Source organism: Lepisosteus oculatus, chromosome 29 (genome assembly GCF_040954835.1).
Source record: "Lepisosteus oculatus isolate fLepOcu1 chromosome 29, fLepOcu1.hap2, whole genome shotgun sequence".
NCBI classification, from domain to species: Eukaryota; Metazoa; Chordata; class Actinopteri; order Semionotiformes; family Lepisosteidae; genus Lepisosteus; species Lepisosteus oculatus.
Window position 1 is genome coordinate 7,193,734 of NC_090724.1, and position 103,065 is coordinate 7,296,798.

At 46.7% G+C, this 103,065-nt stretch overlaps 4 protein-coding genes across 11 annotated transcripts; 3 read left to right on the top strand and 1 right to left on the bottom strand.

Annotated features, from left to right (window-relative positions):
• Positions 1–397: 397 nt before the first annotated feature.
• On the top strand, positions 398–6,143 carry ndufa13 (NADH:ubiquinone oxidoreductase subunit A13). Its single transcript, XM_006639860.3, has 5 exons — positions 398–539; positions 1,533–1,611; positions 3,561–3,632; positions 4,785–4,854; positions 5,883–6,143. The coding sequence occupies exons 1-5, from the start codon at positions 446–448 to the stop codon at positions 6,000–6,002; spliced, it is 435 nt and encodes a 144-aa protein (XP_006639923.1). The 5' UTR covers positions 398–445; the 3' UTR covers positions 6,003–6,143.
• A 2,430-nt stretch (positions 6,144–8,573) lies between these two features.
• On the top strand, positions 8,574–47,056 carry yjefn3 (YjeF N-terminal domain containing 3). 2 transcript variants are annotated; one of them, XM_069185910.1, is made up of 6 exons: positions 8,574–8,790; positions 35,267–35,375; positions 40,159–40,269; positions 44,282–44,395; positions 44,584–44,734; positions 45,358–47,056. In XM_069185910.1, the coding sequence occupies exons 1-6, from the start codon at positions 8,732–8,734 to the stop codon at positions 45,552–45,554; spliced, it is 741 nt and encodes a 246-aa protein (XP_069042011.1). In that variant the 5' UTR covers positions 8,574–8,731; the 3' UTR covers positions 45,555–47,056. The 2 variants fall into 2 exon arrangements, with proteins under 2 accessions (XP_069042011.1, XP_069042012.1); XM_069185911.1 differs by lacking the exon at positions 8,574–8,790 and adding an exon at positions 31,383–31,480.
• LOC102684231 (Rieske domain-containing protein) lies at positions 27,446–81,226 on the bottom strand. 6 transcript variants are annotated; one of them, XR_011183978.1, is made up of 5 exons: positions 80,596–81,226; positions 78,478–78,593; positions 76,602–76,770; positions 42,496–48,476; positions 39,675–40,421 (listed from the first exon to the last, which is right to left on the bottom strand). XR_011183978.1 is itself a non-coding variant. In XM_069185915.1 (3 exons), the coding sequence occupies exons 1-3, from the start codon at positions 80,783–80,785 to the stop codon at positions 76,672–76,674; spliced, it is 405 nt and encodes a 134-aa protein (XP_069042016.1). In that variant the 5' UTR covers positions 80,786–81,226; the 3' UTR covers positions 74,672–76,671. The 6 variants fall into 6 exon arrangements, 1 of the variants encoding a protein (XP_069042016.1); XR_011183981.1 differs by lacking the exons at positions 39,675–40,421; positions 42,496–48,476 and adding an exon at positions 27,446–28,072; XR_011183977.1 differs by having other exon boundaries at positions 39,675–48,476.
• On the top strand, positions 48,459–69,801 carry cilp2 (cartilage intermediate layer protein 2). Of its 2 annotated transcripts, XM_069185908.1 has the most exons (10): positions 48,459–48,909; positions 56,701–56,784; positions 59,057–59,326; positions 60,752–60,934; positions 62,464–62,622; positions 63,309–63,623; positions 64,588–64,696; positions 65,187–65,344; positions 66,812–69,246; positions 69,589–69,801. In XM_069185908.1, the coding sequence occupies exons 1-9, from the start codon at positions 48,846–48,848 to the stop codon at positions 69,238–69,240; spliced, it is 3,771 nt and encodes a 1,256-aa protein (XP_069042009.1). In that variant the 5' UTR covers positions 48,459–48,845; the 3' UTR covers positions 69,241–69,246; positions 69,589–69,801. The 2 variants fall into 2 exon arrangements, with proteins under 2 accessions (XP_069042009.1, XP_069042010.1); XM_069185909.1 differs by lacking the exons at positions 48,459–48,909; positions 56,701–56,784 and having other exon boundaries at positions 59,237–59,326; positions 60,595–60,934.
• Positions 81,227–103,065: the final 21,839 nt, after the last annotated feature.

Sequence of the window (103,065 nt, forward strand, 5' to 3'; positions counted from 1 at the left end):
TAACTCAAAACAGGCACTGAGGTGCCAAGCCATGCAGAGCTTTATAGATGAACATCAGGATTTCAAAATTGACAAAACCGTAGAGGAACCAGTGCAAGGACTCCAGTATAGGAGTAAACGGTTATCGGTTAGAGTTATCATATCGCATATCTTTAGGGGACGATGGCATTTACATCTTGATTTTGGACTCCCGTTGATCTTCTGGGGTAGGGAAAACTATTGCGTGTAATAAGGAGAATTCAAAGTAGTCCTTCCAATTTCCATACGCACTGCTGCGTTCCCACTAAGTCAGTGGTAGTTTATACTCCACCTGCAGTACTCTGCCAAATCCAGCATGGCGGAAGCGTGCTGTCGGAACGGAGGACGTGAAGACGTCATCAAGAAGCGTGGCCAGCGTGTCAACGTCACAGTTCTGCGCGGTTTGCAGCTGCGGTGAGGAACCGAAATGGCGACGTCCAAGGTGAAGCAGGACATGCCTCCTCCGGGGGGCTACGGTTCCTTTGACTACAAGAGGAATCTCCCGAAGAGAGGGCTTTCCGGTCAGTACTGATGCCGCTCAATCGATGAGGGTAAAAAGCGCGGAGGCTTGTGTTTCCCCTCTTTAACCTGGAGGTCTGTTTGGACGGCAGACGTAGTCCTGGGCTCCGCTTGTCTTTTCGATAGTTTTGACACCTCTGTCTGAGCTCAGAATTTATAGAAAAATGTAATGTTGTAATTGTAAAAACAAAACAAACACTTCCACGTCTATTAAAGCCATAAATGTATCCTGTTTTCTAAGATGTATTGGACTCATTTCCTTTGTCTTTGATGTAGTGTTTACATGCAGACATAGGTCTCATAAACGTTCATTTTTAATCTACACAGATCTTAATATAAAACGGTTTTTGCATCGCTATATATGTAATGGAAACGATCAATTCTTACTTAGGACAGTTTGCATGCTCCGGTTTTGTAGTATAGGTGTATCCGTTGTAGCTTACCTGTGAGTAAGGTAATGACATTCACCAGGGAGGAATGAATGAGTTCTGAAAACTCGCTTTTCGTTTTCCTGTTTTTTATTTCTCCTTCGAGAAAGTTTGGTTTATTTTTATTTAGGTTTCTATTAAATAACACCACCGTCCAGAAGCGTGAGAATTTCAGGTGGAACACGTCAGTGATGCACAAAAAGCTTACGTGTTCAGTCACATCTCACCCTAAAACTCTGGTTACAGTAATTACAGTCCTTACTTTCTATATTGGCCCAGTTGGGTTGTTTGATTTGCACGCAGTTAAAGTCGTAACACAATGTATAATACATTTCACAGACAGTCAACCCTTTTAACAACTAAGAAAATAAAAATAAACATCCTGGAATGAAGTTAATCATCTGGTTTTTGCACCAGGTGCTCTTTTGGATTGGCTATTGCAGTTTCTCCTCTTCTCCCTGCCCCTGGGGTGGACTGATGCCGTCCCCCTTGTTCCCCGAGCTTGAGGAGTAGTTGCTCTCTGACAGTGGAGTTGTCCGTTGATCTTTTCTTTATTGTCACTTTCAGGGTATAGCATGTTTGGTATTGGTATCGGGGCCCTGCTTTTCGGTTACTGGCGACTCTTCAAGTGGAACAGGGAGAGACGGTAAGCTGGCCTTTCTGGTTCAGACTGTCTTTCAGAGAATTGCTTTTCAGGAGATTATATTTATTCTAAATTAAAAAAAAAACAGTTTTTCCCATATTGTTTGTTGGTTTTCCCCAAAGAAAAGTTTCCTCTGTGTTTATTACGTATATGTCATGAAAGAATTGTACTGTACAAAAACAACGTTCTGGACTACGTTCAGAGCAATCATTCTATCAATATGCGCTTTGTAAATAAAACATTTCAATCTGTTCCTTTTAGACTCTATTTCCTATTTTACCCTAAGAGACAAGGAAACCATCTAGAGCAGAGGTTCCCAACCTATTACAGCACGCGGCCCACATGACTGACCATAAAAACTGGTCCCATACAGAGACCAGGCCGTCCTCACCGTTTTGAAACGGGCTCGCTCTGTACCTCAGCAGTAGCCTCATCGACACCGGTGATCAGAGAAAATACGTGCATACGAGCTACAAGCATGGCTTTACAAAGACCGATTACTGATTACAGAAGGAGTCCAGTCAGCACCTCACAAAAAGTAAATAAAATAAATAAAAATAAAAATAAAACAAATATTGTAAAAACTAAGGCACCAGTACAGCTCTTTTCTTTATTATGATATCTCACACGCTTAACGCTAGCCTTGTCCAAAACAAAACTGAACGGGCGGGATCAAACGAGCTGAAAGTGTTTCCAGAAGTGTGGGGCAGCCTTCTGTGCCCATGACCTTATGAAGACGCTGAGAAGCAAAAATCTGCACGGTAACTATCAGAACAATTCTTAAACAGAAGTAGATGTTAACTCCCCCTCCACTGGACGCGTGAATGCACAGTGACTCAATAGCAGCGGCTTGTCTCAGTTCCCAGGCACGGAAAGCCCAGAGCCAGGTACTCACTGCTATGTTTTCTCTTCTTTAGTTTGGGTTTGGATTTTGGGTTATCGGTATGAGACACTGAAGCAGTTTCTGTGCTTGTAGATGGGCCTTCCTCTGTGTCTCATAAGAGAACCAAACACAAGCCATTTCTCCATGATATGAAGGGTGATTAGGCAGTTAATACTACATTCTGCATTAGCTTTCTCGTCATGTCACATCTAATAATAATAATTAATAATAATAATTGCTCACACTTCTATAGCGCTTTTCTGGACACTCCACTCAAAGCGCTTTACAGGTAATGGGGACTCATTACCTGTAAAGCTGTCATGCAGCATGCTAAGCCATAATATCTATACATTATTTATATTGTTATTTATATTATATATATATAATGTTATATATTTATGATTCTTTCACAATTACAACAATCATTTGACAGCCCCTCTCCAGTACTGCCCACTGGCCCACAGGTTGAAAACCGCTGGTCTAGAGTAGTTTATTGCCATATGTACTTGTACATTAGAATGTTTAATTTCACTGATCTCTTGGGACATACACAGTGCGGCACATTGTAGAGATCAGGAACAATAAATCTGTTGTGGCAAAATGAAATCTCTGAATATTGTCCCGTGTGGATACAGTTTTTCAACTAATTTCTAGTTGTATTTGCTTAAACCTTCCCATTAGCAATGGTGTGTCATGGAGATGTGCCCGCCCTCAGAGAGAGCTGCTTCAGTGGCCGCACGAAACTGAGAACACGAATGCCCATCGGCATTGTGCCAGTATAATTTGCCCGGGAAGGGTGCCCTGTCCTGCCCCATGGGGGGGGGGGGGGGGTTGTCATTTACTGGAGGCCCTGAGAGGCTGATGGGAAAGGAAGTCTGTCCTTGGGGTTGGCAAGTCTTGGGGATCCATGACTATTTGAGATTGTTTTTTTTTAGAGGCTCAGGTTTGTTAATGTGTCCGTGTGAAAGACACGCCCGTGTGAAAAGGTCTCGATAAAAAGAGAAAAAAGTCTCCCCAGAGTGCGGAGTCGAGGCCGCGCGTCATGATGGGTGGTGTTTGCGTCTTCCAGGCGGCTGCTGATCGAGGAGCTGGAGGCTCGGATCGCGCTGCTGCCTCTGCTGCAGGCCGAGCACGACCGCAGGTGAGGGCGCCAGCCGGGGTTCGCCGCACAGGGGAAGAGGCGCTGGTTCTGGCGTTCCGCCTGTCGGGGGGGAAAGTGGAAACTTGCAACGTGGGCTCAAGAGTGTGTAGTGTTCCCCTCCTATCAAAAAGCACGCAGGGCTCCAGTGGGTGAGATGAGACGAGGTGGCACAGGGCGGCTGGGGAGAGTCTTGCAGGCGGAGGGGTTTGCAGAGGAAAAAAGGGAGGAGACTCTTCGGGGAAATATGTTTCTGTCATCGGATTTTGAAATGTCCCCCAACCCAAAAAGTTTGAACGATGAGCAGTCAGAACCACTGATATAAGCTCTTGCAAATTTATTAGATTCAGTAATCACTTTTGATCCAAGCAGCCAAAAGTCTCCTAGAAAAAAGTTGGAAATTGGAGCCAATTATCACTCGTCCTAAAGCCGCCTTGGGCCCCAAAATTCTTCACTTGGAGTGAAATGTCTGTAAGTAGTGTGGGAATGCTAATCCGTAAATATGATTCTAGAGAACAGAACAGCAGCAACAGAAGCACTTGGTGTGATTTGACTTGACCGCTTTCTCTTTTGATCTTTAACAGATGTGATGGCTGTCCTTAGTATTTCCACTGGGGATGGGGGAAAATTGTGGCAAATTCCTCTGAGATAAGAGTCCTTGCTTTGGCTGTCTGGGATACGTAGAACAAATAAATACAGCAATTGTGTGACTTGTGGTCTTGGGATTGTCTCGTATCGACTGCTTAAATAATCTAAATCTTTTTCAATCGGGAGTTTGAGGGGATACTCGATCAAAGTGTATAAAAGGTTAGCAGATGGGGTCAGCCCAGGGTTCTGCTTAAGAAAGCAGCAAAATAAAGACATGGGCTTTCAAATGGAGAGGGAATGCAAAGGGAATTCATTTAGGGTGGAAAATAGGAAACACGTCTGTACACAAAGGGTTGTAGGTGTCTGCATCTGCTTCCCAGCCAAATGACAGGGGCTCCAACTTGAGGCTTCTGAGAAAATAGCTAAAGGGGATTTGACATTAAAAAGCCAAGAAGAGCCTGATTCTTTTTGCTGATTGTGCGGTTTCCCCCTTTAAGACAAGCCTGTTTATCTGGTAGCCGTCTCGACTGTTTTGCTGACTGCCTGCCCCCCTGTTCTGTGTTCCAGGACGTTGCGGATGCTGCGAGAAAATCTGGAGGAGGAAGCCAAAGTCATGAAGGACGTTCCCAACTGGAAGGTAAAAATCAAGGGTCCCCCTGCCCCTGGCTCAGTGGCTACAGGGTGATGCTCAGTTTGAGCACGAAGCACGTTGTCCCTTGCTACACTTGCACGTTCTAAACATTTCTTAAATTACTCCTGCAATGTCAGCCTGACTTGCTGCCAAATGCCTTGAAAACCATCCTTTCCTGGGGACTTACAGAATCCACCTGCCAGTTTCTGTCAGATAACTCAGCTGTGCGGCAGGCTGGAGGAAGGTGCCTGGTGTCAGGGTTCATTAGACACAGGATGTGCTGATCGTGGGGGATCAGCGGTGTGCTCTGTCCAAATGTGGAACTCAAATGAGTGCTGTGGGGGCTGGAAGTTCATCACCAGCGAAGGTCATTTATGAATAGTTATTGGGAAAGGCTGTCAGGTGATGAGCAGAGGTCTGGGGATGGAGGATCACATTTTTGTGTGTATGCAGAACAAGGATCTAGTGCCATTTTTGGAAAACATGGACTTCAGAAAGTATTTTCTCCATATAAGCTCCCAAGTAATTTGCTGAATATTTTTGCTTTTAAATTCTCACTTATAGCGTCCTTCCCAAAATTGTTTTTTGCTGGGCTTTCAGCTTCAGACATTTAGTGTCTCAGAATACGAGCATCAAAATGTTAGCCATTGGGTCGGTTTCTCTGAGTGTCATACGGTTATGTAACCTGTGTTTGCTCTAAGTGAGCAAAAAAAAAAAAGTCTGGTTTGCTCTCATAAAAAGGCTTTTGTACTTATTTCTCTGCATAAAGCTATTACTGTCACTTTCTGTAGTTCAGAGGTTTAAAGAAATTGTGGTCATGACAGTATAAACTCAGGATGTTTGCAGAAACAGATTTGATGTATAAAATCATGAAATCTCAGAAGACCTTGGCTTTGTGTGAACAGATCGTAGTTATATTAGGATATATTTATCCTTTTTTCTTAGCAGCTGTTTGCTGCCCAGCCAGCACAGTACTGGCCCTTGTGCTTGTGCTTTCACAGTGATGGTTGGCTCACTGTATCGTACTTTTTCAGGTAGGAGAGAATGTGTTCCACACAGACCGCTGGGTCACCCCCATCACAGAGGAACTTTACAACCTCCGGCCACAGGAGGAGCTGTTGCACAAGAAGTTTGGTTTCCAGTGGTACGTGTAGGTCTGTCCCCCCTCCGAGGTCGTCTCCGTCGCTGCTCCTGGCCCTGCTGTAGTGGAGGACCCTGGGATTGCAGTCGCCCCGCTGTCAACGCGTCTTGTAAATGTTTAATATTAAAATACCTTTTCTCTGCTTCCAAAAAAATCTTCACTTGGGTGTCTCCTTCTTCACAGTGTGCAACTCACTAATGCCTGTCGGGACGTGGTATTTTGGACACCACCTGCACTACGTTCCAATGCGTGCGTGTTGGGTAGATTATATATAGCCCAAAACATACCAGAGCCTGAATTCAAAGGTGTGACCTGTGCAGTTTGGTGAGGTGTGTTTCCTTGTGCTGTGTGATCGCATTTCCGTGACAGGTTTTGTTCAGGAGCGACTTGGTGGGTTTGTGCTTGCTGGAGGGCGGGTTGGCTTCATTGCTACATTTAGCATCTGAAGATCAAAGAACACACTTAAGGCTTTCTCCTGTCACAAGCGATCGCTTCCTGAGCAGTGTTGCAAGTTAGCCTTGGAGAATCTAATCAGGGCCTTTGGTCTTGGAGAGAACCGACATGGTGATGATCTGTGTAATTTTCCTTTCCCATCCGGTTACACGGGCTGCAGCGAGCTGCTGTGCACTTGATTCTTCCTGATGTTTGTGTGCGTTGAACTGTAATTATTGCTGTCGGAGCAGAGTTGCTTAGGGCTATTTGTACTTGTAGCCGTCAAATGAATGTCTAACACTGTAAATGCGAATGCAGTAGAGTACATGAGGACAGAGTTCTTCAAAGGAATTCCATGGGGGAGGGCAATAGCAAAACATTTGCCTGTCTATAGAGATCAGTCACAAGCATATTAAAAAGGTCAGGAGAGAATAAAAAAATCTAGTTTTCTTTGGGCTGTGGTTCCCCCTTGTTAACACCTGAGGGCAGTACAGAACAGCCTCAGATTAGCTGCAGTGTGTTGTTTTGTGCATTGCTTTGGGACATTTGCTTTGCTGGCGGGTAAAACACACAACACAACACACAATACATATTACGCAACGCGAAGCCGTTAACAAATGAGTTAGGTTTTTGAAACAAAGAAGCAGTTTGTGGTCTAGTGCCATGCATTCCCTTAAAGGAGGTCTTGCAGTCTTCTTTGCTGGACAGTTGCTAGTGAGATTAGATGGGGGGTTGAATCTGATGTCATCTGTCTCAGTTTAAAATGATAAATTATCATTTAAATAAACAAGTGAATATAAACCTATGCTCAGCTACCCACACTGTCTCATATACAGTATTAGTGGGACAGACTGTATTGTTTTGAACTTCCCCCCCGCCTCTTAAAGTACCAGATACATTCTCCCTGCTCTATTTGATTCAGCAGCTGTGCCTTTACAAGCTGCTGTCAGATATACGTGGACTATTCAGTAGTTCCAGGAGCAGCCTGTAATCATGTCTGGCACAGGGTTCTCATGTAATAAGGGGACAAGTAAGGACACTGACATGCCTGCCAGTCATCTTCCTTGCCATTGCACCTGAGACTGTTTCCGACAGTACAGTGCAGGCTCTTCCTCACAGAACAGCAGCACCATCACTAGTAACACAACGACTGAGACGATCTGGCTGACAGGACTTGCAGAGCCTGTGACTGCTTCCATTATTTGTCAAACTCCAGAACGCTATGCATGTTTGCAAGAGACGGCCATCTGCCTCTCGCAAGCAGAGCACAGCTGTGTGAACGTGGCAGCGGGTTTTATTTTCGTGCTCAAACACTGAGAAGTGGTGTTGGGGTGCCTTCTGAAGATTGGGGGCGGGAGGAACACCAAGTGCTTAAGCCAAGCTCTTGCCCTTGTGACTCGAGGAACTGGACATCCAGAAAGTGGCCAGTGTGGCCGACTTCTTCTGTAATCGCCTCCTTTCTAACGAGCCGGCAGATTCTGTATCAGGCTTGCAGGCACTGGGGTTGTGCTACGATTACAGCCCATAAACCTGTGTCTCTCAAGCCCTCCCCTGAGCCAGGAGAAAGGGAAAGCAGACAAGAGCTGACTGACCTTTGTGTTCAGAAATGTGGCTCCTTTCACAAATCAAGAAAGGAAAGGATTCTCTCTGCCAGAGTCCTCTTGTTCTCCCCCCTCTGTTTCCAAGCTGCGTGGCCCTTTGCTTGTTAACAATGGCCGACAGCTCCCTACTGTTCAGATGCTAGAGATCCTGAATTTCTTCCAAGTGTACAGATTTAATTTCTTAAGCCCTAGGACATTTCTCGACCCTGTTCTCCCTCTGTGCATGCCTTGTTATTTACATTGGTTTCTAAAGCTGTCATTTTTTCCCCTTTTGGCACTGTCATTTTAATTAACCCTTCAGCTAAAATTGTCAAGCCCTGGGCCTAGCTGTGACTGACATTTCAATGAGTTTAACCCCCACACCCACCCCTCCTCTCCCCCTTTTCCAATGTGTCGGCTCCATCCAGCTCCACTCTTCTGCTCCTGTGTGCTACAGGTTGATAGAGCTGCTCTCACGCAGCTCAGCCAATCGGCTTGCTTCCCCTGGGTCTCCCTGCCTCTTAATTGGCTGTCGTTGTGAGCCACCGCTGCTGATATAAACAGAGAGAGCTACTTTTATCAGAGAGGGAGAGAGGGGAAAACAGATTCACACACGGCCAGGCTTTGGCTGGGAGTGGGAGTGGAAGACTGAGAGGGAGCAGGCTTGGAGAAACCAGCTCAGACTCGGCGCTCGTTTGCTGCTGTCTGTCTCTCCATCGCGGACCACGCAATGAACCACAGCTCTATGGAACCAGAACCGGAACCCATTGAGCCTCTCCGGTACCTGAGGTAAGACAGCATGGAATGAACCTGGGGTGGGTTAGGACTGAGTTGGGGGGGAAGGGGAGCTGTATTTCCCGTGTCTTTATGTGAAGAAGAGAAAATTGCATCTAAGCATAATTCCTAGTTTTGCAGGAGAGCTGTAATGGATAAGCATATTATACCTTATGACTTGTTCACTTGTTAAATGAGAACAGCCTGTCTCTTAACTCACACTGGCATATCTGGGCCGTGGATCTGCAGTGTCTTTGATTCCTACAGCATTCAAGCGGAGATTAATCTTTTATTGGGATCAGTCTACATCTCTTGACGTCAGTTCTGTTTTTTTGGGAGGAAATGTCCATCTGAATGAGAATTTGTCTTGTTTTAAGAATGCCTGCTCAGTTACTTGACTTACCTCTTTCACTCCCCATGATACGCTTTGCCATTGGTACTGAAGTGACCGAAAGTGAGGTCTTTCTGGTAGTTGGGGATTTGTCAGGGGCGCAGGAGGTTACCCGCTGTAACTGTCCATCACAGCCCCTGTTTCATGTGTACCACTGACGTCCTATAGAACATGTAATGATACAGCACAGGTTCTGACACAAACCTCCTAAGTGACATTAAAGACGAAGGCAGTGAGCTGGAAGTGTCCCATTAGCCACTGAACCTAGCAGTCTGCTTAGTGCAAAAGGTTTTTTGTTGTTGTTGTAGGACATGGATCTGAGTGTGCCGAAAGAGTCCGAATGCACAGAATGACCAAAACGTTCACTGAAAATGGTTTCCGTTATCTGGGCAATTGTAATTGTGCTGGGCTTCTCGAAAATGGTCTGTACTCCCTCCTGTTGTCCCTCAATTTAAACTCTGCGTCCCCCCGTTGTTGATATTGAGGGCTGTCCTCCTTCTTGTCAAGTAACTCCTAGCGACTTCATTTTTGTGACCTCCCAGTGTCAGCATTCGAGGAAGCGGCCCTGGGATCTCCTTTAGTGTTGCTCAGGCTTCTTGGGATCGGGCGTCCTGGGACATCCTGTGTGTCCTTTATGAGGATCCTTCTGCTGGAATAGTCAGTGTGCACCGCGGTCCCCAGTCTCATGGACGCAACTCCAGGATCTAGTTCCTTTCCTGTCAAAACAAGCCTGTTTTACACGGATGGAGGAAAATAAAAAGGCATGAATGATGCCGAGTTGGGGGGCTCAGATGTAGAGCCTTGACACACTCCCGCTGGCGTTGTAACAGTACGCCATCAGAGGCCAGGAAGACAAGTTACAGTGTTCAGTGAGGTTGGGAGGTGCAGCGATTTTCTGTGCGCCTGTTCAGGAAACGTGCTGCTTGTTATAGGCGATGCTGCTGGGTTTCTCTGCTAGTTGGCAGCCGAGTTGTGTTCTGCAGCCTGGCTTTCCCTTGAATCCTCATTAATTTCTAATCACATGATCGGCTCCAGCCCGGAGCTCTGATCGGCAGTAGAATCCGCAAACCCCAGACTGCAGCCCCGTGACCTCGTGTTTCTGACAGCTCTTGTGGAATCTTTGATCTTTCCCGTTTTTTTTTCACCTTTCAGAATCTGTGATCCACCACCCCCCGCCCACCTTCCCAAATTTAAATTGCCGCATTAAACAGCGTCTCGGTTTGGCACGGTGGTATGGCAGCTAGTCTTGGATCTTTGGCCCTGGGTTCGAATCCAGCCTGGGGCACCTTCCATGGGCACCACATGGGCGCCCTTGGTCGTGTGCCCTGCGATGGACTGGCACCCCGTTCTGTTGCCCAGTGTTTCTGGACTGGGCTCTAGCTTGCTCCTGCCCTGACTAGGAACAAATCAGTCAAATTAAAAAAATTGGCTAAAACAGTCCAAACTAGGCATTCAAAACAGAGCCTGACATAGATGTCACCCTAGTCATAGGAAGTCTCCCTCTCCCAGTGCTGAAAATTAAAATAGCGGAAAATGACAAAATAAAGACTGATGGGCCTGATGACGGATTGGTGGACAGACACACTGTCTCGCTCTTGAAGGGTTCTGTCGCCAGCTTTGCATCTTTTAAGCACCTATCTTCGTTTTTAACATTTGGGTTAAGCGACTCCTGAACTTAATCTGCAGCCGGACGAGCCTGGAGGACCTGGGCTGTCAGTGTTGTAACCCCTCTGGAGGTGCTAAGTGGGCATGTCATTGAGACCGCTGACTGCTTCCTGGCAGTTTGTAAGAATTGCTTTCAGATTATTTATCGCCGAGGAACATCACGCGATTCCAGGCTCGTTTATGTTGCTGAAATTAAAGTTTCTAGCGTACTGCCTGCAGTGTCTTGTGGATCTGCTCACGTGAAAGGATGCTTTATCGGCAAACGCTCTCGCACATCGGCGAGGAGATAGAGACACGGTTGTGATAGCAGGAGTGCCTTGCAGGCTTTTTCACAGCAATGATTTAGTTCCTTATGTCAGTGCTGAAGATGTGTGCTTCCTTTGTTCTGGTGGTGTTCCTTCTGTGCTTTGAAGGCTGTGAGATCATGCTTCGACAGTCTCTGACAGAGCTTTGAGAGCTCTGTGCTTCCTCACGGTGATGTGGGGACACAGTGTGTTCTGCATGCAATTGCACAAACCTAGATTTTTGGAGCAACAGGAGGGGTGTACCTTAGTGTAGCATTCGCAGAAGCCTAATGATTCTTTCTGGGAATGGAATGAAAGGACAGGACACAAAGGAACGACCCGAGGAACACAGAGGGACAACTCATGCCTTCAAAAACACTGTTTCTCTTTATCTGCCCTCCTGTCTAGCTGCACAATGGAGTTCCTCCATTTGCCTGGGTGTTGACGGAGATGTGTATGTTGTTGCAGCGGTTGGTTTAGCTTCGCTTGCAGCTTTCTGGCTCAGAAAGGCTTCCGTTTTTCCGTTCTCTCTGCTCTGGGTTTATTTATAGGCACCATGACCAGTTTCAAATTCAATAACCGTGGCAAAGAAGAAGATGGTGTGTTATCTCGCAGTGCAGTTGCTGTAATGGCCTGAGCCATTAAAGGCACATTAGACTTGAAAGCTCTAGGTTTACAGAATTTGTCCTGCAATTCCTTATAGTCGGCAGGGAGGCAGCCGTGGCGAAATTAATGGAAGAAATACAAAAGGATGCATGTTTTGATTTTTATCCCTGGTTTTAAAGGATGCACACTTTCATATTCGTGCATGCAGATGGCCGAAGCGTGCTGATTAAATTCAAAATCTGCAAACTGTTTATGTTGGATAACCTTGATCTGGACGGTATTATTGGTAGCCTACGCTCAAGTTATAAGCCCACATGTATATAACATGGTTATCAGTTATTTCAGAGGAGCAGATGGTGTTTACATTCTATAGCAGCCTGCACATGAAACTAGAAGATGTTATCAGACACTTGGGCAGAACTGGTAACCAAGGCATCATATCCTTCAATAACTGTCAGACCTGCATTCTGGGAAGCACATTCTGCTATACTGGTATTTACTGTCAAAATTGATGGTTTTTAGGATCATGTGGTGTGTGTGATCATGTAAATAAATATTTCAACTCTAAGGCGAGTGTGAGCTAATTAGCGCAGGCTGCAGACGAGCACTGCTTGTGTGGGGGGAGGTCAGCTGGTTACTGCAGGAGGCTCGAGAATTATGAGTTTGAGTCCAGTGCTGCAAACCTTCTGCTTCGCAAGCGGACTTGACTTTAGCTTAAGAGTGTGCGCAGGCCGGCCCCGTGCTGTAAAGAGCGCGCTGTCTGGTGTGCGATCGGCTGTCAGTTGAAATGAAGCGCTTGCGTTTTCGGAAACAAATTGAAGCAGATTCCCCTGCCTCTTCATGCTCTGCACTAATAATGCTCCCAGCTTGTAACAATGTTTCTAACAGGTCTCCAGGTTAATTAGAATTAATTATCTGTGCCTCTTTGTGCACAGTAGGGAATACACAGCTCAGGAGGTGTGTCCTCAGTTTTCCTTAGGGACAGTACCCTCTGTCTTTCAGCCAGGCAGAAAATGTAGGACACACTCCTGCTTTCCTTCTTCCTTACTGCTGGGCTGTTTTGCCTCTTTTTTATTTCTTCTCAAAGGAAATGGGATTGAAATTGGCCATCTTCAGTTTTCTGCCCACCATTCGAAACCGTTCGTCTTCTGCCTTCCCCCCCACCCCCGGCTGCAGAAAATAAAGTGGAAATATTTCCACTCCATCTCCAGAACAAGAGGAAAAAGACATGTTGCTAAGAATCCTTCACACGCTGCTTTTGACATCAAAATGTTCCCCACCTGGGCAGCCTGTGCAGTGTTGCCAGCACAGAAGTAATCTGCTAAGGGGTTATTGCTGGGGATGAGATTTCAAAAATGTCTCCTATGTAACATGATTAGTACTCCAGGAAGACCAAAATGATTGACCACAGGAATGTAGATAAGACTCTGCATTACAGCCCCAGATTTGAATATTTTTTAATATAAACTGTAGGTACCTTTATGTTAACTGAACATCAGGTACTTGATTACATTCTTGTTAAATTACATAGAAACCCAAACTATTAAATATGGTGCATCAAAAGAAACCTCTTGTAAGTGTAAGAAATTCACAAAGCTATGATCATGAAAATGGTTATCCTTTTTCTGTAGAAGGCGCTCAGATTTTATTGAACAGACATGACATTTGTAAATTCATTATGCTGGTTAACATTTGTCATCCACTGGGGGGGTCTGCTGTGAAAGTCACAGGCTAATAGCATGTGTGGCCACTGCTGGAAGCCATGCAAGCTGTGTCTGTGAGATGCATGCTTCACATCAGGTTGCAATTGCAGTGTTCTCTTGCAGAGCCCAGACAAGCATGTGGCTGTTCGCTGGTCTCGGACCCCTCGGTTCCACACATCATCCCAGCTCATCCCACACATGCTCAGTGTTGATGATGTTGTGAGTAGGGCATGTCATGCTCGTGAGCCAGGAGACCAGCCATTCAAAAGGAAGCCTGAGAACGTGCTGTCCTGCTGGAATGTCTGGAGGAGCATGCAGAGGAGGGGGCAGGAAGTGAGGTCCCAGGACTTGATCAATGTAGCGCCAGGCAATCAGGCTGCCATCAATCTCTGCAAGAGGAATAGAAAATAGACACTCCTGCCAAGCCTACGCTCGGAGCTGCCCATCAACTGGTCTGTTGTGCACAACAATTACTGTATTGCTGTGCTTGTCTGTCTGCACTCGCTGTCGTGCGGCAGGGTCTTGATTGGGGTGCTGCTCCATAACAAGAGCTATGCGCTGTCAGTGTTTTTCTCTTATGACCTTCACTAGGTTTGACATGCAGCAGATTTGTCTCAGCACCTGTGCCCTCTCACTAATGAGGCCGGCCAGCATCAGTGCTAAGCAAGCATATTGCTGTCAGTCATGAATGATCAACTAATCTCAAAACAACCACACAAACATTTAATCAATATCCAAAATCGACAGGCTTTGCTTTCCTGAGATCATATAAGCAAACAGTGGCACGATGCTTTTGGTGCCCAATATGTTTTCCCTGTCCTTCTTCATCATTATAGTTCGAGAGCCTGCAGCTCGGAGGAATAGATCACATTTCTCCGCAATGCCAGTCTAGTCTCTATTGCTGGTCCGTGTGGGTGGTAGTTTTGTGCTTCAGCTTTCAGAAAGTGCTCTTGCTCCTTGTGAGGTTTATTAAGTTGTAATTAACGACAGTAGAAGTGGTGGGCGGGTGTGTCTCACCTAAAAAAAGCCCCTTGCACTCTAATATCTTGACGATCTGCAAGTTGTTTCTCATGCACTCAGCATGAAATATACATTTTAAGACTGTCTTCAAAGGCACTGTGGCGTAAGGAATTCAGGGACTGCTGTTTCGTGTGGGACGCCTTCAGAAGGACACAGACCCTGCCCTCGATCACTGCGAAAACCTGACAGACCCCCCCCATACACACACACACACCTGTCATCTCACAGGATGCTGCAGGGCCTTCCTTCCTCACCTGTCAGTCTGCATTGACAGCTGAGCTATTTTCTTCCCCTTCGTTTCCGGTATGGAGTTGCGTTTGACACCAAGACGAAGGGAAGCTATGAGGATCCGATACCAAGTCAGCGTGTCGTGCTGCTGGAGCTGAAACACGGCCTTTCTTCTGGAGCCTTTCTCTCGTGTCCTTGAAAGGTCTCGCTGCTCTGTGTCCTGAGATAGTCCTGCCTTTCTTCTTCCTCCGGGGTTATGGGCTTTTACAGACAGGGGAAAGCTTTTTTCTTCCAAAGATGATGTTTCACCGGGGCCTCCACTTAAAAAGCAGTCAGAAAACTGGGGGGAAATAAAGAAACGGTGCTGCGCTGACAGAGATTGAATTGCGCACACCTGAGCCATTCCCAGCCTCTCGCCCGGCGATGCCCATAGTGAAATCAGAAGGGCTCGTCTTGACCTGCTCAAAACCAGCTGGTGGCAAATCTCGTTTCCACCAGAACTAAACATGATGCACTTTTTTTTTAATCAGGGTTGGATGATCTCTGATTTCTGCAGGCACTTGTTTACCCAAAGAGTTGTGGGGGTGTGGAACCAGCTGCCCAGCCATGATGTTGAAGCCAGTAGCCTGGGTTCTGTCAAGAAATGGCTGGATAAGGTTTTCACATCAATTAGCTACCAAGTAGGGTACTTGGAACTAATTGGGACCTCCTCTCATTTATAAACATTCCCAAGTGTCTTTAGACTTTGGCCAGATAATGAACTGCAGGATATGCTGATGGCAACTGTGTTAAAGTTGTAGTCTTCAGCAGGTCTGACTTGCCCGTGGTGTGGGCTAGCTCAAGTCCACATGAGCATCTTCCTGTGATAAATCTTCTGAAGCTGATGCACCAGATGTTACACTTGTTGGCTTAAAAACAGTGACCAATGAAACACCTTCAAGCCTGGTTAGAAATGTTGTTAATTCAATAAGCAGACTGCCTCTGTAACTAAGGACTTGACTGGAACAAAAACCGGGAGACGCTGGATAGTCCAGGAATTAAGTTTGAGATCCCTGGTTTAGGGCGAAGCTGTTAAATGTTTCCACTTTTTCTTTCCTTGAGATCTCTCCTTGAGAAGTCTTATCTGGTGCTTGGCTAGCCTAATAAAGGGAAATCCTGCACAACGAGTGCACCTAGCATTGTCTCTGCCTCCGGCTGCTTCACTTGATTACTGTCAGTGTCTTCCAGCTAATCCCTCTGCATGTCAGCCAGCTTACATTTCTTGTGTGGTCCTGTAAATGTTTTGCCATTGTGTTAGAGAAACCAGGGAGAGAAAGGTGGAGGGGGGAGAGGGGTCTGTGCTCGTTAGTGCTGGGCTGCAGCCCTAACGAAGCTGGAGCAGCCTGCCTGCACTCTGGAAACCGTACAGAGCTGTCCCCTCCTCAGCTGGGGCGACGGTCAATCTGTCTTTCAGTGGGGTTTTTTTAAATTCCCGTTTCAAAGGCCGGAAATTATCCTTAGCTGATATCAACAGGGTTTGATTGCATTTAGGGTTTCCATTTTCGCTGACACCCTCTCCCTCCCCTCGTACACACCCAGCTCCAAAGCTCGGGATCATTCCTCTCTCTTAAAATCTGCTTCTTGCGCTTTTTACGAAGTTACTAGATCGCTCCTTTCTCCCCGCAGATCACAACGGCAGACAGTGCTGTCTTTCAGTTAGCTGTGTGGTTTTTATGACCTCTCGCCCTTGCTTGCTTTCTCCTTTTCTGTCTTTGTTGTGCTTCCTTGCTGTGGCAACTGGGAATGCTGAGAAATGACGCTGGAAAGTGAAGGTTGCGCGGTGTGCGAGGTATGTTTGTGCTTCAGCAACCCATGGTATGCCCAGCTGGTCGGATTCCACACAGATAACTTGTCTAGGGCAGGGGAGTCAAAAGACTCCTACAGGGCCTGGCGTCGTCTGGATTGTGGGCCAACCTGAGTAGTTAGTTAAACAATTAACCTAATTTTTTTCTTTAATTAGAGAAATTATTTTACAGTGGGTTCCTAAAAACGTGCAGTGACCAATGAAACACCTTCAAGCCTGTTTAGAAATGCTAACAGTCATGCTGTAAATTAAATTTGATTTTCTCTGTAATGAAGAGCTTGACTGGAACAGAAACTAGGAGTAGAGATTTTTCCAGGAATTACGTTTGAGGTCCCTGGTTTGAATCTGCAGAAGCCCCTGTACAGGGGTGTGTGTTGTAATCCCACAACACTTGTCACCAGCAGGCCGCCAATAGGCTGTGAAGTCTGTTCCATCATGGGTATGGTTTAATGGGAACTGTGTGCTTTGGTTGAGTTCACTGTGTGGCGCAAATAGGTTGGATCTAAGGGAGGTGAGCACAGCTCCACTCCACGTTTTAGGTATTAAAAGCAAACCTACTGTACATTTCCAGGCAACGATTACTAAGTGAATGCAAAAAGTCGGCCGCGTCAGCTCCACTGGACGTAGTGCCGGCTTCCGCCGCCCAGCGGTCTGGTCCTCCCGCGCCGTCCCGTCTCCATAGCAACTCGGAGTCCGGCAGGCCGGAACCAAACCGTCTCGGAGAAAAGGCCACGTTACCCTGGGAGCTGTGGGTTAGCCGTTTCCGCCTCGTAATCCCAACACGGAGTCCTTTTTCCTGGCACTCTGAATAGATGTTGTTTTTTTTTTAAAGTGGAAACAAAGAACTATGATCCCCAGAAAAGAGGTTTAGCAACCCCGCAGTTTTTGACAGCCAAGGGCTTGCGGGTTTTATGTTGTTAATAGAATTGTTAACCACTGAGTAAAACAGATGATTTATTTTTTTTCCCCCAATTGCATTTAATTTAGCCCTTGTGACTTCTGTTGGAAGGAAATTCCAAAGCCCTGCGCGGGCTCCCTGTTCCCAGAACCGTTTCCCCGCGGCGGGGTTTATTTTCTGGGGAATGTTCTCGCTGAGAGCGCGGAGTGGAGAAATAGGACACAAACAAGATTAGGGGCTTGAGGAGGAGGGAGCTGTGCTCCGGTGACAGCCGCAGAAAAGAGCCAGACTGGATCAGAGCCGTGCCAGGCAGCCTGGCCTCCCGACAAGAGGCACACATCTCTGGCTGAGAGGGGCTGTGTGTGTGGAAGTTACAGAAAACTCCAACATAAAGGCAGCTGCAGCACAGAAGCATTGAACCTGATGCCTGGACACAGTGCTAATTACACTTCCCCTTCCCTATTTTTGAATCTTTGTCGTCTTTCTGCCTTGTGCCCCGAAATAATTAGCTTCTGCTTATTATCCCAAAAGTAAAAGCTTTCCTTGTTACAAAAAAAAGAGGTGTGAACAGATGGGTAGGAGAAGCCTTTCTGCACATCAACACCATTTTGACACCCTCGGTCCCCCCCCCCCCCCTTAAAATGAAAGAAAAAAGTGTCTCCATCGCTTGCCGGCGATTTGCGTGCGATGTCGAGCCGCGTCGCTATGGCAACCACCGCTCGGCAGCCTCTTCTGGAAGAGATGGGATAGGTGAGTGTGTCTGCGGTGAAGCGTGGGCATCGGAGGGACCCAGTATCCGAGGGTCCGCAGCTGGGCAGCCAGCTCTTCTCTGCCACCGGGACCGATCTCATGAACAGGCAGGAGTCTTCACTCCTGGGCTGGTCCTTTCCCTCGCTGCACCGAGACCTAAACAGAGCAGCGTGAGGCTTGATGGGCTTGTCCTGGAGATGGTAGTTCCCCGTTTTGTTTAGGTCAGTAACGGCCAGCTTCTTTGCCGTACTCTGTATGGAATGCACTGTCTGTAAACATACTGTTTTGGTTATGCAATGCTGAAGGTACTTCACCTGTGAAGGGTTTGACTCAAGCCTGTGACTCAGAACCTGCTAAAATAGGAAGGCTCTTCAGAGGCCTGCATCTTTTCAAACATCTGTTGCATTGGATTGTTTCTGGCGTGAGATACTCCAAAGTTATTTGGAAGAAGCTTGCACTCTTTTAAAAAGTGCCTGCATAAGTAGCTGTGACCCACGAATCTACAGTCACAGGCTCAAAGGTCCATGCTTCAGGGGTATATATATATCCCTGAGGTATAGTTCTGTGGTGTGCATCCTCCCCGGCATTTCTGGCACCCTGGCCGGTTGAATCCTGAGAGCAGGTGGTACTACTTTACACAAAGGGTGGTGGGAGTGTGGAACAAGCTGCCCAGCCGTGTTCCCATTGGAGGAGACTGCATGCATTGCCTGGTTTGTCAACACCTGGTTAATGCGCTACATTGAGGCTGCTGGGGGGGGGGTCCCCTGGAGACAGAGAGCAGGCGCCCCCCCCATCCCCCCCCCCCCCCCCAACGTGGCAGAAAGGTGGGGGTAGGCCCAGAAAGCTGCCTTTGACATTAATCGCTCATTAATCCCGGCAGCGCGCTGACATTAGCAGTCAGAACCCCCCTGCTGCTCCTCACCTGAGAGTCCCCAGTCATGTAGCAGCGCGCGCAGCTCCCCTGGTCCAGACACAGTCGATACAGGACCTCCGGCCTCGCCAGCCCCGCTCTGCTCCTCTCTTTTGTCTCCTCCTCTTTCAGATGAATTATTAATTGCGGGCTTTCAACCCAGAGCTCCCGAAAAAGAATATAAGAAAGGTTACTAACGAGAGGAGGCCGTTTCGTTCCTCTTGTCGATTTGGTAGTTAGAGGCTAATTGATCTGATGACCTCAACTGAAGGAAGCCGCGTATCGGCTTCAAACACATGGCCGGGCAGTTTGTTCCATGCTCCCACCCCCTTTTGTGTAAAGAAGCGCTGATCTCAGGTTTAAATGCACTTCCACGAATGCATTTTCCTTGCTCTTCTTTCCCCTGGTTCAGTGTTTTTATCTTTCTAGCCGTTCTCGAATGCTGAGCATCTTGGATACCCCTGCACAGTTGATTCGTTACTGCTTGTACAGCTGCCGATGTCTGAGCTTTGCCCCGTTGAGCTGAACTGTGCGGTAAAAACAGACAAAAACATTTTTTCCTTTATGCGCCCTAATTGAATTCGCCCTTCCATGACTTTTCCTCGGGCTAGAGATAAAAAAAAGCCAGTGCTGGGAAAGGAAACGAAGACGAGAAAAACGCAGGCAGCGAAATAAACAGCTCTTACAGTCCTGTGCTCAGCCCCTTTTGTGCAAAACCTTAATTTCATTTGCCGCCGTACCCTTGCAAAACGCGCTCCCTGTGGGAGCAGGCCCCTTCAGCGCTACAGAAAGGGTCTTTGTGTTCCCTGGCCTGCTTGCTCGTGGGATGGGCTTGTTGTCCTAGGCTGACACAAGTGAGCTAGTGGCCCAGGATACACACAGACCCAGCAGGGAGCTCTTTAATCCTGACGCCGGACCCCAGCCCTCCCTCTCTGCTGGAGGAGGCCTGCCAGACGGGCAGGAAAATGCCCCGTGTTCCTCCTTCACCTGGCTGCTGGGCAGGCACATTGACGTAGGTAGCAGCTTGTGGCCAGGCCTCACGTGTGTGAGATCAGGTCCCTTGTCCCCACCCCCTCAAACTGTCTGCACAGCCATTCCTCAGATGTTTAGACTCGCTGGGACACCATGCTTCCAGACCCAGAGAGCTCCAGCTCCAGTCCTGGAGGGGCAGTGTGTGCACGTTTCCCAGATCTCTTCACAGCAGCAGCTCTGGAAGAGACAGGAGAAGCTGATCAGCTGGTCTGGTGAAGCCAATAACGAGCTGACTGAGCTCGGTAAGAGCTGAGCTGGAATGGAAAGGAAAACCAGACCAGTAAAACCAAACCAGTTAAACCTCCCTGGGAGGCCAGTCTCTGTGTGTCCCACGATTGCTGTGGCTGCTGGGTTAAATCTCTGGTCGGACTTGGCACGTTGCACGTGGGGAAACAAAAGTCCGTCCAGCAGATTTCTTCTGATTCTGCACAAGGCAAGGGGGCAGGTCTTTACACAAAGGGTTGTGGTAGTCTGTAACAAATTACCCGGCCTTAGCTGCTGAAGCTCATGCATTGACTTTCTTTGAGAAATGGCTGAATCTACTGCATGGATCAATTAAGTACTAACTAGCAAACGGGCTAGATGGGTCGAATTGGCCTCCTCTTGTAACCTGTCTGATGTTCTTAAACTGTGGTCCAGGGTCTGAACGTCCACCACCTGATGGGGGGGAGGGGTGACAGCCCAGCTGCATCTACTGTTTCATGAGCCAGTCCAGCTTCTGCAGTGATTTGTGATTTTATTAATGACTTCATATTCATGGGAAAGCCATGATCCCGAACTCCTCACCTGGCTTAATAACTTTGACCCGCCCGGAAGAAGGCTTAGGCTCCTTTGGATATATATTTTTTTTAATCTGAAAGATGGGCGTGTTTCACGGTCCTGCCTGTAGGAAGAGTAATCAATTTTCTGGCAGCCTGGCTGGGGTGTGCATCCTTGCCAGGTTCCTCAGTCTCTCTCCGGGTCTGGCAGTGTCTCTGATGAGGCCCCCTGGGAGGTGGTGGCCGCCCCAAACCCACCAGCCTGCCCAGCTATCTCCTTTGATGAGGTGGCACAGAGGAGTGAGTCATCACATTTCCCATCACACCCCCCCCCCCACCATCTCTCCCCTGAATGCTGGAATTCTCCAACCTGGGAAACTTCAAGCCCACGCTACAACCCACTGCCGTCCAGGGGCTGTCTGGATCAGTAATCTCCACACGGAGCAGAAGGTAAATTAGCATAAGAGTAAGGACTGGAGGAGTAGAATCGATTGTCTCCCGTGCGCAGGTGAAGGACAGATGTGCTGTTGCAGCAGTTCGTCTATGGAGTAGACGGAGACCGTGCCAGTGATCCCTGCATCGCTGGCTATGGGAAACACTCTTCTTATTTTATAGCGTGACTCTCCCTCTCCCCCTCCGTAGGGCCGGAGTTTGGTGTCTGTAGGCCCCCGGGCACGTCCACTCCGAAAAGAGGGGTCAACGCCAATTGAATGACGTCGATTGACAAGATGCACTTTAAACTATTCTCATGCTAAACCGGTTGATTGCTGGGGCGAGTCGAGAGACCATCACTTCCACACTTCTCGTTTCTAGAACAGCCACTCGAGAGCGTGTGATTGTTGATTTGTAGCCGATCAGAAGCGTGTTGTTTCAGCTCGTTTCTCGTTAGTCACTAGTGTTTCCCTCCTTTGTAGGCCCTAACAATTGCGCAGGCCCTAGACACTGTGCCTACAGGGCCGTATAGGGAAATCCAGTCCTGCCCCTGTGTCTCTCTATCCCTCCACGCTGTGTCTGAGGGAACACAGCAGCTCCTGGCTAGTATGAATTCCAGCAACCTCCCCTCCCTCACCTGCTCGCCCCCTGCCAGCAGCTGCCCGGTGGTGGGCAGGGTGCCAGGGCAGCATGCAGACCCAGGGGTGCCCACTCCTGCCCCCCCCCCCCTCCCCCCAGGCAGCCATCATTAATTATAGAGAGGGCAGCTGGCATCAGTGGCAGAGCGCTGTTCCCCTGGGGCTGCGTATTCATGCAATTAGGAATAGGGGGGGGACTTATTTTTTCCCTTTTTTCCCCACCCACTGTACTATCGGGGGGGACTTATTTTTTTCCTTTTTTCCCCACCCACTGTACTATCGAGTCTCTTGGCACCCCTCACCGTTGAGAGGGGGCAGTTCGGACCAGCCAGCCTCTATTGGTAGTTAGCAGCGATTTGACACCAGGATATCTGGATACCTGTTTTCTGGAAAAAAAGCCAGCCAGGGCTTCAACAACATGGGTTACCGGGTAGCTTGTTTCATGCTCCCACCACCCTTTGGGCAAAGAAGTGTAAAAGGCACTTCCACATAGACTCATAGCCCGCGCAAGGCCTCTGGACAAGTACAGTTAAATAAAAAAAAAGTCCCGTCTTGTGAATCAGCATAAAGTTAACCTGCTTTCTGAAACAAATTTTATCTTTAATTCCGGCTCAGTGGTGCTCAGCAGCAGCCTTCTCCCTGTCCTTGAGGATGTAAAGGTCTCTCAGCAGGACAGGATGAGAGAGCAAATTAAACATATCTAAAAAGATCATCTATGGTCTAGAGCTCACATCCCTTGCAGTTTGTTTCATGAGCTTGTCAGCAGCTCCCAGCCGGCAGCCCCACTGGAGCCCAGCAGGTGTGAGCCTGGCCAGTACCTGGATGGGAGACTCCTGGGAAAGCTGAGGTTGCTGCTGGAAGAGGTGTTAGTGGGACCAGTAGAGGGCGCTCACCCTGCCACCCTGCAGTCTGTGTGGGTCCCAATGCCCCAGTATAGTGATGGGGACACTGTACTTTAAAAAAGGCACCATCCTTCAGATGAGACATATAACCAAGGTACTGATTCTCTGTGGTCATTAGAAATCCTAGGGAATTTCTTGAGAAGAGTAGGGGTGTTACCCCGGTGTCCTGGCCAGATTTCCCCCTGGTCTTTACCAGTCATGGCCTCCTGATAATCCCTGTCTCTGAACTGGCTTCATCACTCTGCTCTCCTCCCCACTGAGAGCTGGTGTGTGGGGAGCGGACTGGCGCATCATCCAGGTGGGACTGCACACTGGGGGTGCTGGAGGGGATCCCCATGACCTGTAAAGCGCTTTGAGTGGAGGGTCCAGAAAAGTGCTATAGAAGTGTAAGGATTAGTAGTAGGATACAGGGCCTGGCCTGTAACTGGCGACTGTGAGCCCCCTCTAACTCCCCCTCCTCATCCTCCCACTCTCCCAGTTCCTCTCAGGCTCCCAGCAGGCTGGAGGCCAGAGCAGATCCAGCTGGCTGAGCCAAGACGCTGATGCAATCTCTGCACGATTATTTAAAACTGCAAGTTCAATTTTAAAATTGGCTCCCCCGCCCCCCCGCCCCCCCGCCTGCCTTTCTGTCTCTCTGTCTCCTTCTCACTCCCACAATCCCTGGGAATAGAAACCCAGAGGGAATTTAGAGAATCCCTCTCGACACGTTTCAGACACGTGTGTGTTAGTGGAGTAATGGCCCCCCTCTTGGAACGTCCAGGTCACTCACGGACACACTCAGCCTCTGAGAACATTAGAAAGTCCACCATCAAGAGGAAGGCCATTTGGCTCATTGTTAATTAGCAGTGATTTGATCCGTAGATCTCATCCAGCTGGGTCTTGAAAGAAACCAGGGTATCAGCTTCAACCCCATGGCTGACTAGCTTGATCCACCCTCCCACAACTCTTTGTGTAAAGAAGTGCCTCCTGTCCTTGGCCTCTGGGTCGTGTCTTGTTGTTCACTGGACGAATCCGCTGGGCCCACTTCGTCAGTAGCGTTGAGGATTTTGAATACTTGTATCAGGTCCCCTCGGTGTCTTCTGAAGACAGCGGGACAGCGAAGGAGGGCCGGTTCTGTACTCTCGGTGTGCGCGGTGCTTTAGCACCAAGTCTGACCGCCTTTTTATTTAACTCGGTCATCTGTGCTACCGGCCGAGTTTGAAGAGACTTACGCCGCAAGACTGGAGCAGCCTGAGAGCAGGACGGATTTGAAGATTTTGTCATTTTAATATATCAGCAAACATTAAGATAAAAATAGTAATTTTAATATAACTAGGCACATTCTTATTTTTTTTGCTCACTCATAGTTACGAATGGAGAGCAGTGTGACTGGGAGAAGGAGGAGCGATTACTCCTATTTCCTCTGGTGCAAAGCCATATTCAAGGAGCCCTCCCCCTCCCCCTGTGTGCTGTTTGTGTTGGCATGGTTACGGGCACCTGCTGTTCCATCCTTGTTCTTAACTAATACAATATTTTTTTCTCCCTCTCTTCTTCTTAAAGAGACAGGCAGGCAGCTGCCTCGGGGTTCCTCCTGAGTGTCTGTGTGCTTTCCACTCTAGTAGGTGACTATAAACCTAGCCAGGTAGGTGCTCTGTGTCACAGTGAAGATCAGCTCAGATGAGCTGTCATCAGACCAGTGAGATTTCACAGCACGCTTGACACAAAGAAGGGGGATTCTTGTCTGTCTTTTTTAGTTTAAACAATTAAATGCAGACCTCATACACATACATTACACATTACCTACCGATCAAGCACAAGGAGCACAATAAAGTAGATCAAAATTAATTGTAATAAGCTGAGAAATATAAACATCGACTGCTCAAGTATTGCGTGGCTGGGCAAGGGAGAGGTAAATATGAGGTTGAAACAATTTCTTAATTAATGACAATAGGTAATTAAAAGATGTATAATGAAATAAAGTAAGGCATCAACTCAACCTTATTGGAGCTAGAGAATGAAGGAGCTCCACATCTCCTTAAATTCACATTCTGGAGTGCCTTTGTTGATTTTCCCAGTATCGAGATGTCTGAAAGTAATGAGGACCATTGAGAAGGGATATTTTGTTTTTGTCCTCCCAGTTAACCAGAATCGACTTTTTCACAAATCCTAATGATTATTCAGATCTTTCTGGGGGGTGGGGGCTGGGTTTGGGGGGGATTGGCAGTCCTTCTGGTGGCGTAAGCACTGAATATCCTTAGGAGGCAGGTGGCACAGCGATTTGCAATTCCAAACTGGCGTTTTCGAGATAGCCATTCCACACACAAGCAGCAGCAGCTGTGGAAGCATCTATCTGGACTGGATATGTCCTGGGTTAATTTGTCAGAGGCTAATAATCCTTACGCTGTCTCCCACAGCCCTGGCGCAGAGTCGTGCAGGAAGGTTTCAGTCAAGGCAGCCCTCTCATGGTGGTGACAACAGGGCGCTGTGTGTGCCAGCTGTACTGGGCGGTGTGCCCAAAGGATGATGCCCACTGTGGTCTTGCCATCATCATCATGCGATCTTGCCAGACGCTTGCTGCCTTGATGGTCAGACAGTTCACAGTGGATTAGAGTACAGGCCTGGCTGGACACTCAGTTATGTTCAGCAGAGTAAAATCATGTAAGGTAGATATTTTCTGTCTTTGCTTCATGTTATTTTTGAAGTTCTTGTCAAATTTACTCAATAAACAAAATCAATTTGATGGTGCTGTGACACAACAGGTTTCAGCACGCAGTTTGTAATGCTAGCACCGTGCCTTAGAATTAAGTCAGTTTTGCGATGAAACTAAAGCTGAGCAGTTTCATTGTAAAAAAAAAAAAGAGCCTTTGAATTCTGTTCACTGCAGGACTGTCGAGGTCTGTGCAACTGAAATCCTTAAGCAGGGCAGCTCTTTAATAAAGTGCAGGTACTATACATGAGCTTATTTAGGTTGAATAATTTGTAAATAAAACTACCATGGAAATAAACAGATGGTAGACTGAGGGCTGGAACGCTGTTTGGATAGGACTCAGGACAACACTGCAGAACTAAACAGACACACTCACACACAGACCACACACACACAGATACACATAGACACAAGCATCCAGAAGTGCTCTTTGTTAAGAACTGAATTGCCTTTATTGAATCTTGAGACCAGGGCTGTGGGAGACAGCACAAAGTTCTTAATCCCAGACAAATCCATACGATCTCACGTCTGACCTTTGGAAAACAGTTTCTGCTCTCGTTTGGGTTCCGAATGGCTTTCTGGTTGCCAAACAAAACTGGACTTTTTTTTTTGCATCCCGAGCAACGTGCACAGAACCCATTGTTGTGATGTGTGAAATATCAGGAGGAGCAGGGCGAACAGGGCTGATTCCAGTTAAGGGTCAGGCTCAGGTAAAAAGACATTCAGCTCCAGTGGGTTTAAAACTGAGAAATTATTTTGACACTTTGTCAAACACTTTGGTGTTATTGCTAGGTCCAAAGGTACCAACAGCAGATTGATAGCTTCGGGGAGATGTATGTTTACATCTAACGCTCGCTGCAGAATCAGAATCCTGTCTGTGGGTTACACCTTTACAAAGATAATGCGGCTTGCCCTGCTTCGTTTTCATGCAACTGAGAACAGGCTTTTTCCTCCGCTCCCCAGCAGTGCATGCTCCTTTCTGCAGCCTCTCCGTTGCTGCTGTCCCAGCCTGGACTGCACTGCGGCTCGTTGGTCAGAGAGCAGCCTGTCCTCATCCAACAGGCATCGAACCCGAAACCTTTAGTGCTCCAACAGCAATACAGAAACCACGGCCTTCTGAGGCTCCGCCCAGGCCACTTGTTGCCTTGGAAACCACGGCCTTCTGAGGCTCCGCCCTGGACACTTGTTGCCTTGGAAACCACGGCCTTCTGAGGCTCCGCCCTTCACACTTGTTGCCTTAGAAACCACGGCCTTCTAAGGCTCCGCCCTGGACACTTGTTGCCTTGGAAACCACGGCCTTCTGAGGCTCCGCCCTTCACACTTCCTCCCTCTGCCACAAGTGCGTCTACCCCTGTACTACATATATTCCTCCTCCTGATAAAATACTTTATTTCACCAGATCTATTCTTTGCTTTGCTTAGCATCCACCTTCTGGTTTGCAGTTCCTGTCTCATGCACTCTGGAGTAATTTCTCAGCATGTCAGCGTGTAAAACTCCAACATGCTTCACCATCTGGCCCCACTCTGCAGGGAGCGCTCTGTGAGTTTGCACAGAAGGGGGCATTTTATTTATTCATGGCGGGCTCCCGCTGGATAGACTCTCAACTCGAGCACTGTCTTTGAGACTAAGAAACGGTTAACCGGCCAAGCGATTCTGGAAGGTGCATTCCGTGCTCTCTCACTCTCGCCGTATTGGAGCTGAATGAGAATTCATTAGATAACACCAGACAGCTCTTCCTCATTTCCCTAATGCAGCATATGGCAAAGAAAAAAAGATACGCTACCCTGATACACGAGAGGTCAAGGTTCAAGAGGCGCTTGGCCAAACAAGCTTGATGCAGCTGCATTTTTAATGATGCCTTCATTTTTTACTGTGACTTGCTTTTGACAGTTTTTAAAATGGCTCATTGGGAATGCTGAGGGCACACAGGCAAGACTGTATTTAATGAGCATTGGAAGGCTAGCAAAGTCATAGCACTGTCAAAGTTTGTGTCAAACTGTGCTTCAGATTAGGTTTGTTCTTTTATAAAGTTGTATACATGCATGTGGGCTGGAATTATGACATTTACTTTTGATTTGCTGCTGTGTCCATGTTAAGATAAGATTACCTTATTAACCATATACAATTTCTTGCTGACACGAGACACACGCACACAGACGGGGAGAGAAAAGCTTGGGGTCAGAGCGCAGGGTCATTCATTTATACGGCGCCCCTGGAGCAGCTGGGGTTAAGGGCCTTGCTCAGGGGCCCAACGGAGTAGGATTCCTCTGCCGGCTGCGGGATTTGAACCGGCAACCTTCCAGCCACAGGCGCAGATCCTGAGCCACAGAGCCACTGCTCGGTGAAGAGAATCAGTACATAACTTCCTACAATATGTTTGTGCACAGTTCTAGAGCCACAGTGTGTTTGATCCATCAGTTGATACTTCCCTGATCTTTAGTATAGCCCATAGCAGGCTTTCATAAGGAAATAAAACCTTGGAGTGAACATCCGTTGGTATTCCAACACTCGACAGCAGAAGGAGCCCCAGGAGCTATTCTCTTGCTGACACCTGCAATAATGAGGAAAGGACAATTAAAAAAAATACAAACGGCGTGAGAGTGGATTTGACAGACGGAATTAAAAAAAGCAGCGAATCTTTTCGGAAGGGGGGTTTTCTCATCAAGTGTTATTACTGCGACTGTGGCTTGAGCAAGGCACAATGATAGAGGCGGGGGAGGCCGTGTGAATCTAAATGACTTTGGCTAATTGGGGAGAAGGCATCTCTTCACTCCACTGTCCTTTTTAGCACCTCGAGCATGTGGCTCAGACTGTCGCTGACACTAATTAGGCACTTAGCACCACTGGAGGTGTCACTTCAGCCCTGTACCATTGAGAGATGAAATAACATGGTTGCAACTCCATGATTTTGCTGTCCGGACTGTCGTGTAATCACGGTGGACTCACTCCGTATCCATAGAAGAGGTTGCCATGGGCAACCAAGTTGGCAAGGGGGGGGGGGGGTTGAGCACAGAGCTACACACAAGGCAGCTGTTGTATGGGTACGGATTTCCACCCTACAAGCTTAGGTATCGGGGTGATGGGCTGGAAATTTGGGGTACTCAGCTCTGCGCTGGCCGTCTCTGGATCCGGTTTGCTCCATCTCAAAGAGCCGCAGACTTGAGGAGAAGGAGAAAGCGCTGTGCATTCAGCTGGACGGGCCACAGCCTTGCTGACTGAGCTGGGGCGTCGTCTGATCCAGCAGGCTGGGGTGTCCTGGCAGCAGCTCGTGCAGTACGGGTGGGAGTGGGGTGTGGGGTCACCCGTTGCCCAGTTTTGACTGGCTGCCATTAGCCAACAGGATCAGGGATCCACATCCCTGAACAGGGATCCAGGAGCTCCCAGGAGCTGCTTACTAAGAGGCATGGCTTAACAGGAACCAGTATTGCTTAGGATGAACAACATGTTTCCTTCCTTTAAATCACTGACTCATCACTCTGTGCACCAAGATTTTCTTGCATAGCTTCAGACAGTCTAGGATATCAGTTATTTACCCAGGTCTCTTTAACCGGCTGGCTTGTACCTATAGACGTCTAGTGTTCAATCAATCAATCAACCAAAGTTTATTTATCAAATGCACAACAACACAGCGTACAGCAGTAGTTGCTGGCAATGAGATGTCTTTTCTGCGAGCTCACCGGGGAGGGGTAAAAACCACAAAATTAAAGTCACATCATAATACATAATAGTGCAATAGAAATTGAATAAAATCAACTCAGACAAAGCTCAATATGAATAGAGCTGCGATGTGTCCAGGGTATGTACAATACATTATGTCCAAGTAGTGCAGTGTGCCGAATACAGTGAAAACTGTGTGTCCATGTAGCTATTCCGGGTGATTTGCTGAAGGAACTGCAGCTTGGCTGTTTAGCAGCCTTATTGCCTGGAGGTAGGAGCTGTTCCGTAATCCATTAGTCTTTGGCTGAACGCTTCGATACTGTTTACCGGACGGTAGGAGATAAGGGGGGGGGGACTTCAGGATAGCCAGAGAGGAGCTCAGCTGTCTGCTTTCGCTCATCCACTTCTGGCTTCAGTTCGTGGGCGACAGTGCGCAGGTCCCAGCAGCTCCGTTTTGCTTTCTGGTACCCGGGTATGAATTATGCATGAGGGGCAGAGGCTGTTTTGAGAGGCACGTAGTGGCGCTGTTGAAAACCGCTCGATGACTGCGCAGCAGCCTTGCTAGGAGACCCTCTGTGGGATAGGTTTTTTTTTAACCAAGCGTGAACCCAGCTTTGGTAAACAGTCTAATTAGGATCCGAGTAATTGCAGCATAACGAGGCCGTCTGTGAATGGCAGGGAAAGGCGTTGGAGTGGGAGAGGAGCGAACGGTGGCGCAGGCTCTTCTGTAGAAGCGTGTCCGTCTTGCAGCACGGGAGGGGATCGGGATTTGTTTAACCAGAAGGACTCTGTATCTTCAGACCGGTTTACTATTGGTGGGTAGCAGCCAGCTCTCAGATCTCGTGATCCGTTTCTTGAGAGAAGCCAGGGTATCGGCTTCAGCAGGGCGAGCTGCGAAGAAGCTTGTTCCACGCTCCCGCCACTCTTTGTGTAAAATAGAAAAAAAAAAGTAGATAAATTCCTACAATGTGTTTGGGCACAGTTCTGCAACCACAGTGTGTTGGACCCATCTGTTAATACTTCCCTGATCTCTAGTATAGCCCACGCCAGGCTTTGATAAGGCAATAAAGCCTTGGAATGAAAACTCATTGGTATTCCAACATTTAAAAGCAGAAGGAGCCCCAGGAGATATTCTCTTGCTGAGACCTGCAATAATGTTCTGTTCTCAGTTTTTGAAGGACTTCCACTTAGTCTCACTCTTCCGTGCTGCAGTACGCGACAGAGATTCAATTTTAAATGCTTCATTCATCCCTGAGGGGGGCAATTGAATGTACTATTCTGCCCTTCCTCCGCCTCCGGTTCCAACTCTGCTACCTGGTGTCGTTTACCAGGCGGGTTATTGATCTGCGCTGCGTGGCGCAGGACGCAGCTGAAATTTCAGAATCGTCATTTTATCTCTATTTACTCTTCTGTATATCGCCTCCTCCTTTTTTTATTTTCGAACTGGGCCGCCAGTTCGCTGTTCTCGCCCTGCGCAGGGGTCTGCAAAGGCGAGGGCGACTCTCACTCCTCACTGTAACGGGAGCGATGATGGCCGCCTCGGGCTGTCACTGGGGGAACTGCCGGGCCCCTGTGTGATTGCTTCCCGCGGCGGCCCCCCAGAACAAAAAAAAGCCCCTTTTCTGCTGGAGGTGGCTCCGGGTTTGGCCCGGCCTGGCCCGGCCAGACAGCGCTCGCCGGGTGGCTGGCGGTCGGTTCTACAGCGCCACCTGGTGGTCGCACGGCTGAACCGACCCGTGTGTGAACGAATCGAGTTGGAGCTCAGTCCCCGTTATTTAAAGCAGAACTTGCAGTGGTGGCAGTCTATATATAAATGCTTCTTTATTTTTTAAAAAAGAAGCCTCTAATGATTTAAATATCAAGCATAATTTGCGGTTTGTTATGATATATGTTTTATTACTCCTATTGTATTCCTCAGGAATTTGCTTTTCACGGTGATTGCGTTCGGCTGAGACACTCCGGCTCATTAATGTCTTGGTTATGAAACCTACAGCGCGGAAAAACTGTGTCCATTGAGAGACGTTTCGACCGGCCGTGCTGAGAAACAGCGTTTTACTTTTACTCCTGACCAAGAGACTGCACGCAAACCTCAAGCGTGGAAACTGCGGGCTTGGCTTGTCGGTAGGACGTGTTAGCAAGATTCAATTAATAATGCCCAGTGATTTCGGTCCTGTCTGACCCAACTACAGCCCGTGGCACTTCGGGTTGTCTTGGCAACGAGAGGAGCGTGCTGGGAAAATTGGCGTGGAAGCTGCGAAACATTAAAATGCATTTCTTGGGAGATTATACATGGAGGTTTCATGTAAGTCATTAATGATTCCTTTCTCTCGACTTTTAAGCCTAAATATACTCTCTTCACGGAATAAGGCTAAGCAAAGCGTGAGTAATGTGCAGCGTTGAGAGCCCAGACAAGATCCCTTCTAAGATTCAGCTGAAACGGATTTGGTTAAATTAGAATTTGAAAAAAACAAAGACAGGCTTATTTCTCGCTGCCACATGCACCCTCCTAATTTAAAATTTCAAATCAAAAGTTTTGCAATGAAATATCAGTTTCCTCTCTAAATAATAATAATAATAATAATAATAATAATATAGCTTCGCAAAGCGATTTTCAGAGCGAGAGAAAGTCCAATGCACGGTGAGATGTTGTAGCCGAGTTAGAGAATTACAATGATGGTTTGGAATTCAGAAGGAAAGTAAAGGGGGCAGAATCAGAACCCGTTAAATAAAAGCCCTTCTAAAAAAAAGAAACTTTTGAGTCTAGAGTTGAAAAGGCACTTTGAAGCTGACTCTCTGACATCCATAGGGATACAATTCCAGAGCTCTGGGGTGCAGCAGGAGACAAGCCCTTCGCCCATAGAGTGTCGGTGGGTTTGGGGGATTAGAATTAGACAATGTAGGGATTAAGACGATCGCAGCTCAGACAGGTAGCGAGGTGCCAAGCCATGCAGAGCCTTAAGGTGAGCCATGAGCACTTGGAACACCAGACCTGACAGGAAGCCAGTGCAAGGACTCCAGGACAGGAGTAATGTGATCACTTGCACTAGACCCGGACAGGATTCTGGCTGCGGAATTCGGGACAGACTGGAGTTGTGTTCAGTGTGGATTTACTGCAGAGCGAGTCGTTTCGGCTGCAGCTCAACCCCAGCGAGGACGGTATTGCAGTTATCAACTCGAAAGAAAACGAAAGTGTTGACCTAGCTTTTCGGCAACAGCTGGTGACAACATAGTGCGCAATGTGACGATATTTCTGAGGTTGAAGAATTATGTTTTAACTCTGCGCAGCTTGTTGCGTGTAAAAAGCTTGTCGGTTCACTTCTGTCGCAGTACTTTTTTCCGGCCACAAGGCGTCGCTATTGTAACGTAATTATCCCCCCTTACTGTTACCGTTCAGTTCCCCTTACGGACCGAGCCCAGAGACGAGTCTGTGATGCTCAAGCAAAGTGGCCACAAAGCCAGACATGAAGTTGTTCCCTGTCTATGGCTGGGAAGCCCTAAGATAACATTGTCACCATCTTGCAGGCAGTCTGGGAGATAACTATAAGAATAACTTATTTATAAAGCGTTTTTTCCAAAAACAGGGACACTGAAGAGAGGAGAGAGAGGAGTTCATTGCCATATGTAGATGTACATTGGAATTGTGAATCACGCTGATCTCCCGGGACACACACAGTACACCAGACAACACCACACAATGTAGACAACAGGAACAATACATATATTGTGGGAAAATAAATAAAGATGTAGCTGTGAGACTGAGAGATACAAAAAAAAAGGATAGACTATGTAAAAAAGTGCAGAGTGCAGATGTGCATTGAGTCGGAGGCCTGCAGTCAGCTGCTGAGGATGCGCACTGCAGTGGGATAGAAGCAGTTCTTGAGTCTCGTGCTCAGTGCTTTAACAGTGCAGTACCACTCCCCAGAGTGTAGGGGGGAGCACAGTTGGTTCTGTAGTGATAAAGGCACAGGTGTCCAGCCCTGTGGCACAGTATCGCTGGGTCCCCCAGGGTAACTTTGTGAAAAGCGACTCTGGGTGAAAAGCACTTGACAAGTGAAGGGGATTGATCTCAAAAGTCATCAAAGTGCACCGATAAGGCATAGGTGCTTAGAAAGCATTCATGGACACAGCCAAGGAAATCGGGGTCACACAGGCCTTTCCCCCCAGTGGAGAATGTGGCAAGAAAATGGGGAAAAAATGTCTTTTGTGAGAAGAAGTTCTGAAGTCTGTGACCATGTTTTTGGCCTTTACCTGATGGGGTAACTAGCTGTTTGTTTTCTTCGAAGTGCCGCCCCTTCTGCGCCACGTGTTTCAGGCTGTACAGCTCAGTCCCAGTACTCGCTGTCACTCCCTCCTCGAGGAAGAGCGTTTCACACGAAATCTGCTCGCCTCCATTTCCCAGTGATTAAATTAATCACGGACCCCATGCAGGCTGTCACTCCAGGGACAATTAATAACTTTAATAACGTCTCTCGGCTCCGGGGCCATTACTGCACGGGAGCAGGGGGCCCGTCAGGCAGCCGCTGACAGATGAGTGATTAACTGAGCCGTTTCGGGCCCACAGAGACTATCGCAGGCCTGGCTGCTTGGGGTTCTCTTGCGATGCCATTGTAACATTTCACATACTCCTCTGTCACAGCCCCTGTGAGCTGCAGCCTACCGGCCACAGACTGGAAGGAGAGACTTGTCCTGTTGGGCATGTGGACAACAGGTGGGGAAGGGAGTGTTAATAATAATAGTATTATTCCTATTAATAGTATTAATTCCTTAAACTTTTATAGCTCTTTTCTGGACACTCCGCTTTGAGTCCATACTAAATAGCAGACCAGGTGGAGGAGGGACACACTACTGCTCCACCTGAGATAATACTAATAGTTCCTCACACTTACATAGCGCTTTTCTGGACCCTCCACTCAAAGTGGTTTACAGGTAATGGGGACTCCCCTCCACACCCACCTGGATGATCTGACAGCAGCCAGAGTGCACCAGTCCGCTCCCCACACACCAGCTCTCAGTGGGGAGGAGAGCAGAGCGATGAAGCCAGTTCAGAGAGGGGGATTATTAGGAGGCCATGATGGGTAAAGGTCAAGGTGGACATTTGGCCAGGATGCCAGGGTTACACTCCTACTCTTTTTGAGAAACGCCCTTGGATTTTTAATGACAGCAGAGAGTCACGACCTCAGTTTTACATCTCATCTGAAGGACGGCGCCTTTTTAGAGTATTTTAGAGTGTCCCTGTCACTATACTGGTGCATTAGGACCCACAAAGACCACATTAATACCACTTCCAGCAGCAACCTAGTTTTTCACAGGTCTCCCATCCAAGGACTGACCAGGCTCACACCTGCTGAGCTTCAGTGGGCAGTCAGTTGTGAGTTGCAGGGTGATATGGCTGCTGGCATGTGTCTCTCATCAGCAATCATGGGAGAGAGGGACACATACAGGCGGGCTCCAGAAAGAGTAGGAGCTCATGAGAGTAGATTTTCAAATAGATTTTTGCGAAAAAGACATTTTGTCACATTTCTTGGCCATAAGAGCAACATTTTCTGAATGGGCCATGCAAGAGATATTAAGCACTCCTAAACCGTTTAAATATTTTTTAAAACACACCGTCTTACAGCAGCAAAAAAGAGCAGTAAAGTGGTGGCGTCCCAGTGGGGTGGCTGGCAGTGCAACCTCACTGCTCTTGGGATTGTATTCCTGCGACGAGCACCTTCTGAGCGGAGTTCGCATGTTCTCCCCAAGTCCGCATGGGTTTCCAGTATTTCGGTTTTCAGCGATATTTCCATGGGTCTCGATACACAGGCTGATGGGCATCTCCTACTTGCCCCCATGTGCGTGCTGGCATCTCATTTAGAGAGTAGTCGCACCTCGCCCCCTGTGCCTGCTAGGCCAACCCCAGCTCATTGCCCCCTGCCCTAGGGGCAAAGCGGGTATTGAACAGACACGGAGGAGGTGGACTCTTGACAGTGGTCAGATGTGTTAACAGGTTTGTGTTTTTTTTGTGTGCTGCGATCAAGAGACATGGGAGAATCCCAGTGCCAGTGCCTCCTGTCTTCTCACCACTTGTCTGTCTGGGTGTCCCCCGCAGCAAAGCAGAGGCGACGGCAATGGAGACCGAACTCCTACAGGACTACCGCTTCGGACAGCAGCAGCTGATAGAGATCTGGGGCCACGCCTGTGCCATCGCCATCACCAAGGTCAGGACACCTCTGTGCACCCCCCGTCCAGCAGTCCCCATCCCCGCTCCCTCGTTCCCGGTATTTTCTCAGTGTTTTGCCATCCTAACATCCCAACCCCCTTCCTCTTTCATGAGCAAGGCTTGAGAAAGAGGAAGAGGGTGAAAACAACAGCAGCTCGGCAGCGTTCAGCTCAGTGACCCCTGACATTCCACCACAACATCTGAAGAATGCATAAAGAAACTCTATACAGTAGAAAACATTTCCCAGTTTAATGGCTTCTTCAGTGGAATTTCATCTGGCAGCAAAAAACCCCTCCATATGTCTCCTGCAGTCTGAACACAGGGTGCTGAACGCTGAGCTCTCCTTTCACCTCTCCCAGCTCTCCCTAGTGTGCAGAAGTCTGAAGGGGACAGACGGGGAGAATTCTCCAGCACCAAACTGAGTTTGTCACGGTGTGCAAAACATTTCCAAGCCCTGTTTTTTCAGCATTCTCCCTGTTGTTGAAGTGTAAGTTCGCTAGGAATAACAACAGTTAAAGGAGAACTGCAACGCTGTTTTCGTATTTCGGGGTTAGAAAGAATCGCTATTGATGAGTGCATTTCAAACCGCAATAAAAGTAAAATGTACACAGTACAGCACAGTAAAACCTCACATTTACACCACAAATAGACAACACCATGCTCTGTGATTCAGAACAAGGCAACAAAACGTCCAGTAACATGCTGTGGCCCTGTCACACTGTAAACAAGCAGGCTTGGGAATACATTTCTTTTTAATCCAATAGAAATACTGCTCTCGACTTCAACAGTTTTAGCCAAATATTGACTTGTTAACTCTGCATACAGATCACGTTGGAACATTTCTGCGGTGAAATGTCTGCTGCACAACCTGTACTTATTCGCTCGTACATCGCAGTACATTAGTCAGTACAGGGACTAGTGAGCAGGAAGGGTCACATCATATCGCAAATTCCTGGGAACTCGAATGCGAGTTTGCGACAACATGGCGACAGTACTTTCACGGAGTTGGCGATTTTATTGCTTAGTTCAAAGTTTGTCATTTTTTTCTAGAACCTCGATGAGTTTATTTCGTGAGCAAGATTTAATAACTGGTCTGAGAAATGGGGTCTGCGGCTCCCCTATCAGTGCAGTGAAAGGATTATGGCGCGTTTTAGTCAAAATCTGACTGAACCCGCTTGGTTGAGAGCCGACCTCCTGGCCAGAGTTGGCTGAGACCCCCCCCTGCAGAGTGAGGGGTGACCAAGGGGCAGCTGCAGAGGGGGAGAAGGGGTGGAGGAGGGATATGGGAGGGAGAGAAGAGGTTGTGTACACTGTTTATAGTGTTTCAGGAGAGGAAACGGTGATCGCAAACCGAGTCTGATTGAACTGGGTTGTTGTCATCCCTCCCGAACTTTTCAATCTAAACTCCATTCAAAATGCAGCAGGGACTGTTGAAGGAAAACCTGCGCGCTGTAGGAGTCGCTGTCTCCGATATGAGCTCAGGAAACACCATCCTTTCGTTGCGGCCCAGCTTCCTCTGAGCCGAGAACTTTGAGGTTGAAGTTCAGCGCGCAGAGCTTTCATGAGGTTTCCTTTTGTTCTGTCTCCTCAGGCGCTTGAGCTAACCAGAAAGATCACAACCAAGATTCTTCTGCGGTTGCCAATATGCATGTTGACAGCAACAAAAAAAACTTTTGCCGCCACGTGCTGGCTTAATCTGACACAAAGAATTGTTAAGTGAAAATTCTTGTGTATATATAGAATTTTCTACAGCGTTGCAGAAATAAACTGAATGAATGTTCTTCAGTTGGTAATTTATTGAAAGTTACTTTCCTGCCAGTTAAATTCTGGTTCTGGAAAGTCTAAGTTTTAGTGAGATTAAGCCCAGACATGACTTTCTTTTTTCTAACATTATTGAAGTTATTTCTTACATTTTAGTTCTCTAGATGCTTTTATCCAAAGCAACATATAATAACAAAAAGCTGAACAAGCTCCTACAATTCACGTAATAGAATCTTAAAATATGACAATCTGGACATGTGTGCAAAAGAATAGATGTGGCAAAACTAAAACAATAAATAAAATAATGAAGCTTAAATTTACAGATGCTATAATGTTCTGAAATCATATCGATCTTCAAATTGCTCAAGCTATATAAAAAAAGTACCGTAAATGGTTTATTCAACAATTCAAAATCTAATGGTTGTTGATAGGAGCTTTGAATAAAGTTCATACCCGGATCTTCATTTCTGCTGAAGCTGCGTTAAGCTCTCATCCGTATCCTAAAGCAGAAGAAAACCACGACTGACAGCAGGTGAAACTAGAGACGCATATTATTATCACCATTGTTATTTTATATAGCACCTTTCATGATACATCATCTCCAGACCCTTTACAGTGGAACTCAACCAGTATACACAAAAACGTCCAGTACAGTTAAACAGAGTTAAGAGCTGGTTGTATAAAAGTGATTATAAATCCAGGATTTTGAAAGTGCTGACTGGCTAGCATCATCTGAAAGAGCCCTGGAGCAACGTGGGCTCCACGGGGCGAGGAGGTTTTTGGAATAGATAGAAGGCCAGAGTCCAGAGAGCTCAAGTGGGTAGATGTATCTTGGAGGTTAATATCGAACACTAGTCATGTGCAGTTTTCCACCATGGAGACTCCTGCCTGTATCTGCAGATAACAAGTTCTCCTCAGCACGTCCTCTCCCTGGCTTGATTTAGCTGCAACTGCTACTCACACAATCTTCTATTTCATGGCGATTTTACTTTGGAAATCTCCCAGTTTCCACATAGATATGCTGTATATGTAAGGGAATCATTAGGCTACAAGACAGGCTTGGTCACTTATAGTCATAAGATCGTGGGGGGGGAGGGGAGCAGAGGTGAAGTTTATGTAGGTAAAGGAGATTTATCGCAAATTAGCCCAGCTGTGGGTGAGAGGGCTGTCTGCAGGCTTCCTGTTAGCCGCATGTTGTCATCGTGAATGAATGCAGTGAGCACTCCTGGGTGTCTGTGCAGAGCCTCAGTGCAGTACAGCTGACCGGCGCTATTGAGAACTGGAAGCCTAACAAACCACATGTCTTCAGAGACAAAACAGGCGATTCGCACAACCTCAGAGACTTACACAGGAACACTGCGCTTAAGCATTGTTAAATAAATCAAAATGAAGAGCTCGGGTAGTTTTTTCCCTAGATTGCCACAAGCCGACATCATGCTTGCCTGGCTTGAGGGCTCAGTCTCCTGATTAAGATGAGCATTTTCCACTGTGGTGCTAAATACCTAATCAATTCTCAAGGGTGTCCAATTAAAATCATAATCTGCAGCACACATTTGTATTTGAATAATGCAAGGCACTGCCTGCTCAATGTTGTCAGCGCCTGTGTAAAAAAAAAGCACTATTTCACTCTGTTACAGCAGTGCATACAGTACCCGCAGGTGAGGCTGGGCCAGAGGGGGTCAGTGATGGTCCCTCCTTTGGATGATATAAGGATACCTCAATTTCTGAAGAAGCCTCTTACTTTTTCCCCTGATTTATTGAGGGAGAGTAATATAGAGAGGCTACAGTGACAAAAAAGGGAGTGACAATTCTCCTGTATGTATAGCAGTGATTCATGATTCTTCTGCTGGAAAGCCCTATATAAATACATGTAGTTAATAATTATTTTGACCTGGCTTTTTTACATTCTTCCAAGAGTACCAATGCTTGTTCACTACAGATAAATACTAGGGTGAAAAAAAAATTGAATCCACAGCTGACTCCACATTCCAGTTGAGAAAGACAGGGGATTAACAAAGTATCAGACACAGCAGGGGATGAATGTGCCTCAAATTATCACTGAGTCATCAGTCATAACCTAGATCTAGACTGTGAATTACATCAGTAATTCAAACAGTGAAGAGACGGCTTTGACTGTAATGGGGTCCAGTCTCCTACTCGGCTACATCAGGTTTTTTTATTTTGACGCCCAAAGGATTGTAATTGTTTGAGAGGTGCAGCTACAGCTATAGACAGGAAAGACTCTGGATTCCAGCCCTCTAAGGACAATCTAAAGGATGCATGTGATGTTACTCAGACCTCGGTGTTATGAGCAAAATGCTTTATTTAAAGTGAGCAGTCCAGGACACATATAGTTAGGGACTTTTCCGATCCACTCGCTGGGTTATTTTAATGGGCAGGGTTTAAAAAAAGACCTTCCCTCGCTGTGGATAGCACAGCGACACTGGGGATGGAGGTTATGTCTGTGCGGTATGAGCCAGTGCTTTATTTCCAGGGTTTTCTCATCAATTCTGCTCATTACTGCAGCTGAGGAACATTCAATTCAATTCAATTCAATTTATTTTTATACAGCACTTTTCACTACAAGGTTGCCCCAAGGCACTTAACAAAGCTGTGTGGAAAATACATGACATTACAATACAGCATTATGCATGGGAGGTTTCAGACCCTCTGTCACACTGGCACTCAATAAGCTATGTTCAATGTCCCCATTGGCTGTTTCACATCAGTAGCCCCTCTCTGGGGTGCTCATGTATGACCCTTAGCTCCAGGAGGAGATGTGGCCTAGAAGCTTGGATCTGTGAGAAGTTCCCCACCCGTTTTCATGATGTGTTAGCCAAGGACAATGCTCATTCCAGAGCAGTCGTGACATCCCCTTGCAAGAGACCCGATACCACTGTGCAGCAGTTCTGAGCAAAACACTTCACAAATCACAGCTCAGCTCCATCGCAATGCAGGTCCTGTCTGTCTGTGCTCTCTGTGCTCATCGGCTGTCAATTCCTCTGCTTAATTCCCTCTAGGCATTTCCGCTGAGCTCTTTCAGTAAGAAGCAGCCCACGGTCCTGGTGATTTGTGGTCCTGAGCAGAACGGGTGTGTCGGACTGGTGTGTGCCAGGTACCTGCGCATATTCGTGAGTACCGCTCACAGTGTCATCCCACCTGTAACCACATAGGCATCCTGACAGCCTTGAAAAGGGACGGCCACAACAGTGGTCACCTTTGCTCGAGGTCTGTCTCATAAGATCATGTGATCATGTGAGAGATCATGGGGAAATGACAGAAGCTAGAATGAGAAGGATGAAAAAGTGAATGCATTCAACAAACTTGAAACACACTGGAAACCGGTAGTAGACAGATTTACCATGGCTGAGTCCAGACAAATGACTAAACTGTGTCAAAGTATTCCCTCTTACAAGTAAACAAAAAAAGCCTCGCAACTGTTTTCACCACCTTGCATGCAAGACCTCAGCAGCGTCTTGATTGGTTGCTCTGCTGCAGCCGCAGAACAGGATTGGTGGCTCTGTTACACCTGAGGAAACGGGATTGGTTGCTCTGCTGCAGCTGAGGAACAGGATTGGTCGCTCTGCTGCAGCTGAGGAACAGGATTGGTCGCTCTGCTGCAGCTGAGGAACAGGATTGGTCGCTCTGCTGCAGTTGAGGAACAGGATTGGTCGCTCTGCTGCAGCTGAGGAACGGGATTGGCCGCTGTGCTGCAGCTGAGGAACGGGATTGGTCGCTCTGCTGCAGCTGAGGAACGGGATTGGTCGCTCTGCTGCAGCTGAGGAACGGGATTGGCCGCTGTGCTGCGGCTGACCAAAGCCAGCTCCACCTCGCCAATTAGAGAGGACTCCCATTTTCCACCTTGCAGAGCCGGAGCTGCCATCCTCCGTGTGAGCCCTGGCCAACATCACTGGCCACCGTGTCAAGGAAGAAAGAGGAGCCAGAGAGGACGGTGAAAGGAATACCTAAATTCATGAAAGTTAATTAGAATTCCTCAGTGAACTCAAGCAGGAATCTCCTCATCCAAATCAAACAGGCCAGTATCCCTGGAGATCGGAAAGACCGAATGGCTCAGCAGCCGGGGGTCAGACTGCCTTGTGCTAACAATTTCGTCCGCTGATGGGATCGGGTGACCACAAATCAGAGAACTGAGGAGGCCTTGACGGAGCAGTGGCAGTCTACTAACGCCGTAATTGCAGACTTCTAGCACTACGCAGGAAGCCGATTCCAGCAGACCGGCTGTTTAAACAGCCTGGACAGGGGACAGGAAAGGCAGCCTCACAGCTCTGACTGACTACTTACAGTACATGAAGGGAGGAAAAAAAAAACGTTAAACTTATGCAACCACATGTCCAACACTTTGAAATAAACGTTATTTAGGTACGTCAAATGTAACTTCTCCCCACGTGCTGTAGATTTAAAAAAATGATGGAGCTTCCAGGCCACCTATTAAAAGCCTATTGATGATTTACACATTTTTCTTCTGTCCATTCGAATGTATTGATCTGCTGTGGGCCTGGGTCTGGCCAAGTGCACAGGCCTGAGCTGACTGCCGCTCGTCGGCTCCTGGCAGAACCGGCCCAGCGAACAGCCAGACGGGAGCCAGGAGACACAGGTGGAAAGTCGGTGGAAGAGCATTTCAAACTGAGAACAGGGGAACGGGAGGCTCTTCTTCACCACAAAGGGTGGAGGGGTACACCAACAATGGCTCCATGAGACCCTCCGGGTCAATCAGGTAGAATCAACCAGCCGGGCCCGGGCCTTGTAGATCGAGTGGCCTCCTCGTTTGTAACCATCCTCTTTTCTGCCAGATGATGGGAGGTCTGGCGCAGTGAGGGAACAGGAAGTTCAGGGATGAAGATAATAATAATAATTGCTTACACTTATATAGCGCTTTTCTGGACACTCCACTCAAAGCGCTTTACAGGTAATGGGGGCTCCCCTCCACCACCACCAATGTGCAGCCCCACCTGGATGATGCGACAGCAGCCATAGTGCGCCAGAACGCTCCCCACACACCAGCTCTCAGTGGGGAGGAGAGCAGAGTGATGAAGCCAGTTCAATGAGAGGGATTATTAGGAGGCCATGATTGGTAAGGGCCAATGGGAAATTTGGCCAGGACGCCGGGGTTACACCCCTACTCTTTTCGAGAAACGCCCTGGGATTTTTAATGACCACAGAGAGTCAGGACCTCGGTTTTACGTCTCATCCGAAGGACGGCGCCCATTTTTTTTTACAGTATAGTGTCCCTGTCACTATACAGGGGCATTAGGACCCACATGGACCGCAGGGTGAGCGCCCCCTGCTGGCCCCACTAACACCTCTTCCAGCAGCAACCTTACTGACCAGGTACTGACCAGGCTCACACCTGCTGAGCTTCAGTGGGGCTGCCAGCTGGGAGTTGAAGGGTGATATGGCTGCTGGCTGATGATGATGATGATGGTCTCAAGATGATGTCAATCCCCGCCCTACTTCGTAGAGGGTGTTTTCAGCTAAGAGGCTGGGGAGAAGCTGTGAAGGAACAGATCAAAGAGAAAACCCTTTCCCTCATTTGAACAGATCCTGGACAACAGCCCCTCTCTTTGGCAGCTTGAGTACAGGAGCTCTTCCTGAACCGTTGATAACATATGGCCACAAACAGTTAAGCCCGAGTGATTTTTAATTTTCTCATTCATTTATCATTGTTGGCATCCATTAGTGGCATACACTGAAACCTCATTTCTGTCGTACATTGTTTAAATTTTCTTTTTGGCCTTAGAAAATAAAGGTTCTTCTGAAACCCTCCCTACTCTGTGAAGAGACGTTTAGGGGTCAGAGGTCAGACTGCCCCCATCTCCTTCAATGGCTGCTCTGCATCGAAACACACAAAGTGCATCGACCTCTTCTGACCTCTGCGCAGGTCATCTTTTATTTTTCTTCAGATTGTGCTGAAATCAGAACCGTGCTGACAAAGGTGTTCCGGTCCTCTTCAAGGAAGCTGCACCCATGGGCCTCAGTATCAGTGATGCTGTTCTCTAAACAGAGCCCTGCAGCTAACGAGCGAACTCGCCGAACCGATGCACAACTCGTGCCCCTGCACCTGGGGACCAGCCAAAAACCTTTTTTTTTTCCTTTCCCGGCCTAAATTTTGGCCGCGGCTCTCGTTTTCCGTACCCGCCCCGAGACTCGGATTGCATAAAGGACTGTTTGTGGTTCCAGACAGTTGAAGATAAATGGATCGGTGAAAATGAGAAACCCCGCCAAGGCTCTGAACCGTCTCCTCCGCTACGCGCAGACAGCTGCTGCTGCCACATTTCTGGGCTGATATGTGTATCCTGATAGAGCCGATTTCAGATGCCCAGCGGACAGCTGCTTACAGCAGATCCCCCTTGATTTAGTGTCTGGGGAGCCCAGGAGGTGGTGGGGAGGCAAAAGAGAAATCATTAACTTCTGACATGCAGGGGATTTGTGCTGGGGATCCTCTGGTGGACCGACGGAGCCGGCTTGAGCTGTGAGCTGTGGCTGGGTTTGTGTTCCGCTGTTGCTATGCACCCGCCCAGAAACAGAGCTGCCTGCGCCGGGTCCGGAGGCCGAGATGAGTTCTCCACAAGCCTGCTGTTTGTGCACTGCAGAGCTGTGGCATCACAAAACCACTACAGCAGCGCAAGCAGAGCTCTTCCTGTTCTTACTCGGTCGCTCTTCTCCCCCCCCCTGCGCTGTTCAGGCTTTCGTGCTTTATGAGAAACGGAAGGCGGGAAGATGGTTTTATCGCACGGATTCCACGTGTGGGGGAAAATCCCATCCACTGGGGAAGCGGGATTCACTGGTTTTCAACCGCCCCCCCCCCCCTCTGGTCTTAAATTACTTTGTTGAACTAATTATTTGGCGAAGAAGTCAGATCACCTGTGTTATCAGGTGTCACTGACTTCCTGACTGAAACACCAGAAAGGCTGCAGGCTTGTAAATTGCATGCAAAAGCAGCAGTAAGTTATGTATTTTCTATTGTATATCACAAAATGTAGATACATGCATGCATGATTATAATAAGTATATGTGAAATTATTTCTCATTGTATGCGTAGCTCAGCTTTCTGTGCCTGATATTTGCCCTCTCTCTTGTTGACTGGTGCGGATTTGACAAACCTTGGCTCTCCCCGTGTCCCAGGAGTATGAGCCCACCATCTTCTACCCCAAGCGCTCCCAGCACAGCCTGTACCAGGACTTCACCATGCAGTGTGAGAAGATGGACATCCCCTTCCTGTCCTACCTGCCCACGGAGGTGAGCACCAGCCGCCAGCCACCCATCCCGGTGTTCACACCTGTTCTGTTCACTAGGAATTGCAGGGGAGTTCTGTATAAGTAAACAAGCCTTTCGGTGTAATTGTCTTGCATGCATTATGCCATGTCCGTAAGCAGGGAGCTGTGGCATCACAGAACCTGTGTGTGTTGGCACAATCTGCTCAACAGGTGCAGCTGATAAACGATGCCTACAACCTGGTGATCGATGCTATTCTGGGCCTGGATGCAGACCACCTGGACTCCAAGGAGCCCTACTCCAGCATCCTGGTGACCCTGAAGCAAGTCAAGATCCCCATCGCCAGCGTCGACGTACCCTCAGGTAACAGCTCTCCGGCTCTGAGGCATCAGCTCCCTCAAGAGCTGCAAAGGTCTTCCATTCAAAAACTGGGCTTGATTACTCTGGATCCCGAGTCTTCCACCAGTGGTGGAATTGAAGTCTCTTCCGTTATGCTGTGCGCAGATTTCAGACCTGTTTGGACGTCTGTGTTAATTGCCTCACGGAACCACATATTTTTAAAAGCGGTGCATTTTCATTTAAAGACTCGATCAAGTTTTAGTAACCAGTAGCCAGAACTCAGCTGTATCGGGGGCATTGAAGGTGGGACTTCCTTCCTCTCGCAAAATTCTGCCGTTTGTAGCAGGTGGGTTAATCATTTGAGCTGGCATTTCCTTTATTTTGTGGAAGCCTGTGGTTAGCACTCTGGTTTCATAACTGGGTGGTTGCGGGTTCAAATCCCAAATCTGTTGCTGTACCCTTGAGCAAGGTCTTGCACCTGAATGGCTACAGGAAAAACAGCCAACTGTGCAGAGGGGTACAAATACGCTGCTTTGGATAAGACCGCCAGCTAAATAATTGACCAAGTAAGGCGAACACATCTGAGCGAGCAGTCAAACTCACACCATCGCCCTTGTCTCTCTCTCTCTGTGCCCCGACTGGCGCAGGCTGGGATCCAGAGGAGGCCAGGACAGACGGAATAAATCCAGAGGTTCTCGTCTCCCTGACGGCACCAAAGAAATGCGCTGCGAGCTTCTCCGGGAAGCACTTTCTTGCAGGGCGGTTCCTGCCGTACGACATCCAGAAAAAATACGAGCTCAACCTGCCCGAGTTCCCAGGGACGGACTGCATGATTGAGCTGTAACGCACACAGCCGCCAGGTGGAACTGAGCCTGTCTTTACAATAAATGAAAACGATACATATATGCATTTTGTATTTTCTAGGTTGTACTGTATTACATTGTCGGGCAAACCCTGCCTTTCCAATCGGCTAAGACTAGAATAATATTATGATGAGAATATTAAAATTTACCGGTGGTCCACAAGTTGCAAGAAGCACAAAGCGGTAACATTATATCCCAAACCCCGGACAAAACCGGCACCCTGGTACCCTCACAAGATGACGTATCTGAACACGGCAGTAGCATTCTCCTCCCCAGTGGTGCGTGGGAAGGTTTTGAAACCGTCACAACAGAGCTTTGCGCCGTGCTGTGGGTCACTTCTCTGCTATGTTCAGGTGCAGTCGCGTTCAGAATTTCGTGCTGCTGCAGACGGAGGCGCTGGGCTGGGCTTTCTCCACCCGCAACAGCGACCTGGAGAAGAGGAGAAGTGATCTCAAGCAGTAACCATGCATTTCTTCGCTGACTTACTGAGCACCAATCTTTTACATTGAACGAAATACAAAGACGAGTATCTGGATTATTTGCCCCACTGTTTCATCAGCCCTGTCGTGGATTCGTTTGGCTTGAGCGACTGAGCCCTTGTGCGTGTGTCGGCATCCTCTGTTGTCAGTCTGGTGTAATGGACAGGATATTCACACAATGTCAGGATCGCGTGAAAAACTGGGGAAGGCTAATTTTAAATATGGCTAAGGAAGGGTCGTCTTTGTTTTCCTTAATCAAATGGCGTCTTAATCAAAAACGTTCCCCCTGGGGTCGATTAAAGAATGAAGACCCAGGAAGATAGGAACACAACCAGGAGTTTAAATTCTCCGCTGCGTTTCTGTGGAATCAAGGGTTGCTTCCTGCAGCTGCAGACTAAGCACAGAATCCTCCCAGGTGTGAGGCAGTGAGCCCACAGCTGATTTTAAATTTATTTTTACAGGATCTGCTTCCATTTTCCCCCTCATTAACATAACATAACATTACTTTATTAGCGTTATACAATTTCTTGCATTAGGAATTCGTCTTTTTGCAGACCCCAGCTTGCTCTCCATGAGACACACAGACAGGGAGAGAAGCTGGGGGTCAGAGCGCAGGGTCAGCCATTTATACGGCGCCCCTGGAGCAGTTGGGGTGAAGGGCCTTGCTCAGGGGCCCAACGGAGTAGGATTCCTCTGCCGGCTGCAGGATTTGAACCGGCAACCTTCCAGCCACAGGCGCAGATCCTGAGCCACCACTCCACCGTTAAAGAAACATGGTGTGTTCTTGAGCTGAAAATTGCGCACAGGATTCTGCACTCCCCACTCAAGCACAGGTTCCTTTTTTTAATGTATTTAGCAAGTCATGTTTGTATCTGAAAACCCCTTTTTTTATATATACGTGCACTTCTGTTCTTTTTCTTCTGTTTTCCTCTCCTTCAGACAGTAGTTTGGTTTCTAAAGACTGTAGACTTCCCACTTGGTCCAATAAAGAGTTTCGACAGTCATGGTGTGCTTTCTCCTGCTTCTGTATCCTCACATCCGAGTAAATAGCTTGGGGGCTTTGCAGGCTCACGATAGTCACTCCTTGTGAAAAGTGGCTCAAAATTGGTAGTGATAGCATAGTTAGATTACTATTTTATTATAGTTAGTTGTCACCATAACCTCCATATCTGCTGGTACTTTGAGGAATTTCAATAGAAACCTTGACTGTACACCAGTGGGCCAGGGGGAGGGAACGAGGTCTCCCATTCCAGGTGAGACACTCTGCAATGGCTCCCTCTTGTGGTCACTGTTGACATTGTCGCTGTTAAATATCCCATCTCCTCTCTGGATTTTGATTAATCGATTCTTCTGAAACAAACGTCGATATTTCCGTGTAGACATGCCAGCATAATCTGCCTTTTAATGATTTTTTTTCAAAACGATGGCCATTGTTTTGCTTTACACAACTAATACCAGGCAATATTTTGATCGTCTGTTGTGTGCCTGTCTGAACACATGTAACTTTGAACAAGCCAATGAATCTGTCTATATTTCTTTGGGATATTCTCAGAAAAGTTCTATTCTCGTTCCAGTAACTTAAGTCCTTCACAGCTTGGTAACACACTGGGAAATACCTCCTGCAAAGGTGTAGTGTCCTTCTCTCTCTAAAAATACGCCTGGGCATACTTCAGAAGGTCATCCTGACTTAAAAAAGCCGTGCTGAAGTTTCAGTCACAGTAGGTGACTCCAATAAAACATTAGGCAGCGTGGTGTATAATCATGGTGGGGGAAAACGGCACAGAGATCTGTTTGGGGAAACTGTTTTTTTCTTATTCCCTTTCCTCCTCATCAAAAAAAAAAACTAGGCTCCTTGAAAATGTAATTTCTGTCACATCCCTCTGTTGGCAGATGTGAACCTGGATAGTGGCGCAGCAGAAAACTCTTCCTGCACTGCCGATCGCAGGGGGTCTCCACAGCCTTCGACATCCACCAGTTTCCCAACTCTGAACACACACACGTCTGCCTCACACTCAGCCTCTCGCTCAGACTCGCCGTCCTGCTTTTAAACACTCTTGGGCAGGGAGCAAAGGCAGAGGCTGTGATGATTATTGGATAGAGATGTTAAGAGTCACTATAGTCGCTCCTCACCTTCTGCAAGCAGGTTCTGCACTCTTAACAGTTTCCATGTGCCTCGCTCCGGTTTTGTTGCTTGTAAGTGGTGTGGAATTCGATAGGTCTGCCTTTTATTTCTGCCCCCTGCTTCAGGTGTCGCTGCCAGTGGCTCCAGCTGGCATTCAAACACCTGTTGCGCCAGTGATTCAGCCGACTGGACGCCCAGTGGCGCTGGTCTGCCGGAGGCTGGGAACTGACAGGAGTCAGTCCGAACATTAGCCAGGTGTCCCTGTGCCGCCTCTCTGAGCCCAATCACCAAGTAGTCAGGCGCTGATCAAACAAGGAAAAAAAAAAAAACAAGTTTCCACCCCAAAACACACAACTCTTTTTAATCCTCTCTTTTTTGGGAGAGATTTGTCCGACACAGACGTTAGACAAAGCACACTGACCAATGACAGGCGGAAAGGGGCTGGGCCCCCCCTCCCTCCCCAAAAGCCCCCTTTTTAAACCCCTGTGCTCAGTGCGGCTCCCAATCTTCACTTGTCACTGTGCGAAGACAGGACAAAGCTACGCTAGCAGTAGACAGAGGGCACAGAAGCACAGATTTCTTGGAAGTTTGTTTTTTTTTTCTGTTTTTGGACTCGCAAACTCCAGTTACCAAGGAAGAGAGCAGAGTGTAAACCCTGAGACAGAAGCGCCATGTGGGACTTCGAGAAGATGACCCTCCTTCTGCTTGTCATGATAACTCTGGTCACGGCCCAAGGTAGGTTCTTTCTCAGATACTGACAATAAAAGTGGCACTCATTTTCAATTTGGCTGCTGCAGAACGAGCTGTTTGCTCAGTTCGTATAAAATGTGGGACAGAATTTTCGGGGGTTTCAGCCACTAATGAGAAAGTGGTGGGCTCAATTTCCAGGTGTGGTACAGCTGGGTGGGATACTTGCTCCAATGTAATTTCCAGTTGTTAAAATGAGTACAACTGTTAGCAAGTCTGTGATGGAACCATCAGCAATGAAATATAAGTAAAGCTAAGCCTGCAAACTAAATGCATCACATTTCACCCTACATCTCCAACACAGCTGAACCACACTAGAAGACTGACCCTATCCTATTAGAAGATTCGACTACTGTGCTGAAATACAGGCTGGGAAACTATCTAATAATTGTACATGTTAAATTGTCGATGTGATTTCTTTAAACACACATCCTAGAATTGTCAAAACCTTTCTCTGTGAACTGAATGCGCTGTGAAATTAAGAGCCCTCTGCTTCAGTAGAACATTGAAATGCATTACGAACTGTTTGGCGATTTGGAGATGTCCAATAAAAGATGAAAATCTATAATCTACAGAAGTCCAGAAATTATTTAATCAATTCCATAAATTACACTAATGACTTGAAAACAATTGCCATTGCAGTAATGTTGTTTGGAATCCCTTTTTATTTATGAGGATTACTGGTTTTGCAGTTTCTGCTATTACAGCTGTCAACACGATTCCACATGTAGAGTTGTGTCCAGGTGTTTATGGAAAGAAATTTTATTTGGACGATACACTCAAGAGACAGGGTTCCTGCGAGAGTCACTAAGGGTTTGAGAGTAATTTTTAGATTTGAGTGGCACACTGAACAATTCCAAAACAAAACCAGTGAAGGTTCCATAACGTGGGTGTGTTTTAAAGCAATACAGTAAGAGTTTTAAAAATAAAGCAGTCTAGGTGCAGGATGGATCTGACATTTCAGACCATTAGTTGATCCAATCCTGGAGCTAGGAAAAAATGATCTAGATAAATATTATTTGACCTCTTCTGCTTTATGGCGGTTCCTCCCTTCAGCTGGTGTAATGTTAGAGGATCTACGGACATTTACAGTAATTTCTCTAATTGTGGCGTCATGAATTTATAAGTTAAGGTTGGAGTAACCTAGGGTTGATTCTTCCTCTAAACTGTTTAACGGTCTTCCTGGGGTCAAGAGAAGATCTCAGCTGCTATGGGATAAGGTTTACAGTAGATCTCCGGCAGATCCTGTTTGGTCTGGGATCCAGACTAAAGCAGGAGTCTTTTGACCACCCGGACCCAGCAGCTGTCGGCATATTTGAATATCCTGTTCAGCATAACGTGGGCTAGATCGACCAAGAAATATGTTATTCTGGCTCACCTGAGACTTTTCCTTTTACTCATCTAACTAGATGCTATGGTTAGGTGCTCTTTGTCTTCCTTCTCTTTCATAGTGAGAGAAATCAGCCTCTCTTACATGCGGAATGCCCGCTCCCATTTCTTTTATTATCTGGAGCGATTTCTGCCTTCCTCGAAGTGACCTGAGCTGATTTCAACACTCTGGATTCCACTGTTGAGTCACTCCTTATTTCAGGTTTTCTACCGAAAAAGCTCCAGCTCAAACCATTTCCTTCCCTGTGTGTGTTCACATATATGTGAAAATACCATGGAGACTCATCATTGATCATGCCAAACTGGTTTTATGCAATAGTCATGCTTCAGTGGAAAGAAATAAATGGCATAAAATTCTTATGAGGTCCCACAAAATTTGGAGAGTTTGTAAACAACGGGTCAGAATAAGAAAATGAAGACCATAAGCTTCAGAAACACATTTTCTGTGTTTTTATAAATACCAGAAATGCTGCAGAGGACCACCTCTAGTAGGCGGGGTTGTGGGGGTCGCATGTCCTCTAGTGGGCGGGGTTGTGGAGGTCACATGACCTCTAGTAGACGGTGCTATGAAGGTCACATGACCTCTAGTAGGCAGTGCAGTAGAGGTCAGATGACCTTCTGTAAGCAGTGTGGTAGAAGGAACAGGACCTCTGGTAAGCAGTGTAGGTCACATGATCTCTAGAAAGTGGTGTAGTAGAGGTCACATGACCTCTTGGACATGGCCCAACAGTCATGATGCAACCTATAGCATGGAGCTGTATAGTTTCCTTTCAGATGGTTTTGTTTCCCCCAGGGGATGAATCTGCTTTTGTTGAGATAAAACAGCACTATTTATATGGGTGCTCTCAGTCACCATTCTCTTTCACAGAGAGAGAAATCAGATCATTTCTCTTAACTCTCAGATGACTATAATGCAGCTTTTCCTTACACATGAGCTAGTGAGTGAGGCTCAGTACTGACCCAAATGAGCAGCTCAAACAGGCTGTGAAGAGCTGCAGGTTCCTTTCTTCCTCCTGCCAGTCTGGAAATAAATCCGTCGGCACTTCGTTAAACACGACTGGTGGGACTGATGCTAGACTGAAGTAACTCATTAAGCCACTATGGCTGGAAGTATTAGCGATTACAATGATGCATAAGGAAGCACAAAAAAGACATAAAAAAACCCACAGATCTTTGCCCGTTTGTTACCACCGCTCTGAAAGAAGTTCATTCCCTTGTCAAACACTAACTCATACGGTATCCCTGCTCTCTCCCCCATTCCTTCTCACACGCATGTGAATTATGAACCAAGCAGCTCCTTCTGTTTCTTTTTACTGTGCAGCTTGGAATTAACCTCTGCTTCTCCCCCTTCTGCCCATGACTAGCTTCTCAGGCTGCAGAAAGTCCCCCTTGCCTGGTATTCAGGCGATGGCGCCATCAGGAACTGTGCTTCCTGCAGCCAGGGCAGTGTGTCAGACCAGGGTTTTATACAGATGTGCTGCCCAGCCACTCTGCCCTCAACAGAGCAAAGCTATTACAGCTCTTGCAAATATTATGGCCTTAACTCTTCACCGTTTTAAAAAAAAACAGCTTCCCCAGCCAACAGTCTTCAGCTGAACGGCACAAGATTTATGGATCTGGTTATAGGACAGAGTCACCACATCACCCTTTATACCAAATAGTGTAATTTGGGTCATTTTACATCATTTCTGACCTACCCAGAGCAAGAAGTCAAAAACTCTGCAAGGAGTTAGAAATGTGTCTCTTTGATGGGCACCAAACATAACACTCATCAACCTTACACTTAAAAAAAAAACCCTTAAACCTTATCCAGCAGACTTGCAATAAGCGTGTTTTTACAAGACACCTTACAGCAGTTTGGGAAATTGCACAAGAGGACACTTTGACACAAGCTCACCTCCTTGACCATAAGAAAAAGCAATCCATAATAGCCATCACTTTGAAAAAAATAAAAACAGGACGGAGAGCTTGAAAGCTGTGCCACTCCCACTTTCGGGGAAAGTCATACCGTTTATTTGGTTTCAAAGCAATGTGGATAATCCAGAAAGAGAAAAACCCTGCAACTAAATCGAAATTGCGTTAAATAAAAAAAAATGTATTTCTCCCAGGGTGTTTCTCGAAAAGAGTAGGGGTGTTACCCCAGTGTCCTGGCCATATTTCCCCCTGGCCTTTACCCATCATGGCCTCCTAATAACCCCCATCTCTGAACTGGCTTCATCACTCTGCTCTCCTCCCCACTGAGAGCTGCTGTGTGGGGAGCGGACTGGCGCATCATCCAGGTGGGGGTACACACTGGTGGTGGTGGAGGGGATCCCCATTACCTGTACACCACTTTGAGTGGAGTGTCCAGAGAAGTGCTGTATAAGTGTAAGCTGTTATTATTATTATTATTATTATTATTATTATCATTATTATTATCATTATTATACTCTGATTACAAGTCAGTGGAACAGAATTAAGGAGCCGTGGCACTGAAGAATAGAATCACAACAGAGCTCTTTACAAATCAATACACATTTATAAACTAAATGTTCCATCCATTCATTTCCTGACCACCTTGTCTATGCAGTGTTGCGGGGGTGCCAGAGCCTGTGTTGTCACAGACACAGACACATTTTGGTTATTTCTTGTAAGATCTTGAAACATTTTGGATGACCTTCAGATCGACTTGCCAGTTCTTCTGAAAAATCCCTTATTACTGCCAGTCACAGTCTGCCACAGAAATTATTTTGGTGTAAATGGTACTGACCTTTTTTTATTTTTCACTAAAATTACCCAACACCAGAAAAAAAGCTTTTAAGAGATTGGATATTGCAAGATTGTTTTCCCTGTGCTCTGTGATGCCACAAGTGCTTCATTGTATTCGACAGGACTCTCTCAACTTGCTCCCTAAATAAACGTGTCCATCACAATGCAATCAGACAGTTTCCTGGCATGACAAAAATTGCAGACGTGTCAGAAGGCTGAGATAGTATTAATGATTTATTGCTGACCACAGTTAAATCCTATTTTAAACTCCCTTCTGTTCCTATGACAAATAATGTCCAGCATTTAGGTCTATTTCTAAACGGTCCATCCATGTAGCCTTATTCTTTGGGTGCTCGTGTATAGAGTGGTAATACAGTATATTGCTTTCACACAACAGCTATTTTCTGCTCTCCAGCATTCTCAATCCCTATGTATTTCGATAGGCCAGGATTCAGCGGGATTTTAAATCTGGCAGAAGCCCACAGCGAGAGGATTAAGCACGACAAGCCCAAATGAGGCTTATTTACAGCCGAAATGAACAAGAATGAATGGAACTGCACGCCCAGAAACATGAGTTCTGATTGACGTAGCAACCAACTGTGTATTTAATTTCAGACAGCCATAGAATTTCAGCTTTCATCTTTAATTGTTAAGGCTATTCAAGTCCAGATTATTTAAGAGGAACTTTCAATAATTCATTTAACAATTCATTCCAAGTCACACATTTAATACAATATAAAAATAATCTTGTTCTGGCATATTTGTCAAACCTCCCAAAGTCACCCTCTATAGTTCAGGGCTCTGTACCAGTTTGATGAATTGCTCCCATTAAGATGAAGAAGGTTCTCTTCAGCTACTGTGTGTCAGCAGCACATACTGAACTGATAAGTGGCTGCTGATGGCACACACAGTACTAAAGTGCCTTGGCACCAGTCGTGACAACTGATTTTAATTTCTTCAGTGCTTTTCATTCCATGGGACCCCCAGAAAAGGAAATCTTTTGTAATGAAAGGATTCTTCATCCACACTATCTTCTTCTGAAGTGCAGCCTCACCTGGGAGACAGCAGACATTCTGGACCTGCAGCCCCACTGCACACTCACTGGGAATAGAGAGAAACTGGATCAGTTTAACGAACAGCGGGGAAGTTTAGGTAGGCCAGCCTGTGCAAGAGGAATTAAGACAGGCGACTGGTGTTAGTAGGGGGAACCCTACTCTTGCAGACGGTGCCCTGCGATCTATAAGGGCCTCAATCTAACACTGTGACTGAAGGACAACACTTCTTAAAGCACACTGTCCCTGGTCATCCTACTGGAGCATTGGTTTGGAAACTCTGGTCAGAGCGCCACCTACTGGTCCTCCACCCTAAAATACACTACTGCATACGCACAACCAAAGACAGGGAGCGCTTAAGAGAGAGTTCTTAGGTCCTCTCGAGCTATTACGCAATTAGGAAGCACTCAGTTACCAGCTAATTGGAGAAAGGACAGAACCCAGTCTTTTTTCAAACTGTCACCTCCGAAAGTGGAAGGGTACCCGCCGAGCCCGTTTGAAACTGTTGTAAATGGGTTGATAGCGAGACGCGGGAGTAAACAACACACGTTGATATGCTGTACTTGGTGCTGCTCCACAGATACCGGTCATTTTCAAAACACGCTGACGCACTGCACAATGTGAAAAATACAGAAAGACGCACTCACTCGGCAAAGCGCATCTGCACAGACTGTGCGGCTCGTCTGTTCCGCCAACAGACCCAGCAGTCTGGCCAGAAGCTCCAAGTGTTTCGACAGACGACTCGCTTTTGCTGAATTCTTTTTTTTTTCTCCTCTCGAATGTCGAGTCAAGTGCATTTTGTCTTTTATTCAAGCAGCCGAAGGAGAGGAAGCTGGGCCAAACATTAGCCTTAATAAATCAAGACTCCCAGCGAGCGATGTGACGTTTTCTCATCGTTTCATCGCCGGATCAGGTGAAGACATCGGAATTCAGCCGGGCAGACAGCAAATTCTGATTAAATACACGTCTCGTCACTGCCCTTGCTTGTGAGCACTATTACATCGTTGTCAACCACAGTCAATCACTTTAGGAAGTGAGAATAGACACATGCAGTAGGCGTGGCTGTTTTCGTGATGGTCACCTTAAATGTCATCAGTGACGTTTAAAAAGCCATATTATAATAATAATAAGCCTTTAAAGATGGCTTCTCAAAGCGCTTTACAGAATAACAAAACAATAATAAAAAATTAACAAGATATGCACAATGAGAGGAGACAGTAGATGCGGGGACTGGATACAGCAGAAGCAGAGGGGTAAAGAACAGAACCAGTTGAGTAAATTCTCTTCTAAAGAGGAAGGGTTTGAGTCTGGATTTGAAGGAGTTTAGAGAAGGTGGCTCTCTGATATCCTTGGGGAGAGAGTTCCCGAGCTTGGGGGAGCAGCAGGAGAAGGCCCTGTCACCCCTAGAGTGTAGACGGGCTTGGGGGACAGACAGGAGAGCAGAATTGGAAGAGCGAAGGTTGCGAGGTGGGGAGTAGGGCGATAGCAGTTCAGACAGGCTCTGAGGCGCCCAGCCATGCAGAGCCTTATAGGTGAGCATGCAAATCTTGAAGTCGACTCGGAACCTGACAGGAAGCCAGTGCAGGGACTTCAGGATAGGAGTAATGGGATCATATCGCGATAATGCGACGCGCAGCAGAAGAAAAGCTGTACCCTTTCTAAGCACTCATTGCAATTTTAGGCGTTGTGATCCTAGTTCTCTTTATCACCCTTTACGGCGTGTTCATCACACGCTTGTGGCTCCTCATTCTTTCGAAACACAGCGAATCGAACAAACAAAATGCACACCCGAAGAAGGCTTCAGAGCCGAAACGTTGTTTCTTTTTTCCCTCTCTTTTCAGCATAGATTAAATTTGTACTTGTTCCTTTGCAAAGAAAACACAAATTTCAGACCCCGGCGACGGTTGTGCTTTTTTTTTCTGCGTGCGTCTTTCTGCTGAGCGGGACGAGTCGCTGATCGGGTCTTTAGCAGTGGAAAGGGGGGAGTTTGCGGTGGACAGGTGGTCCAACACATTGGGTGAACACCGGCCGGCCAGCCTAGGGAAGCAACTGCTCTTACGTTCAGATGACACGCCGAGAAAAAAAAAACTTTGAATGTTCAAACGCAGACGTTGTCGAAAACACAGACAGCAGAAGGAGAAATTCCAGACTTCTGCTCCCTCTCCCCTTTCACAGACCATCGAGAAGTAACACAGTATTTTTTTTTCTGCCGCAGTACAGCTCCACCAGGGTGCTTAGGTTGGCAGCTGAAAATCACAGCGTTTCACGGTAAATTCGCGTTTCCCATCCAAGAGAACAGTCAAAATAAGAAACAGGCAACTGCTCGTCAACACACTTGCAACGCCAAGCTTTTTTTTTTTAATCAAAAACGGATTCTCAGCTACCTAAATGTTCAGACAGAACATTTAGAAAAAAAAATGTTGCGTTAGCTGTGTGTGTGCTGGCCTGGTAACGATGTATTCTAAGACATTAAAACAGTAAAATAATTTAGTTTGCCAGTGGAGGAACAAATCGCACAGGCACGAATTCTGACTATTCCGATGCTGTAAATGACAGCATTTAATTTTTACGTCTCTCTCTTCTCCCACAGACCCTGTTCGGAATGGCTTACGGGCCCAGAAGCCGGGAGGCAGGAAAGTTCGGCACAATTCTCTCCCGGAACCACAGACCACAGGTCTCCCCCTCTTAAATAATCCAGCAGACATCAGCTTTTCTTATACCAATACAGTGTCCCTCAGAACCGCACTGGAACGCAAAGGCAGAATTTAACAGTCAAGCGATTTCGATTTGCGATCATGAGATTAATATGGATAAATGCAAACTGTAGAATATAAATGCAACACGGGATTTATCGCTTCTTACAGATAAATACAGATGGCTTCACCGTGCAGCATGACAATAACCCACAACATTCAATCAGTACAACCAAGGAAGAATAATCAGAGGAAAAACATGGAAAATCGTAGAGCGGCCAAATCCATTTTTTAATTTAAATTCAATTGAGCGTTTTACAGGCTGGACGCAAAATCTGAAGGCAGAACATCCCGAGAATAGGCAAGAGCTCACAGTGGCTGCCTCAAAGGCTTGGCAAAGCATCTCAACCGATCCCACAAAGAAATTCAGCTCAGTGAGTCACAGCTTTCATGCAGTTATTGCCTCTAAGGGGATATGCAGCCAAATACTGGCTTTTACACTTGAGTGAATGTACCTCGTAACTTCTGGTCTTATGGGGTGAAAAAAAGGTTTTATTATCAAAAATAAAGCGTATTATAATGTGCATTCATGTCAAACTCGTGATCACAAATAGAAATTGCTAGACTGTAAAAGGAAATATATTTTTTTGACTTTGCTGTCCTAATACTATTGGAGGGCACTATACAGGGTGTCAATTTGTATTAACAGATTATTTGCATTTGTTAGAGGGGAACTGCAGTCCCCATTTTCTCTGACTGGTTATTAAGTCTCGGTTACAAAATTATAATAGTTGACGGTAGAGTAAAAATCGCTCACAAAATCGTGAACGTTGTGAAAGTGCTGTATGGTCGCCATGTTGTCACCAATCACTGGTCTCGCCCTGGGCGAGAGTGCGAGAATTGTGACTTAAACTGTCCCTTCCTGCTCACTAGTCACTGTAATGACTGATGTACTGCGATGTACCAGTGAATAAGTACAGGTTGTGCAGCAGACATTTCACTGCAGAAATGTCCCAACGTGATCTTCATGCAGTGTTGACAAGTAAGTAGTATTTGTCAGCAAAACCATCTCAAAGTTGACAGCAATATTTCTATTAAATTTAAAGAGATGTTTTCACAAGCCTGCTTGTTTACAATGTATCAGGACTGCTACACCTCACCAGGAAGTTTTGTTGCTTTGTTCTGAATTGCAGAACATGGCGCTGCACATACCTGGACATTTCATCTATTTTGTGATGTAAATTGGAGGTTTTACAAGTTACTGTGTACATTTTGCTTTCATTTTGATGCAAAATGCGCCCATCAATGCTGATTCTTTTTAACCCCAAAATATAAAAACAGGGTTGGAGATCCCATTTAATTTAACAACCCCTCGATCAAATCAAATTACCCAGTCTGTAAGACCCAACAAACAGTTCCCTCTCAGAATAAAATACTGAAGACTCTAAAAACCCGATCCCGATCACAAGGAACCATGAGGCAGTGAAAAATACTGACTTTAGAATGATAAAAAAAACAGCTGAAAATGCAAAACACAAAGCATGAAGCACTTGATAATATGGCCAAGAGCAAAACCTCCCTGCAGGTGTACAGTAACAGGAAGACACCGCGACCTCTTCCTCTCGGAGGTCTGCAGACCCACCTCGGCCTTGCCAAAATCACTGTGACTTACACTGTCCTTTCCTGCTCACTAGTCACTGTAATGACTGATGTACTGCGATGTACCAGTGAATAAGTACAGGTTGTGCAGCAGACATTTCACTGCAGAAATGTCCCAACGTGATCTGCATGCAGTGTTGACAAGTAGTATTTGTCAGCAAAACAAATGGTGCATGTTGAAGGGTGAGGGGGGAGAGAGAGAGAGAGCACGAGGGATGAGGGACAGATGTCACATGTGTTGTCAGATGTTTCTGGAGCAGCACATGAGTCCTGTGCAGCAGTTTCTAAACCTGCATGGCCAGTGATGTCACTCTTGCATGGCCTGTGATGTCACTCTTGCATGGCCTGTGATGTCATGTCTCAATGGGTGCCTGCTGTTCGTTGTTTGGCACCTGATGAGAAAAGAGAGGGGGGAAATAGACAGCGTAGAGGCAGCCCAGAGCTGCCCATTTGATTACTGTTACGTTTCCAGCACTTTTCTTTTTCTTTCGGCGGCGACTCCTGTGAGATTTCCGCCCTCGATGATCAATCTAAGCAAGTCAAGCCGGCTGGTTTCCCTGGGTCCGCACACCGCTAACCTCCAACCCTCTGCAGGAGTGACCGAATGGACGTCCTGGTTCAACATTGACCACCCAGGGGGCACCGGGGACTACGAGCGCCTGGAGGCCATCCGCTTCTACTACCGCGAGCGAATGTGCGCCCGGCCCGTGGCCCTGGAGGCGCGTACCACCGACTGGGTGCCAGCGGGGGACACCGGTGAAGTGGTACATTCCAGTCTGGAGAAGGGGTTCTGGTGTGTCAACAAAGAGCAGCGGCTCGGCAGGGTCTGCTCCAACTACCACGTGCGCTTCCAGTGCCCTCAAGGTAGCTGTTTCACCACCGTGCGCCTGGTGCCGGTACGAGAACGTCAGGTCAGCTGATCGTATGGCCAGGCTAATTCCTCAAGCAGGTACCTTTGGCATTTTGACAGTGGCCGTATCGCCCTGCATCTCCCAGCTGGCAGCCCCACTGGAGCCCAGCAGGTGTGAGCCTGGTCAGTACCTGGAGGGGAGACCCCTGGGAAAGCTAAGGCTGCTGCTGGAAGAGGTGTTAGTGGGGCCAGTAGGGGGTGCTCACCCTGCAGTCTGTGTGGGTCCTATTGCCCCTGTATAGTGTTAGGGACAGTACAGTGTAAAAATGTCTCTGGCCTTCGAATGAGGTGTAAAAAGATATCCTGACACTCTGTGCCCATTAAAAATCCCAGGGTGTTTCTCAAAAAGAGTAGGGGTGTTACCCTGGCGTCCTGCCCAACTTTCCCCCTGGCCTTTACCAGTCACGGCCTCCTACTAATCCCCATCTCTGAACTGGCTTCATCACTCTGCTCTCCTCCCCACTGAGAGCTGGTGTGTGGGGAGCGGACTGGTGCATCATCCAGGTGGGGCTGCAGACTGGTGGGTGTGGAGGGGATCCCCATTACCTATACAGCGCTTTGAGTGTCCAGAAAAGCGCTATATAAGTGTAAGGAATTATTAATTATGATTATGTGTTGTATATCACTGTCTAATGCTCATACCTGCTATCTCCCTCTTCTCAGATCTAGATTAAAAAAACAGAATGCATCCATCTATTTTTGAACTGCTCCTTCTAATTCAGGGTCATGTTTCAGTCCCTCTCTGCCTCTCTCCGCTGTGCCCCGGACGGCACACCCGTCCACTGCAGTTCACTCACAGCACTAAAACACACATACTCACAGCAGGGCCGGTTTTCCCAGAAGTCATTTTCCCTAAAAGCATGTCTTTGGACTGTGGGAGGAAACCGGAGCTCCCAGAGGAAACCCACATGAACGTGGGGAGAACATGCAAACTCCACGCAGACAGCACCATAGGTCTGGATTTGAACCCGTGGCGCCAGGGCTGCGAGGCAGCAAAGCTAACAACTGCTCTATTGAGCTGCCCTGGCCTAACGCAACCTCTCAGGAAGTGTTATACTGTCAACAGCACGGTGCAGACCACTGCAGACATGATCTAACAGTGGCGACCAGTGTCACAAACCTGAGCAGATGACACCACTTCCTTGTAGAGGAACATCAAGACTATACAGAATGTACAGATGGGAATGATCCATCCGTTTTCTAACCTCTTCTTCCAATCCAGACAGCCACATAGCACCCCAGGTCTGGAATCGAACCCGGGGCCGGTGCTCCCCACTGCGCCACCATGCTGCCCACAAAATGCTTTGAGTCCCTGAATTTCCCAAGAGCGCAGGTGACTAACAGCCCCCTAAACGAGCGGCCGTGCCTGTCCCCCGCAGGGCAGACCTACTGGGCGGAGTGGTCGGCGTGGGGCTCCTGCTCGGCCCAGGCCTGCGACGACGTGGGGATCCAGGTGCGCCGGCGGAGCTGCCAGAGCGCCCAGCCGCTGCCCCCGCTGCAGGTGCCCGTCTGCCAGGGCAAGGCCACCGAGAGGAAGGAGTGCGCCACGCCCCCCTGCCCAGGTGACTGACAGCACGCGGGATTGGGCCGGCCGGGTCTTCAGGTTTATACCCCCACTGTTACATCATTTCCTACTGGTTCCCAATGTGCCCTTCCTGGTTTCTTTTACACCTCCATTATTACATCATTTCCTACTGGTTCGGAATGTGCACTTCCTGGTTTTCCTTTACACCTCCATTATGACATCATTTCCTACTGGTTCGGAATGTGCACTTCCTGGTTTTCCTTTACACCTCCATTATGACATCATTTCCTACTGGTTCGGAATGTGCACTTCCTGGTTTTCCTTTACACCTCCATTCTTACATCATTTCCTACTGGTTCGGAATGTGCGCTTCCTGGTTTTCCTTTACACCTCCATTATTACATCATTTCCTATTGGTCTGGAATTGTTTTCCACTGGAGGGCCAACGGGTCATTATCCTTGAATAGTGGATAGGATACAGGACTTGTAACTGGAAGATTGCAGGTCCAAATTCTGGGTGAGCCAGGTGCTTCATTTGGACTGCTCCAGTAAAACACCCAGGTATATACATGGGTGAAAAAGGACTCTACTGGGAATGAAAGTTTCAGCCATGTTATTCTTAATTGTGAGCCAGGACTTAGTGAGACAAATCTTTGCATTACTTCCTGTGCTGGATTGCCTTGACAATGAGACCTGATCATAAGGGGACTTCAGGGTAAGCAAGAAAAGGAAAGCCCCAACACGACAGACCTCCAGCGCTTTTACATGACTGGCCATACAGTGAGACCTCTCACCATAAACTCTACATCAGGACCGTCCACAACACCAGCGCCAAACGAATCAAATCCAAAATGTGGTGCAAAGTGTTGCTTAACTATTTAGAGGCAGAGACCGTGATATGGAACAAGGCAGTTTTAAAAGGAAGTCCTCCTTTAAGGGTACATCCTAAGAGATAACACTCCTTTAAAGAAAAAAAAAACAATTTTGCAAAAATATACCAAGGGCAAAAAACTGCACCGAGAGGGAAAGAGCAGCCACTCATGTGCACCGGCAAACAACAGACATGTGAAAGCCTGTCAGACTGACAGTTTGCTTTAAGCACAGGACTAGCTGGGCAATTGACTCTTCATCGTGATATGTGGCCCAGGTTCCATTAGTTGCGATATCAAACGCGTCTTTCACGTCTCTCTCACTAACGAGGGCTCTGATCAGGAGCTGTCATTACCCCCTCCGTCCCGTTCACCCGGGACACGAGGAGGAGTCAGCAGACTCCTTTACCCAGGCGCTCGTCAGCAGCCCAGTCATGCTGCTTAAAAGCCTCATCAGCACTCATTAATCAAGGCTTCATCAGTGCATGGAGACACCATACAAAGACCCTCATTTCCTCCAGCAGCTTTTTGTTCTGAATGAGCTGCATCCTTTATGTGGCGTTAATTGGGTGGCAGATTGGAAGAAAATGAGAGATCTAATCACGTTAGCTGCTTAGCAGTGACAGCTTTAATTAAGAGAAGCGCTGTACTTGTCGCTGCTGTGGATGATGCTAGCTGGCTCTTTCTTTTTATCTAGAAGTCAGGTGGAGCCTCTGGGGGCCCTGGGCTGCCTGTACAGTAACCTGTGGCCGGGGTCAGAGGGTCAGGAGGAGGACCTGCTTGAATCCCACCGACAGGCAGCAGTGTGTGGGACGTCCCGTTGAAAACCAGAAATGTGGCAAAGGGCCCTGTCCAGGTATTGAACTTTTTGTTTGCACTGTGAGAATTGCCAGCAACCATATCACCATGCAACTCGCAAGTGACGACCTACTGAGGCTCAGCAGGTGTGAGCCTGGTCAGTACCTGGATGGGAGACTCCTTGGGAAACCTAAGGCTGCTGCTGGAAGAGGTGTTAGTGGGACCAGGAGGGGGCGCTCACCCTGCGGTCTGTGTGGGTCCCTTTGCCCCAGTATAGTAATGGGGACACCATACTGTCAACTGTATAGTGGTCTCGGATGAGATGTAAAACCGAGGTCCTGACTCTCTGTGTTCATTAAAAATCTCAGGGCATTTCTCAAAAAGGGTCGGGGTGTTACCCCAGTGTCCTGGCCAAGTTTCCCCCTGGCCTTTACCAATCATGGCCTCCTAATAAGGCTCAGGCTGTGGCTCAGGATCTGCGCCTGTGGCTGGAAGGTTGCCGGTTCGAATCCTATGGCTGGCAGAGGAATCCTACTCCGTTGGGCCCCTGAGAAAGGCCCTTAACCCCAGCTGCTCCAGTATAAATGGCTGACCCTGTGCTCTTACCCCAAGCTTGGAGGGTATATAACTGTAAAGAGTTATTAATGATTGATTAATGGATCAATAACCAAAGAAGAGGTGCTACCGTGGGTAGGGGTGGGGGAGAATGTGAAACAGCGCAGAGACCGTCTCCTTGTGTTCCAGCGTGCCAGCGCTCGTGCCCCGAGGGGGGTCCCAGCGAGGACTGCGCCCGCTGCGTCTGCGAGGACCACCTGCTGCGGGGGCGGGTGCACACGCTCACGGGGGTCCCGGTCGCGGGGGCGCGGGTCTTCCTGGCCAACCGGACCAGAGCGGTCAGGGCCAGAACGGACGCCAGGGGGGCCTTCAAGATCTCGGGGGTCTGCTCCACCGCCCAGACCACCGTCACCATCAGGAGGGAGGGGTTTGCCCCTGTGACCCTCCCGGCACTCAGCAACGGCACCGGAGCGTCCTGGGTGGACGCCGTCCTGCAGATGGCTGGTGAGTCTTGCAGAAAAAACGCTCCTGGACGGAACTAGCACTGGGCGGCGGGAGGGCATTGCAGCCGATTCCTAGGCAGCCCTTAAGACAGGGAACCTGGTGACCCACACGCCTGCTGGTTTGCATTCCAGCCCTCCTCCATCAGATAACCGAAGCCTCGCTGGATCTCAGGAGCGGCTCCGATGGAATGTTTGCGTTTTGCTTCGAGTCACAAGTTCTGGATTTTCCTCTCCCAAAATACACCGGTAACAGCTCCAACGTGACGAAGAGCCGGGACCAAACAGCTCAGATCTTTTTCTTCTCAAGTCAATGAGGGGGTCGATTGTGGAAGCGAGGGCTCGGCTGGAACAGAACCCAGCAGGTGTGTGGGGCACCAGGACCGGGATTGGGAACCACTGCTGGATGGAATTCTTGGATAAACTACCGTGGTAGTGTGCAATGAGCTGGCCCAGATGGACTGAGTCCTCTCACTCACACTTTACGGGCACAGGTAGGGTCATAGCGTGTACCACCTCACGGGCACCATTTTGTGCGCCAAAAAACGCAATAGCGCCCGACCTCACGGGCACAACTTTGCAGCCACTCCCTCCCTCACCGCTGCCGGACGAGGGGATCGCAGCTGAAAACACAGCGCTGGAAGACGTAACGCGCGCAGGAAGTGGAAATGGGATCCGGGGGCAGGAAAACCGAGCCCTGTGTTTTTCACTCTGCCTGCGAAAGGCTTGGGAGGGGAGGGGGGGGAGAAAAAGAGAGAAAACTTCCCGCTACACTTCAGCTGGCCCAGTTTATAAGCCGCAGTCCAATAACAATAAAACCAGCCAGTGACCCACGCTGCCTTCCTCTTCAAGAGGCGCCCGGTTCCTGCCAGATCTGATGATGGAGTGTGGGAAATAGTGAACATGATGAATGGCTGGTGCCGTTTTCTGTCTTTTCTTCCCCCCCCCACCACGCCCGTCCTGCGCAGAGAAGCCGTACGTTGTCAAGCACCCAGAGGACAAGGTGCGATACGAGGGGCAGCGAGTGACCTTCTGCTGCAAAGCCGCGGGCACACCCACGCCGGAAAAATACCACTGGTGAGGCTGCACCACTCCGCCACCCACCGTTCACTTCCTCTCTGCACTAGGGCACCAGCATGCCGAGGTTTTAAAGGGGAGGTGCGGCCCCCATTTCTCAGACCGCTTGTGACATGGGGGTAGCAAAATAAACTGATTGACGTTCTAGAAAAAAAAATTACAGATGGCAAATTAATGATTTAATTAATCAATTAATCAAATTAATTACAGATGGCATGAAATCTTGAACTTTGTTAAGGTACTGCGAGGCACCATGCTGTCGCCATGCTGACCATGCTGCTGGTCTCACCACCGGCCAAGAGCGCGAGTTCCCCACAAACTGTGACATGAGACTGCCCTTCCCGCTCACTAGTCCCTGTAATGAGGGATGTACTGTGATGTACAATCACAGCCAAACCATCTCAAAATCGGAAGCGGTATTTCTACTGGATTAAACGCAGGACTCATGGGAATTTACGCTGGTCGAAACCGCTGCACGTTTCCTCTCCAGGTACCACAATGGGACCCTCCTGGACCGCCGGGTGTACAAGTATGAAGAAGATCTGATCCTCAGGGACCTGAAACCCTGGCAGGCAGGACGATATCAGTGCAAAGCCAGCAATCAGATGGGTGCAATTAAGTCCTCCCCAGCCCACCTCACCGTCCTGGGTAAGCAGTCTTGCACACGGAAGAGCTAGCAGGCTTTACAGGAATGGGTAAGACTCAATAAATGAATAAATCAAAGCAGAACTTTTGGATCTTTGCAGAAAAGCAATTGTAAACGACCCATTCACTCCTTTTGTAAAACAGAAGTGTATTTTAAGCCATTTTCCTTTCAATGTCCATATACTGTACATTTGCTTACAATAATAAATCGGTGATTGAAAGGCAGAAATAAATTACCCCTCAAAGCCTTGGCACACTGGATTATTCTGATCTGTGGCCACTCCTGAAAGCAAAATGTTTTTATTTCCCTGATATTTGATTCAAGCCCCAAATTGTCCCTTCTGCTGTAGATCTAAGAGAATCATCCTGACGTGATTGGGTTGATTGAAACGCACTCGAGATCCAGAAGCAAGAGTATGATTTCCCCCAGCAGTTTAAAAACTATCACATTGCCCTGAAACCCCAAACACCTCTTCTGCTGCGACCATGTTTGTTGAATCAACATCCACATTTGCCAATAAATTTGGACTTTTTTAGGTCAAGTCAGACAGCTACGCAATCCCCCGTCTGTGAGGAGATAGATACCCGTTCTGCAAATTCCCCTGATGCTTGTTAACCAAGATACAGAGTGACTTCAGGGTTCTGCCGTATAGCTGTGCTAAAGCAAACATTATTAGATTTCCCCTAGATGGATCAGTTTACTTTTCTAATTCTTACAACATGCTAAATATGTCCCAGTGAACAAATTCAAGAAAGTCTGTTTTTCATGGGCCACAAGGCTACAGGCTTATTATCCTGTAATATATTATATCCCATCTATTTATATCCCAACTTTGATTTGCATTTGGAACACCACACATTCTGACTGGTCCTTACACACTAGCAGAAGAGTTACGGCAGTACACAATATACAGTACATGAACGACCAAAGTTTTCTTTAAAAAAGGAGTCATTTTCTCAATGGCTGTAAATTGCGCCGAATATCTCTCAGGGCCAGGTTGTCCACATCTTCAGTCAGCTATAATCCATTTATTTTGGAACATAAGGGATTTAAAAGAGATTATTGGGACGTAAATTGAACCCAAGTGGATGGAGGCATTTGAAACAAGGTGGACGTATGAGGCACTTTGCCCTCAATCAGTTACATTTCAACAGAACAATAAGCCTCTCTTTCTGATCTCCAGCTGTGTATGTTTAGCAATCAGATCTCAGAACTCAGCAGGAAAGACATTCTAGTCAGCAGTGCGATCGTGCGCTTCTTAGTGAATATAAACTAATGCTGGCTGGTGTGGATAAGTGTGGATATCGTTATCAGAAAAATGCAAATACATACGACAGACTATGAAAACCATTGACAGAAGGGTGGAAGGATGCATTTTACGCTGAATGCAATCACTCCCCAAGGAAATGAAATGTGCTGAACAAGTCTTTCCGAGGCCGATGCTATTGTTTTCCGTGTTTTTCCTGCAGGAAAAGGAAAGCCCTCCTGTGTGTCCAAACCCGAGCACCACCTGATCAAGCTGCCAGTGGACTGCGTGCAAGCGGGCGCCGACTCGCAGTTCTACAACGCCGGGCGCTGCCCCCACAGCAAGTGCGCGGGCTCTCTCGACTTCGACCTCCGCTGCACAGACGCCTCGGACTACTGCTGCGGGGTGAAGCGCATGGAGACGCGGGAGATCGACTGCGGGGGGTACACCCTCCCCATCCGGGCCGTGGTCGAGTGCGGCTGCCGGAAGTGCGTCAAGCCCAGGGTGCTGATCCGCGGCCGCGTAGTGGCGGCCGACACCGGGGAGCCCCTCCGGTTCGGGCACATCTACATCGGGAAGGACAAAGTGGGCGTCACGGGGTACCAGGGCAGCTTCACCATTCAAGTCCCGCCAGACACGGAGAGGTTGGTGGTGAGCTTTGTGGACAGGCTGCAGAGGTTCGTAGACACCGTCAAGGTGTTAGTCTTTGACAAGAAGGGAGGGGCGGTCTACCACGATGTGAAAGTGATGCGGAAGCAGAAACCGATAGACATCAGCTCGGCAGAAACCAACACCATTTATCTTGGGGAGATGGAAGGGGAGGACCCCATTGGGCAGATCGTGATACCACCAAACTCCTTCCACAAAAGCAACGGGGAGCTCTACGAAGGGACTGTCAAGGCGTCTGTGACCTTCCTTGATCCTAGGAACATCACCACAGCTTCTGCGGCACCTGGGGACCTCAACTTTGTCAACGAGGAAGGAGACTTGTTCCCTCTGAGGACCTACGGGATGTTTTCGGTGGATTTCCGAGACCAAACCAACCAGGAGGCCCTCGGGGCCGGGAAAGTGCAGGTGTACCTGGACACGGAGCACGTGAAAATGCCGGAGCACATCCCCAAGATGAAGCTGTGGTCCCTCAACCCCGACACCGGAATCTGGGAGGAAGAGAGCGACTTCCACGTGTCCCGGGCTGCCAGCCAGGGCAACGGCCGGACCAAGCGGGAGGAACGCACGTTCCTGATCGGAAATATGGAGATCCGAGAGCGTCGGCTTTTCAACTTGGATGTGCCAGAGAGCCGGCGTTGCTACGTCAAGGTGCGGGCCTACATGAGTGACAAGTTCCTGCACAATGAGCAGCTGGAAGGAGTGGTCATCAGTCTGATCAATCTGGAGCCTCGGCCAGGGTACTCCTCCAACCCTCGAGCGTGGGGCCGCTTTGACAGCGTGATAACTGGCTCCAATGGCGCCTGTTTGCCAGCCTTCTGCGATGCCCTGAGGCCAGATGCTTACACAGCTTACGTCACCGCCACTATGGGCGGGGAAGAGCTGGAAGCAGCTGCCTCCAGTCCCAAAATGAACCCAAATATTATCGGAGTGTCTCAGCCCTACCTGGACAAACTGGGCTATCGCAGAACCGATCACGAGGACCATGCACTGAAGAAAACGGCTTTCAAAATCAACCTGGCCAAGCCCAATCCCAATAACCTAGAGGAGACCAATGGGCCCATATATCCCTACCAGGGCCGCATAGACTGCGAAAACGCCCCCTTTGACGCCAATCATTTCCGCTTCTTCCGCGTGGAAAAGGACATGTACGAGTACGACGTCATCCCTTTCCAGGAGGGTGACCTGACGTCCTGGACTGGCGACTACCTCTCCTGGTGGCCCAACCCGCAGGAGTTCCGAGCCTGTTACATCAAGGTCAAGATCAACGGGCCCGTCGAGGTCATGGTGAGGTCAAGGAACCTGGGGGGGACTCACCCCCGGACGAAGGGGAAGCTCTACGGCATCAGGGACATCCGCAGCGCGCGGGACATGCGCGTGGCCAACAGCTCCGCTGCCTGCCTGGAGTTCAAGTGCAGCGGCATGCTCTTCGACCAAGACAGGGTAGACCGCTCCCTCATCGCGGTCATCCCCCAGGGCAACTGCAGGCGGACGGGCATCAACAGCCTCCTGCAGGAGTACCTCGTCAAGCACCCGCCCCTACCACAGAACAACGAGTCCCACGTTTTCAACATGCTGGCGCCCGTCGACCCCCTAGGGCACAACTACGGCATCTACACGGTCACGGACCAGAACCCCCGAGTGGCCAAGGAAATCGCCATCGGACGCTGTTTCGACGGCACCTCGGACGGATTCTCCAGGGAAATGAAGTCGAACTCCGGGGTGGCCCTGACGTTCAGTTGCCCGGAGAGACCCGTTAGCCGGGAGAGCCTTTTCCAGAGGCTTCAGACCAATCCGGCCCAAACTCTAGCCCAGATGGCCCAAGACATGAGGGAATCGAGAAGACAGCAGGCCGGCCAGGACTCCCCCCAGGTGGTGGCGTACCCCTCGGCTCAGAGGAGGGGAGACACGGGCAGCCAGAGTCGCACGTCTGTGAGGGTGGCAGGCCCAAGAAGGACCCCAACTCAAGCGAATCCCAGGAAGTAGGAAAAGGTCGGTTCAACCTTTAAATATCGGCATCAGATCTGTGTGTCAAGATCCCGTTAGATAGCAAGTTCATGTCTGAAGATTGGTTTTTGGACAGGATTTACAGGGTCCTTATTTAATCAAAACTGGCTATGTTTAGATCCTTACCAGCCGTGGTAATTAAAACTCATCTTTGCTGGGCAGGTACCCATAGTGTTTATGGAGAACTGGACAGGGGATAAAAAGAAGTGAAATGATCTCAAGAACGAAGCAATGTCCTGTGTTGTACTAAAAGCCACGGTGAAACGATCTGTTTCAATGTTCATGCTGATGCTCCTTCCTTACACTGTCCTTCCTCTCTCCGTGCAGGTCTAGGGGTCCCTCCGTTGACGTCATTGCAGCACACAAGCAGAAGTGAAGACTTTAGGGCTGAGTAAAGTTGGCAATGAGAGAATATGTAGCCAGTGGGGAAACAAAACCATAGGGCTGTCTCTCAGTTGGAACATAACTCCTCTTTCCTGGCTTCTACCACGTGTGCATCTCCCAGAATTTTTTTTTTTAAATGCAACCCCTTTAATGACACACTTTGACAAATCTTGAATTATTTGCACAAGACTGTTGGGGGGGAACCTTCAGGGGCTCATAATGACTCACATAAATTGTACAGGTCAGTTCATACGCAACCGTTTCCTCCAGCTTGGCCAAATTAAATTGAAATTACATATATAATGTACATATTTTCCCCTTTGCAAGGACTCAGAAACATATGAGCATTTCTGTATCTTAATGGGAAAAAAATCAATTTCCAACATGAAATATGGAGGCTGACAAAGCCAGATAGAAACTCCATGTAAGCTCTTGAATTGTTTCTTAAGTCATTGTAGATAATACAAAACTAGATGAGCTCTGTTCTTACCACTAGCGAGCTATTTCAGGAGGCTAGGAAAGAAATGTTCCACTGAAATCCCAAAAGGGAGAAAAAGAGTTTTAATTTGCCAAAAAAACATCACCCTGCCTTTGGAGATCCATAATGACCTTGGCACTAAAGGCTAGGAACACAAGCCGCTGGTGGTATGCTTCCTGATGTGCTAGCAGCAGTCCCAATTCTGCACCGACTCGGAGAATGACAAATTAAACAGGACACAGTATGGCGCAAGGAACTGTCGGCATCCATGCAACTAGGCCAGAGAGACACCAACATTTTCTCTTTTCTTTTGAATGGCCAACTATAGACCTGGCCAGCCTGCGCCGTAACCTGACTGCAATGCGGACCGAGGGGTCCAGCCAAGACAAGCATCCCTTAACAAAACGGATCTCACCAGCTGCAGACTAAACAGTCGCTGTTTGAAAAAGATCTGGGAGCTGAAGTTGAGCGGAGAAGCCCAGGTCTTCCACAACCCCCAGCTCCTGATTCTTTACCCTGCACCGCCACGATATCAAAGCTCTCCTGCCCTGTTTTATTCACTGACAGTGGATTCTCGGCGCAAGTAAATGTAATAATAATTGCTTACACTTATATAGCACTTTTCTGGACCCTCCACTCAGAGGCTTTACAGGTAGTGGGGATCCCCTCCACCACCACCAGTGTGCAGCCCCACCTGGATGATGCACCAGTCACTCCCCACCCACCAGCTCTCCATGGGGAGGAGAGCAGAGTGATGAAGCCAGTGCAGAGATGGGGATTATTAGGAGGCCATGATTGGTAAAGGCCAGGGGGAAATTTGGCCAGGACACTGGGGTTACACCCCTACTCTTTTTGAGAAATGCCCTGGGATTTTTAATGACCACAGAGAGTCAGGACCTCGGTTTTACGTCTCATCCGAAAGGACGGCGCCTTTTACAGTACAGTGTCCCCGTCACTATACTGGGGCATTAGGACACACATGGACCTAATGCCCCTAATGCAGGGTGAGCAACCCCTACTGGCCCCACTAACACCTCTTCCAGCAGCAACCTTAGTTTTTCCCCAGGAGTCTCCCATCCAGGTACTGGCCAGGCTCACACCTGCTGGGCTCCAGTGGGGCTGCCAGTTGTAAGTTGCAGAGTGATATGGCTGCTGGTTGTAATTCGTACAAATGTACGTCAAAGTGATTCAGCCAGACCACAGTAACGCCCCACTGACTGGGTTTCATTTTGCTTGGCGCTGAGTGTGGCACTTCTGTTTCTGAAAGTGCAATCATAACGCTCAGAAGTTTACCTGAAGGCTCTTGCAGCGTTCCTGCTAAAGGATAAGAAAAAGAACACTAAGCTTCCAAACTCAAAGCACGTGACCAGTGACAACATTCACAGTTGTCCCGTCTGCACCTTGAGACGATGAACCATGAAAGGCGCTATATGAAATGCCACAACAGAAAGGGAAAAGTACGAATGCCGATGAAGCATGTACAAAGTACTGGTCTTCCCTCTCAAAGTTGCATTAGTGATACACTTCATACAAAATGACTCTCGTTATTTTTTAACTTGCTGCTGGTGCCTTTTGACCCAAGTTTAGCAGAAATTGTTTCGGAAGTGCAATCAGCATGCTGTGCCAAACTGATCTGAGCTCTGAGTCCCCAGACCGCCAGCCACATCACTTCTGATGAGAAATCTGCTCTAGTATCCTTGCATGAACAGACTTGCAATTATTACCAGAAGCCCACGTCAACGGCCTTAATATTCACAGAATAATGATTAACAGAAGACAAGGGTTCTCGGAACTAATTCAGTTTCCACTACCTTTTAAGAACTTCATCCTAATGGGCCCCAAGTCTCAAATCTAATTCTAAAATGAAGTATAATAACCTTTTAGATACAGGCAAAATTAATCGGCTTAATTATTTCAAGCTAAGCACCAGGACTTCCACTATGCCATGACAGACGTAAGCTCCAACATCTTTGTATTGTTGTGCTGCGACTGCCTTTTGAAGCCCGTTACTATTAAGGCACTGAAGAACTCAAGATGGCAGAGGAGTCAAAACCCAGCCGACCACAACACAGAGCAGGAATGAGGAGGCCTCCCAGATAATTACCGCTGTGCTCTCCAGGGACGAGCTTGGGTGGGCTCTAAATTAGATTGTGAGGACTGGTGGGGCACAGGGCCTACTTTGCTACAAAATTATACATATAGAATCATATTCTCCACTTTGTTCTGCAGCTGGATATTAAATTAGATTAGGGAGACATAGAGAAGTTGCCCAAAAGCCCTGTGGATGTGTACTGATATATGTACACAATATATAACAATATACTTAAAGGGAATAAAGAAAACACAACATTTCGGCCGTGGAGACACCCGAAGAAGGCTCCACGGCCAAAACCTTGCAACTTTTCTTCTCTTTCCAGCACGGAATAAACCTATATCCTCTTTGTCATATAGCGATTTCATCCAATCATCCACTTTGTTTAACATAAAATAAGGACAGCATTTCTGAGAAGGAAAAATAAGAAATAAGTTACTGGAGAAAAGAGGAATTTCACGCACACACCTACCCATCCCGATGCAGGGAAAGAGTTTAAAGAGAGCCTGTCGTTTGTCTTTTGTCTGATTGGTTTTAATCTGCAGCTTCAGTGATCCCAGGAGCAGCCTCAGGCTGGGCGACACTGTTTGAAACAACACTCGAGTTCGCCTAGTCATTAAGCTCAACCAGATGACTATCATGCTGCTCCTTTGTTTAATCTTCGTAAGTATGATTGAGCTGCATGCCGAGTAATAACCATAATTGGGGAGCACAGCTTCTGCAGTGTGGGAAACTGCATGTGCGTAATAGCTACCACATGGACGGATTTTGATTCCGGTTAAAGTCCACTCTGGCCTTGAGGTGTGAAATGACAAACACCAAAATCTTGGAAGATTTTTCAAAAAGAGCACAAAAAAAAAAGACAGGCACATCCAAGGAGATATAGTATTCATCATGTAGGTAAGGGGGTTGAAAATGATTTTGACTTAGCATTATGAAAACCAAACATTTTACTGTTGCATCTAATTCATCTTTGCTTTAATATGCAATATTCTAGTTACATCTTGGAAGGGTTTAACCTTAGGGAACATACAGTATGTACTTTTTATAGGAAGTGGTGCTGAAAAGTAGACATGCAGTGTTCAGGGCAGTCTGCAGAGCTTTAAAGAGAGAAAAACGACTGCCAACATTACAGAACACATGGCGTGAGAAAGCATTCAGAGTTGATAGCATTAAGAGACATCCAAATACTTTTCCTCTGGTTTTGTAATGTTGTTCCTTTGTTGGAAAAAAAAACTAGTGCACTTTCTGGTGCCCTGTAGAACATCAGTTTAATCAATTAGAGATAATACTGGAAGTTTCAGAATTCCTTTACAGGGAATGAAAAATATTTCTATTGAACACATTCTTTGATGCTGAGATGATTGTGAAGGCAGGGGGAAGTTTTTGCTTTTTCATTTCGAGTAAGAAAGATGTAAGTTAAGGTTTTCCTATTGTTTAACAGGATTATTTTAGAAAGGAAAATATTCATTCAACACAAACTCTTCTGTGGCTTTGGTGTCTCTGCTTTCATTTCACCTGAACTCTACATCTCCAGTGCTGATTTATGACTTAATTGATCTGTTTCCTATTTTAAACTTCTGGGATTTTATTGGTCTACATGGGAATGGCTCAATGTTGGACACCCCCCCAAATGGGTGTGGCATTGTGTAAGACACACCCCCAATGGGTGTGGCATTGTGTAAGACACCCCCTGTGAGTGTTCTGTCCTCCTGCAGAAGCCCAGGTGGTCACATTTCAGGCAACACGACTGCATAAAGTCAATCCTGAAACTCAGAAATTTGTAAAAACATTTTGCAATGTGTAGTGCATGACTTTTTTTTTAAAAAAACAATGCCTTCTCATTATGATGTTTCTGGCATTTTAAGTGTGCATTATGTTATCATGGATGATCTTGTAAATAAAGCCATGTTGTATACTTTTGAAGAATGCCTCCATTCCAAAGCTTGTTTTGAGATGCATCCAGGAACCATAACAGAAACAGTGAACAGAACACAGAGGAGGGCGTAGGTGCTACCGATGAGCTCAGTGAATGCAGGCTCGTTTTTTCTGGACCACAGGCTGAGCCCCGTTTGTCATCTGTAATTAGCAAGGCCCCAACTTTACAAGTGTTCTGACACAATCGGCCAAGCTCTCTAGGGGGCTGGGCTGTCATGGGTTATTAGTCACCTGTCGGGCTGTTGCATCACCGACCCTCCAGTTGATGCAAAATTGTTCTGCAGGCACTGTGGGATTCGTAGAGTGACAAAGGGCTATGAGCCTCAGCAGCACACCTTCCAGAGGAAAGTGCACAGAGTCATCACTCAAGCTGACAAACATTTCAAACGGGACTGGCATACAGACAGACAATAACTGGCGAATGACCTGACCTGACTTGACCTTCCCCAGAAACTGGTGCCACCTTTTGATTAAGCTTCTGAAAACCTTCCGTAAAGCAACAGAAAAGGGAACTGAAGTCTTTAAAAAATGTCTTTATTAGAGAATCAACAGTCTACACCACAAATGGGAGGTATTTCATTGCACCGTTGTAAAACTAAAAAGATGAAATTATTCTATCAAGACAGCAATGTCTAACTATATAATCGACATGTAAAAGAAAGATCTGGGCTGTGCAGTACGCCCAAGACGAACATCAGTGACGATAACGTCACAGAAAGCCCACATCTCAGAAATCCATACAAACACCAATATCATTCTCGTGTGCGAACTGGCCATTTTGAAATTCAAACAGCAGCACAAGCTTTGCAGTGCTTGTCTTGTGGGCAGGTTAAACACGAGGTCAGGCGCTGCTGAAAACTCCCGTCCTCCTGCAGCTCAACAGCCGGACTCGAGCAACACTATCCCATCAATAATCTACATTCTAGAACAGGCTCCAGGCGCTAAAAAACAAATCACGCTCGTTTCAACCTACCCAGCCAGCAAATCACATTTGAAAAAACGATTCCGGCGCACAGTGACTGCGCTCCTCAGGGATCTAAAAATGACTCGCCATTTAGTGACTCATGAGACCTGTGCTAAAACAAGGCTCTGCACAGGTCAGTGCAGGGGGAACGCCATTATAATAAACACACTCAACAGGGTCAGCGACTGGAGGAGAGGAAGTATGAGCAGCCAGGCTGATTACCAGCTTCTATCTGGCAGCTTAAGAAATCAAAGTGGGAAAAGACCTCTGCCAGACCTGGAAGTGTCTGGGTCAAGAACTAGACATCACAAGCCGATTTCCGCACTGCACCTCATCAAGAACCAAGGTAACCTTACTGCCCATGGCAGTAGAGCAGAGCTACTTTACAAGTACGCAGAGTTCTGGACTTGCAGCTACAGATTCTGCAGCAAAAAAACAAATATACATAGGTTTTACCAGAAATCCTTATGATTATTCTTAGGTAGCGGGGGAAACTTTGTACTGTGTATTTTTTTTATGTATATTCTGTCATGCTCGTAGAAGTGGAAGAGCAGCAGAGAGAGTTAGTATTGTGAGCCACCTGTCATTCAGTGCCAGTTACCATGGTAATTAATTAGACAGGAGCCTTGTACCACCTGGAGGCAATTATCCACCACACCCACCACAGGTGGTTCAGAACTATTTAAGCAGTGATCTGGCAGTGCTCAGGAACTATGTCACAGAGATCACTGAGGACTCCGTGGTGTTGTGCTGCCATCTGTAGAATTCTGACTGAACGCCTCTCTGTCAGAATACCCCCTATAAGACACATTACACATCTGGAAAGGAGACCATGTACTTGACACACACAAGGTTGGTCTGCACAGTCATATTGATTAATCTTTGACAGTACTGTGCAATCAGGCTCATAATGGCATTTATGAAGTACTGAAAGAAACCATCCATCCTGGAGAATTGCTAACCTGCATCTTCCAGTACTGCAGTCTCTATACAGCCGTGTAAATATTTCACCGATTGCTCTTTGCTGAATTCCATAGTATCCTATGCACTCATGCATTCACTTCCAGTTTTGTTTTTTTACACAGTTCGCCCATGACTGCAGAACACGAACCACAGTTGTTCCTGCTCATCCAGGTTTGATTGATTCTGGAAGGATGGACGGATGGATCACCACAGAACTATTATCTTGATGTCCGAGGTAGTAGTCGTCCATAAATTTATGTCACAATACCACAGAAAGAACATCTCCAATTTATAATCAAGGTCAGATGCAAACGATTTCTTGTTCCCTGCCAGTCGCGCCTCAGTCTTAAAAACAAAGAGGGCACTGATGCCATGTCCTGCCTCTTGATAGCAATTTCACTCGTCCCCCAGTAGGACAGGATTGTGATAATCACAAATGACTCTGGAGAACGTCTCAGAGGATCTCGATTTTCCCCCAAAAAAACGACGGAAAAACAAGAACATAAATAAGGTATATATACCATCAGTGCTGCCTCCATCAACAAGCATCCAGATCTCGAGGCTCTGAGACGCTGCAGAGCTCAGCAGGGGTCAGTCCTCGGAGGTCACAGGGAAGGGTTTTAAGGACAGCTGGCCCTGGTGCTTTACAAACACAGACCCGTCCTCCACCTTCACCTCGTGCACCCGTTGCTGTAGCAAAACGTCAAGAAAAAAAAAGGCGCTATATCAGAAACACGCACAGCTGCAAAGTGACGTGTAAGAACGGACATTTCACTAGGAATACAAACACCCCAAAATGAGGGGCACTGAAAGGAGTGTGGACTGTTCTAGTCAACGGGCTGAGCCCACTGGGATGAGGACTGACCTCCTGGCCAGAGGACGAGGAGGCTGAGACCCCTCCCCCCTGCAGAGTGAGGGGTGACCAAGGGGCAGCTGCAGAGGGGGAGATGGGATGGAGGGGGGGGGATGCAAAATACGTGTGTGAGGGAGAGAAGGGGATCACTACAGTATTTACAGTGTTTTAGGAGACGAAACATCGTCAGGATTGATTGCTCATTACTGACAGCAGAGTCTGATTGGACTCGGTTGCTGTCATCCCTCCCGAACTTTCATTAAAAGCTCTGTAAGACCGGACACAAGCCAGAGGTGAGTATTCCTTCCATGGTTTAAGTAACAAAACGCCAGGTTATCCGCTTTAACAACCTAGCTGGGAAGCTTGTTCCACTCTCCCACAACCCTTTGTGTAAAGATATGCCTCCTGTTCTCTTGTTTAAATGCACTTGCACATCCTTTTCACTTGGGAGCTCTGCTTTTTGTCCCACTATTCATATCCAGCATGTTCACTGGGCTGACTTTGTCAGGCTTTCTGAGGATTGGGAGTAGATCTGGAATTCCGGCATGTTGTTTCCCCATTATTTCCCTTTCCCCAGTGAGCACGCTGAATATCTCGTTAATCAATTTAGAATGAGCACCTCCACGCAGAAAAAGATGAACGAAAATAAATAAAAAACAGAACCATATCTGGAGCTGTCACTCCAAGAGCACGCGACTTTCCAGGGTTCATGTAAAGTCTGGGTTTTTTTCATTTATTTTAAGACACTGTAGCTACAGGAGTTCATTTTCCCTGATATGTTTTTCCCCTTTTCTTTTCCATGCCACATCCATAGGAATAAACAGGTAGACAGGAGGACAGAGGAAAGGGACAATCAGGATACTACGGTCATGTGATTCTGGGTAATTCCTATTATTTTAAGACTCTTGTTTTTTTTACAAATCTGAAGGTGGTCTATTTTAACCCTCACTTTTCAAAATCTATTTAGAGTTCTTGGGGGGGGGGGGGGAGTGCAGATACCCCTGCTCCTAAATTTCATGAAAAAAATGCCATTGTGTAAATATATACGTAAACAATTCTGAGATAGGTTAAAAAACAAATGCTTATTCAAATAATCATGTTAGATATGAATGTCTCGCAGCACACACAATGTATAAATACATTTTGAAATAACAGAACATTTATATATATAAAACATACAAAAACGAATCAAAGATTAAAACACCCATTCAACTCTCCCACCTGCGTGTAAAACGATAATGTCCAAAAATATTACCCTTCGAACAAAATTTTACAAGCTTCCAGCAACGACTCCAATGTCTTAATGCAATTAAATTCTAAAAAAAAAAATTACTTTAACACCTTTAACTATGCTGTTAGCTGTTCATAAAAACACCTATAGCAAACATCATTAAAAAAGGGATCTTCACACATTCTCACATCCCCCCATAACTGTCATGGGAATCTTATATTTCCATTTCTGTCTGGAAGGACTAAGTGCCCGTTGGTTTCAAGTGAATGGAGACAACCTGTTCCATGCACTCTCCCCTCTTCACTATCTTTACCTGCAAGCCTGTCTCGGACGCCCCTGTTCGGACGTTAAAATCATAGTCGTGCCACGGACAGGTCACCCGGAGGACACCGTCTGCCTCTTCAATATCCCCCTCACACAGTGGGCCTCCTGTAAGGACAGTGGGGGGGGGGGAGGGGTTAATGAGTGTGTGTATGTGGGGGGGGCTCTCCGGGTCACCAGAAAAGGTTAGCAAAATTAGGCAACGGCAAAGCTTCTATAAAGCACCAAGAAAGGAAGATCTTTTTTGACCCAAGCAAAGAGACTGTGACACAGCGGGGCAGTGATCAGCATGGGGCCCTGGGTTAAAAACTGGATATGGTCAGGAGACATGGAGACACAGTATTATTGTACATCTTACACACCATATATTTGCTCCTGTCTTTCTCACACCTGAAGAAGGCTCCATGGCTGAAACGTTGCGTTTTCTCTCTTCTCTCTTCAGCAGGGAATAAACCTGTTACTTGTTCCTTTGCAGCCTACGCATGCGGACGCAGCTCCCCACCTGAACTATTTGGAAAAATGTTTGTTAAAATACATTAGGGGGAAATATCTATTTCATTAGGATCTTAAGGATATACATTTGAACTAAATATATTTTACATTATACGAAATGTATATTGCAATATATGTAATCTGGGTAAGGGCCTGGAGTGCTGTCTGTGTGGAGTTTGGATGTTCTTGCTGTGTGGGCATGCGTTTCCCCCCACAGTCCGGAAAGACACTGGCAGGCTCATTGGCTACTGGGAAAAGTGGCCCTGGTGTGAGAGTGTGGGTGTGTGCCCTGCGGTGGACTGGTGTCCATCCCGGATGTATCCTGCTTTGCTCCCATTCCTCGCTGGGATGGACTCTGGCTCCCCCGCCATCTTGAATTGGAAGAAGCAGAAGCAGATGGATGGGATTTATGTTCCCCTTAAAAGATTAAATTTGAATGTAAAGACAGAGCAACACAGCTCCGAGAGCAGTTCAAGGGCACTGGTCTGTCACAGTCAGGCTGGGGGGAATTTATGCTACCTAGGATTTTGTCAGAGTAAGGAATTAGGAAAAGAAAGGGGTTAATGAGGGTTATCCGTGCTCCCTACTTTTACCCAGGCATCCGTTAATCCCAAAAGCACTCCACAATAGATGCCTGTTTCACTCCCTCACTCATAGAGAATTAAAGGGAAAGTGGAAAAAGTCCCATAATATTTGTTCTCCAACCGCATTTTTCCTCTTACCGCAGGAACGGTTTTTTGGCGAGTCTCGACGAATACCGGCGCTATTATTCCTGTTGGAAGTTGCAATAAAACGGTCTGGAATCTGTACATGTAATTTGACGTGCAGCTTTCAAGTCTAATAGCAAACCAGCGGAGCCACTGGATAGAATGGTATTTGAAAATGGTTGCATTTAAAATAAAAGTGCCTTGTTTTTTTTTTTTGTAGCGTGGTGTTTACGAGCTGTTGGTGATTTTTTGTTGAAGACACTTCGGCGAGCCAGCATAAGGGTCCTGTATATAACGCGCATCACTTCGGGCTCGACATATCCAATCTGCCCTTGTTATCCACTTCGAAAACCGCAAGTTATAAATATACGTAGACTTTTTTAAATAGTAAAACGTTACTTCTATTACTGGTGTAAATTACCTACTTCCTCAGACACCTATTACACAGCCCCACTGTAACTGTCGAAAAAGGATTTATTTTGTAAATGGCTAGCCGTCTTAATTCTCTGTAAAAATTAGTGGACCGCATAAAACAATAACGGTAACTTTAAAAACTCTGCCAACACAGCATTCGATGTTACTTTCTCGCCAGGACATGTAAGCCTATCGGTTACACAGTATATATATACACACACGTAACGTCATGTGTTTAAAAACATCTCTCTCTGGTCAAAAGAGGTTCAGTTGCGCTATATATTAAAACAGTGCGTTTACAGCCAGTCAGTGGATCACCGGGGACCGGCAACTTTATCGCACTCGCGTCTCCGCACTTTAACACTCAATCGTGAAGAGTGAATTAGCTAGGGCAGTTAATAATAGTAATAATAATATACCTTAGTCTAAGTAGGTCTGTGCCGCCGTGCACAGTTCAACCCTGCAGGAGAGCGGCTCCCCGGCTCGGATGCACTGACCTGAGTGCGCGCACCGGGCGTCCATGGCCCGGAACTCCCCCTTGGTGTGGAAGAGGCACACGTCCGAGTCGTAGCCGAGCTCGGAGTAGATCAGCCGGCACGGTTTGTTGGAGAGCTCGGTGACGGGGCCTATCAACCTCCACAGCTCGGCGGCAGAATCGCTCCCGTACTCCGCGTTTGAAGAAGCCATTTCTCCCCCCTCTAAATTAAAGGTCTTCACATCGATGCTATTAAAGTCGCCAAAGCCCTTTGCGCCCGTCTAGATATGGGCAGCTATGTAAAAGGTGATTATTCCGCCTGCCTTCTTACTATATTTGGAAGTCGGGCAATCACGGCGATCTACAGCACTGGCCGTGACAAACCGATTTTAATCTCCTTGCAGAGGGTGGAACGACCCCGAAAGAAGGGAGATTTTTTTCTCAGGAGGACTGAACATGTAATAAAACAAGCGACCCTTCATTAACACCCCGTGTTGCCGTTATTTACTTGCGCTGCCACCAGCATTTTAACGCTGACCTGTCAATCACACAGTCTAGGCTGTGCAGAAAGTGGGCAAATTGCAAAATTAACCAAATTGCACGACTGGCATCAGGATATACTATTCGTGTCGTCAGCCCTAAGTCTGATGGGTGACCTAATTTTAAAGGAGCAGAAAATATCATTTAAATAAAGAATAATTCATATTATACAAAATATGCGTTTTCAGTTGCGTGGTTTCAGCCTGTTGTGTTATTGGAAAATCCCTAAAAGACTCTGTGTTAATTAACGCGTGTTGTTATATTAGTATCACATTTCCCTGTTTGGTTTGCTATGTGGTAATCGGGGGGCGAAGGAGTTAAAAAGGTCACACCTGCATTCTGACTCGTGACGTAATCTACGCCTGGGGGTCAGCTGCACTATCCCAGAGGTGGCGGGCGTTAAAACAACCCAGACACACGCAGAAATAGGCCCGAATCTGAGAATAATTTTAACGAGGGCAGCGGGGAGGTGCGGAGACGTGACGGCAAAGCTATTTCACTCGTCAGATGGACGAAAAACCCGAAACGCTTGTCGGGTGCACAGAAGCCCGGCCAGAACCGCTTTTCAAAAGCCGGTGTCTGGAGCGTCTGAACTCCTTTGGCCCTGAGGAATGCTTTGAGAAGCGCTGGAGAAGCCTTCAGGTGGAGCCGCAAACAGCAGGACCTTTCAAAACTGCCAAATGAACAGTGCTGTGGCCTGTTAGAATGCAATTACACTTGGTATTATTCACTTAGGATATAAGTGGTTAAAGTCAGTCAGACTTTCCACAGCTTGGTTTTCTTTGAATTCTCGGTGTCTTGAGTGCCTGGCAAAGTACACATGCAGTGTGTAGTTTACATTTTCCACATGACATTTCACGAAGTTTAATAATTCAGAAAACTAACGCTCCATTACTTAGATACTTGGCTTGCTTTCCTTGTACAACACTTTCCATATTTACCAATCTTGTATTGAGAACCAAGCGCTTAAAACCAATGCCTTTAAACAAACTATTCTCCTTTCTCATGTTCCTCCAAAGCAAACATTAACATACCATCAATCGGGCAATTAGCGACAGGCCAGAGCAATCATTTTGTAAACCAATGCTGATGACACAACACTTTTCTCTGACTTTGTGGAAGATTTTGGGGGATGAGACCCTGAACAGTTACTTTAAATTGACCAACCTTCATCTGAATCCCGAAGATTCGTTCTGTTTTGTTTAAAAAAAAAATTGGATTGTATAATGTTTAATAATCCAAGAAAAATGTCTGGTCCTCGTTGTTGTTTTCTACTGCCAGTTACCAAGTTGAATCTGAAACAAGAAGAAAAGAACTTCTTGTCAGGCGTCTCACGAAAGATTGATTACTCATCCTGGTTGGAGTTCTGCTGGAATCTTGGATTCCGCTGAAGACTTCCTCACCTGTATCGAACAACAAGTTGATTTCTGCAGGGTTTAAGAAACTGGCCCAGGCCTCGCTGTGCTGCAGTATGAAACCGTTTTCCAGCTAGGCTGATGGATACCAGAGATGGTGTCACAGTCTGCACCCTTGCTCACCTGCTTACATGTTGCGCACCTGTGCAAACTTTGCAGACGGGTGTCAGGGCTCAGTCTCAGTTGCTGCACACCCGTGGTTCTCTTGTAACTCCAGTGCTGGCTTCCCGGCACTGGCTTCCAGCATGGCTTGGCCACAACACTGAATGACCTTGACTGAATTTGTCATGTCCCTCCAGCATGTCTGACCTATTTTCTAATCCCATGTGCCGCCTCAGATATCCCTCCAAGTCTTTTTTTTCTGATTTGTTTGTTTAGCTGTAAAGAATCTCATTTTCAGCAAGTAAACCTACAAGCTTTCCATCTTCCAGGGATCAGATATGCAAAGTCCTGCACCAGCTCTATTAACACAGTTTTTGCTTAAGCAAGCACCAGTCAGTTTTCAATCCTATGTTTGCTTAATCATAAAACATTCATGTTCTAATCAGGTAACCAAAAAGTTGTATAAGCGTACATATATACTTTAAATCTTTCCATACATACTCTCACATATACTGTATACATACAGTTATATGTAATGTATATAAATAATTGTATCATTTTCAAACAGTTTGTTTTTCGTCTTCAAAAAAGATTCCTTTCACTTTTTTGGACCGGACTGGAAGTAATAGCAGCTATTATATAATCTTTTTTTTTCCAAGAATCTACGTGCTTCTCTTGAACGTGTAATTAAAAGTGAGAACAGGAGATCACCATTTACACAAAGGGTTGTAGAGACCTGAAACGGGCTGCCCAGTTATGACACTGAAATTAAGACGCCCTGGCTTATTTCAAGAACCAGACGGACAAGATCCTTGGATTGATTTGCTACTACTAAATGAACTTGATGAGCCTAATAGTCTCTTATTTGAAACCTCAGTTATGTATGGTTACATATAAACACATGTGGGGAAAATGAGTCCCAGGTACCTGTCTGGGATTCAATACCAACAGGCTAAGCAACACAATTCTTCCTAAAGAACAGATTCCAGCTAAATCATAGCTAAAACATAACAACTTTAACATTGTGCGAGTCTGGAACAAGCTACCAAGCCAGTTTGTTACCCTGACTTTTTCCAAGAAGCAGCTGGATAAGATCCTGGGATCAATTAACTACTAGCTACCAAAGGGTAACTAGTTACCTACGGTAGTTTCTCACATTTATAAGCTTTCTTATATTCTTTAAAAGATGCATTTCATCATTGATCTCCAAAAATCAACACAGCCAAAGCATAACACTGACCACTTGCTTTAGTGGCACAGGGACCTGTTTTCAGATATAGGGATTTGAGAAATTAACAGTGGACTGCACCACAAACAGAAAGACCAAAGAGAAGTATAACTAATTCTGGGAGTTACAAGAGCAGTGGTATTTTTTATGATTATTAGGTAGTTTGCAGATGCAAGAACCGGCTGTTACTGCAGTCAAATCTGTCTGCTGTTTATCTTCTGTCACCCTTGGAAGGTAAGGCAAGAGCTGTGTCTCCTGCAGCACCGGAGTCCAGGGGCCATTGACAAACACACAGTGCAGGGAACAGGCAGAGCTTTGACAGAAAAAGAATGACTGCAAGTTTCTGAACAGAGGGCGAAGCTGAAAATAGAAAATAGACTCACTTCGCCTTAGTGCAAGCAAACACTCTTTGTAATTCTGCACAGAGGGAGAATTAAATTGGAGAGAAACAGAGAGGGGAAACGGAGAGACATGAGGTGTGTGTGTACCGCTTTCAAATGTGTGCAAAACCAGAAAAGTCTGCAATGCTCCCCACCAAAACACACACGCTTTTCAGGTGTTTGATTAAATTGCAAGGAGAAAGGTAGATTTATGGCTTATAAATATAAGTCTGGAAGCCAGGCAGACAAGTAGGTCTCATTTTCCTGTCCTTCAGACCCACGTTGGCCAGAAAAACACCACTGCTGACAGGAGTGATTGACTCGTGACCCAGCTCTGCACGTCTGTCTGCGAATACTGATGGAATCGGAGGGAAAGAGAGCAAAGGCTCCTGGACAGGAAAGGAAATGCCTCACAGCAACCTGTGACTTCTACCGTAGTTTGCAAAGGACAAAGCGGTACTGTACCTGCACAGTAATCACCGTACTCTGTGTATGACATGATGATAATTCAGCCGCAGCTGTGATCTTAGAAGATGAGCGGGCTGGATTTCAGCAAGAACATACAGGGGTTTTACAAACTGTAATTTCATAAGGGCTAAAGTGCAAATTTAAAAAAAAAATCACACTGAAATACAGAATTCGTTTAAAAAATAGTAGATGAAAAGGAAAGTGAAGGTAAGTCATTCCTTTACTTTCCTTCCTCCCACACAAGTTTTATCACCCAGCAATGTCGAGACAGATCCGTCGGTGCAGCGACCTGCTTATCTTGACAGTGTCAGCGCTCTGCAGGCAAGGTGTTAATGATGTGTTTTTTAACAAACCTCCCTGTCACTCACTGTGCTTTCCTGTCCCCTCTGCACAGAAGCCCACAGGCTGCTGACAGCCCGACGCTTGCTTCCCTGCAGACAGCGTCTGCATTCGGCGTTAAGGGGACGTCAGTTTAAGGACCAGTTCCAGGCAGGGTCCTCTCGTTCACTGTCTGTCACCCACAGTGCCTTGCTGCACGGTGGGGGGGGGGGGTTGGAAAGCTTTGAACTCGTTCTGACATCATCGGTGGGCACCTCTCCAATCCTCAGCTGTCTGCGCCCCGGGTGCCAGAGACACATAAAATTAAAAACAGTAGCCATTACGTCAAGTCCTAACCCTGAGTAAGTAGGTGAAAATGATTCGATTTGTAAAATGCATACCCCTGATTTATTTTTTTTTTAAAAAACACATTTTGGAGGCATGGGAGGAATTAATTTTAAAAAAGTGTTAAGAAGGACAGGTGCAGGCTCAACGAGGAGCACAGGTGAACTAGTTAGAGACTGGAGTGAGGTCAGGAAATAACACACCACTGAAAAGTGTGCACTTAACGGTGAGAGGGTGGAAGAATCCTCACTCTCTGGTGTGAGCATTTACATACACATATAAATGGACACGGTGGTGTGAAGGTTAGTTAATGGAAGGTTAGTTAATGGAATTAATGGTTAATTTGGGTTCTGGGTTCAGTTCTAGCCAGCTGTGTCTGTCTGTGTGGAGTTTGCATGTTCTTCACGAGTTTCCTGGGGTTTTGCCAGGTGCATTGCTTTCCTCCCAGAAAGACTCACACTGGGTTTGACAGGCTGCTCTCCATTGTCCCCCATCATGAGACAAGAGGGCTGGTCTCTTGCCCCGACAGTGAAACACGAACCAGAGCACACAAGCGGACAATACGTAGGACAAGCATGTGAAACCAGGAAGCTCCTCTTTACTCAAAGAGATGGTGGGAGCATGGAACAAGCTATCCAGCCACCTTGTCAACGCTAATGACCTGGCCTCTTTCTAGACACAGCTGGATGGGATCCTGGGATCAATTGGCTACTGACTACCAATCAGCCCCTCCCTGCAGAGATATCTGGAGCTCCTGCCCCCAGCGCTCAGCCACATCCCTCACCAACGTCAAATCTCTAGCCGGCCTCAGGTAATTGTCATTGATGATTTTTGCCGGGAGACTCACCGATGGTGTTGCACTCTGCTAGGGAGGGTAAAATTCACAGTGACGCTATGACACAGTGTCAGGACCTCACCTAGCAGGTGAAAAATTCAGACTCACAAGTGCCCCCTGCTGGCTGGGTCTGGCTTTGCTCTCAAGGGGAATGCAGGTGAGAAGACAGCACAGGCCGCTGGTGAGGAGCCGATCCAGGAGTGTCAGTGTTGGCCCCGGTCTTTCAGTTCTCACGAGCTGATGGAAAGCAGAGCAGTGTTGCACAGCAACCAGTCACCCTTGGAGCTCTTGTCTGTCCTTACAACAAAAAGGAGAGAATAAAACAATAAAATGTGATTTTGATGTGGTCCAACACTCCATCGTCTCTCCTTTTCTCGGATATTTTGCACATTATCAGTGCAACAGCTGGTTTTCTTTCAATTTTGACTTGCATGTATCATTACCAGAGCACCGCAGAGCGCTTCCAAATCATCACTGAACTCTAATATTAATTAATTAATTAGTTGAATTTGCACAGCCCTTTTCATCCCAAAGGTTCCATAGCACTTCACTTGTAGCTTATAACTATTTCAAAGATGATGGTATATTTATATATGTACATAATACTTCTGAAGTTTGAGTAGGTAGTTGTGTCAGCATGCGGAGGCTGTACGCTGTAATATTTATGTTACATATAAACACAAATCCCATAAGACACAATTATTCCATCTACATTTCAAAGGCAATAATCCCATGTCTAACAGAACATGGTGGTAGGGATCATAGTTTGTTTAAGTCATTGCACTGACATCTCATTTGTGAAAATTAAGTTGAACAATTAAACCTCTTTAAATTGCACCATTGTATTTTGCATCAAAGATAGAATAGAAAGCTTCGTATAATGCTATTTTCTGAGAAGCCAAGCTGAGAGATTTACAAGTTGAAAGTAAGGAGGTTGTTGGATTAGTAGAGAGATAAGCACACTGGTTTTCAGTGTTGCTCAGCAGAGAGCATGAGCTGTAAAACCACACAAACGTGGTTAGTTTGCCATTTTCCTTTCTTAATAATGTTGATAATGCACATCTGTTACCAGCAATATTAATAGCATTAAGGGTTTTTTTTTAGAAAGTAAAATCTAAAATCTAAATCTTATCTTTGCAGGTTTGTGGCAAAAATCTCCGACATGTTTTCCTTTATCTCCCTTTCATTTACTTTCCTTTCATCGTTTGCTTTGTCGGGGCACGTTCAGATCCACCGGGGCCACATTCTCTGAATTAATCCTTTCTTTAATTCAGAGGACCTGGAGCTCCTCAGAGTAAAAAAAAAACCTCAATGTCTTCCCCACTGCTTTTTTCATTTCCTGCGTCAGTAGAATGATTCGTGTTTTTAGTAGAGAAGTGAATGATTGCGTGCAGCTGTGCGCCCCCCACACCGGGACGACTGGAGTGATGGTCCAGAAGTGAGGTGTTGTGGATTAGAGAAGGAGCGATCGCTGGGACCCTGCTTTCCCTGCTCCCAGACCCGCCTGCTAAAGAGATCAGACTCCAGTGCATTCCTGCTTCATCTGCTCATCTCTCCTAATTACATCCAGGCCCAGTCCTGGTTGTTTCTTGGGCCCTGCTGTCTGACGGCCCCCCAGCCCCATGTCTGGTCAATTTCAAGGTTTTTACACATCCAGCGGCTGGGCCATCTCCACACGGAGAGCGGAGGAGGGAGGGGATCGGGGGCTCTGGCACAGCCAGGCCTTCAGGCTGGGGTGGGCAGCGGTGTGGAACGGTGGGTTCACGGCTGTCGTAGTTGTCCCAGTGCCTGATCTCCCAGCAGGCACTGTAGTTCCTAGGGCCTGCGACGTTTTTAGGGCCTACGAAGGAGGTGACTAACAAAAAACGAGCTGAAACAACACGCTTGCGATCGACTCTAGGTGCTCCACATCAATAATCATACGCTCTCTAGCAGCTGTTGTAGAAACTAGAAGTGTGGAAGTGATGGTCACTCGGGTTTAGCGTTAGAATAGTGCAGCGCCCACACCGGTCACTTTAGCGGCTGCACCTGCCCTTAGCTATGGGCCCACAAGACAGGCTGGGGGCAGCTGCCTAGGGGCTGGACTTGAGGTCAGTGTGTCGACCAGAGATTAACCGGACAGTGTAAATAGCATAGAGTTTATGAGGAGCCATTGTAAGTAGTTGTCAGTGTTTGCTGCTTTGTCCTTGTAACCCACCTAAACTGAAGTACCCCTCCTTAATCCTTACCCTGTGTGTGTGTGAACCTCCCCAGTTGTGATTCTGTTAGGACAGTACCCTAGTGTCCATACTCCACCCAGCAGGTGCTAAGGTGTTTCTCCCCCCACAGGAGGAAGGGTGGGGGTAGGATAGCTCACAGATTCCTGTGCATGATACTCCAGGGCGTATTGGAAAAAGTCTATGGGGATCGCTGGCACTGGTCATATTGGAAAAAGTCTATGGGGATTGCTGGCACTGGTCATATTGGAAAAAGTCTATGGGGTCGGAGGCACTGGTCAAGTCTCAGAGCAGAGGTACTGACAAGCCCAGGGCACTAAGACTGGCACCGTGTCCAGTAGGACAGCGAGAGGGCAGAGGTAATTTAGGTATGGCCTTTGAGGGAGATGTCTGGCACAACTCCTCTGGCCTCCTGACAGCTCCTCTCTGTCATTATTTTCCATAGCAATTCTTTTAAAAGGTCTCCCCAGTAGGCTCCAAAAACCAATTACAACTTCCTGAGGGCATAGTTATGGGAAAAACATTGTGTCCCCCAAGACTCTGAATTACACTTTAATCCACAGATAATGTTATTAGATAGGGACAAACCGACACACTGCACACTCACTCGTGAACATACATAAATTATACTTCTCTTACAAGCACTCCTGTTTGCAGGCAGGCAGGTGTTGTGTTCGTCTGTCCATAACACATCAATAAAACTTCTGCACTTTCAATAGGGTGCCGTGATCGGACTTAATTTCTCTGCAGCCGCCGGCCCAAATTTCCAAGGAGGGATGAGACTGTGGGATTGTGAACTCCCAGGGGAGACAAGTGAATCGCGACTCGGAGAGATACAGGATATTCCTCTTCGGAGTGAACGCAAGATTTTATACCCTAATATGAATGAAAACAAAAGAAGCAAAATGGTGACCCACTCAAACAAGTACTCCTTTTGTTTACTAGTAAACAGTGGTTTTGCAATAGTTTTGAGAGTGCAGCTCTCTTTGTTGTTTATAAATCAATAGTCACCAATGGTCTGTTACTACCTGGATTCTATTTAGCTATCGAACCAGGAAGGTCTGTTCTGTTTCAGCTGCATGGGCTTCAAGGATTACGATGCATTATCTACGACACCTTTCGAAGAGGAAGCTCTCCAACCACAGGATATTTACAAAACAAGTCATTTATAAACCAAAGCCTGGGTAGCAGGATACGACACCAGTGCAGTTAACCTGCATCAAGTAACCTAAACAGAACTGAGGGTTCAGCAAAAAAGCAAAATGTGTATTATGCGGTTTACTTAAGTTTATTTACATTTTTGATTATTGCACATTCTGTAGCTGTTCTTTTGTGTTTTTTAAAATATATATTTAAACATCATTTTCACACAATACAATACACAATGCAAAAAGAGCTGTTTTAAGTTCATTTAGTTCCTCTTTGAAAATTCTGTTGTTTTTTATCATTTATTCCAGTTTTCCGGTCATTCGTCCATCCAGTTTTTTTAAATATTTTCTATCCATCCATTTTTTAGACTCATGGGGGAGCCAGGCCTATCCCAGCAAGCAATGGGTGCAAGCAGGGCACCCTGGGATGCCAGTCCATCACAGGAAACACAGAGACACAGACACCACCAGGGCCAATTTTCCCAGAAGCCAGTTGACCTACCAGTATGTTTTGGGACTGCGGGAGGAAACCCACACTGGAGAGAACATGCAAACTCCACACAGACAGCACCGCAGGATCTGAACCCAGGGCCCCTGCGCTGCAAGCCAGTAGTGCTCACCACTGCGACATCATGCTGCCGCCCACTCCTGGTCATCGCCGATGGAAACGAGAATACTCAGACACTGTTCTTCCTGATCAAACAGCGGGCTCAGCTGCTTAGGCATCTTGCTCTGTTTTCTTGAGTTATTTTAAGAAAAAGTGCATATTAAAAGCATAACATGTGAGCGCTGAGCTCTGATGACTTTTCCCCATCGTACTGTAGGTTCAATTTGGCACCTTGTACAAGAAAAGAATTTCGCTGGCAGACAAAGCTTTCTACAATGTTTGTTTAACATTAGGTAGCACAGGGCTCATGTGTTCATGAGCTTGAATGAAACTCTATAGCCACTGTTCTTGAGAAACTGTTCTGTGTTGCTCTTTTCCTCTCTGGGCCAAAGCCAGTATCTGTCTCACAACAACCAGTTATTAGACTCTCATGACTAGTGGACTCCTGTATCGCCTTACTTAAACACAAAATCACAGCCAATAAAAGTAAAACAATTTTAATGTCTAATGCTTTGGGTAGAGCCAGAGGTAATTGCTACAGCTGTTAATCTTTTCAAGAAATTACAAAAGCAGTAGAAATAAATCACGTTTACAAACGGGAATTCAAATTTTCTTTTCTTGGAGGATGTTTTGAAAACCTTATTTTTCTTGCTAATTAAAAGGTCAGGAAGCAGTTACAACGAAAGGGTGTGAATTTGCAAGCATATATTCTGGACAAAAGACAGCAGCTGCCTTTCCTGTGGCATACTCACAAATCTTTCAATCTCCAGGTGGGGCACGGTTATTCCAAAGCTTAATGAAACGCAAACGGAAGCTGATAACCCTTTGCATACAATAAAATCATGTTAATGCGACCAGGTGATATTCTGATTTCTACAAAAGCACACCTACCAGAGGTTAGACATGAAAGCGCTCATAACAAGGTGTCTCAGCATGAAAAAAGTCACCAGAAGATGCATGCATTTTAAACGAGGAGTTCTGCTTTGTGTTTGTGAGGAAGCAGCCTCACCTGTTTCCTTGTGCACACAGTCCTGTTGCCTGTTGTAAAGATGCCCAGCTGGCTGTAGTTCCTGTGCCAGGCAGGTGAGCCTCATGGTGCCTCAGTTCTGCTCCTCGGCGGGCAGCACTCCCAGCTGTCTTCACTCCTGGCTGAAGAGGAAGTTGGTTCCATCAATTGAGTTCTGTTTAATTAGGAAATCAAGTCCGTGCAACCAGCAAGGACAGACCAACACAGAACACAGAATATTATGAGGCCATGTAGATGTTTTGCACAAGACAGACAAAACGCAACCAGCTTGATTGCTTGCTTTTCTTAACTGTAGAACAGTCAAATGAATTAGATGATCTGATTGATGGATTGATTGATCGATTGATTGATTGACATTGGTTGATCGATCGATTGATTGGTTAATTGATTGACCGAATGATCGATTGATTGATTGGTTGATTGACATTGGTGGATTGACTGAATGGTAGGCAGGTAGGTTTGTTAACTGATAGGACCCCAGCAAATTATATTTCATTACTAAAAGAAAGGGCAACGTACGTTTAAATCTTGCATGAAAGTTGTTGCACTGGAATCACCTGGAGCAGAATTGATCAATATGATTTGGACCGTCACACAAACCCCTGCAGCTTTTCCAGGACCGCCTCCTGCATCAGGATCAATTACTGGCCTGGATGTGTCGCTGCGCCATTTCACAGTTCTGTCGCCGAGCTTCTCGCACAACAGTAGCGGCCGGTGTGACTTTCCGAACGGAAGCCTTCGTGATCGCACCAGCCTCATGCCACTCAGTGCTCCTCTTCCTCCCATCACTTACTCAGTCTTTGCCAGAGTGATTTCATGCATGTTTCCCACATTAGCGATGGTCCAAAACATTTCTCTCTTCAGTCTGCCTGGTATCACGCTGGGGGTCCCTGGAGGTCTTTAAATGCAGAAAACATAATGCATGAATCATGGTTGGATAATACAATTCTAACCAAATAGTACCAGACTCAAACAGGGATACACGGAAATCTTAACCAAGAATAACACCTTCTCCATTCTTACAGTGGAGCTGTACTGGGCCTATTTAACAGCTTTTACAAGCTGAAGGCCGGGCATTTTTTTTAAAACAAGCTTATAAAACAAGTGACTCTCGGCTTCCTCCTTGTTAGCTCAGTCTGTCTGGGGGGCCTCTCTGGGTTCCTGGTACAGGGTGGGTGGGCTGGACAGACAGAACGTCACCCCGTTGTTTTAAGAGCAAAATCTAGAAAGAACAGGGAAGGTATCTGGGCGATTTCGGGATCCCGAAGAAGGCGGGTGTCCATTTCTCAGCGGCTGACATCCATTTTCAGGCAGTTGGTTCCGGTTCTGGGTCACTGGGGATGTGGAGCCTAACCCAGCAAGCAAGAGGAGGGGGTACACCTTGGGTGTAACGCCAATCCATCACAGGGTACACACACTCACACCAGGGCCAATTTTCCTAGAAGCCAATTAAATACCAGCATGTCCTTGCACTCTGGGAGGAAACCAGAGCATACGGAGGAAACACATGCTAAAGCAGGGAGAACATGCAAACTCCACACAGACAGGTCCCCAGGAATTGAACCCAGGGCCCCAGAGCTACAAGACAGCAATGCTCACCACTGCACCACTGTGCTGCCTAGCTGCTGAATGTGTTCTCAAAAGAAAGAAGAACAGTGGAGTCTTGTTTTTTAGTGTACCTTCAGAAGTCTGTATTTTACTAATTTAGCATAAACTACAAGCTTCCCACCTGTAATAAGTAGAGCCTGTGCTCTTTATTGTTGCTGCCTACACGGGTGCAATTCAAGCTGACTCTCTGTAAATAAGGCGTCACAGATTTGTTTAAATGTTCACCTCATTTCCTGACACGAGGTTGTTGATGGTGGGTCAGCCCGCAAAGTTACAAGAGTTACAAGAGTGTGACTCTCTTGCCACCAAAACACAAAAAAAAACTAGTACCGAATATAACCAGTAACACAGTGACGATGAACCAGTTTGTTTGCGTACCGTTGCATAAATAAGTGGAATGGCAAATAGGGGGTCAGACAGGAGAGAGAAGGGGGTCAGACAGACTCTTACACCGCGCAGGGGCTCGGACCCTTTACAAACCCAGCGGTTCCCATCATGGCAAACCAGAATGACCTGAACTGAATCCCACCACAACCTACAGAACAAATCAGACACCCCCGATTGGCCAAAACCCCAATTGTCTTGACGGAGAAAAGGCAATCCAAAGAAAGCAGACCGCTGAGAAAGGAGTGGGGAGAGTGCATTCTTCTGAAGAGTGAATACTGTCAATCAGCAGTCGAGCGTGTCTCCTCGAACAGCCAGCTGGGGTCCTGTCCAGGCTGGGAGCTCTTGGACTCAATCCAGGCACTGGCACCGACTCCTTGTTCCCTATACAGAGTGAGATTAACTGCCTGTTATGACGGCACCATTGCTCTGGGCTCTGGTCTCGATTGTGGATTAGGTATCACTTTTCACTTTTATTGCATGAAGTTATTGGAGATCTGCGTCCATTTTTCATCTTGGGTCGCTTAGCATCCTGAAAGAGGGGGCTCTTCTCTTCCTCAGAAGCCTTTTCTACTCTGTTCTCCTGACTGCCTCCATCACTCAGCGCTGATTAACCAAGGATCTCCCAGGCCAAAGGCAGAGTTCCTGGGAGAAATACAACGTCAAGATCACCAGACTGTGTCCCCAACCAGTAAGATATATTACCTAATAGGCTTTTTACCTACATTAAAATCAAAACTGATGCTGATAGTACACATTTGCTGTTTAGATATGGAGTGGAAATTTTGTTTTTTTGTTACAGATCTCCAAAAGACTCGCGTACATCTGTTTGGTGTTCGTTACAGTACTATCATCTCAGGGCGTATTTTTAGTTTTGTGTATCTGCAGAAGCATCCTGCAGAGTGAGGCATCGACAAGCCACAGCCCAGACAAACACACGATCTTTCGCGCGATCAGAACCTTACTGCTGACTGCTGATTTCAAAGCAGTGAAACAAACAGCCATGAGTTAGCACGAATGCAGTTAGTAAGAATGGCTCATTTGCATATACTGAAATCACACCCTCTCTGCCTACACTGTTATAATGTGTCTTTCATTTGTCATTTGTCCAGAACTACTAAAGTAATAATTCTTGAAATAGAAAACGGTGACAGACTTTATTTAATACTTTGTTTAAGGTAGTATCCAGTTTTCCTGTCTTATATGGAAAAAACTTTTCCTACTGCATGGCTGCCCACTCTTTGGAGAGTAACAGCAAGCAAGCAGACAGACTCCCAGGAAGTTGTCTGTACAGAATCCAGAAAAGAAGAACCTATCTGATCCCCAGGTTTCCTTTACGCCTTTACTGTGGCACATTTTCAGCCCAGCTCCTGCAAAGATCCCACAGAATTCCACAGTCACCTCCGGGAGGGACACCTCCGGGAGGGATTGAGGTTAACCCTTCTGTTTCGGCATCGCACGCCCACTGGCAGGTGGGACGATCTACAAAAGTGGCCAGTGCAATGAGAGAAGAAGCAGTGGACACTGAGCAGGGATGGGACATGGAGGATAAGACCTCTGGTTTAACCAATTAGGTCTTTAGACCTTTGTCTTTAACTTCCACAGTGCGCACACCGCCACCTACTGGACACTACACCCTGCCACCACCCCATTCCAGTCTGTACTTTTCATACTTGAGGTATCGGGCTTTTCCGCATCAGGCTGTTGGCATGTCTGACTTCATTGCTCTCATAGCCTGTGGAAATGGATCCTCAGCTACGCAGCACCACATCCCTCTCTGGAGCAAACAGGACAGCATCTGGATTTCAGATTAATGCCACACACCTAACACTTTCAGGCAAAAATAGATCATATTAGGCTGCAATGCTGTTCCCCACTCCCTTTGAACAAAACGTACAAAAATGCAAAGACCAGAGCAAAGATGTGGCCTTATGTTGAATGTTAACTAGGCTTTACCTTTGTTCTAAAGTTTTGTTTTTCGTCTAAAGTTCATTGCTTGTTTTGTTCAATTCAGTGACAATGACTTTTAGGGTCCAAACAAACACTGAAGCACATGCACAGGCAGGTACAGTATACTCTGTTTCCTACTCAGCTATGCTACTCAGACTTCTTTCAAGAAACAACTGGATAAGATCCTTCAATCAATTAATCATCTCTCCTGTCTTCCTGTGTTCCTTTCCAAATGGTTGGAGAGCCACATGAAACTCTTCAAGCTCCCCTTGAATAGACACTCACTGCCTGCAATCATACTGAAACAGAGACTTGGGGGTTATCTCCAAGGGTCCCAGATTCATGTTTCCAGGAGGTTTTGAAAAACTCTGGGAACCTCAGATGTCTACAATAAGAAAAAGAAGCATTTTATTCCTGGCTTCCAAACTTCTCTCAGGGAATACTTTTGAGGGATGAGTCTGGGTTCAAGTGGTTTTCTGATGTGGGATGCATGATGAATCTTTTGCATGTGAATTTTCAGAATGTTAATGCAAACCACTGGTAAAAAATCTTCAGACCAGACAGGCCCTTGTATCCATGGAAGATCCATCAACACAACCCAAGCAGAGAGCTGTTGTTTGACGTTTACAAGAGACTAATTTTCCTTGTCATACTGTTTACACGGTACATCGGTCACCAGAGAAAAAATATATAGGTTTCTAATCCACTTGACAGCTGATAAAAGACTGTTCATAATGGCAGAAATCCAGGCTGGTAAGGTTTAGCAGGACCCCTGTAAACAATTCCAAAAGCAAATATTAAGTTTAGTAATTGGAAAGGTCATTGTACTTGGGATAGCTTGTGCGTTTCCCAATCAAGGATGAGCACAAAAAACGCTTGCGAGATGTGCTGCAGGTATTTTAGATGATCTGCATTTACACTTGAAAAATATCAGATGTCTGTCTTTTCTCTTCTTTTGGAGTTCAGCCAGCTTGGAAGACACAGGCTCGCCCTTAAACATTCGTTTCGCTCGTCTTGGAGAACAAGAAACGCTCTGCAGTTTTTACTGAACTGGACAGGTATCCAAGTTCGCTGCTACCTTTCGTTTGATCTCTCTGGCGAGGCCTCCTCCTTCCCCTGCTTCACAGGGTAACAACAGCCTTCAAAATGTCCAGGCCGGTGAGTCCTGATCCATCGCAACAGCTGGCTTCTCACTCTCTTTCCTCCAAAGACTTGTCTTTGCGGGGCATCGTCGCTGAAGATGAAAAGGCTCGTTATGACCACTGGCGCCCAGTCATGCTAAATGAGCCTCAATTAGCCATATGGTGGCATTTCATTCATAACCTCTTCTCCTTTCTTCTGCTCTAAAGCACACTTGAATACATTTAAATGCATATCCCACATTAAAAGTGAATGGCCGCCATATGGTTTGTGGCCCCAGATGCTTAAAACAGAAGCCACAAATATACCCAATGTACTGTATGAACCCCTCTTGCCTTTACATAGGCCCTATCAAAAATCCCATACCAGATTTCGCTCCTCCACCTCCACAATGCCACTATAAAAAGACCGTGTTGTGGTGCGCACGTGCTTTATTAAAAAGCCTTATTTCCTGTAATCAATTGCTGTCGCTTCTAATTTAACACCCGATCTTCTGTTTTTCTGACAGCTCATCCCTGTGCCTTTCGTATGGCACGGCATCGGGTTCGCTAAAAGAGCTATGCAACTGGGATACATACCTATAGATGCAAAGCGTAAATTTGCACCATTTTTTTTCACAGTTCTGGATCAATTCACAGCTAATCTTTACAGGGGTGCCAGCTGGGGTGGGTGTTTCATTAGTCGTAACAGAACAATACAAAACTGAGATCTCACACACTGTACTTACAGAATTGTTACCGATTTAGGTGATACTTTTGTCCAAAGTGACTTATATAACCATTCATTTTCCTAAAACACCTTGAGAGAAGCTATTTGTTCAAGGACACAGCAAGACAGCTCCTGGATTTGAACCCTGGGTTATGAGTCTAGAGCTCTGAGGAGCTCTGCACAATTCTTCATCACCCGAACCCGCTTCAAAGAAACACACTCCAGTGACAGGGCTTATGAGATCTTAATAACTGAAATCAATTATTCTTTTTTTTAAAAAAAAAAACAAAGGCAAGGCAGAGAAGGTCAGTTCTACAAAGAGAACCAAGAGGGCGTGCCTTCTTGGCACAGAGCATATATAACTCATCCCAGCCCACGATTAACGGCTCGCTCCTGAGTCAGATTAAAGAAAGTGCGCAGGGACGGCAGATCGATCAATAGTGAAACAGCCAAAAGGCCGGGAGACGAGCATGAAGACAGCACAAGCAGCGTGATGGCTCTGGCAGTCTGGGAAATAGCAGAGCTGCCTGGTGTGTGTGAAGCTCGTGCACTGCAAGATGCTGGAGGGGCCCGCTATTATTTCAAAGCTATGCTATGCATCTTTGGCAAATAAATTGCCTGTGGAAGAAATACTTTGTCAAACCAAAACCCATGAAAACAACTGGTAATTGCTGGAGTATGTGTGACTCTACCACTAAATGCTATGCATTGCTGGCCTCGTAAAGGCAAAGGTCTAGCCTCAAGTAAAATTAATGGTTTGCACCCTATCAAGGGGTTCTATGTTCAGGGAGAAAGGACAGCACTTCCAGGCTTTCCTCCTGAAGCCTGTGTTTCACACAATACCAAACCCTCAGTGAGCAACACTGGCTCTTGCTTTCCTCCGACAATAAGGACCCTCATTCTATCACTCTCATAGCATTTCACCTTCCGCAAGACTCCGCAGCACAGCCCCCTTCCAGAACTTGTTTGCTGGCCCTGGGATCTGGCCCTGTGTGCTCATGCTCGGCAGCGGAGTTTTACCAGGACTCCATGCAGCGATCACGCGTGTTTCCTTCCTGACTGTCTGATCAAAACACACTGTCCTACCGCAGGGGACCCGCGTACGGCCTTCAGACGCAGCTTGCGTTTGGCCTCCGGGCGCGCATGCACGTCAAAGCACACACCTGGTTGGGATGCCGCCTTCTGCAGAAAAATAAAATCGCCTCTAGCGAAAATATCGACATTACGGGATTGGACACGTGGAATTCCAAGATTAACGGACTTGTGACCGCTGCTTTCTCTAGCTCTTCCCAAACTGTCCAATAGACAAAAAAAACCTCCCTCCCCCCCCAGCCCCAACCCCAACCCCACCCCCATAAACCTGACAGTCTGATGGTGAAGCAATCTTCTGCTGGGACCATCACTGCCCTCCCTGCCTCTTAAACCCATTCCTGCAATTCTCATTACAGCTTCCCTCTCTGCTCATTGAGGGTTTCACTCGCTATTCATTTTCTCAACCACTGTCGCTTTGTATTTTAGTCATAAAAAAGAGAAGGTTTGCGGTTCAGGTATGAAAGGGACATACTTTCGTCTAGACTCTAGATCTTTTTTAATAGCCCTGCCTGTGCTGCAGTCCACTTTATTTGCTGCGGCCCCAGTGCCAAGAGAAATATTGTGTTACCTAATTGATGTTTTTTTTTTCTTTTTAAAAGGTCAGTTTCATACTGTTGTACGATGGTGGAGCTGGGTATTTTTACGCCAGCTTGCTCTGCACAAGAGGTTAAAGGATGAGGGTTATGCATTGTGCAGAACAAGCAGGCTTCTATGTGCAACACATATGTAAGGACCTCCTGGGTTAAAACAGGATGCGGACCTGCAGATTAAAATTGGGGAGCCCCTGGGGACCCAGTATTGTTAACAGGCAAATTCAAAATGACCTGACCTCCCACAGGCAGGTGTGCAAACGATGTGGTGCTGAGCCCCGGTTATTACTCTCATTACAGTGGCTCACTTCAGTAGAACCAGACTCTCCTGTGTGCTCCCTTTAACTCCGGCATTGTCATGCTTTTCACAATTATAGATCATCTTTTCCGGTGAAACACAACCACAGATCCTGCCTTATAAGCTTATAAAGGTCAAGGCCCAAGCTTCTCTCTCCCTATCTGTGTGCCCGTGTGTCTCATGGAGAGCAAGCTGGGGTGTGCGAAAAGACAAATTCCTAATACAAGAAATTGTATATGGCCAGTAAAGTGATCTGATCTTATTTCTTATAGGAAACAGCCTGCAACAAAACCCTTCTTATGAGCCTTGCAAACGGTCTAACATAAGAGCATGAGAATAATGATCATATAAGGGCTAAGAATATAAAGATAATAATAATACAAGAATAATATAAGAAGGTAAGGAAAGGGACTAGAAAGAAAAGTTACAAAGGACATCAGCCCAGCAACTCTTTCAGTCCATCTGTCTTGATTGTTTTCTAGCACCTAACTCCTGTGAGGGTCTCAACTGGCCATTTCTTGAAGAATGAGAGGAGGCTGTCTTCAACCACATGGATGGGCTGCTTGTTCCCCACTCCCACAATCCTTTGTGTAAAGAAGTGGCAACTCTCATTATCTGCTGTCAGGGTGTACAACCCCTCTGTCTCCGGAGTCCGAAACTAAGAGGCAGCCGCACATCACAGTAACAAAAGACAAGCAAAAGACGAGTTTAAAAAGGCATAACTGCTTTCACCTTGCAGTGTGGGGAGGGAGTGAAACGAGGTTTGTTTTACTAAGGACAGGAGAGAGACTTTCTAGAAATCTACAAAAATCCACAGGACTGTGGGCGACAAGGGGCAACACAGAGTCAGAGGTGCTAAAAGACCATAATTAGTCATTAGACTTTTTTCACAATGATTGTTGGAACAATCTCGGTCATCATGTGGGAGAACACCTCTTTTTAATACATAATAAGTTGCATAAGACTGAGCTCACCCTCGAGGCAGTTATGAATGCATTTCTGGTGTTAATCTCTCAAATCAGTAAAAAAACAAAACTAGCTTTTTTTTGCAGCTTCCAGTATGCAGAACTAACCACGTGTGAAAAAGCTGCTGTACTCTGGCACTAGTTGTGAAACGATAGAATAGCTTCGCAGAGTAAACACGAAGTAACCACAATTTAGTGGTTGGAAAAAAAAAACATCTGAAGTGATACCTGCCACCTCATGATTTCTTTTTTAATCAGAAATCATCTTTAACCCTTTCAGCTCTTGAGAAGATAGGCTGTCTTTTCTTTTGTGGAAACCACGTCTAGTACTAGGAACTGTTTCAAATGCGTAAATGAGCAGATTGGTCTTTTACCTGATCAAACCTGCTTGGTTAAATGTTTACGATTTGGGAGAGAAAGAAAATCAGACTCCGCACCTCTGTTTCATGGAAGTCAAACGTGTTATCTGGGGAAACAACTAACACAAGGAGCTTGGAGTGTGCGAGTTTAATGTAAAGGAGAACAAAACTACATTATTTTCTGACTCGCTCTCCCCACACACTTCAACAGTGACCACACTACCCACCTCGTAACAGCATCCTTTTGAAGGAAGAAAACGTTCGGTACATTTTCAGACCGCGTGTGAACCCGATCGGCACTGCGCTGACTCGTTTGGGCTGTAAAGACGAGTTTAAAAGATGATACGACGCACTATGGCTGCCGTCGCATCATCCAGGTGGGGCTGCACACTGGTGGGTGTGGAGGGGATCCCCATTACCTGTAAAGCACTTTGAGTGGAGTGTCCAGAAAAGCGCAATGTAAGTGTAAGCAATTAATTAACTGATTGATTAATTAAAGCAATAACGAGACTCGCATCCTTCCCGCTGCAGTGACGTGGTTAACAGACCGTTTTGGAATAAAAAGGAGGTATAAGTCGCTTGCTCTCTCCTCCTCGGTTCAAAACCGTGGAGCACAACCGAGGACCGGGCACAGACACGTCCCAAAGATTTAGACGCAGAAAAAAACAAAACACACAGATTTCGTTTTAATCGTGGATTAAGTTTTTGTGCGTGTGTGTCATCTGGAAGGCAATAAAAATCATTTCGAGGCCGTCTTCTTGCTGTCTGTTATTCGATACGCGACGCGTTGGGGTTTTTTTTTATCCCGCTGTCCCGCCGAAAGAGACTCGACTTCATCTCTCCCTCTGAAGCCCCAGCAGACCGCAAGGGAACAGGCAGCGCTCGCTACGTAATTGAAAATAAATAACTCAACGCGCTTTCCTTTATGGAGTCCTGTTTCTTCAAATGTTTCCTTGGGGCCCGTCTGGTAGACAGAAGCGGTCCCTGTAAAACAGCGTTTTCAAAGTCAGAAATTCCTGCAGGCTGTCTCACTCCCCCCCCTCGCTGAAAACCACAATTCCAGTGCCTTACAGTTTAGAATAAGGGCTGATTTATGCTAACTGATGCACCGGTTCACTGCTTCACAGGGTCAGCTGTGGTTCACAAAAAGGAGAAGTGGCTCTACATGAAATACTGTACTCTTCCGCTCTTGGTGTTTGATTTCCAAAATTAACGTGTTTTTTTTCTCTTCTTTTTGAGGGAGTAGGAATGATTACAAAGGGGCGGCTCAGCTAGCTCGCTCGGTAGTTAGTAGCTGATCGACCGGGCGATTTCATCCAGGTGTTTCACAGGGTACCAACTTTAACAATATGGCTGGGCTGCTTGTTCCCGTCTCCCACCACCCTTTGTGTAAAGAAATGGTTCCTGTTCTCAGTGGCATTAGGGTTCGTGTTTCATTGTTCATTCTGAAGACGCCCAACGTGTTGACTTTTGCTTGCAGACTTTTTTTATAATGAAAACAACCAAAAATTCACAGCTCTCTGCTGATAATATTGCAATATCTTTACCCACATGAAAACATCATACTCTTAGAAGTTTAAAATGCCTTCAATGAATTAGAAATCTTCTAAGGCAAGAGTTTGCATTCAATACATTTAGAGTATTGAATTAAGTATAACTTCTCCAAGATATTCCCACTTTAATTAGTGAAACTCATGACAATGGAAGATGGATAGTGTCTAGAATTAGGTTTTCTAGGTACTGTGTCAGGGTGTGTTGGCTGCACAGGAACAAGTAAAGGTTAATTCCACGCTGACGAATGAAAAGAAAAAACACAATGTTTCAGCCCTTGAGCCTTCATCTCACCCCCAGCCTGAAGATGCCCATTCCTGAAGAAGGCCAAACAGCTGAAATGTTGCTTTCATCTACTTTTCAGTGTGCAATTAAGAGCCGAGTAGAGGAGTTACACAGTACAGCAGACAACACCACACAATGTAGACAGCACATGACCAACATAATAAATAATAACAACAGGAACAATGTTGTGGGGCAATAAATATGTAGCAGAGAGAAAACAAAATGGTAGACCATGCAGAAAGTGCAGAGTGCAGATGTGTATTGAGTCTGAGGCACTGCGGTTAGCTGTTGAGGACAATAATAATAATTATAATTGCTTACACTTAAATAGCGCTTTTCTGGACCCTCCACTCAAAGCGCTTTACAGGTCATGGGGATCCCCTCCACCACCACCAGCGTGCAGCCCCACCTGGATGATGCGCCAGTCCGCTCCCCACACACCAGCTCTCAGTGGGGAGGAGAGCAGAGTGATGAAGCCAGTTCAGAGAGGGGGATTATTAGGAGGCCATGATGGGTAAGGGCCAATGGGAAATCTGGCCTCACTGAACTCAAATATTTGTGCTGCCGGTATCGGATAATGTTCCTGCACTCGATCATTATTACAATATTTGACTGAAGTGCAAACACAGTGATTACAATTAATGAGAAAGAAATGCACTCCACATGGAACTCTGGACAGGGCTTTTTGGATAAGAACCTATAACTAAAAAAAAACTAGTCTGGTACTTTAAAAAATCTCTTTTAGAGTAGTGTCATACAGACTTTATTAACAGCTGCTCATGATTCTAATAACTTTGTATTGCCAATATAAACCAAAATAAGTGATATAATGTAAGAAAGTGAGGAATGGTTGTAACATACTGGACAGGTACAGCATTGTGCCTTTTCCTGCACGTTTATACCACTTGTATGTCAGAAATGAGCAGCTGGTTA

Bases quoted from the DNA above. Each gene is read 5' to 3' on its own strand.
- ndufa13 (XM_006639860.3), top strand. From the start codon at position 446: ATGGCGACGTCCAAGGTGAAGCAGGACATGCCTCCTCCGGGGGGCTAC. The intron at 540-1,532 runs GTCAGTACTGAT...TGTCACTTTCAG, and splicing joins CCCGAAGAGAGGGCTTTCCG to GGTATAGCATGTTTGGTATT. The intron at 4,855-5,882 runs GTAAAAATCAAG...GTACTTTTTCAG, and splicing joins AGGACGTTCCCAACTGGAAG to GTAGGAGAGAATGTGTTCCA.
- yjefn3 (XM_069185910.1), top strand. From the start codon at position 8,732: ATGAACCACAGCTCTATGGAACCAGAACCGGAACCCATTGAGCCTCTC. The intron at 35,376-40,158 runs GTCAGGACACCT...AATTCCCTCTAG, and splicing joins GTGCCATCGCCATCACCAAG to GCATTTCCGCTGAGCTCTTT. The intron at 40,270-44,281 runs GTGAGTACCGCT...CCCGTGTCCCAG, and splicing joins CCAGGTACCTGCGCATATTC to GAGTATGAGCCCACCATCTT.
- cilp2 (XM_069185908.1), top strand. From the start codon at position 48,846: ATGTGGGACTTCGAGAAGATGACCCTCCTTCTGCTTGTCATGATAACT. The intron at 48,910-56,700 runs GTAGGTTCTTTC...CTTCTCCCACAG, and splicing joins AACTCTGGTCACGGCCCAAG to ACCCTGTTCGGAATGGCTTA. The intron at 59,327-60,751 runs GTAGCTGTTTCA...TGTCCCCCGCAG, and splicing joins GCGCTTCCAGTGCCCTCAAG to GGCAGACCTACTGGGCGGAG.
- LOC102684231 (XM_069185915.1), bottom strand. From the start codon at position 80,785: ATGGCTTCTTCAAACGCGGAGTACGGGAGCGATTCTGCCGCCGAGCTG. The intron at 78,594-80,595 runs GTCAGTGCATCC...CTGTCCTTACAG, and splicing joins CGCCCGGTGCGCGCACTCAG to GAGGCCCACTGTGTGAGGGG. The intron at 76,771-78,477 runs GTAAAGATAGTG...GTTTTGCTACAG, and splicing joins CGTCCGAGACAGGCTTGCAG to CAACGGGTGCACGAGGTGAA.